Consider the following 144,179-nt stretch of genomic DNA (forward strand, 5'->3'; position numbering starts at 1 on the left):
TACACAAATACTAACGTTTCCGAGAAAATACCTACGGTGGCAAGGATTGTTCACTACATTTAACAATATGCTAGTACCGTTACATCGCAAAAATTATTCGTTTGTCATTATATCTGTCATTTTCACTCACAGAAAGCCGCCTGGGTTGGTCTGTGTTTTGACATAATTGAACTAAATGAGGCCCGTAAATTTTTATGAATAAAAGGGTTAATGGTTAAGTACACCCCGAGCAACTTTTTTTATGGGGCCAACCAATTGGTTTTCCATACTTAAGTAACTCTTTAAACCGCAAAAATAATCGAGGTTAAATGTCAAGTTCCCATTTAATGTTAATTCTAATTTACAATTTGTAAGCATTGCGATACAGCGAGGAAATGCCGCCAGCATCCTTGGTAAAATGCCTCAAGGGCCTATTTTAGATCTAATCTAGTTTTAACTCACATTATAGACGGGTCTAACGCGCGTCTATAATGTGAGTTAATATGTATTCAAAACGCGAAAGTTTAAAATATTATAATCTAGTTTTAATTTCGTTTAGTTATACTTGTTTGTAAATAAATCATTTATTTACAATTTATTTATTTACATTAGGTACCAGTTAAAGGGTTAACACTCAGATTTAAAACGTTTTAAGGTATCTTTTAATAAGTAAGTATACGTATTCAAGAATCTTATAGACCTATTCAGCTTATTTAGTTATAAATAAGAACTATCCAGAATTAATTAGAAAATTGTATCTTTCGAGAATTAAATTATTCTCGTTTACTAATTGAAGTTTCAGATTAAGATTCGCAATTTGTGACAACGTCAAATATCTTTGTTTTGAGCTAGAATTTGTCTACGCCGACGCAGTGAGCTATACAGGCGAGCCGTTTGCGTAACATACATAATAAAGAAAACTTGCTTATTTACTTACTTGGTTGCTTTATATCTTTCTAATTCTTTCCAATGTTAAGTGTATTTTCCCCATTCCTTTTTGTGTAGTACATCTCTTAGTAATTGTAATACGTTAGATTGAATTGTTAGTTTTATTTTATAAAATTGTTGATGTTATTATTTTTGCTTTTACGTAAATTCAATGTTGACGTGTAAAAGTGCCCTTCTGGCCTATTTGCTGAATAAATGTTGATGTTTGATGATGTTTGTAATATATGTATGTTTATCCTATAAATTTTGTATGTATATATATCCTTTATCTTTCTGGTATCTTGTACATTTTGCTGCATTTGTCACCCTCTTTTTACTCTCTTCTCTCATCTACTCAAAGGTTAACTGGAAGAGATCCCTCAAAGCAGAGATATATATAACTCCGTATCAGTGTTGGCCGAACGTTAATGCAATTGACCATTAAAAATTAACCATTGAAAAGGTTAATTGCCATTAGCCATTAACCATTGAAGGAAAATTAATTATCAATTGCATTGAACATCAATTTGCATTAATGTTAATTTATTACGAACCACTAACAATTAAAAAGAATTAATGGTTATTGCTTTACAAACCATTAAAAACTAAAACAATTTTTAATGAAAATTAAACATGTGATTGATAATTAACAATTAACAAGAATAAATATCGTAATTTTATAAAGACGTCCAAGGGATCAAAGGTCTAGTGCAGCGGTCGGCAACCTGCGGCCCGCGGGCCGCATGCGGCTCGTGAACCTATCACTTGCGGCCCGAGTGCCGCCTTGGCTATTTTGTATGTAATAGTGACAAGCGACAATGTCTCATAAAGTCATAAATATTAACAAAGTACGGCCCGCGTCACCATTTATTTTGTTTATTTTATTTATTTTATTTACTTTATTTACTTTGTTTACTTTGTTTACTTTGTTTACTTTGTTTACTTTGTTTACTTTGTTTACTTTGTTTAATTTGTTTAATTTGTTTACTTTGTTTACTTTGTTTACTTTGTTTACTTTGTTTACTTTGTTTACTTTGTTTACTTTGTTTACTTTGTTTACTTTGTTTACTTTGTTTACTTTGTTTACTTTGTTTACTTTGTTTACTTTGTTTACTTTGTTTACTTTGTTTACTTTGTTTACTTTGTTTACTTTGTTTACTTTGTTTACTTTGTTTACTTTGTTTACTTTGTTTACTTTGTTTACTTTGTTTACTTTGTTTACTTTGTTTACTTTGTTTACTTTGTTTACTTTATTTATTTTATTTATTTAATTATTTTATTTATTTTATGAGCACCCATTATTCAAAAAAAAAAAATCAAAATTCTTTATTTCATAATAATATACATCTTTTGTGATACAGGGGATGGAGCCGCCCGGTAAGCTTATGCTTGTGTTGGGAGACACCATTATAACTAACAATAATGGGTGTATTCCCATTTTTCCGCACTTTATTGGTGTGGGGACAAATGGGAACACATCATTATCCGATATTTTCCCATTTGTTCCCGCCTGGAGCAGATGGAATAAGCGCTTCATATAAATGAATAAATCCCATTTGTCCCCGTTTCCCATTTGTCTCCAACTCACATATGACATGGACAAAGAAAAATACACCAATAATGAGTGTATTCCCATTTAATAGTTTCAAGCAAAATTAACATTAATTATTAGTTTATGAAAAAAATATTTAATTCCATTAAACGTTAATGCAATTGAGAGTAATTCTAATTAATTTTTTGAAACTTTAATGCCATTAAATAGGCAATTAGATTGACAATCAATGTAATTAAACGTCTCAAGATTCAATTCTAACTAACTTTAATTAAATTGATGCGTAATGCAATTGATTAATTGCGGAATTAATGGTTAATGCAATTGATTAATTGTTAATTAGAATTAACCATTACGGCCAACACTGCTCCGTATAAGATAAATAAAGTCTAAGAAAAAAACGTGCCTCGGAAATCAAGACAAAGTCATTCTCGAATAGATGGTGCCATACCTTTGGCCTATTCTCGGCTAGATGGCGCTGACGACACAGCTTGATATTTAACAATTTTAATACATATCAGTGAAAGAACATGGGTCAGTATGGAACAATAAAAATTAAAAATCATTTATCCGTAAACATATTTTGATTAAGTTATACATTTTCAATTTTATTTTAAGTTTTAATCGTGCGTCGATAGATGGCAGTAAATGTACCATGACTACAAAATTTACTTTGGCAATAGCCCCCTATAGGCACTATCTATTCTCTTTGCCTCAAAGGGATAAGTTCGCATTGGTACTTCTTACTAAATTGTATGTTATTTTTAATATGTCTTTTTCTTTTTGTACAGTAAAGAGTTTACTACTACTACGTACTACTACTAAAATTTCAAACCTTCATTATTTTTAGAAAAAAGCGTACCTACTTACTTCCCATCTTGTAGGCTGGCAACGCGCTTGCAATCCCTCTAATATTGCAAGTGTCCAAGAGTGACATTAATTGCTTACCATCAGACAATTCATCTGCTCGTTTACCTTTTAGGAATATCATACAAATACTTTACTATAGGTATATTTAATTACACAAACAGGTATACCACGATATAATTTCATTGTTTTCACCCTAAATTCCGACGTTTCAGCTTAATTGCATTCCAGCTGTGGTCACGGAAAGACCTTCCCGAGTCTTCCCGTGACTACACCTGGTGTAAATATTTTTTTTTTTTTTTTATTATGCATGGGTTTACTCATGGCCACAGACTAGCCGAGGCGTAGACGTAAATTAAGGTATTATAATGATTTTCAGTTTACTGGTAATTAATTCCCCTAACCGAAAAGCTGACGGCTACCTCGCAAAACGTATCAGCATTGCGATACAGTGAGGAAATGCCGCCAGCATCCCTACAATGCGTCAAGGGCCTATTTTAGATTTAAGCTAGTTATTAATTTCTTTTAGTAATACCTACCACTGTATATATCTTAATTCCTCTAAACGATTTTTTTGGATCTATTTAATTTATCTGGCCTACATCATCATCATCATCAAAAAACTAAACTAAGCAACGCCAACTGGACAGTCAGTCTAACCGTGTATCTCATAAACCCCAGGAGAATCAAGTGACACTTAGACAAATCCAGTCTAAATAATGTGCTAAATTGTTAATTTGAGTAAATTAATATAAACAGATGGCGGTGTTAAGTTCATTTGTAACTTTTAATGAAAGTGGAGTGAACTTTAAACATATACATACTTGTGACCTTCGAGCAACACGGAAGGGAGGTGGCATTCGCACTATATTTCCCCTCTGCCGAGGTACAAGATTAGCGCGTCAATCTAATCTAGCGCGGGTAATAAAACTAGTTGCATTGGATTTTTCACTAGACCGAGTCCAGACGCGCGCGTGAACACTGCTGCACAAAAATGCATGTTTGCTCGGTTTTTTGTTATAAAAAGAGGTCGGGGACATCAAATTTACAAAAAGAAAGTGTTACATTTCACATGTAATATTTTTTTTTACATATCATACGTTAAATTACATTTAAATACAATTATTATATTTTAGTCTCAAGTAATTGTTGGATTTATCGATTTTGCTCGCTCAGTACAAATTGCGGATCGGTCGAGCGACAAATCCGACTTCTCATCTCTCAGAATACAATGACATACTTCAACGAAAATGTGTTAGTGTGCGTGTTGTGACACTAGTCACTCGTCCGTACACAAAAAGAGATCGAGGTTTGCAAGATTTGTCTTTGACGTGTGTCATTTTCTATGTATTTGTGTCGTCATTACAGATTGGATTTTGTATGTAAGTGTGTGAGAAATGCGACTGTGTGCACCTTTCCCCCCGCGAAAAATGGCAGAAAGATTTGTACGGCGAGATATCGCTTGGGCCCCTCCTTTCCGACGTGACGGAAGCCGGTGTTGCTCGAAGCTTGTGACAGTTGTGACACTAGATTGTTAATTTTGATTTCCATTTGTTCATCAAGGCGTTTGTAAAGTTAGTATCTTAAATTAGAGGTGCTAATTCACTAACGAGGAGAAAAGTAGAGTAGGTAGAGTCAGACCAAGAAAAGTCTGCAGCGGATTCGATAGCCCACGCAGCGCAAGTGTTATTTTAAACGTCAAACTTCTATGAAATAATGACGTATAAATAACACTTGCACTACGTGGGCTATCAAATCCGCTGCAGACTTTTCTTAGTCCGACTATAGAGTAGAGCTGATTGGGATTGGGAGTCATTTAAATGCTTGATTAACATAGTTTAATCTTGGTTGTAAGAATGATTTATTTTGGCAGATATTTTGTAGATTATTTTGTATAAAAAGGTTATTTCAGTAGCAAACCATAGTCATACCTAATTATCAAAAGGGTACCAATTAACGTACCAACCTATCTTTCGAAAATAATAATTTAATTAATGTAAATATAAACGTACCTATACAGGGTGATTCAGGAGACGTGAGCAGGACTAACACTGCGCATTTTGTAAATTATAAGCAACTGTTTAGTATCAGTATTAGTGAGATTAACGTTAATTTTATACTCGTCTTGAAAAAAAAAAATATTTACGACATGCATGGTCTCCCTAAAATTAGAATACTAAACTACCGATATTCTGTGTCAAATTGAATGTCATCACGGTCTGGTTACTTTTGAAAACTCGTATCTCACTCAAGTATGACAGTTTATTTTCTTCGTAATGAAAATGCTGTCAATGCTTTCATTACGGTTAAAGAGGTTTTATGTTAATTAATTAGGTCTTGTAGGGTAACCATGATTGTAGAGAGTTAAATTTGCCCTCACCAAAAAGTTAAAAAATAGGAAAAAGTGTCGTTGTTTCACCTAAATACGACGGTGATCGATCAATTATCAGTTACTGAGTGTGCAGGATTAGTCCTGCTCACTCAGTAACGCTTAGTTGCACACCCAGGTTTTGGCAAATTCGTATATATTACGTATATAGGGCGATTCATGAGACGTGAGAGTGAAAATTACTGTAAGTACTAATGAAAATACTTATTTCAAACCGAAGCAATTTGTTTGAATAAATGAAGCAAAAGCAGCGAGATTAAATTTATTTAATCAAAAGAGAATATAACTGATTGCTGAGTTTTGAAGAAAGACTTAGTTGAAAATTCAAGAGTTAGTTAGATAGCCTTGCCATTTTCAACCAAACAGTTTTTTAATCTTTTTCAATTAAACAACTGAAAAATGTCCAATCTCGGGCGATATTCGTAGCGTTATGTTAAATTTTCTTTAGTTTTTACTCAGTATTTTTAATACTACGTCGGTGGCAAACAAGCATACGGCCCGCCTGATGGTAAGCAGTCTCCATAGCGTGTCTGCAACTCCAGAGGTGTTACATGCGCGTTGCCAACTCTAACACTCGCACTCTCGTTTAGCTCTGGCAACCTTACCGGACAGGAACAGTCGGGCACTAGGGTCTAGTGTTATTTGGCTGCGGCTTTCTATTTCTGTAAGGTGGAGGTCATTAACAGTTTGTTTTTGAACCTTGACGATTGGTCTCACTAAATTTTGCATGCACTAGTCTAAGTGATCTTTAAATGTTGTCTCGAAATAAGATCACACCGTAACAAATTGTTAAATCAGAATTGACTCCGCAGAAATAATTGATCGATAACACCAAAGAGAATTTGAAATAGAGGCGGATTGTCAAAGCAAATTATGTAGCCACAGTAAATTTACTGCCATCTTTCGACAGAAGATTATAACTAACCGTTAGAACGTCATTTGACTTTCTTTCACTGATATGTTAATTTGAAAATATTGAAATTAATGCCATCTACTCCACACTAGGCCAATGGTTATGGCGCCATCACTCGAAAAGATTGCACCATACCTTAGGATGGCAGTAAATGTACTGTGGCTGGATAATTTACCATGACAGTACACAGTGTGTCTCTACATACACTCTATTGTCTTTAATAACACTATAAATAAAATACCGGGTGTGGCCTGTAATATGAGCAAAAAATAATAATAAATATATAGGCTGTACTCCTCATACTGACCAACATTTGTTCAGCGACTTTTAAAAATAACTTGTGGTTCGATTTTTAATACACTTTAAAGTTTATTCTAAGACGCAATGTACCTATTGCGAATTCTGTTATGTTTAAGGCGTGACAAGCAACGTCAATCACAATGATATGGCGTGGCGATGGCGTCCATTAAAGATAATATTTATTTTGTATGAAAAATAGGGAGTCGAAATACTTCATAATTTTTAAAAGTTGTAGAACAAAAGTGTCACCATTTGAGGAGTACAATCTATGTTTTAATTATTTGCTCATGTTACAGGCCACACCCGGTATAACAGATAATGATCACAAATAAAGACATTACAGCCACGTTGGGCAACAAACAGGTCAGGACGAAGTTGACAAACGATACATTTCCTGCAGACTTGTTGCTCCGCAAACAATCTTGTTTTTTCTAGAATTGCTAGGAAAGTAAGACAAATCCGTGTTTAGTTGGGCGGTTCGCACTTGTTTTAATAAACGCGGCTGTTTCACTCAATCGTTTTTAACTGTTTATAACCAACCAAAACTTTCACTGCCCTATGTCTACGCCGTAGCACACAACTAAAGTGCAAACTTTTTTGACGTGATAACGCCTTATAAATCGATGGACACGAAAAAGTGTCACGTTGTGGGCAAATCTCCATGGTAACATTGTGGACAGATCTCCATGGTAACGTTACGTAATGTCATCGGTAATGTCTTCTTATGACGTTATCACGCAATATTATCGTCCATAATCAGACTTTACAGACAACCATATTTTTTTGTCTACGTATCAACAATTAGATAAAAATAGATTCACCTAAAAACAAAAATCTTGATAAAATTCTATAATCCATCCTTGGTCATGTAGTATTTTGTAAAAAATTCAGAAAATCGCTACGATACCCCTCGCAGTCAGTACCGCAACCCCAAGACGTTTTACACAAACACCATCCATCAGTCGCATGACGGCGCAATCGGAACCGGATTGTGGCCGCAAATTGAATGGCGGCCGGAATTATTGTTATTTTCTTAACCATTGTCCGGTGTGAAAAGAATCACGCTTGATTTATAACTTTGTTAGGATCGGGACCCAATTTGAGGAAAGAGCGCTGGTGGCCTAGCGGTAAGAGCGACTGCGACTTTAAATCTGGAGGTCGAGGGTTCAACCCCCGGCGACCAATGAGTTTTTGAACTTATGTACGAAATATCATTTGATATTTACCAGTCACTTTTAGGTAAAGGAAAACATCGTGAGGAAACCGGACTAATCCCAATAAGGCCTAGTTTACCCTCTGGGTTGGAAGGTCAGATGGCAGTCGTTTTCGTAAAAACTAGTGCCTGCGGCAATTCTTGGGATTAGTTGTCTAGTGGACCCCAGGTTCCCATGAGCCGTGGCAAAATGCGGGGATAACGCGAGGAAGAAGAAGACTGTAGTGCTATAAATAATACTACTCGTTTTCTACCTGAGTACGTTTTTTAGTCTTGGTACTGGTAGTGGTTTTAGAACAGTGGACCTGAATCCTAGATTCGTTAGTTTATCTATTCCAAGACGAATTTTCCATTTTTCTTATATTAAGTTATAAAATTTGCTACACCCGCTGCAAACCATATAGTTTGACGTAGGTATCTTCGAGTCCAATATGTTTATTTGTGACATTCCACCGATAGAAGTACCTTGTGGCGTTTGGCGCTTAGGCTATTATTAACACTCCAGTACTATTGCGACCCTACGTTTACGGCCGTCAGAGCCTTTTCACATTATCCGATCGGATATCGGATGTCGGAAGGAAGTAAAATGTAAGATATATGTGTTTCTCTGTATTTTTAGGCATTTAAAATAATTATTAATAAAAAAACCGGCCAAGTGGGAGTCAGACTCTAGGTTTCCGTACATAAGTCCGGCTCACGCTTGACTGCACATTTCTAATAGGTTTTCCTGTCATCTACAGAACTATTTTGTGTATTGTTTTCAAAATTTTAGACCCAGTAGTTCTGTAGATAAAGGGGGGGGGGGGGAATGGTAATTTTTTGGCTATTTTCTTAAATAACTTCGAACCTAAGTATTTTAAAAATATAAAAAAACATGTGCATCTTTGGGTCACTATCTAATTTACATATGCGTACCAAATTTCAACTTAATTGGTTCAGTAGTTTCCGAGAAAATAGGCTGTGACAGACGACAGGCAGACACACGAGTGATTCTATAAGGGTTCCGTTTTTTCCTTTTGTGGTACGAAACCCTAAAAACGATTAATACCGCAAAAAACTCACAAAAATAGGCGGACTTAATGCCAATGGCACTCTCCTGCAATTGTTTTTGTCATAGGCGGCTACCGACATCCGTTATCGGAAAGGCGCTTCCGATAAATTCAGCCATGTCGGAGCACCCCGTCAGCTGTCGGGCCGATAACATTTGTTTGTGTGCGTATGTGTAGGTACAATGCTTGTTGTAGTGTGCGTGACCGTAAAGACGGTGCCCGGGCGCGCCCCCGGAATGTAGGTGTCCCTACATCCGATATCGGATCGGACAATGTGTAATCGTCGACCGCCATTAGGTACCTTTACCCCTGGAACGTCACATTTATGCTTCTGCTTTGCTAGTAATCGTAAACAGTATCGGTTTCTAATAAAGTCTTATAGACTATATAAACAAAGCGCAAGTAAAATAATATATTCTTGCATTAAAGAAATAATGGCTTATCACTATTCCGCTTTCGTAAGCTTATATTACCTATAAAAGACGTATGCGCGTATATCCAATTTGGTGAACTTAATCGCTATTCACATTAATTTATTTTTGTTTTTAGGGTTCCGTACCTCAAAAGGAAAATACGGAACCGTTATATGATCACTCGTGCGTCTGATCGTCCGCCTGTCACAGCCTATTTCCTTGGAAACTACTGGAGGATGCGCCGGAAGCTCCGGCCCGGACACGGCCCGGTCTAACGTGAGTCATCCTTCACTCTGTAAACAAAGGTAACAATTGAATTCACTCGTGCCTTGAAACCTTTCCAACGCTCAAGATTACGCTATTCGAACCTTTCACCACAATTATCATTATTACCGTAGAGCGGGGTGACTTTGGAAAATTTGGGGTTACTTTGATAGATTTAAAACGGCCATAAAATTATAGTCCAGGAGCCGCCTGCATGAAACAAACCTCATCAAAAAATAGAATATACCTACCCCGTAGAGGTGCCTGACATTTAGTAGATTCCAACGCACTTGGTCGGCCTAGGCTTAACCTGGCAGATTTTGTACAAATGGCAAAAACGTTGGACAAAAATTCATCAAAAAAAACCTCATCGAAAAATAGAATGAAACTTGTATGGTAGGATACCTGACCTTGAGGACAGTAAAAAAAAAGTGGTCGGCCTCACCTTAGCCTGGCAGTTTTTGCAGTCCGACCAGATTTATTGGGTCACGTGAGAGCTACAATTTACCTCATCGAAAAATAAAATGAAACAAATGGATTATAATAGCTAAAATAACGCTACGTCTTACGTAGGCGAACAACGCGCGAACGCGGCGCGGCGCGGCGCGGCGAAAGCGGCCGCCGCCGCGCCGCGCCGCGCCGCGCCGCCTGACATTCGCGTGCAAATCGCGCCGCACCGCGTTCGCAACGAGATCGCTTACGTAGGACACTTCTATGGGCATCAAAGGATTGATTTCGCCGCGCCGCGCCGCGCCGCGTTCGCGCGTTGTTCGCCTACGTAAGACGTAGCGTTAGCCTGTTGACGTATGTCTTGGTCGGCCTCACCTTAACCTGGCAGTTTTTGCAGTCCGACCAGATTTATAAAAAAATCATCAAAAATTTTTTATCGATAAATCGTATGAAACTTGTATGGTACGATAGCTGTCTTTGAGGACAGTAAAAAAAAATGGTCGGCCAAATCCTGTGTTTGCAGGTTCCTGTGTCCGACCAATTTTGTGGTACCACGTGAGAGCTACAATTTACCTCATCGAAAAATAGAATGAAACAAACGGATTATAATAGCTAAAATAAGCCTGTTGACGTATGTCTTGGTCGGCCTCACCTTAACCTGGCAGTTTTTGCAGTCCGACCAAATTTATGAAAAAATCATCAAAATTTTTTTATCGAAAAATCGTATGAAACTTGTATGGTACGATAGCTGCCTTTGAGGACAGTAAAAAAAAATGGTCGGCCAAATCCTGTGTTTGCAGGTTCCTGTGTCCGACCAATTTTGTGGTACCACGTGAGAGCTACAATTTACCTCATCGAAAAATAGAATGAAACAAACGGATTATAATAGCTAAAATAAGCCTGTTGACGTATGTCTTGGTCGGCCTCACCTTAACCTGGCAGTTTTTGCAGTCTGACCAGATTTATAAAAAAATCATCAAAAATTTTTTATCGATAAATCGTATGAAACTTGTATGGTACGATAGCTGCCTTTGAGGACAGTAAAAAAAAAATGGTCGGCCAAATCCTGTGTTTGCAGGTTCCTGTGTCCGACCAATTTTGTGGTACCACGTGAGAGCTACAATTTACCTCATCGAAAAATAGAATGAAACAAACGGATTATAATAGCTTAAATAAGCCTGTTGACGTATGTCTTGGTCGGCCTCACCTTAACCTGGCAGATTTTGCAGTCCGGCCAAATTTATAAAAAATCATCAAAAAATTTTTATCGAAAAATCGTGTGAAACTTGTATGGTACGATAGCTGCCTTTGAGGACAGTAATAAAAAAATGGTCGGCCAAATCCTGTGTTTGCAGGTTCCTGTGTCCGACCAATTTTGTGGTACCACGTGAGAGCTACAATTTACCTCATCAAAAAATAGAATGAAACAAACGGATTATAATAGCTTAAATAAGCCTGTTGACGTATGTCTTGGTCGGCCTCACCTTAACCTGGTAGTTTTTGCAGTCCGACCAGATTTATAAAAAAATCATCAAAAATTTTTTATCGATAAATCGTATGAAACTTGTATGGTACGATAGCTGTCTTTGAGGACAGTAAAAAAAAATGGTCGGCCAAATCCTGTGTTTGCAGGTTCCTGTGTCCGACCAATTTTGTGGTACCACGTGAGAGCTACAATTTACCTCATCGAAAAATAGAATGAAACAAACGGATTATAATAGCTAAAATAAGCCTGTTGACGTATGTCTTGGTCGGCCTCACCTTAACCTGGCAGTTTTTGCAGTCCGACCAAGTTTATGAAAAAATCATCAAAATTTTTTTATCGAAAAATCGTATGAAACTTGTATGGTACGATAGCTGCCTTTGAGGACAGTAATAAAAAAATGGTCGGCCAAATCCTGTGTTTGCAGGTTCCTGTGTCCGACCAATTTTGTGGTACCACGTGAGAGCTACAATTTACCTCATCGAAAAATAGAATGAAACAAACGGATTATAATAGCTAAAATAAGCCTGTTGACGTATGTCTTGGTCGGCCTTACCTTAACCTGGCAGTTTTTGCAGTCCGACCAAATTTATGAAAAAATCATCAAAAAATTTATATCGAAAAATCGTATGAAACTTGTATGGTACGATAGCTGCCTTTGAGGACAGTAAAAAAAAATGGTCGGCCAAATCCTGTGTTGGCAGGTTCCTGTCTCCGACCAATTTTGTGGTACCACGTGAGAGTTACAATTTACCACATCGAAAAATAGAATGAAACAAACGGATTATAATAGCTAAAATAACCCTGTTGACGTATGGCTTGTTACGGGCGGCTTTCATAAATTCAATGTGGCAGTGTGCGGCAGAATCCACTTGCATCAAATTTGATGCAACACATTGTGGCTGGACATTAAGAGATGAAATGTATAAGATCAAATGGTTTGAAGGACACATAACGCCTTTGCGAGTCGAAGAAATAACAATAAGATAATCACTTAATATATGTGAGGTTATCTTGTGTATTTTTATTTATTTATATTTATTGAGAAGTTCAACAGCGTTTACATTAAATAATATACAAAAAACATGAGAACTTATAGCATAGCCAATAACAGAACTTCCTGTAATTTATACATAATAAAAAATCATCTGTGGGTAGACTTGTAACTTGTGCTGTACAAGAATCGTAAATATAACTTAATTTGTATGTCTTTAAGGTACAAGGAAAAAGAGAAAATATTAATAATAACTGTAAACTGGAAAAAAAATCCTAAAATAGTAGGTATAGCTCTAATTTTGCCTAAACAATAAATAAAAAATAGTAAAATAAAAATACATACAGTACCTACATAAACGAGCGAATCTATTAGTTTGTATGCATTTATTGGAATTTATGTGTTCGTGTGTGTGTGTGTGTGTGTGTGTGTGTGTGTGTGTGTGTGTGTGTGTGTGTGTGTGTGTGTGTGTGGGTGGGTGGGTGTATGTGTGTAAGTGGGTGTGATAGTGCGTGACTACCAGGAAAGTTGCTTTGCAATTTGTGATTTGAAAACACGTCTGGAGGAGAAGAAAGGGTCAATGTTTTGGAACGATTTATTATAGGTACGTGCGATTCTACTCAGAATTTAATAGAATAGAATTTTGGCCATAATTGGTACGATGACAGGGAATATGGAATAGTGTGGGGTGACGAGTTCGGCGCGTGGGAGCGCAGAGCCCTAACTGTGACAGCAATCCAACGCAGTCTAGATGCCCGTTGAGAACATCGTGCAGGAACATTTTACCATTTATTTAAATTTTGGAAGGATCACGTGCAGTTTTTCCTCTTATATTACAAGTGTTCGATTGAAAACTAAGCTTTGGTGTATACCTGGATCACCTGCACGTACAAGAAGGCGTTTCATATACGCCCGCCCATCAGATAGGTACACAAAGTCATGATGCGTATGGAATACAGCATGTGTGGTCCTATTCTAGCTGTCACGTGGTATCACAAATTTGGTCGGACTGCAAAAACTGCCAGGCTACGGTGAGGCCGACCAAGCCATACGTCAACAGGTTTATTTTAGGTATTATAATCCGTTTGTTTCATTCTATTTTTCGATGAGGAAAATTGTAGCTCTCACGTGGTACCACAAAATTGGTCGGACACAGGAACCTGCCAACACAGGATTTGGCCAACCACTTTTTTATTACTGTCCTCAAAGGCAACTATCGTATCGTACCATACAAGTTTCACACGATTATTCGATAAAAATTTTTTGATGATTTTTTTATAAATTTGGCCGGACTGCAAAAACTGCCAGGTTAAGGTGAGGCCGACCAAGACATACGTCAACAGGCTTATTTAAGCTATTATAATCCGTTTGATTCATTCTATTTTTCGATGAGGTAAATTGTAGCTCTCACGTGGTACCACAAAATTGGTCGGACACAGGAACCTGCAAACACAGGATTTGGCCGACCATTTTTTTTTACTGTCCTCAAAGGCAGCTATCGTACCATATAAGTTTCATACGATTTTTCGATAAAAAAATTTTGATGATTTTTTCATAAATTTGGTCGGACTGCAAAAACTGCCAGGTTAAGGTGAGGCCGACCAAGACATACGTCAACAGGCTTATTTTAGCTATTATAATCCGTTTGTTTCATTCTATTTTTCGATGAGGTAAATTGTAGCTCTCACGTGGTACCACAAAATTGGTCGGACAGAGGAACCTGCCAACACAGGATTTGGCCGACCACTTTTTTTTTACTGTCCTCAAAGGCAGCTATCGTACCATACAAGTTTCATACGATTTTTCGATAAAAAAATTTAGATGATTTTTTTATAAATTTGGTCGGACTGCAAAAACTGTCAGGTTAAGGTGAGGCCGACCAAGACCTACGTCAACAGGCTTATTTTAGCTATTATAATCCGTTTGTTTCATTCTATTTTTCGATGAGGTAAATTGTAGCTCTTACGTGGTACCACAAAATTGGTCGGACACAGGAACCTGCCAACACAGGATTTGGCCGACCACTTTTTTTTTTACTGTTCTCAAAGGCAGCTATCGTACCATACAAGTTTCATACGATTTTTCGATAAAAAATTTTTGATGATTTTTTTATAAATCTGGTCGGACTGCAAAAACTGCCAGGTTAAGGTGAGGCCGACCAAGACATACGTCGACAGGCTTATTTTAGCTATTATAATCCGTTTGTTTCATTCTATTTTTCGATGAGGTAAATTGTAGCTCTCACGTGACCCAATAAATCTGGTCGGACTGCAAAAACTGCCAGGCTAAGGTGAGGCCGACCACTTTTTTTTTACTGTCCTCAAGGTCAGGTATCCTACCATACAAGTTTCATTCTATTTTTCGATGAGGTTTTTTTTTGATGAATTTTTGTCCAACGTTTTTGCCATTTGTACAAAATCTGCCAGGTTAAGCCTAGGCCGATCAAGTGCGTTGGAATCTACTAAATGTCAGGTACCTCTACAGGGTAGGTATATTCTATTTTTTGATGAGGTTTGTTTCATGCAGCCGGCTCCCGGACTATTACCATTATTCATTATTTATTGAACATGGTCCTGTAACTAGTTAGATTCTATATATTCCTATTCACCTACTGTTAAAAATCTCGCATAAATATATATTATGGCTTAAAAACTAGAATTTTAAAGTCGCCCCTGCATTTGAAAGTCACCCCGGTCAATGGTAGCTATCAGGGCGCCGCTTTGCCGCGTACAGCGAACCTCGTACGTACAGCTTGCCTCGTACGTCTCTTGTAGGGAATGCACGACGAATTAAACATTTACTTTGCCCCTTGTTAAACAAATAACTATTTAATTATTTATTTATTATCCGAGGCATAATCGCTTTTCATTCTCAAGACTGCAAATCATTTTGAAATTCAAATGTGACGCACTAAAATGAATTGAACGGAAGCGTAGCTGCATAGACGCGTATTCGTCATTGTACGCTTGCTTGCAGCCTACATACAAAACCGCACAACTCTGTCCACGGAGCAGCAACGTCGCGTCAGCGACGCTGCATGCAAGCTTCATGCCGCCGGGCGTACTGCGTGTTATACGCCGGGCTGCATCGCACGGATAGCACGTTGTGTATTTGTGAGAAAAAATGGCAGGAACGGCTGCAAAGTTTGTGCAAATAGTGGAAATGTCCTTTTACTCATTCTATAAAATGAATGAAATACGTTGTCATTTGCTGATAGTTCTCTAGCAGCTACGAACAGTCTACAATGTATGTTTCTTTCTATATATGGATGTATCCAATATAAACGGCGTCGTCGCCGACTTCGAAGATAATAATAGGCCAAAATAACTTCTTCATCACTGGACGACATCATCACGAATGAAAGAAAATGTAGGCTACGATACGCTTACGCTACGCTTACGCTACGCTTCGTGGACAACGTCAGTACGCCGGGCTGCATGAATGCTGCACGGCGATGCGTGCAGCGTCTATGCAGCTACGCCTCGTGGACAGTAGGCCTAAATTGAATAATTAAATAGGGCTCTATAGATGGGACAAGCCGTTCTGACTCTATTCCTTTTGTATTAGCAAACTGATTTATATAAAAGTTTAATAGTATATTTAGTAAATATTAGTGACGTTAAATTGTATTAACTGCATATATTGTGAAGCTAAACGAAAATTTTATATTTGCTTGCAGGAAATAAAAACGTTCACAAAATGTCTAAAGAATGAAAAATGCTTTCTTACAGTATAATTTTCTACAGAAAGTTGGTTACACAGGTTACTTGCATAGTAGACACCATAAGGCCCACATCGTACAAAACGTACACTATGTTTATAATTATTCATTTATTTATTTTTCTTCTTAGGCTAGGTCATTTATAACATGAATATAAAAGTAAAATACAAAAACACATAAAAAACAACAAATAATAAGTATAAACACATTATAAAAAACCTAACCTAGGGTGCCTAATATTATTATGGTAGCTATAGAATATATCTGGGGACGAAGAGGTCCATTTCAATTAAACAATTTGCTATCGTTTTGAACTGTGGGACATAATATAAGAAATCTTTCTCTGAGTTACGAAAACGTATGGTATTTAAGTCAACGGAAAATGACATTTATTCCTTCCAGAATGAGGTGTTCTTCACGCATACTAAATTTTATATTTATTTAATTAAAATAAAAATTGGCCCAAAATACACGTTTGCTTTTTATGATACATGCTTTATAATATGTATGTATGTATGTATGTATGTAAGTCACTTTATGGCACATAAACAGGTTTAAACGGATAAACGGACAAGGACAAGGTAACGGACAAAACAAAACAAAAATAAAAAATGTTATGTATGTACAAAGGCGAACGGTTAACTAGAAGAGATCCCTTTTAGGGATATAGGTATCCCTAAAAGGGATATAGGGATATAGGTATCCCTAAAAGGGATATAGGGATATAGGTATCCCTAAAAGGGACCTCTTCCAGCTAACCTTTGAGAAAATGCGAAAGGATTTAACTCTAACAGGTGAAAGACAATTTAATTTGGACAAATAGCAATATGGTATGATGATATAATATATGTGGAGTTTAAAAGAGAAAGTCCTTGGTTGGTGGTAAACTAAATGTTTATTTAAAGTCCTGTTCACTTAGCGAGCCGTCAGAAGTTGGTTTTAAATTGCTCTAGGGAAGCGTTTTGCTCGTTTTTGTGTTTAACCTAAGAAGGTATTACCTAAATCATACGTTTTAATGGTAACATTTCATTTTTAAACTAATTTCAGGGTATTCTTGGATGAATGTTAAGTAGGTACCTCTATAATAATTATAACAATACACTACTATTTTATTCACTACTGGGTTACTTATTAGGCCGTACACTCATGACGGCAGAGAATACAAGAAACACTTCTTTTCAGAAAAAGGTATTTATTGTTTTAAGTTTTATAAACGACCTTCACGTTCAACCGTTCAAGAGAGAATGCTCAACCGACCCTGTCCGTTCGCCATGCTGCCAGTTATTTTTCCCGGTAAAACCCAGCTTTGCGATTGGTCCGTCGACTTTCTTGACAGCCAATCGCAAACCCTCAAATACCAGCCTCTGATTGGTCAGCCAATCAGCGGCAAGGGATTTGACAAGTCTTGCCAGTGTTGCCAGAGCAAATAATTTACATTTAAACTTTAATTTAACAGTTGCCAAATAATGAACCCTAACAATCGTCCATCCTGACATCGTGTGCGTCCCTGCACACGGTACCAGGTGGAACCCTAACAATCGGCATATCGGTGGTTGAGCATACTGCACAAAAATGAAAATATTCAGTTACACTAATAAATAGAATACAATCAGGAGTTTCTTATACTATTCATATTAGTAGTCGAACATATATCTTTATACGTAAATCGGAGTAAGCTTTTATTTACAAAAATAGTACTTTGTGATATCAACGTATAAACTCAAATAAACGGAATACAATATTAAAAAAAAGGATAATAATTTTAACAATATTATATTAAAGTTCAAAAAGAAGAACGATTCAACTCAGAACCAATCGAATGAGCTTTAAACTTCAACATATTCTGACGTACAATCTAAAGGTAATCGACGATCGATTAATCGGTTACCCTGTATGACAACTAAGCTAACCTTGACGATCGATTAATCAAGGATGTCACCGCTAATCACTTATTTAAGCCGATCGATTAAGCTTAAATATGACCAGTTAGACAATTACAGCTCTAACACTCTAGGATGCGAACCAATCGATTCTCGCATCGAGCCTCGACGATCGATTAATCGAGGAATAACTAGCTGACCTGTCGCTCAAACCGATCGATTAAGTTTGTGCGATGTCACCCAGACGAAAAGCCCTGGTACTGATGATCGGGCGCGAGCCAATCGATTTTCGCGTCCAATCTGTAATGAAATACCAGTTCTGTAGTTGAGAGTTTCACTGCACGAAAATACTAATAACGAGCATACTTTCAAAGGGTTTGTAAATAAACACATATAAACAATTAGCGCATAAAATAAACTAATCATCATCAGTTGCCGATTCCGATTCTTCGTTAACATCGAGAGCAGCAACATGGATCCAGGGCATCATTCGGTCTGCCGCAACAGTGGTAGACCGCTTATTTTGTGTGCTACTTAACCCTGCAATTGGAGCTACTACATACCGGTCCATACCCAAGACTTTAGAAACTCGATATGGACCCATATATGAGGACAAAAGTTTTTTGCTTTGTCCGTCATTGTTAAAATTAGTCTTGGTGATTTTAACAAGATCCCCTTCTGCGTACACACGAGCTGATTTTCTATTTCTATCATAGTATTCTTTTTGCTTAACCTGCTCACTATCGATCCTATCTTTAACTTCTTGACGAATTGTTGACAAATCGGTTTCCTCGCGAGTTTCTTCAGTTATTTCATTGAGAATGGGATTTACCTCGACATTCATACAGGCACCAAATAACACTTCAGCGGGCGTTCTTCCGGTCGTCTTTTGGATCGTGTTATTTAGACCCCACTGGATTTTCCCTACAAAGTTGTCCCACTCTCTCTCACCGTATTTTACATTCAACGCCTTCATCGAGTCAAGAATTGTCCGGTTGTACCGTTCAACTTGACCGTTGGATCTAGGACTCGAGACTGCATTCAGAATATGTTTAACGCCTTCATCCAAACAAAACCTTTTAAACATATGCGACGTAAAACAGCTACCGCGGTCACTAATAAGGCGGTCAGGTGGTCTGAAAGTCCGGAATATGTCTTCTAAAACTCTGACGACGTTTTGAGCATGTGTATTTCTTACTGGCTTGACGAAACAAAACTTGGTAAACGCGTCTACGACTACCAAAAGATATGAGAACCCGCGCTTGGACCTCACGAAAGGCCCGAGATGGTCGACGTGGAGTGTATGAAAAGGTACTTCAACTTTCGTTATCGGATGGAGTAACCCTTCATGTTTATCTTGGTTCTTTTTGGCGTACGCGCACTCTATACAAGCACTAACGTACTTCTTCACGAAACGAGACATTTTGGGGAACCAATAATTCTTTTTTAAGCGCTCTAGCGTCTTTTCGACACCAAAATGTCCGATTTCGTCATGGTTCAAGCGACACAACTGCCATCTCGCGCCCTTTGGTACAGCCCAACGAAGCTCTTCACCTATACAACGAAATAATTTATTTTCCTTAACTACGTAGTTCTCTTTTATGTATTGGAGACCCTTTTCATCTAAACTACTATCCAAAATATCTCTGATCCTTCTGAGTTCTGAATCTCCGAGTTGAAGGGTATGCAGCCAATCTTCGCTGGTTACAGTCATGACGATTGGAAGATCGTCAGATGCATTCTCCTTAGTTTCGGTTACAGGATTACGGGACAGGGCATCCACGTGACTCATCTTAATGCCACTCCTATATTCGATTGTGCAATCAAACTCTTGCAACTGCAACCACCAGCGTGCTATACGGGGAATCAAATCTCGTTTTGTGAAGGTAGAGCGCAGAGCGCTGCAGTCGGTAATGATCTTAAAATCCTTGCCTAGCAAATAGACCCTAAATTTCCTCAAGGAGCAAACCACCGCCAGAGTTTCCAACTCATACGAGTGGAAATTTTTCTCCTCTGGCGAGGTTTGCCTACTGTAATATGCAACCGGTCGCAGTGCTCCATCTGATGATCGCTGAAGAAGGATGCCTCCAATGCCTATCCTACTCGCATCAGTGTGGAGTTCCGTTTCCGCTGAGGGGTCGTATATTGCGAGAATAGGCCTATCTACCAAACGAGCCTTTAAGTCTTGAAAAGCAGTGTCTTGACTAGCACCCCATTCCCACGCTACCCCTTTCTTTAGCAACTTGCTGAGAGGATACGCTACTTGAGCAAAGTCCTTAACAAATTTCCGGAAGTAGCTCGCCAACCCAAGAAATTGGCGAACATTATGGACGCTTTGAGGTCGCGGAAAATTTACGACACTAATTATTTTCTTTTCCCCTGGTCTAACGCCCTCTGCTCCAATCTCGTAACCAAGATAATCTATTTTATCCTGTAAAAACTCGCACTTTTTGAGATTCAAGGTGAGATTCGCCTGCTCTATCAATTTTAATATCTCCTCTAGATTTTGAAGACATTCTGATGTATCCTTTCCGTAAATAAGAATGTCGTCCATGTAAGCAGTTGCCTTACTAAAACGAGCAGACCCTAATATCGCATTTATCATACGCTGGAATACAGCGGGTGCATTTGCCAGACCGAACGGCATACGGTTGAACTCGTATTGGCCGTCCGGTGTGACAAATGAGGTGACATGTTTACTATGCTCTGCGATGGGTACCTGGTAGTACCCAGAGGCGAGATCCAGGGAAATAAAACAAGCCTGGCCAGAAAGTCGAGCAATTTCGTCCTCTATAATCGGCATAGGATACCTCTCCTTGACAGTTATGGAATTTAGCAACCGATAGTCTATACACATTCTGAGAGACCCATCCTTCTTGCGAACAAGCAAGATAGGACTGGCATATGCAGAAGAAGATTCCCGTACTATCCCGGCTTCTACCATTTCGTCTACCATAGAGCGCACCTGTGATCGCTCGTGATGAGAGAGCCGATATGGTCGGTAAACTACTGGTCGTTCGCTGTTGAGTTCTATGTTCATTTGAGCTGCATTTGTGCAACCTAAGTCCTTGAGTGTCGATGCGAAACAATGCTTGTACTTCCTAAGCAAATCAAACAGCTGTTGTTTAACATGATCATCGACAGTTTCACTAATGCGAACCTGGCTTTCATCAAATCCGCCTTCCGCTCCGACTGCTACCTCGGGTGAATCTACGATAATCCTATTAACAATATCAACTTTTTCTGCACGACAGACCGTGGTGTCCTTCGAAATACTACCGAAATCAGCATGAGGATCAACGGCTATGTTGACAAGACCATTTTTCGAATAATAGAGTCCTCCACAGACGGTGTACTGGTGATTGGGTTTCCCTGCGATGCTATTTTTTACTAATACACTACCACTGATCGAGGGTTCAACAACAGCTCTAATTGAAACTGGGCCATAGAATTCAGCAAAGCTCAAAGACTTTATCTTTAACGAACTGACGTTGTCAATATCGACACTGGAAAAAGGCATTCTATAGCCATTATCGAGGAACTTCAGATCTGTAAAGTTCTTGTGGACGCTTATGTGAGGCAATTCTGTATAAGTTTGGCCTACTAGTATAGACTTCTTCAACAAATGATCACTGACTACCTTACACATGATGCTAGCACTAACATCGTCGACACTCAACTCAAGAGGCACTTCTCCAAAAGACTGTACAATCGCCTCCCCAAAACCAGTCATTAGAGAAGGCGTATTGTCATGACATAAACCTAATTGCAAAGCGGCAGACTCACTTATTAATGTAGTTTCGCTACCAAAATCTACAAATCCTTGCAATGGCACACCGTTTACAATCACCTCCTTATAATATTTAGAGCTACGGCTTCTAGTTTCATTACCAGTGGAATCTATGCACATTGTCTTTTGCAAGGTATCAGAAACTGAAGCAGGCGACTTTTCTGTTGGTTTGTTAAGACATGTCTCTACCGTATGGCCAAGTTTATTGCAGCGTTGGCATCTTAGAAGAGGTTTCGGACAATGCAAAAAACTGTGGCCTTTCTCCTTACAATTATAGCAACCAGTCGCCTGCCCCGATCTCGGAGCAAATTTTTGTGCACGTGTTTGGTTGTTATTAGTATTGTTGTTATTAGTATTAGCCGAATTATCTGCGTTTTTGTTTCTAAATTGATTTCGTTCAAAAGCGGGCTGATAAGAATCCTTATTACTTAAAAGGAATTGTAAAAGTTGGTCAGGGTGATTGCATCGGAGTGCCAAAGCACCAGATCTAAGCGTCCTGTCACTCAGGCCGTGAATGATGCAGTCTACGGCCCGCTTGCCCTCTATGTCACATTGATTGACCAAAGCAAGCTTCTCATAATAATATAATTCGATAGGTTCGTTGAATTTGCTCTTCCTTTTTAACATCTCCTCCAAGGTATGGCCGTAATTCTGCTCGCAAGGGAATGCATTGAGTAGTTTATCTTGCCATTCCTTCCAGTTAAAAAGAATCGAATTCAAGCCTTCATACCACGTCTTAGCCAGACCTTGGAGTTTCTGCATTGCAAAGTGAGTTGTGGTTTTGTCGTCCCACCCGTAAACAGAAGCACATTCATTCACCTTTTTTAACCATACGTCAACACGTTGGTTTTTAGCACTAGGATCAAAATTAGGCAGTATATTTTTATGGTCTATCTTTTGCATTGTTTGTGCGTTCTGATTATGAGGTTGGGACGACAAATCCTCTTTTAATAGTTTTAATACTGAAACAAGGTCATTTTTAGAAAAAGATGAGCTACGTGACCTTTTAGAGTGTCCTCTGTTGCTGCCACCGTGTCGCTCCTCCGGCTGATGCTCCGCACGCGAGTCCGCCCGTCGCTCAGCACGCGAGTCCGCCCGACGCTCAGCACACGAGTCCGCCCGACGCTCAGCTCGCGAGTCCGCCCGACGCTCAGCACCCAAGTCCGTGCGACGCTCAGCACGCGAGTCTGCATGGCGTCTTGCACGCGAGTCTGCCCGGCGCTCGGCACGAGAGTCTGCCAGACTTTCAGCACGAGAGTCTGCCCGGCGCCTGGCATGCGAGTCCGTGGATCTGTGGTGCGATAGCGTACGACGACGTCCCTCTATTCCACGAAGTCGTTCACGCTCACGATGTAGCTCCATCTCCAGAATCTCTACTCTCTGACGGCCCGATAGTACATCCTGGTCGTCCGCACGGCTTCGACTTCGAACACGCAAGCTGCTTCGGCTTCGTGAGTGAGAACCACGATCAGGGGTCTGCAGATTTCGATCTCGGCACGAACGTTCGCGCTCTCTGCTTCTATGCCCCCTGTCTTGGTCACTCATGATCTGAAACTTTCAATGGGGTGTTAGCGACTGTACATAACTCCAACACGTGTTGGATGAGTAAGGTCCACAATGTATAGGAAGATTAATCAACATTAAAATATCTCGAAAACTGTGCGTGTTACGCAAAAATTAACGAAATTTTCATCCCCTTTTAATAACCCGCAACAATGGTCAACAGTTACAAAACCACTTTTTTTTTTTTTTTTTACTTATGTGCACGTGGTTGAAAAGATTTTAAATACAGAATTTAAAACAAGGAAAACAAGACAAGAATAAATGCTCAATAAAGAATTGATGCAGATCTAATTAAGGTGACGTGGGTAGAAGCGTTTTGCCTACATTATCAATAAAAGTTTCTTCCTTTCCAGCCTATAGGTGTATGTCCCACCGCTGGGCACGAGCCTCCTCTCAAGAGTGAGAGGGATTTTATATAAAAAAAAATCCATAGCCATAGTTGTTTATTATAATGTTAATGCAAATTAACTCGCATTATTTTCAAAATCAAATATATCTTAAAAAGATCATTTAATGTTATCTGATATCACTTTTATAGGCTTAAAGAACCAAATAATTACAATGCAAACGACAAACAACAGAAAAACTGCAATAACGAATAAAACCAATCGGGCGTGTACTTACGTTTTAAGTTATCTTGTCACTTCTGAATTATAACAATACACTACTATTTTATTCACTACTGGGTTACTTATTAGGCCGTACACTCATGACGGCAGAGAATACAAGAAACACTTCTTTTCAGAAAAAGGTATTTATTGTTTTAAGTTTTATAAACGACCTTCACGTTCAACCGTTCAAGAGAGAATGCTCAACCGACCCTGTCCGTTCGCCATGCTGCCAGTTATTTTTCCCGGTAAAACCCAGCTTTGCGATTGGTCCGTCGACTTTCTTGACAGCCAATCGCAAACCCTCAAATACCAGCCTCTGATTGGTCAGCCAATCAGCGGCAAGGGATTTGACAAGTCTTGCCAGTGTTGCCAGAGCAAATAATTTACATTTAAACTTTAATTTAACAGTTGCCAAATAATGAACCCTAACATAATATATTTTATTAGATAACCTAGACGAAGAAGATTTATTCCTATTTGTCTTGTTGGTCAACAAAGAGAAATACACCGCATATAACAAAAAAATATATATTTATGTACAATATGGATATATCCAACAACAACGCAGACCTTCCTGTTTTACTCAAGCCCCGGACCCATGGTTTTTGTGTGCGAACTGTATATTTTAGTCCTTATTAAAAAAAAACTTAAATAAAGTTGCCGAAAACTACCTAATAGAGTTAGACCAAAAAAAAACTGCAGCGATTTTGATAACCCACGCAGTGCAAGTGTCATTTTAAACGTCAAACGTCTATGAAATTATGACGTAGGTATAAAATAACACAGCATTGCGTGGGCTATCACAATCGCTGCAAATTTTTCTTGGTCTGACTTTAAGTATCATCTTGTGTGTGTGTGTGTAACATAAATCCCAGAACATCAAAACAAGTAGCACCACACTCACAATAAACAGTACGAGTACATGTCAATGATAAATAATTTGGCCAAGTCCGAGATAGCTCGAGGCATTTAGTGTTCCGTACGGCTACCATCAGTTTGGCATTGACATAAACGATATCGTGAACGTAATTTACTTCCTATAGGTATATCTCTTTCGCACTAATATGTCAGTACGAGCGAGATGCATAGAAAGTAAATTACGTTCACGCCCACGGTAGCGTTTATGTCAATGCCAAACTGATGGTAGCCGTACCGCTCGCATCGTTACATTTTACAGAGGTTGTTTGCCTGTTTTTAGGGTACCGTATTTCAACTACACACACAGAACAATAGTACAAAGTGTCTAAGTGCGAAGGCCGAAGGCCGAGCTTTAGCAAAATGTCATCGCTTTAGCACAGAGCAATAGTACAAGTGTCTAAATGTGAAGGCCAAAGGCCGACCTCCGCGTAGCCCGAAGGCCCGAAGCGTCCAGGATGTCAGTGCTTTAACACAGAACAATAGTACAAGTGTCTAAATGCGAAAGCCGAAGGCCGAGCTCCGCGTAGGGCCGAAGGCCCGAAGCGTCCAGGATGTTAGTACTTAAACACAGAACAATAGTATAAGTATCTAAATGCGAAGGCCGAAGGCCGAGCTCCGCGTAGGGCCGAAGGCCCGAAGCGTCCAGGCTGTCAGTTCTGTGTTTAACCACTGACATCTTGCAGGCGTCGGGCCTTCGGCCCTACGCGGAGCTCGGCCTCCGGCCTTCGCATTTAGACACTTGTATTAATTACCTGTGTTTAGAACTGACCTCCTGGATGCTTCGGACTTTCGGCCCAATGCGACTTCAGCCTTTGGATTTTGCGACTTAGACACTTGTACTTAAAAATACTTGGAAAAGTTACGGGAGGCGCGCGTCTGTCGGACGCTTCGGATCTTCGAATCGCTCCTTCGGCCTTTGCATTTAGTTAGATTCTTGTACTATTGCTTTGTGTTTGAATACCGAAGTCGAGCATCTCGCGAATGCTTGATGTATTATAATAATTTAGAGTAAGGCCAAGCGCGCACCACGATTTTTTGTCCTGCGATAATTTTGTCGCAGAAATGCAACGTATGTGTTTATATGTTAGTGCGCGCATATGCGACAAAAAAATCGCAGCGATTTTTAAATTGTGATTTGTCACATTTTTCCGCAATTGTTCGCGACGCGATTGTCGCAAAGTGAATTGCAGCATGCGGAGTTGTATGGCCCCGCGCGCACTATGATAATAAAATCGCACCCCGGCCGGACCTCAGTCGGCATTTCGCTCTCCAAACCCCAACATCTCGGCACCTGCACCTCCAATGGAGTCTCAAAATGAGACGCTAGATGTTGACCATTTAATTATGGAAATAGACGGGGATCACCAGTCATACAGCAATCGCATATTAAAGACACGTTTCATGACAAGCGACTGGTCGACTTTTTCATTTTCATCGCAGTGCGCGCAGTGAATTTTCTGCGATATATTACAGCGCGATTCTAAAATCGTGTCGCAAAAATTTATATCGTGGTGCGCGCTTGGCCTATAATACCTTAAAATGTAACATAACTCCTTCAATTTGAATTTAGAACTCATTATTATTTTTTATTTGATTTTGTTTCTAGTTCTATGCCATATATATAGACTTTAATATTATTTAGAACTGCTAAAAAACAAGATCGGCTTACTTTAAATATTTCGTCAATTTTACCTTTGTTTCTAAAAAACTGTGATATTTAACTGTCATATAGGTACTATTTATTAATGTCTTCCAAAATTATTTTCTCGTAACAGGACTGAGGGGCTACCGCGTAAACCAAAATTCGCAATTTGCGGGGATCTTTCTCTTTTACTCCAATGAAGGCGTAATTAGAGTGACAGAGAAAAATGCTCGCAATTTGCGAACTTCTATTTTCGCGGTTATAGCCCTGAATCTTGTTGCTCACCGATCCGTTCAAAAATATACATAAGTACTGAATATAATTAATAGATATTATAATTATACAATTAATACAGAAATGTAATGGTACTTAATGAAAAGGAATATTGTGTATATTGTTTCGACGAATCAGATACTCTCAATAAAATCTATACATGAGGCCAAAGCTGTTCATAAATATTAAATGACTTTATTATCTCTATACGCCTTACTAACTCTATGTGTCCTATTGTGGAAAAAAAAACACAACGACAGTCAAGAACGGAATTCTTAATTTGAATTTTTCAGATTTTTGAGATGCTAGTCCATTGCTTGGAAAGCCCGTTCGAAATTGAAACTTATTTGCAATATAATAAGGTCGTATTTTGTAGATCTCTCTCATACTTATAGTAGGCTATTAAGATAAAATTAAATATCCCACAAAAATAAGCAAGCAGAATTAAACTTTATGTCAAAGACATAAGTCATAAATTTCAATGCCAAAGTTTTAACTAAGGATGTTTCTCGCCTAATATGAATTGACCAGTGTAAGCATCAGTTAGCTAGCCCTAAGCAACCAAAGGTCAAGCTGCAGTTGAAAAACTAATAAAGATAAAGTTAAGCTGATAATTTTCCCGCCGTCTCCATGGTTCTTTAAGTTGGGTATTGACTGGTCAGCTGCCTGTTAGCTATAGTTTTCGCGAAAATCGCCAGGACAGAGGTGAAAATTTTTGTATGAAAACTTGCAACTTTAAATGCATTTTTTGACGAAACTATTGCAGTCTAAAATGAAGTCAAAATCAGTCCATCGACTCAATTTTTTGCAAGCTTTCTAATGGTACCCCACACGATTCTTACAAATGAAAAAAGTTTCAGCCTACCCCTCTCAACCCCCTAAATTTCCCCCTTTAATAAGAAATAAGCAGTTTTGACTTATTCACAATATGAGTGGTGGTAATTGCTATAACTGTTCCAAATTTTAGGTATCTATGTCAAACGGTCTCTGAGAAAAACGTATTTAACTGATTTGCAAGACCGAAGTGATCCCATAAGTGTTCCGTAAACAAAGTTTTGTACGGAACACTAAAAATGGCGCCCAATCACGGCCTACATAAATCATCGGGCCGACATAATATTTCACTAGCGAGGGTTGTGTGCGTAAATACGTACGTTTGGGAACGTGATAAGTAATAATATACACGATGGTCAAAAAATAAGTGCATTCCCGTTGCCAGGGAGGTTGTGGGATTTACTGAGCAACTTTTACTGTGGGACCAACCCCGAAATCGCGAAAAAAATTGGCTGTTTCATACATTTTGGCTGGTCCATTTTCTATTATTGTAGACGCCAAACAGTGCCCCATGATTTTTTTGGGATGGCTAGATTTTGCTGCCAGATTTTTAATAATATGATGCTTATATTTGAGGAAAATATAAATTTATTGGCGCTAAAATATTAATGCACAGCCAAATTATATTACTATATACCAAATGAAAGTTTCTGTTTATTGTTGCCCGAATAATAATAACTATGTTTACCGTCTTATGATACTGACACGTCAATTGCCATGGTAACATGTAACATTTCCTGCAATAATCCGAATAGTTTACCCCCGCAAACATTGTGAAGCGGTGATCCATACGATAATGCCTTGGAAAGGTAATGTGCCTGAAAAGCGCATACAACGTTGGAGCTGATTAATGCTCGAGTACATTAGCCTCGTGCCGCCCAATGTACATTAGGATGTACACTCAGTTTTGATGGAATGTCAACCTTAATTAAAAATGAAGTAGGTAGCATTTCATTTATCTCGTAAAATTTTCGAACTAATGAAATTCAACCCAATTGAAAATACAACAAGATTCTAACTTCCTTGGCTATAATTTTGTATGGTGGGCGGCACGAGGTTAGAGAACGTCACGTGCTTATAAATAGGTCATTCCTTTCTGCACCTTCCACGGTACTACGTACGTTTGGTATACTAAAATAACTATAGTCTGTATCATTAGGTATTTAAATATAGTCGCACCAAGAAAAGTCTGCAGCGGATTTGATAGCCCACGCAGTGTAAGTGTTATTTATACGTCATAATTCCATAGAAGTTTGACGTTTAAAATGACACTTGCACTGCGTGGGCTATCAAAATCGCTGCAGACTATTCACGGTCTGACTCTAAAAGTAAACAAACAATTTGTACATTTTTGGGTAGTTATAACATTTATTGGTTAACCGACCAATTACAAAACCGCCTGGATCTGTCACTGAACGACCTGACTTTAACTTACATTATTTGATCGTGTAATGTTTTCATCTACCCTCAACTGGGTTATGGAGCCCTTTGAGGGTAGAATTTGTTTACTTTTATTTAAATACCTAAAGATACAGAGTATAAAAGTGGTATTCCACCTATCCAATACCCGAGGCCCCCTGGTTGAGGCCGTAATATTGTATAAAAGCGCATACAACGTAAGAGCCAACAGGAGTGTTCATTTTTTTTATTTTTTTTTTTTATTATGAATGGGCTTACTCATGGCCACAGACTAGCCGAGGCGTAGACGTGGCCTACAAACAAACAATATATAATATAATATATAATTTATTTCTCCATACAAACGTACTTGACTGTTTCCTCCGTGGGTTTTGATGCTAGACCAATGATTTTTTCAACACAGATTAATATTGTTAATATCTGTGTCTGACCGTTTTGCTTTTTTTGATATTTTTGTTTTTTAAGGCGGCTATAGCCCTCAAAAATGGCCAAAATGGCCTAATTGACTATGCCGCAATGAGAGGCGTAGTATTCAAAACTGATATCAATCAGCCAAAAAAGCAAAACGGTCCGACCCAGATAATTTCATAATCATTTAGATTTCCAAGTTTGGTTAGGATTGGTTAAGTTTTGGAGGAGGAAAGAGTCGAGTACGAAACCTCGATTTTTGATATTTTTACGCGGGATTTTTCGCCTTGTCCTTATCGCACTAATTTTAGGAGCCGCTTCTGTTAGCGAGACGGCTATATTTACCTAAAATATTTAAAACTGAGCTCATGTTTCGTCTTAAGACTACTACAAGTACATTAGTTGAGCACGTCACGGTATTTCTTAGCTTTACTGTCTATATTTGAACTAACATTTTAATTACCAGCCTTTGTTGTATGTATAGCTATAATAATTCTACTAGCTTTTGCCCGCTTGCTTTTGATATAAATTAAATCCGTCCAGCGATTTAAGCGTGAAGAGGTAACACGCGGACAGAAAGACAGATAGACAGACACACTTTCGCATTTATAATATTAGTTTGGATTATTGCGACTGCGAGTGACTGTATCAAAAAGTAATAAGTAAGTTTAGAGTGCCGCTCACTCCATACATGGATAAGAACCAATTTAATTATAATAAATGTTTCAAAAACTTTAAATAAATTATTCTAAATTACACCATTGAACAAGTTTGAAAACTTAGACAATTAATTAGGCCCGCCCTAAAACAAATAATCTCTTTTATTTATTACTATTTAAGGCGATTTGGGAATAAACCACGTACTGGAGTTACTTTAAGTAGCTTATTCAGATTACTTGAGACGTCACAAACTATGCGACAAAGGCATTTCGGTTTAGAACTATAATCCCTCCTACTAACGTGTACGAGGTACTTAAATACATCTCTGTTTAAGACGTTTCTGATCCTTGTAGCTTATATTAATAGCTATGTATGTTGTATGATTATTTTGTTTAGTTATATTATTGTTTGTGATGTGAATTGGAAGTTATGGAAGTTAGTACCTGCAGCTCAATCCGATTTTAAGATGGATTCTGTGACCGAGTTTGCCTCCGGGGCAGGCTTGCGACCAGGGTTCCAACTTTCGTGTTTTTGTTAAGTATTTGATTTCAAGAAAAAAATATACAATAAAATTATGGTCAACAACACGTGGAAAAAGAAGTGATTACCAAATTATATAAATATATTTTTTTCTGTTTAGAATAGCAAGAAAACTAAATAATCAACCGATCTATAAACTAGTATTCCTAGTATTTTAATTATGCTTCTCTTGAAACTATTACCCCCTTATTTATAATAATTTAAATGCCTCAAGTCAAAAATTAGTAAGTACCTAGCTAATTAAGGATTGTAGCGCGATTATGAATAACACCATTCAACATAAAACGTCAACGTTTTTTTTTAATTTACTAAGAACACTGATCAACTCTTATATATCAACAGGTGCAGTTAAAAACATATTCCTCGTCACCACAGTTTACAAGCCAAATATAATTTTATCCCTTCCCAAGCTTAAGTGACTGTACACTCCCGAAATGATCCACCGGCATAAACCGCAAAATGGTAACATGCCCAATAAAATACTTTTATCTTATCCGGACATTTTATCCGGAAAATTTCGGATGACACCTTAGCCGGAAGTCGTAATTAAATTAAGGGTGGGACGAAATATGGGAGGGTGCGTGTCATGGGCCCTTTTTTAATTTAAAAAGTTCATTACGCTGGACAGTGCTGAATGTATAATAGCACTAGATGTGGTCCGGGGTGTGGAGAATAGGGAATGAAGTATGTTACTGTATTAAATTGTATTGTTTAAGTTGGTTGGCTTTACAAAGCGGATGAGGAGATGTTAGGAATGTTAGGATGCGTTTCCACAGAGGTGAAGATGAGACGTACGGGAATCAATCAATATGTAGATGGCTAAGGGTCTGCACCATTTCAACCGTCGTCTGGTGTACCGCAAGGCTCGAATTTAGGGCCTTTACTATTTTTAGATAGCGATCCGCCCTGGCTTCCCGTGGGTTACACAAAACCTTAACAAATTATGTACCTAAACATTCCTCAACAAACACTCTATTGATGAATGAAAACCTCATGAAAATCCGTACAGTAGTTTTTGAGTTTATCGCGTATATATACAAATAGACAGACGCGCGGAGAACGTTTTATTTGTAAAGTACTGAAAAGGACCTGAAAATTTACCGCAAAATTTATAGTACCTATGCAGGACTAGGATTTATTGCAAGCTGACCTTGAAACTGTGCAAGTGGTGCAAAAATAAAATATGAGGTTTATAACGCCACTCACTTGATGCACAGTTACCTTAGACGGACTCTAGTGCATGGTAGGTACTATTACTTATTCTTTAGGAACGTAGTTTGACATTACTAAATGGCATGTGGACTAAAATGTTAACAGAATGGTGGCCGCTTTCGGATAAAAGAAGCGCCTGGCGTCCGTTGGCTCGTTGAGTGGACGACATCCGGAAAATTGCGGGTCACTTCTGGATGAGATTAGCTCAGGACCGGGACTAGTGGCGTACAAGAAGAGAGGCCTATGCTCAGCAGTGGGCGATAAAAGGCTGATATTACGATGATGATGAAAATGTGTATGTAATAAAAAAATAACTGTTTTCATATCCAGTAACGATTGTGGCTTCGGTCATGTCACCGTCGATTTATGGAGGCGCCGCGGTAAACAGATTTCCCTGTACCGTATAATTTTACAATAAGCATTTAATTCTAATTAAAACAAATATTCTGTTTAGGTCGAAGCCATTTTGCAGGCCATTTCTGTAGGGAATTATAAAATGGTAATAAATCATTTTACCTTTCAATTTTTAAGGAATATCTTGAAGATTATTTTCATGTAATATTAAAATCAAAGGTCTTTTGTCGTCGTCTGGATAGTGGAATTCAATTTATATTTAGAGTGTTTTTTACCCCTGATCTCTATTCAAATATAACAATTTGTGAAAACTGTGATATAATCCCAAACCCATTGAAACTAAAATTCCGGCCAGTTCCTAACCATAAAAGGTGACGGACCATTATTTATTAAAACCGGCGTTTGCCACCCCTACGACATCCGGGCGTAATGAAGTTTTAAATTAAGCGCAGCCCTAACATAGTACTTATTTATATTTCACATCACGGGCCCTAGGGCTGTCCTAAACGCATACATATTTAATTTAACCACTTTATTTCGCCATTTAACTTTGGCGAGATTGCGGTTTTAAAAATTAATTATTTCGCGTTGATTGAGGACGCGGTTTGGTAAAAACATGCTTACGTAATAGTAAAGTAAGGAAGCTAAAGGACGGAGAATTCCGGACACTGACCCGCCATTTCTTGTCTCTATCGCACGTGCTTATATTGCACTCTCGAACAGTAATGCTACTGTTGTGCGGCTAGCAGCTCGGCATCTTTGGCGGAACAAATTAACCGTAAGTTAGAGGTATAGAATGACTGGTCAATATATTCTTCGCGTTTAGCCTCCTTACTTGGACCGGTTCAATATCTGATAAACGATAAGTATTAAGTTTATACTTAACTAGTAATGTTTTCTAAATATACATAGATGTATTCTACGTTTCTCGCATTCGAAATGAAAAGTAAAGTGGTTAACAACATTTTAGTGTGTTTAGTTAATTTTTATACAACAGAAGCGCTGGTGGCCTAGCGGTAAGAGCGTGCGACTTTCAATCCGGAGGTTGCGGGTTCAAACCCCGGCTCGTACCAATGAGTTTTACGGAACTTATGTACGAAATATCTTTTGATATTTGCCAGTCGCTTTTCGGTGAAGGAAAACATCTTAAGGAAACCGGACTAATCCCAATAAGGCATAGTTTCCCCTCTGGGTTGGAAGGTCAGATGGCAGTCGCTTTCGTAAAAACCTAGCCTAGGTCAAATCATAGGATTAGTTGTCAAGCGGACCCCAGGCTCCCATGAGCCGTGGCAAAAATGCCGGGATAACGCCAGGAAGAAGAGTTAATTTTTACACGTTTTAATCAAGGTGTCATAAAATAGTTCTCATGGAAACTGGAGTGGAACTGGAGGCCAAATTATTTATTTTTATTTATTAATATTATGTTACGAGCGTGTTCAGGTGTACTGCGTTCAGGCATAACGAACATACACAATGTTCGTTATGCCTGAACTAAAATATATATTTGTTTCGTAAAAAAAATAGGTTAGTAGGTAACGTCGCGTTGTGAAAGCTAATAACTTAAAGCTTGATTAGGTACTTGTTATTATAGCAATTTATTAAACTTGTTTTTCATTATGATTATTTATGCATATGCTTGCGTGTGACAAGCATTATGATTATGGACAACATTATAGTTGAAAATGTAAATGTAAATTTTGATGGATGTCATAATAACTACACTACTGTATTATCTTTAGTAGGTTTAGCAATTCAGTTAACATCAAAGATATATTGTGTTGTTAATTTTAAATTTTGCATAGTTAGTAGAATCAGGCGTTACTTTGCTGAAATCCATTTAACAAATCTATTAAAACAACATTTTTGATTTGCTAATCCGCGAAACAATAACTTGCTAATCAGTCATTGCTAACCCTTTACTTATTTGCATATTTTTAATTGAAGACAAAAGGAGAAGTCCAATTCGTTTTACAAAATAATCTGATCCTGATATTGATAACAGTTATGGGATATACTCGTACTGTTGGAGTCAGATTTTTTAAGTTCAAATAAGCCTCTTAGCCCCGTAGCAACCGTTAAAATTACTTGAGTAAATTCAATCTTAAGACGGCTAATTCTGCCGCCCTAAGCTAAAAGGCAGTTTTTCGACATTTTGCCAAAATGGACTTTTTGTGATATTTGTAATGTAAAGATCGAGACGCATCGACCACTTTGGCCCGTTTTCCGATAAGTGGCTTAGTTTTCGAGAAAAATATAGTAAAAAGACCGTATTTGCACTAATTTTCGTTCGTTCCTAGTCTAAAAAGCGACTATTTGACAAAGCCAGGCTAAAACAACGTATATGCAGCTATACGTTTTTTTACGCTCTGGTTTGCGTAAAATCTTATCCACCATATCTAGCCTAAAATAACGTATAAGCCAAAAACTAGGCTAAAAATACGTAAAAGACGCTATACGCACTTTAAGATTAGGATCTTTAGCAAAATTTTAGATCTGATACTAGTCTAAAAAATCGTATAATATTTTTTTTTGATTAAATGTCTCATATGCCATTTTAGCCTAGTATCACTTATCTTTTTTACGTCACCATAATAGTCTTTAGAAACGTATAACTATTATACGTTATTCTTATTTTGTATGGACGTCGTATTAAACGCAAACAAACTTTTAAAATGGTTGAAAGTGCGTCTAACTAGTCTATAACGCAGTATATGCTCCAACCTTCGTCATGCTCCCCGCGCGCCGAAAGACACCTTAACGCTAAGTAAAAGCCGTCAGCCGCAAGCGCAGGCTTGTGGCTGCCGGAATGAGAGCGGAGGTGGCTTTTTGCGCGCAAAATATTGACCGAACGCCAAGGTTAAAAAATATATTTTATTATTGCATTACCATCATATGTTATCAATAATATGTAGTGTTTACAATTAGTACCTTCGAGTATTATCATTTTTATCAAGGTATATACTTTAAAAATGCCTCGCAAATACTTCCGCTCGACAGCAAATACGTCTTTCTAGCGTAGTTTGTGATGGTAAAATTGTTCATACGTACTTTTCTACAGCAAACGTTGTTTAAGTTTTATTTATTCATTGGACGCTTTGACTGCTTTTATTTAAATAAAATCAAATTGATATTACAGCTAATCGTATCGGGTTTAATTCCTTATAAGCCAAGTAGGTATTTGACATTATGAAGAGTTTAAATCTTATTGAAAAATGTTTTAAAGGGAAATTTAATGAGAATTCTTACGGGCAGTATAACATTTTCCACCTAAGTATTTAGATAACCAGGACAAAGGACCATGGGCATCTTTGTATGGAACCTGGGTCCATCCGAAAACCAACTGAGAATTAAAGATAATATTATATTCACATATATATATATATATATATAATATTTTACTTAAATGAAATACTTAAGTAGGTTTTATCTAGTTCATATCGCACCAATAGATTTCGATAAGAAATATCGTAAATTAATCACTGCAAATTATATTACGTTTTATTTATCATAGTATTTATATATTACAGTAATATCTATTACGTTTTATAAAAAAACAATATGTATCTTTAAATAGGTTGGTATGTTTGTGTATTAGATAATAGTTGTATGTTAAAATAGTCAAAGTTTGTAATCTAATAGAAAAATAATTTTATTGTGATCTAATTTTTAATTACAACCGCTAAAAGGCGTTTTAGAATTAAATAAATGACAGAGTATGTGCAGGAATTAATACACTCGTATTAATTTTATTGCTAATGTAGACTACATAATTCGCTAACGTATTACTAGGCCAAGCAATAAGAAGTTATATAGGGAAATGCTAGGAACACAATTTTTGACTACATAACTTTGTTTGGACTAGTTAGGAGGTGAACATATCAAAAGTCCCCGGCCGTAGCCCCGGTGCTGGGGGGTAGAGGGGGGAAAGAAGGTCTCATTTTTCGGTTTTTCACTTATATCTTCGAAACTTTGCGTCTTAGCGACATGACTACTAAGACAAACCAAAAGCTGATAAAATTAGTTACAAGTTTTATCCAGTCAAGTTTTTCGATATCTTGAATAGTTTTTGAGATATCCGCTCTTGAAAGTTTATTTAGGGCTTTCAATTTTGTCTTGATATCTACATTAGTGACGCTGCTAGACCGTGTTTGGTATCATTTTCGTATAAATCGGGGGTGCTGAATTCAGTTTTGGTTTCACATTGACACCATTCCTAAGAAAAAACATATAAACTTTAAACAAATACCTTTTTTTTTAAATTCCTCTTCACGCTTAAACCGCTCAACCGATTTAATTGAAATTTGGTATACAGATATTTCAAGTCCCAAGACAGGACATAAGATACTTTTTATCTCAATAATCATCCTTTAAAGTTGTGAAATGGAGTATGGGGGGAATTCAACTTCGTCGACGAAACTGAATTCCTGAGGTTAATACTGCTCAAGGTGAGGTTTGAAGTCATGTTTGGTATCATTTTCATCTAAATCACAGATGTATTCCGTCCTAAATTTCATCTAAACCGGTTCAGCGGTTATTGACTCCCCATACAAACTTCCACACCACTTTTCACACCCTCAAAAGATGCTTTTGGTTATTAAAACTATCCTATGTTCTGTGTCGAGACTGAAACTATTTCTATACCAAATTTCAACGAAATTGGTTCAGCAGTTTAAGCGTGAAGAGGGATTTAAAAAAATATATTTTTTTAAATTTTGGTTTTACTTCGGAATAGTGTCAATGTGATACCATAAATGAATTCAGCACCCCCGATTTATACGAAAATGATACCAAACATGGCCTAACAGCTTCACTGACGTAGATATCAAGATAAAATTAAAATCCCTAAATAAACTTTCAAGAGCGGGTATCTCAAAAACTATTCATGATATCGAAAAACTTGACTGGATAAAACTTGTAACTAATTTTATCAGCTTTCGGTTTGTCTTAGTAGTCATGTCACTAAGACGCAAAGTTTCCAAGATATCAATGAAAAACCGAAAAATTCGACCTTCTTACCCCCCTCTACCCCCCAGCAGCGGGGCTACAGCCGGGGACTTTTGATATGTTCACCTCCTAACTAGTCCAAACAAAGTTACGGAGTCAAAAATTGTGTTCCTAGCATTTCCCTCTACAACGTTTTATGAGCATTCATTTCCTGACCTAACCGTGCGATGAAATTCCATGCCTATTGATAACAAACTAAAATAAATATTAGAGATGCCACGAATTCGGTAAAACATTATGTATTTTTTGATTTTTTTGATCTACGTGTATGCAAAAACTGGTCACCTACAAAGATAAATGTTTGCTAAGATTTAAGTCAGCAGCAAGCTGGGTTCTCCATACAACTGTAGTTACACTCTCATTTTAAAACGATTAGCTAGATTGCTCTAAAACTTTGTACTCAGTAAAGGATAAGGTATATCTATGCCTGTAATTAATGTGTAGCTTTAGATACCATGGAAAAAAATACAGCGAAAATAAGTTTTTCATACAAAACTTATTTTTCCTCTATTTCATTAGTTTTGTTGGAATATAAACTAATTAGGTACTGGCATAGATATACCTCATGTCATTGTATGTGAAATTTAGTACAATCCAACACGTTTGAGTACGAATCTAGGTTTTTATGGGAAGTAAAAATTCGGCTGAGCTTACTGCGGACTCTGTTAAGTTTCGTTGCTCATGCTCATTAGAAGTATATGTAATGTCATTAGTAGAGTCGAGTAAATCTAGTCTATTATACAAATAAAATCAGAAAGGCCGTACACTAAAAATTTGTTACATATTATGGGGCTATTCCTACTAGTTAGGTATCTACCGCCAAGTTGTTACCAGTGGTAACTACTGGGAATTTATATCCCACTTTTCTTCCCAGTAGCTACCACCAACTCAGTTTTGTGGTAACTACTGGGAACTTCTTTTTCCAGTAGTTACCACTGGTAAAAGGTGGGATTTTTTCCTAGTAGTTACCACCAACATTTTTTTACAGTACAGTTTAAATGTTTGTTTATTATATGAACACAAAACACTATACTACCAGGCTATTATTAAAAAAAAAAAGATCCAGCGATTACTTTTTGGATTATAATCTTAATTACCATACAAAATTAACACATAGATCGGGTTTTTCCCACTAATTACCATCAAGTTGTTACCAGTGGTAACTAATGAGATTTGTTTCCCAGTAGTTACCACTGGTAAAAGGTTGGATTTTATTCCTAGTAGTTACCACCAACATTTTATTACAGTTCAATAGTAATAAAAACAGTATAAGTAGAATACTATAAATATAGAGGCTTTATTGAACCCTAACAAGATTGTAGTGGTAACTAATACCACTGGTAACAACTTGATCGTAACTAGTGGGAATAACCCAATTTATATGTTAATTTTGTATGGTAATTGAGATTATAATCCAAAAAGTAATTGCTGGATCTCGTTTTTTTAATAATAGCCTACTAGTATGGCGTTTTTTGTTCGTATATAAATAAACATTTAAACTACGTGACTGTTTTTTATTCCCATTTCTTCCATAAATACTAATCTATAAAACCGTATATTCGGTGTTTTTGTTGGTATACGTTTTTTTACACTAGCACGCTAGTCGAAAATCTGGTCAAATTCATAATTTTTCCTAGTATACTAACCAAAAAGGCCGAATAGCTGCTATAGGGTCTTTTAACTTAGGATCTCAAGTCCGAATTATTCATTGGTACTAAGCAAAAAGGCAGCATGTGACATATACGGCGTTTTTACCTAGTTTCTACTTTGGAACTAAGTTAGAACGCCGCATAACGCATGTTTACCGCCTTCTTGACTAGTACGACCTACTCATTTTTAAGCTTAATACTAATTTAAAGTGTTTTTTATAAAATAAAAAAAAACTGAGCTGTTTAGAAACATACTATAAATACCTAAAATAAGTACATATATATACCTACCACATACAAAAAGAAAAAATGGAAAAAGTTTTACAGTTTCGTAGAAATTCAAGAAAGATGTTTGGGTTGGTTTTTTACGATTATCTCGAAACTAGCTTTTGTCGAAAAACTGCCTTTTAGACTAGGACGGCAGAATTGGCTTCGTTGAAAATGTTTGCTTTATTTTACACATAATCCCAGAATAAATAATAGTACTAAGTAAGTACAGAAGGTTCACTAGCTCTAACAAAACGCGTCTATTAGGTACGACAGATATGAACGCAAGACCACTAGCGCGGCACACGTCCGTTCCATACCGGTGCGCGGCAAACTACTACTAGACACCAAAACTGGTGTGGCCAGTACTTGAAGCGAGTGAGCCACGCCTGACATAATACGAAATTTGTTAATATTGTCTTCGGTTACCGCTTCCGTGGTCACCCGTTAACCACGGACGCTATAAAGGGTTCGAAACGTCGGGATGTAGTATCAATTTTTATATACATATAATCCGTTTCAATAGTTTTATTTCACGAAATTTGTTGTAACTAAATCAGCGTTTATCCACGATTAATATCCTTCCGTTCACAATGTTGACATAATGTCAAATATCAAATGATTTACGAGCATCATTGTATGGCGGCTTATTGTATTTTTTACAGCCAGCCAACAAAGGTTTGTAAAAACCGCGACTTACAAAAAATTCGGACCTTTTTAATATCCCCTTTAAGCTTGGCCGTCTCCTGTCACTTTGCGGGGAAATGGGAAAGATATAACCAAATAATTGCGCTCATTTTTCAGTTTGCGGGCACGAAACGAGCGGGAAAACAACCCCACTACCCTATTTATGACGCCCCACGGGTAAAGTTATCTTATGGCGGTTTGCGCTTACGACGCGTAGCTGCATATTCGTGTTGGAGCGACGTCAATAACAGCGTAAGCGCCAGCTGCCATAAGGTACCTTTTCCCGTGGAACGTCACACCGTACAACAACACGTACCGATCAAACCGTACTTTATATGATTTAAAAATTTTAGGGGAGACCGAGGTGAGTTGTGACAGACGAGAGTTGTGACATTGTCGATTTTTTGGAATCTAATAATTGGTTAGTGAGCTCGCAACAGTGTGCGTTTGTTAGCTCGCAACTTGAACTAACAAACGCGCGCTATTGCGACTTAGTTTTTAGTTGATAGAATCCAAAAAATCGACAATGTCACAACTCTCCTCTGTCACAACTCACCTCGGTCTCCCCTACATATAATGTTTCACCAAAAATAGTGAGTAACCCGGACTAATTCTAATAGATAGGTACCTAACGCTTAGTTTCGTCTCTAGGTTGATAGGTCAGATGCTGGACAGCCGTTTTCGTAAAAACTAGTGCCTACGGCAATACTTGTCATTAATTGCCAAAATATACTCGTACTCCGGGATCCCATGGAAAAGATGATGATGAGTCTAAAACCTTTCGTCTGAGGTCCATAACATTTTCCTCGAATGGGCTGTCCTGTACAAACACATTTTATTTCGTGTATCAGATTTTTTAGGGTTCCGTACCCAAAGGGTAAAACGGGACCCTATTACTAAGACTTCGCTGTCCGTCCGTCCGTCCGTCCGTCTGTCACCAGGCTGTATCTCACGAACCGTGATAGCAGTTGAAATTTTCACAGATGATGTATTTCTGTTGCCGCTATAACAACAAATACTAAAAACAGAATAAAATAAAGATTTAAATGGGGCTCCCATACAACAAACGTGATTTTTGACCAAAGTTAAGCAACGTCGGGAGTGGTCAGTACTTGGATGGGTGACCGTCTTTTTGTGCTTTTTTGTTTTTTTTTTGCATTATGGTACGGAACCCTTCGTGCGCGAGTCCGACTCGCACTTGCCCGGTTTTTTATATTAATTAAGCCACATAGCCATTAATTAAGCTGTTTTCCTGGCCACACCCTCACAGTTTACGATACAGGCTATCTTGGTACAAAACGCTTGCCTAATACTTTAAAATGCTGCGTATAATCTGTTTTCATATGAAATTTATTGCTCATTTTTACTCGATGAATTATGGTAGACATCGTTTGCAGACTTCTTGGTGTGGCAGCATGTTTTAAAATATGGTTCCATGAATAATAATGTCATAGAAATTACATTTTCGATAAATTGTTAGAAGCACAAAGGAAAGATGGAGCCAACTATCTTTTGATAAAATCTTGTAAAAATACTCCAATGTTTTTAACATTAGAGCGAGTAGAAATTTAATATAGCTCTACTTGTTCTATTTTTTTGTAGAAAATTTTTGAGCAAAAAAACTAGTTAATGTTCATGCTAAGTTTTATTTAGTTCATCAAGCATGTCGTTTTAAGTCGACCTATGCTAGATTCAAGCTAAGATTTGCATGTACATAAACACAGTATATATTTATGTGCCATACGATAAATAAACCTGCCTGCCTGCCTGCCTGCCTGTTGTTTAACCTCTTCTTCCTGTATTATTTGTATTGTTTTCTGTAATGAGGTGTGCAATAAAGAGTATTTGTATTGTATTGTATTGTAAATAGTTAAGTAATCTCAAACTTATTTCATAACTTCTTTCAACATATTAAATTAAATGCGACAAACTATCATAAAAGAAAATGGCGTCGTTGTGAACTTTGTTTCCTTCCGCCTAAATTTTGTTACATAAGAACACATTCGCCTAAAAGCTTAACCGGTATATACCCACTCATATGTACTCGTGGTAGGTATGCTAGAGGCACAGGTTGTAAGACTTGTAAGTAACTTTAGCAAGTTGAATTTCAAATTCAGGAAGTCCTTTCGAGAGTTGGTTTTGTGCTCATTAATGTGGTTTAAAGTATAATATGCATTGCTATAAGATAAGATAATATTTTACTATCAAAATTGTGAAAAAAATATAACATAATAGATACGCAGGTACTGTTGGCCGTCACAAATGTTAACTGCTGGGCGGATGGACTTTAAGAATAAGGTAGAAAAAATTCACCTTCTAAGTTAAAATATCACAGGGGTGACGGATTAAGTAATTATACTTGGCCAAGCAGCTCTTGTCAGTAGAAAAAGGCGACAAATTTGAAAAATGTAGGCGCGAAGGGATATCTACTCATAGAAAATTTGAATTTCGCGCCTTTTTCTACTGACAAGCTTTGCTTGACCGGCTATAACTTACCTATGCAGAAATGAAAAAAGACTTCTACAATATCTTAATTAATTACTATAATTTCATATAGTCACACCAATAAAAGTCTGCAGCGGATTTGATAGCCCACGCAGTGGAAGTGTTATTTATACGTCATAATTTCATAGAAGTTTACGTTTAAAATGACACTTGCACTGCGTGGGCTATCAAGATCGCTGCAGACTTTTTACGGTCTAACTCTATCAGCCCTTTATCGCCCACTGCTGAGCATAGGCCTCTCTTCTAGTACGCCACTTGTCCCGGTGCTGAGCTAATCTCATCCAGAAGCGACCCGCAATTTTCCGGATGTCGTCCACCCAACGAGCGAACGGACGCCAGGCGCTTCTTTCATTTGAAAACGGTCACCATTCTGTTAACATTTTAGTCCAACTGCCATCACTCTGCCTAACATGTCCCGCCCAATTCCATAGGTACCACTCTTTATGTACCTATATGGTTACCTAACACTCTTTTAATTAGGGTATTAGGTACTGTTCTCTGATAAACTTAAGGTACTTCGGCTTCGCAGTAAGCAGGGGGTGGATGGGAGTCTATTCCTCGAACTTGCAACATTACCGCAAAATATGAAACTGGCCCTAAGCTGGCAACTTTAGTCACTTAGCCGGTTCAGGGTACGTTCCGAACTAAGACCATTAGTTAAAACAGACTGATAATTTTGTACTACGCGAACCGACATTAGCCTGTATATATAAATAGTAATATTAGGTATCAGTCCCTTAATGTTATGGCTCCTCTATTACACGATGGGCCAACGCCGGCCACTCCAAGTAACGCATTTATGCGTTAGAGGGAGCAAGTGATATTACTATCTCAATCTATCGGATGGCTGCGTCCCTTGGAGTGGCCGGCGCTGGCCCATCCTGTAGAGGAGCCATTAGTATGACCAACGACAGTCTTAAATTCAATTAAAAAAAATGAAAACCGGCACTGCTACACACAGCAAGCTTTCAGCTTCGCAGGCTCTAATACCTATCCGTATATTTTGTAAAGCGCTTTGATCTCCGTATAACTAATAACTATGTCGACGTATTATGCGACACTTAAAAATATGGCGACACAGGGTTAAGCAACTGTTAAAAAACTGTTGGAAAACAGTCTCAACTCCGTCAACGTGTTCATAACTATATTAATTTGTAGTTGTTGGACGAAATTTAGACGTAGTCATATCTAGATAACACTCGCAACTTTGAACGAGATTGACTCTCTTTATTATTCAATTATCTTTGGTACCAAAATGAACGTCAAAACTGAAATAGTTTTAGGAAACTAGACCTATTCAGCGATAGTTGGGAAGTGCTCTTACCATCGCCTAAACTGTTAACTGAATTTTAAACCTTATTCGAAGGACATAAGGCCCATCAATGGCCAGTTAAATGTGTTGATGTTGGTAGCACTGTGGCGAAATGTAACTTCGCTAGTTGTAAACTGGTGCAATGTGGATGCAAGCAGCAGTTCTGTTTCTTAATGGCTATTGGCAAATTGTGTTTCTGAGTCAAACGTTTCCTATGGCCGTTTCGTTGAACTGTGACGTCAGTTTTCAAGCTGGACTTGTAAATTAAACGAACTTCCTCTCCAAAATGGTATAATTTGCAAGCTTGCTAATTAGTGTAATATTTGGCTGTAATATTTGCATGCCGTCATTTTCGGCTGAATTATGTCGTGACCTACACGGTGTAACATCTGGAAAACGAATATTTTAACCATGCATTTCTATGTAACATCTGTTAGCTACCATAAAAACTAGTGCCTACGTCAAATCATGGGATTAGTTGTCAAGCGGACCCCAGGCTCTCAGCATGAGCCGTGGCGAGATGCCGGGATAACGCGAGGAAGAAGAAGATCTGTTAGCTATCATAATTCACGCAAATAAACGATATCTTATCTTATCTTAATGTTCTCAATAACATATAAAAATACTATTACTGTTGTTCGTTTTTTTCAGCATTAGAAAGAACTCCGCAGAAGCAAGCGTGCAGTTTTTATCAGGCTCTTTAATTGTTAATAATTATTGAATTATCTAATGTAGCATGGTCAATACATATAATTTACTTCAAATTATTACCACTAAAAGTGCCGTATTTGGAACCACAAGCTTACTTCTGCGAAGTTCTTTCTAATGCTAAAAAAAATGGATTATACTCCATATACAAATTGACTGTCATAGAACCATCATTCGACACTAGAGTTACAGTTATTATTTCCTACACACAACCTACTAGATGACAACTGACTCACATTCGGCCTACAAACTAGCCATTTGCCTACAACATAGAGAAAAAACCGGGCAAGTGCGAGTCGGACTCGCGCACGAAGGGTTCCGTACCACAATGCAAAAAAAAAAAAAGCAAAAAAAAAACGGTCACCCATCCAAGTACTGACCACTCCCGACGTTGCTTAACTTTGGTCAAAAATCACGTTTGTTGTATGGGAGCCCCATTTAAATCTTTATTTTATTCTGTTTTTAGTATTTGTTGTTATAGCGGCAACAGAAATACATAATCTGTGAAAATTTCAATTGTCTAGCTATCACGGTTCGTGAGATACAGGCTGGTGACAGACGGACGGACGGACGGACGGACGGACAGCGAAGTCTTAGTAATAGGGTCCCGTTTTACCCTTTGGGTACGGAACCCTAAAAATACACAGATGCACTCCATACATCAGTTTTGGGACGTAAACGACTATTTTCGTAGTCGACATCTAACATCGAGTAGCGGAATTATCAGCACTGCTAATTAGGGTTCCGTACCCAAAGGGTAAAACGGGACCCTATTACTAAGACTTCGCTGTCCGTCCGTCCGTCCGTCCGTCTGTCACCAGGCTGTATCTCACGAACCGTGATAGCTAGACAGTTGAAATTTTCACAGATGATGTATTTCTGTTGCCGCTATAACAACAAATACTAAAAACAGAATAAAATAAAGATTTAAATGGGGCTCCCATACAACAAACGTGATATTTGACCAAAGTTAAGCAACTTCGGGAGTGGTCAGTACTTGGATGGGTGACCGTTTTTTTTTTTTGCTTTTTTTTTGCATTATGGTACGGAACCCTTCGTGCGCGAGTCCGACTCGCACTTGCCCGGTTTTTGACAATAGATGTTGCGACGACCGAAAACTCTTGCTCAACAATTTTCAGCTAATATTATAACCGGATTTACCCGAACTCCATTTTCAACTCCTTCTAGTCTGCTTATGGTAGTTGTAAATTATTGTCCAATACCTACAATTTTCTTGAGTCGCGTCACTCGAGACATCTAGTATCAATTAGCGGTACTTACTGATAATTCCGCTACTCGATGCTAGATGTCGACTACGAAAATAATAGTCGTTTTGGTACAGTCACCTGCAATAATTGTTACTCTTCGAACGCCGCAAAAATATGTGACACGCTCTTATGGCTCTACAAATAAGATCGTATCAGATATTTATGCGACCTTTGTTGTGTAACATATTATTGCAGGTGACTGTACCAAACCAAAACTGATGTATGTAGTGAGCACTCTATGCTAACTATATTTCTCTATGCCTACAAGCGCGAAATGAAACTGTAGTTATTACACAGACGAGGGTTCTAAGTAAGATTTACATCGGAATCCGGGAGCGGCTTTAAATATTAACTAGCTGCTGTGACAAGGGTGCAACGGACTGTCCAGTTGGCAGGCTAGGGTGGAAATGGAACTGGTGATAAGTAATAGCAGGTCAATCTGGCCAAATCCGACGACGGTAAATAGTACAAGGGCCGATTTTTGAATTTCGATCGCTCGATTTCGTCACTCGAAAATCGGTGGAAAACGGCGAAATGCTAATTTGTGAAATACGAGATCGAAATTTGGAATCTAGTGGTTTGGCCACTCGATTTCATTTATATTAGTAGAATTTAAACGCCATATCATTTAACGAAATACACGAAATCGAGTGGTTGAATTTCAAAAATCGGCCCCCAGGATAGTTATCTTCATCGGCAAAGCAGCGATTGTTTTTAAAATCAGCAGTAACTCCTACGCATTATGCCAATGCCTTTACATCATTTTGGAAAACAGCTGATATTTCTCAAACAACTGGATCGTTTTTTATCAAAAATAGCTAAGAGCCACTGCAAGGAAACTCGCTTTCTTGTTAAAAAAACGCATCGAAATCGACCCATCCGTTTGAGAGTCGCGATGCCACAGACAGACATACACACATTGACGTCAAATATATAACACCCCTCATATTGCGTCGAGGGTCAAATTGTAGGTGGGCTCTATTTCCTACGGTTAAAAAAAAGAAATTTACGCTCATGTATGGAAATACTCACCTAGGTACTGATTTGGTCGCGTTGACCTTACCTTACACTATTATCCAGATGGGTAAGGAGGCAATTAGGAACAGGCATTAATTTTAAACAAGTGACATTGGAACTTCTGTTGAGCTAACTTTTTATACCACGGTAGAAAAGAAAACACGTTATAAACGCAAATAACGCCGATTAACATCGTCTGTAACAGACGCAAAGGCCAATAATGAGAAAATAAGCATAAAGCCCGTCTTGGGCCCTAAAATGAGATAAGGGCTTAATGAGTTATCTTTTAGAGGTTAAAGATTCTGCAAATGGCCGACCATTTTATTATTTCTGACATAAGTACCTACGAGCCCCGATGCATATGTTTTCGTCAGGTGACCCCACTTTTTGAGGTTCTCGCGTTTGTTCAAAAATAATGTTTTTGTTTAAAAATTACTAATATTTAATGCTTATACTAATGTAGGTAATTTAATTTTATATGGTAATACTCTGCAATAACTAAATCCAAATACAAGAAATACCGTTTGTACTGAAAGAAAAAAAAATGTTTTTTTTTTTGACGGGTACGATTACAACATATGTGAAAAGGGATATTACCAGGGAAAGCAATAGGGCTCTGCCAATGTACTGAAAATTTTATTTCGAGCCCATGCATGCAGCAGTGCTGTAAGAGAGGACAATATGATTTGGACAACGTTTTTGAAAACCCCCTTTTTTTTAGCAATAAAAGCAAATAAACTACATTAAACATTGCTATTATGGTTCCCATTACTGGGTCATTATATGTTCATGTGTAAAATTTATTAAAATAAACAAAATTGTTGCGCGGAATTAAACGAAATCATTTGCATCGGGGCTCGTATAACTAAACTATAATTAAGCTAATATTGTCCAATAAATAAAGCTAATTACTGAAATGTTTATGTCTAATGACTAAAGTTTTCTAAACTAAGATAGTACATAGTACAATACTCATCAGTATCCATTAATTTCTGTTTACTTACCAATATTTATGGTCAGACGTAGTAGAGACGATAAACTTGAAGAAAGTTTTTCATCTAGTAGTCAACAACTATACTTAACAACTTTTATCTAAGTTTAAGTATCCGATACAGCTGTGTGCAATGTCTTTTAGTACAAAATTACAACTATGATTAAAATCTAAATAGTATTAAGTGTAGCCATCTGACGATTTAGTATATAATATTTTCTAGTTTTATATTATAGAGTTCCACGGTAAGCTCAAGAAGGCGTGTGTTGTGGGTACTCAGTCAAAGATATTATATAATATATACATACATAGAACACAAACATGACTCAGGAACAAATTTATGGGCTCATAATACAAATAAATGCAGCTGCGTCTGATAACCAAGGTCGTCGTTATGAAGAGAAACATGTCGAGAAATACTTGCCTTAAAATATAATAATATGTGTATTTACCTACTTGATTTCACATTTAACACTGTTATAAAAAAGCCCTTTCCTCACTGTCCGTACTTCCCCCGCCTTGGAAAGATAAATGTCAGCATCTAGCTGCAGATCTAATTGTGTATGAATATTAACCGGCTATTCATTCGCTGGGTGCGGTTTAATCACAATGTTTACGGCGCTAGGAATTAGTGCGGTTCGGGGTTCTGACTTGCGGTTTGTGCGGGTTTTTTGACAGATGTAGGGGCATTACAGAAAATTATTTTTGTAATACTACTGAAAAATCTAAGAAGCCGATATTTGATATGCTAACGTTTGATAACTAGTTACTTTTATTTTTCAAACCGTCCGGGTTCGTTACCCGAGCTGATTACACATTTTTTTTAAATGTTCATGAATGCAGTGTTTGTCTTGTTACTAAAATCGATGACATAGTTCAGTGGTGGGCAAAGTACGGCCCACGGGCCAGCTCCGGCCCACGAATGGATTTCATTCGGCCCGCCGCCGGTCCTATGAAATAATTAGAATACGGGCTATATAGCATTGGCCCACGATTATCACAAATCAAAATAAATTTTGGCTACAATTCTGGCCCTCCACTTAAATTTCCTAAACTTTTTGGCCCCCTATGAAGAAAGTTTGCCCACCACTGACATAGTTCCTAAGAAGAGATCGTCGTAATATGTCTTTAGTTTCAGATTTTCCCATACTGATCGATCTAAATAGGCCACTCTGTCTTAATTTTTTTTAATAAACTTCAAAACACAAAACAGCTCCGAAACTCGGAAAATGAGTACGTACCTACCAATAATTATGTCCATACATATGTACGTCGTGAAGACTAAAACCTCTTAACCGGGCCGTGCCCGGGCCGAGGCGTTCGACATGTAATTTTCTATGACGGCTGATCGGTGATCACGTGGTGTTTTCCATAGAAAACGAAGCGCCGGAAGCTCCGGCCCGGCCCCGGCCCGGTCTAAAGTGAGTCATCCTTAAACCTCTTAAATCATAATATCCGCTAAGCGTTGGAAGTTTTCTCCATTACGTTTTACGATTTCCGCTTCAACCGGAAGCGCCATTAAAGTTTGAATCAAGGCCTTTTACTAAACGGTTGTAATAGCCTAGCTTCCTGTTTCCTGGAAAATCTTGAGGGTGAATTATGATCTGTCAAAAAAAGGATCTATAGAAACCAGTTCTAACTGAACACAGAATAAAGTTTATATTCAAAACCGGTCTTTATTATTCTTGTAATTGTGGAATTTTTTATTTGAATTTTCAATGTGTATTCATAATTTCAAGAAAAATAAACACATGCAGAGCTGTTACTAGTACATTGCCGAGTAAGTATGGATACATTTTTTTTCATAAAATCAAAATTATAAAAATGGGTCATCACATATCTGGCACGACATCATTACTTAGAAAGTTGTATATACATACATGTATTTCATGACTGTCTGTTTTTTAATAAAAAGACACGTTAAGATCGTCTAGTCTTTTCTAATGCTAAAAAACAAGGTACAGTCACCTGCAATAATATGTTACACAATGAAGGCCGCAAAAATATCTGACACGATCTTATTTGAAGAGTCATAAGAGCGTGTCATATATTTTTGCGGTGTTCGAAGAGTAACATATTATTGCAGGTGACTGTACCTATAGCCCTTAGTTGCATAAACTGATGTGTCGTGCGAAATTTTACAAAATTATAAAATTTCCACAAATGAAAAAAAAACGTAAACTTCTCATATTTTAGTATGGAGATCGAAACTTTCCGTCTCCAAAATGGAAAACTTATTTTCCTATGAAATTTTCCAAAAAATTCCGAGAACTCTTCCAACTTTTTTGAAACTTTCCGCAACTTGCACAATAGTTGCTAATCAAGCAAACTAGCTCGGTGCAAACGAAGCACGACTAACGACCGAGTCGCTATTTACACCCTAATGGAAAAAGTTATACATAAAAGCTCCCCGCGCCGACACGACACATACTCAGATTAATTATTAAAACAGAGTCGCAAGTTGTTAAAGCGCTGGAAACGGAGGTTTTTGTGTAAGTTCCGTTTAGTTTAATGCCTCTGAACTTGGGTATTTAAGTGGTAGTTAATTAAAGGGTAATTATCAAAATTTTACGAGTACTTACGTAGGCTGTTCCATAAGTCTTGCAATGGAAGGAATCTAACAAGCTTTGACATGTATGACTGAGCGTATGGTTATCTGCCACTAATTACAAGTTCTTACATGATGTGTTTGTTGAGCTTGCCAGCAGTGATAGTCGGTAAATAGATCGAAACAATTGTGAAAAGGGTAACTGCGAGTACAGAGTGATTTTCTATTATAATTTCAAACGTGGATTATCTTACCAAGAGTGCCACGAGGAAATGTTCGGTGCCTTTGGTAAAGAGTGCCGTTCCCTTTCTACCGTATTCAGGTGGTACAAGGAATTTCAAAGAGGCAAATATAATTTAGACGACGACGAAAAACCGGGCCGACCCTTTACAAGCAGGACCCAAGAAAACATAGACGATGTTAGAAAACTGATAACTATTAATAGGCAAATTACGTGCAGGCAGATTGAGGACATTCTCCATATTAGTGCATCAACACTTAATTCAATATTACACGAAGACCTAAAAGTTAAAAAGTTATGTTCTCTCTGGGTCCCTCATCTGGGCAGTTGGCACTTCCACCATCATAACGCTCCTGCTCATCGTGCGATCAGAACTCGGGAGTTTTTGGAGCAATCGGGGCTTACTGTACTGTACCACCCGTCTTACAGCCCCGACCTTGCACCGTGCGATTTTGGTCTCTTCCCGCTGATCAAGACCCAATTAAAAGGACGACGGTTTGCAACTGATGACGAGCTATTGAGTGCATGGGATGAAGCCTGCGCTACCGTCACAAAGGAGCGGTGGAAGATCATGTTTGATACGTGGTTGGAACGCATGCATAAGTGTATTAACAGTGATGGTTTTTATTTTGAAAAAGCTTAATAAGAAGATACACTTTTGCAAGACTTATGGAACAACCTACGTACAATAGTTAAGATGAAAGAAGATTAGGGTGCGTAGCCAATATGGCAATCGTTTACGCTCCGTAGCGAACCAAACGCAGTCACTGTCGCACTAATATGGAAGAGTGATACAGAGACACTTAGGCTATAGCGTTTCATTGTCGTAGCGCAAGTGATTGTCACCTTGGCTAGGCCCTCTTCAAGACTGTTATACTAAGTTAAACATAAGTGATAAAACCGAAAAATGGGACCTTTTTAATACCCCCTCCCCCAGACCGGCATAGGAGCTACGGCCGGGGACTTTTGATATGTTTACCTCCTAACTAGTCCAAACAAAGTTACGGAGTCAAAAATTGTTCCTAGTATTTCCCTTTACAACTTTTTTGAGCATTTGTTGACCTACTTATTTAGTATGACGGTAACGAAGTATGGACGTTTTGGGACATATTTTTTCTCCTATACTTAATTTATGACCAAAAAATTATTCTGAGTAGAAATAACATTAAAAAATCCCTGAAGGGAACATTATTGGTGTCAATAAAAGCATATTTAATTTCTTCTAGTATTTTTCTATTTGTCCCCTGACAATTAATCAGCCCTTTTAAAAATAAGTTCTCAGAACAAAGCATAATAATGCCCCCAAAAGAAAAAATCTAGAAACTCCGCCATTTAAAAAGCAATCCAGAATATTTCTAAGAATATACATTTTCTTGCTATCCCGTTTTACATTTGTAGCTCATTAGTTCTTTTTCCTCATTTGAGTTTCTCTGAAAACATGGGTATTATGCAAATAATGCCTTTTCTATGTGCTGCTGTGAAAGTTCTTGGTAATAAAAGCATTTCTTAAGGATAAATTATGCTTATAGCTCTTTCTTTCAGATTTCTTGGAAGATTAAAAATACAGTGGTATTCACAAATTTAATACTGTAAAGTAATTGGTTTAAGTTTATACAACAGTTACTTGTTACGTAAGGTATAAAATGTGTAAAAGTTTAGTAAGGTCGGACCAAAAAAAGTCTGCAGCGGATTTGATAGCCCACGCAGTGCAAATGTCATTTATACGTCATAATTTCATAGAAGTTTGACGTTTAAAATAACACTTTCACTAAGTGGGCTATCAAATCCGCTGCAGACTATTCTTGGTCTGGCTCTATCCCACTTTGTCTATTCTAGTTTAGTACGTAGGATACTGCCATAAAACTCGCTGCAATTTTTTTTCTGATGATATCACAACTCACGGTACCACTCCTACAAACAAGAAATCAAACATAAACAATGCCGAACTACAAGCTTAGATGCATTGCTCTATTATAAATTTAAAACCGGCCAAGGCCTTGTCGGATCATGCTCAGTAAATTGAATGTAATACAATATTGACGGATGCCTAAGAAGAAGATGCTTAATAAATACGCCTATACTTCTTCCCTACAAGTTCAAATAGAGGTGTTAAGAGGGTGGTTGGCGGCAACATGCAGTGCGTGACCCATATAGCTTATGATCGCACACTGCGGAAACGGAAGCACACATGGTCCGAGTAAGAAGAAATAATTGATCGACCCATATACGCCAGCTAATGTTTATCTCAGAAAATATACATTATTCCATCGACGCTACGTCAAAATATCTTGAAACGCGCCGGGGGACCGAGGAATGAAAAATGCAAACGTAATTTATGCCGCCAAGACAAAATGGTCAGGAAAACAGAAGACGGCCTTGAATACAATAATTAAACTTTTACCCATTCGTAACACTGGTAAACCAGTGTAGTCGACTCAGCATTAATATTAGACGATGAAGCGTGTATAAAAGTACTAGCTGTTGCCCGCGACTTCGTCCGCGTGGAATCTTATGTTCAACATTTTACATCTTTAGTACTTAAGTACCTATAATTTTCATATCCAAGCAATGTTGAAATTACTTTTCTTTTTTAGCAAGTGGTATGAAGTTTTAAGTCAAGTTCATTTTGATGTTGGTTGCTGAAATTACTTTTCTTGTAATCTAATAATAGGTACCTATACCCTTATACAAAGATTCAAGTTCCGCACTCACCATTTCCAAAAAACGTTGCAATTACTTTTTTTGTAATCGGCTATTACTTATGCCTTTCTAAGAAGTTTCAAAGCATTTTTAATGGATTCAAACTTTGGACCCCATTTTAACCCTGTTAGGGGATGAATTTTACAAAACGCTGAAATCACTTTTATTGTCTTCTAATAATATCCCCAAATACAAAGATTTAAGTCCCGCGCACGAAAAAATGTTTGATATCCATACAAACTTTTAACCCCCTTTTCACCACCTTGGGGGATGAATTTTCTAAAACGCTGAAATTAGTTTTCTTGTATTTTAATTTAATACGTTTTTACAAAGTTTCAAGTTCCTAGCTTAAAATAAAATTTGCACCCGAAGACGAACTTTCTTCCCCTTTTTAACCCCCTTAGGGGTTTGAATTTCCAAAAATGTTGCAATCACTTTTTTTTGGAATCGGCTATTATGCGTTTCAAAGAAGTTTCAAAGCATTTGTAATGGATTCAAACTTTCAACCCCTTTTTAACTCTGTTAGGGGATGAATTTTACAAAATGTTGAAATTACTTTTCCTGTCTTCTAATAATATCCCTAAATACAAAGATTCAAGTCCACTACTCGAAAAAATGTTTGATATCCATACAAACTTTCAACCCCTTTTTCACCACCTTAGAGGATGAAGTTTCTCAAAATCGCTTCTTATCTCTTGTACACTTTACAAATGCAATCTGGTGTGCAAATTTCAACTTTCTGGCTTTTGTAGTTTCGGCTCTGCGTTGATGAATCAGTCAGTCTGGACACTTGCATTTATATATATAGATTTACCAATCTCTATAAGCTTTACTAAAAGAGATATCTGTAAACTGAAAGAAATGTTATATACTAAGAAAGTTTAATATTTTGTTCTAATACTTGTAATAGTAGATGTATCTGTATCTTGAAAGACGACATCGTACGTAGAAATGAGTCAACAGGTGTTCGAACCTATAGGTGTAGGAGTTAAGAGAGAAGTAGAGAACATAATGGAACGAATGATGAATGAATGGAATGACACATAAAGTAAAAATATTATAAAGATAAGATCTGTAAATTTAAAAGAACACTGTCACTGTTCTTGCATTGTGACCTCTCTCTATGAATACCTGTTACCTTATTTTTTTTTCTATTGAACTTTCAATTTATTTACATACAATATATATACAGCAGTACCAACTGCTAAGCGAAATTAATAACTAGCTTAAATCTAAAATAGGCCCCTGAGGCATTGTACCAAGGATGCTGGCGGCATTTCCCGCTGTATCGCAATGCTGATACGTTGAGCTAGGTAGCCGCCAGCTCTACGGTCACCAGTTACGTCAACCAGACGCTTCGCGATTTCTGCGAACAACTCAATATGCGCGCTGGGACCCCATGGACCTAGAGTTTTAACTCCAAACTCCTGTTAACTACAGTACAGTTGCCATCAGATATATCGGAGCGGCCAAGGTGTTCACAATATCTGAACGCGCACTCTAACGCCTTGACAATAGAGGCGTGTTCAGATATTTGTGAACACCTTGGCTGCTCCGATATATCTGATGGCGACTGTACACTTTTCGACACCAGTTTGGTGGCATACGAACTTGCTTTTTCATTTGTGGTAAATCTGCTGTTATTTTCTCTTCCAAACTCGCCAAAGGAAGTGAAGAAGCGAAACTGACTAGAGAGAATTCTTGAAATTCTACTACATTCTCACAGGGCTTGTTTTAGGTATTACGCGTTTAAATTTGTCTTGAACTAAGAACATTTGAAATATACCTTTTGCGTAGGTACTAAATTATATAAAAGATCGCAACATCGCTTTATGCAAAACTAAGACAATGTACAAAAATAGGGATAATACTTATACTCCGGCTTTTTTAGAAAACACTGACGTGTTTTACTTATCAAATTATTTTTCTATTCAAACAATCAGGAGCAGAATTAACTAAAAAGGCCGGTTTCAATATTATCTGTACCTACACGATCTTATTGTCATAACAGTTCAACAATGTTTTAAAACATATATAAAACTAACCTAAACAGTACTTTTCAAATAGGTAGGTGCTGAAAAAGTTTCAATGTAAAAAATGGCTTCTGTTACTTTTGGATCATCCGCGTAGCTAAAATATGTTACTCCCATTTTCAAAACCCGAACCCGTACCATGAGTCACTGACAGTGTCAAAACTGACATATACGCTGTCGAGAACATAATTTACTTTCTATACATCTCGTTCGCACTAATATGCAAGTACGAGCGAGATATATAGAAAGTAAATTACGTTCTCGATAGCGTTTATGTCAGTGCCAAACTGATGGTAGCCGTACCAGTGTATAAGATGTATAGGTGTAGGTATTGTAGGTATATCTACTAGCAAGCTGCTTGTACGAAGACATTAACAGACATATCAACACGTTCGACTAAACTGCCATCACAATCACAGCTATCCCATATGCAAGGTATGCGTATAACAATCGGACTATTATGCCCACGTGCGGTAATGCGCGCCGTGTTCCTTATGACAAAGCGGTGTAATTTATTACCCGCCATGACGCATCGAGCGGCCATCTTGTTTAATGCGTGTTCAAAATGGCGGCCCTTACAATGGCCGTTGGGATGATGAATTAATTCTGGTTTTTGTAATTAATTTTACTTAGAAATGATTTTGTCGCCTCTTATATTTATGTACCGGGATGGTTAGATATTCCCAACTGTTTACTCTAGTTAGATTAGTAGGTATGCCTTACCTAATAGCGTCTCCGTTTTCCTTGTATGTCAGTTATTCATTACAAAAGCCTTGCCTATTGTAGAACTATCCGGAAAGATTTCCTCTGAAAGACAATAGGAGAATATTCCTCGTTCCGTCACCTGTAGCTAACTCGATGACCGGTATTGGAGGCTAATGCAATTGGGCCGGGTTTCTTTTTTACCGGCAATGGTTTTGTCGTCTGTATGATTATAAAACCTAAGTTACTTCTAAATACTCTTATTTTTGTTTTTTTTACTTTATGATATTTTTTTACCTCAAGTAATATTAAGATTTGTTGCAGAATAATCGTAACGCAGTGGACAAAACACTACTGTCGTTAAGTTTTAGTATAAAGCCATTACCAATGAAATGGAATAACGATCAATTGATACTTAAGTTCCCAAAACTTTTGTAATTTATATCTCAGATGATCTTAAATATTTCATTCAGAATACTCCAACACTTCACGCCCATCTCAACCAATCATACCCTTTACAAAAAATGGGTCCATCTTTACATTATCCTTCACCCGCACTTACTCAAATTTAAAAAGGCAGACTCAAGGCATGAGAGCAAAAATTAAATTTCGGGATTCTCTTTAAGTGCTCTCTTAAGTCTTGTAATTAAGAATTCCCCCCACTGATTTACAGCCTAAATTATGGGCCGCACGTTTTTTAGGGATCTCTAAGTCAACATTAATAACAATTGTAATCTTTTTGATGTTTTCCGCCTGGCCGAGGCTTTATTTTGTTGGAATCAATGGGGTTTGCGTGAATTTAAAATGAGATGATCTTGTTATTTATTCAGAACAGGGATTCGGGATTTCGTTTTGCCGCTGAAAACATTCAATTCAAAATGTACCTAGTCCATTTTTGCGATTATGAATATATGCTGTTTGTGTAATATGAAATATGTGTTGTGAGCTGTAAAATATACGGTTATAATAAAATTCTTTTCGAGTTTTTTGTCAGAAAGTAGAGGAGACCCTCTGAAGGGTCGTTCTAATGAAAATCGTACCTAATGAAAACAGAAAACAGCATATTTACTTCGGATTATTACAGCATTTCTGCAGTAGTTTTCAGGCATACAATTTATTATAACTACGGTCCTACGCATGTATATACGCATTACATAAAATTCTAGAAACACAACCATTAGTTAAATTGAATTGAATTTCACTTAAACTTCTTAAAATACAGTTTAAGTTGCTAAGAAGAAATTACATTCGGTTAAAACATATTTTCTTGCAGAAAACCGCGGGAGAAAGTTAGTCTAATAAACAAGTCACCATTTACAATTTCAACTTTAGTTTTAATTTTATATTAGTTTTCTTCTTCTATATTATTTTATATTAGTCTTCAAAGTTTTAGTTTTAATTTATTTAGTTTCTACTTAATTTTAATAATAGTTTGTATAAGTTTTGTTATTGAATAAACTATATTACGTATGATATGAGAGGAGGAGGAGGTGTCTTAATAGCTGTTAAAAAACATTATAATGTCATCCGTCAGGTTTCTTGGGAGAGTAGGGTGGAGGATGTCTGGCTAAGTATTTTACCAAATGATGCTAGGGGGGACTATTGGCATGTGTGTGTCTGCTATTTGCCACCTGACCTGCCCATTAATGAATTACAACTTTTTTACCATAACATTCAAAATATTTTCCTAAATGCTAAGGCTGGTGACAAATTTATTTTTATAGGCGATTTCAATACTCCCTGCATCACATGGGTACGATCAAACAACTCTAGTAATTTTATACCACAGGATCCCTTAGATGCTAAAGCAAAACTACTTTTTGAAACTATATCACTTTGCTGTTTGTCACAATATAACAATGTGCCTAATCATAATAATAGATTTTTGGATCTTGTTTTATCCAATGTTGATTTGGTCAGGGTTTATGGTGCTGAACCAATGAGTAGGCTGGATGTGCATCATCCTTCTATTGTGATTGATGTAAATTTCACTGCACATGGAAAGGTTATGGATACTTGTCATGTTGAGCGCCTTAACTTTAATAAATGCAATTTTAGGGAGATCAAGATGGAGCTAAGTTCGACTGACTGGTCAGCATTAATGTGCTCAGACGACGTCAATGAGTGTGTTCGTGTATTTTATGAAAAATTAAATCAAATTATAAAGAAGCATACGCCACTGCTAAGAGTAAATAATGTTGCAAAATTTCCTTTGTGGTACACTAAATCATTAAAGCGTAGTCTTAAAGAAAAAAACAAATACCATAAGCTATACAAGTTGTATGGTAATCCTAGAGATTATGATTCCTTCTCCCTGTTACGTGCCAGATGTAAGAACCTTATCGAACAATGTTATACATCGTTTTTGTTATCGGTTGAGAACGGTCTTAAGGTTGATATTAAATCATTTTGGTGTCTTGTTAAATCTAAAAAGGGAGGTACATCGATTCCGCAGACCATGAAATATGGCCATAGTACGTCCTCCGATGGTCAGGGCATTTGTAATCTTTTTTCTGAGTACTTTGGTTCTGTCTTCGAACATCACAGCCCTGCTGACTTAGCCAGTTTGACCTCTCTTCCCCTTGATTTGAATAGACCCATCCTGTCAGACATCTCTATTAGCCGAACTGACATAATGAAAAAAATTAAATCTCTAGATGTTAGTAAGGGAGCAGGTCCGGACGGGATACCTGCCTCGTTTGTCAGGGAGTGTGGTGAGGAGTTGAGTGTTCCTCTCTATATTTTATTTAATAAATCCCTCTGCACTGGTGTATTCCCTAATCCATGGAAGATCGCGCATATAGTGCCGATATTCAAATCTGGTGACAATTCATCTTGTGAAAACTACAGGCCTATAAGCATATTGTCCTGTATAGCTAAACTACTTGAATCTATGGTACACACATTCCTGTTTAACCATGTTAAGCCATTCTTAGCTGATCAGCAGCATGGTTTCGTTAGTAATAGGTCCACAGTTTCTAACCTTTTAGAGTATAAGTACTATTTGTGTAACGTTTTCGCAACGCGAGGTCAGGTAGACTCCATATACACAGACTTTTCGAAGGCGTTTGATAAGGTGGATCATAATATTCTCTGTCATAAGATTGAGGCCTATTATGGCATTCATGGTAGCCTTCTTCGCTGGGTTCATTCTTACCTTCAAAACAGAAGTCAGCTAGTCGCCATCAATGGGTTCCTTTCTCCTGAGCTCCCCATAACTTCGGGCGTTCCTCAAGGGTCTCACCTGGGCCCGTTGTTGTTTGTCCTATTTATAAACGATCTTGCTGATTGTTTAACTTGCCCCTGCTTACTGTACGCAGACGATCTTAAAATTTTTAAATCTATCAATGATACGAGCGACTGTTTAATGTTACAAAAAGATCTTACGCAGATATCAGACTGGTGTCATCGAAATCATATGTATCTAAATGTTAGCAAATGTCATGTTATCTCATTTTCGAATAAGAAGTGTAAACTCATTTATGACTATGAGCTATTGGGACAGAGTCTTGACAGGAAATCAGTCGTCAAGGATCTTGGAATACTGTTTGATGATCAACTGAGTTTTCGGCCACACTATGATTATATAGCTAGTAGGGGCAGGCAATTGTTGGGTTTTATCTGCAGAACAACCAAGGGCTTCAGGAACCCAGATAGTATGCTTGTATTGTTTTTCAGCCTGGTAAGGAGTGTACTGGAGTATGGTTCCCCTATATGGACCCCGCATTACTCTGTACATAGCTTCGCTATAGAAGCGGTACAAAAGCAATTTTTGAAAGTTCTTGCGTTTAGATTTAAACTGGGACGTACATACAGATCGTATACTAGTCGACTAATCAAGTTCAATATCCCCACACTAGAGGCTCGTCGTAAGATGTTTGACTTTTTGAATTTATATAAGGTTATACACTCAAAAATTGACTCTGCTGCACTATTATCATCCATTACCTTTAATACGCCTAGATTTAGAGGTCGTAACACTAAACTTTTCGCACTTAGAGTGTACAAAAACAATACTTCATTCTATAACCCAATCACAAGAATGTGCCGCCAATATAACGATTTAATAGCCGGTGATCATCGCGGTAGGGACACTGATATTGATATTTTTGACCCTCACATCGCTAGGTTTAGGAAGTGCTTGGCTGGCGTCCTCTTCTCCTCTTCTCCCACTTAACTGATGACATCTGCCTTAATCCTCTAAGTTTGTTTCATTTGTGATGTTTAATAGTCTTTATAATTTAATGTAAAGTTCGTTACTCGTTATATTGTAATGTTTAGATAGATATTTCTTCTCTGATATTTTTCACTGTAGCTATAATATGGTGTTAATTAGTTTGTAATATTTCCGCTCAATTGTAAAACATGCTGTGTACACTTGTTTTGGATCTCGTGCTAGATTTAAGCCATAATGTGCAAATGTATTACCCATGATATTGTACGATGTCTGTTTAGTGTACCTAATAAAGTAAAATAAAAATAAATATGTAAAAAAAAATATTACATGTGAAAAAAAAAATTTTTTTCAACTGAACATTATGTTAAACAATCGATCATTTTATAATAAGATGAGGAAGTTCTTTTCAAAGAACCCAGGTGCCCGTAAAAAGCACTTAAAAGTTCACAAGAGTATCATATGTGCGGTATGATGTATGCTCGCATGGAGAAATTATTGGCTTTAGCCATGTGGGTGTAACGCAACACGTTTCTTAAATATTCTAAAGTACGTATACTTATTCGAGTTGACATGTTATCGCGGATATTATCCCGACCTACTTTAGACCACTGTCTTGAAATTATTACGAATAATGTTATAAAAAATGACAGTCGCCCACGTGACTCATTCGTGCCAATAGGTACAGTCGACGTCAAAGATATGTTTACATTTTTCGCCTTATTACAAAGGAGTAAGGTGCAAAAGTGTAAATATATCTTTGACGTCGACTGTACACGTACATACTGAATAAGTGCATAGAATGCAAGCGCGATTGATATCATTTAGATATTACATTGATGTCTAATAAAAATAAATAAGTAAATTTGAATTGGCCTCAAAGACAAACTATCAAAATATTGCCATTTAAATTTATTTTTCGTTTAGTAGCTTTTTGTATATTGTGCGTATGCGTAGCCACGTAGCAATCGTTCATTGAAAACGCCAATTAAAACTTAAATAAGTACTGTATGGAAATGACGACCTGTCGCCTATTTCACAACGCTGACAATTGACAACTGACTGACATTTCCTGCACATTTCCGGGCCGTTATCAATACACAAATGTGCTGTGAATCAGGAGCCTGGCGAAATGATTGCCATCAGGACAGGCCTTAAAGCTTTAAATCGCGTTTCGGTAAAAATAATTGACAACTTGCAACCAGTTTCGTATAATATTCGATTGATTAGGATAATATTGCCTTGCGGTTTATTGGCCTGTTGTAGCGGTTTGTTAACAGTGAAAATTTTACAGCAGACATGTCGATATTTTGTTTTACGGGAATTAATTAAATATAAGTAATTAAATTCCTAGGCCTATGTCCAGCAGTGGACGTCCTCTGGCTGATATGATGATGAATTAAATACCTAAGATGTGTATTACAAAACGCGAGAGTTTAAAGTGTTTTAATTAAATGTCAGTATGAATTGTCGCGGAACCCTTTGACCTTGTACCTGAGCAAATCATTTAGAGACATTTTTGTTTGCCGAAAAGAGCACCAATTTATAACCGCTGGTAGTTAATTTAACTTCCTTATCACTTAACTCTTTTGGAGAATAATGAGAGTTTGCCTACCTTTTCCCGCGCCTTCTTGAATTTAATTATGATTTAAATTTTAGCGTTTTATGGTTCAATTTAAGAGTTGTTATAAGCCTGGCTATCCAAAAAGGTAACGCTGCCAGCCTTCTGGGCACCATAACGCATTAAGGTGACCTGGGGAACATTTTTTTCTTATAAGTTTAGTTTAAATTTTAACGTTTAGTTTTTTTATCATTTTGTTTGTTATTAGTAAATAAAGCTATAAAAGAGTTGTTATTAGGCATATCTTATGAAAATATTATAAAAAAATAGAAAATGTTACGACTGGTACCTACCTGTTTATTATACTGCAGGTGACAGTTCTTTCAACAGTTTACGAGTATCTTGGTGATGTCTAATAGATGTCTATTTCACAATCCGAATCGGGCCCATATAATGTGAAATGAGTTGCCTCCTGAGGTATTTCCTTTGCGCTACGACATGGGATTCTTCAAGAAGCGGGTATTTAGGGTTCTCAAGGGTCGGTCTCCTGTGATGTCGCTTATGTAATGGGCGACGATGACCGCTTCCCATCAGGCGGCCCATCTGCTCGTTTGCTGACTATCACATAAAAGAAATTAGAAAATTACTTACAGTTGTCATACAATAGGGTATAAATTAGTTCCACCATCAATACCCATTACCTATCCAATGTTATTCACTAACAAATATCCATAGTTTGAATCCCGAACATACCTTTTAATGATGCCATTTAAATAAAACAATTGTATTAACTGAAGCCAGAATTGTATCTGGTTTATTCAAACTGCATGTGTTTTGGGATTTATAACTAAAAGCTCTATTCCGCTTGTTTCGATGGATGCCCGTGACATTGAGCTAGCCCATGCCCGGTTATCCATTAATTCCTAAACGCATTTATGAGAAGTCATGAAAAAATTAAGTTTTATGTTATAGTCTTAATAGATGGTTTTATTTTCAGTCTGATACCTACTTTTTTACTGATGTGTCAACAGCAGAAGTTGCTAAGTCCCTTATTATTTCACCACGCTGACATTAAAATTGTCTCATGACATTGACAACTTACCGTATATTGCCGGTCCAATAAGTGCACAATTACGCTATATACATACCGATTTTACAAACTAAGCAACAACAGAAAATTGACAAGGATTGTCAGACGACTCAAATATCGCTTGTCAAGTTGGTGAAATAGGCGCCCGGTGTTCAAAATTATCTGAACACATAAGTACATGCCCTTACCAGGCGGCGTAGCACGGTCGCGTTTTTATCGCTTGTCACCATGCCTGTCACGTTCTAACAAGTATGTAAGTACGAAAGGGACGCGCATAGTGACAGGCGATAAAAATGGAACCGTGCTGCGCCCGCAGGATTCGAACCCGGGACTGCTTCGTAGCACTCCACACGTTTATCAATCGCCGACGCGATTTATTGGCGGTGCCGGCGGCTCGCTGTGTCGCGTAAGGACTCGCCACTTCTTCGTGCTCTCACATTGTTGAATGCGCTCCTGACATCAGCTACCGACTGCGATATGTTTGCGTGGCGATGGACGGCTGTGTGCAGTGAATGTTTGAGGTATTGCGAGAGGATGGATGATAGTCGTTGTTCAACTGTAATAATTTAGTCAAGTTTATGTATGTATACTGTAATTTAAATGTGCTTTCATGGCGCATTAGTTATACACTGTAATGTCATGTAAACGTGTTTTCAATAAATAAATCAACAGTGATATCACAACTTGTCATTAAACGCTCGGAAAGCGTCCTCATCAGGCAGTTTAATTGCGTTAATTAAATTAGTGGATACGAATCAGTTAGTTTGCGGATCGGATTGGCTCCCGGTGACACGCGCCGCAATAAATTGGGGCTCTCAATTGCATTAAATCTTTAAATTGCATGGAGAGGAATGAACATTGTTTCATTCGACATGATTTGCATACAGGTATATTATTTTATATAAACGAAAATGATTTTTTATTATTTAAGATTTTTATTATTATATGTATGTGTTAGTTTGTAAGGTGTGTATCTATGGGCCTTAGTAGCTTGAAAATAAATGCTTTGATTTCATTTGATTTGATAAAATTTAAAATTGTTACGCCTAAGTACAATACTTAAAAGATAGCTTATCGAGTAGGTACATTTTTTACAGCCTTAATGAGTTTATAACTTAAATGTTATATATATATATATATATATTATTTAAACTAATGTACGGTTTGAGCCTTTTTAAGGTACTTAGTAGATAGGTTCGAATTTTCAGATTTCTAAAACCAACTCGTTAATAATATTATATACTTACCTACTGAATACCTTTATGAAACAATACTTGATATTGTGCATATTTCAGTAAATCCGAGTTTCCTTCCTACCTACCTATTATTTATAGTTGTGTCAATATATTTTCATCTGACTCACCAAATAATGCCCTGACAATAGAGGCGTGTTCAGATATTTGTGAGCACCTTGGCCGCTCCGATATAACTGATGGCGACTGTACAAGTTATTAGATAACTCAACACACATAGGGTGGGTGGCATCAAGATGTCTCCATATTATTACAGTCTGTATATTTTATTATTATACTTACAATTACAGAGATAAAAATTGAGACAGAGAGCGTAGTGATATGACGCCAGCTAGCTTCGAACTTTTGCCCGCAATTTCTGAGCTAACATTTCGAGTCTTAAAAAAAACTAGCAAAATGGCGACGCACAATAGGGCCGGAAGGGCAATATTTATGTAAATGCGGTGCAGGAGACAGGTGCGGCGTTATCGTGTGAACCGTCTGTCTGTCGCAGTACACAGACATACAGAGCATACTTACGGCCCGATTCGGGAAATGAATTAGAGATGCACTGGATATGAAATAGTAAAGATATGTGACGTTTCACGGAAAAAGGTACCTTATGGCGGCCGCAAAATATTGGAGCGGCGTTAATAATAGCGTAAGCGCCTACCTACGATATTTATTCTTTTAGGGTTTAATAGGTCGAGGCAAATGTTGCTTTCCTTTGCCATGTTGCTGAGGAAAGAGGTGCATGCCCTTGAGCGTGGCAAGCTGATGTAAGAGACGGGTCTTCTCAAGATCGGGACGCCTTCATGGCCATTGTCACGAGTTCCGACCCAAATGCTATTCTTGACCGCTGCAGACTTTTCTGTAAGTGTTACGATTCGGTTCAGTGTTTAGGTGTCCGTCAGCAGTTGTGCCCAAAGCTAAATCTCATGATATTTGTTATATTTTTTAGATCGTCTGTCTCGTTCGTCTGGCGCAATGCAGAGGAGTAAACTTGGATGAATTAACATCGTCTGTGGAAGCAGGTATCTAACGATGGAGCGAAAAGATACTCCACTGGTACCCTAGAGACAGCCGCCGCCCGCCCGGCCGCCCAAGACGCCGCTGGAGAGACGACATTCAGGCTGTGGCCGGCGTCACATGGACCCGTGCCGCCACCGATCGAGAATTATGGCATAGTATGGATGAGGCCTATGTCCATAAATGGACATCCAATAGAATTTAAATTATTATAATCGCAATAAAAAAAAAATAAAAAAATATTTCAATAAGATATTAAATGTACATATAATATAATAAAATCGCAAAAATTTATATAAAATAATATAGTTACATGAAACTAGATCATAATTAGATAATTTTACTGAAAAATGTAAATAGTATAAATTAATGTTTTTAAAATGAATCATGCATGATGTACCGTTTTCTATTGGAATTAAATGGCTAAATTATTAAATTATTATTAATTGTGTGGAAGCAGGTATGTGTTGGTCCTTAGGTAGCTCTTAGTAAGCTCATAGTTTACTTGAGGTTCATGTGTTGTTTTGTCATAGATCGGTAACCTTTTGCTTTTGTCACATTTATAATGAATAACTTTAATATTAGTGATAGCGGTACAGCCTGAAATTCGGGAATCAGCTGCAAATGGTGTTAAAGGTATGAAAATCAGCACGATTAATCTTTAGGCCATTTGAATCAATTTGACCCGTAGCACCAATAAAAAAAAACTAACGGAAAGGAGTTATGACGTCATCTTTTATTTGTATGGAAAAATAAAAATTATTGTTCAGAAACCTATCGTGTGTGGTATTAAATGAACGGGCATTTTGAGCCGGTTCCAAAAATATATCACATTATTATATTCCCGTCAGATACGAAACTGTTGAATTATTTTTTGCGAAATATACCTCAAGTAATACTCAATATCCTCATATCTAACCCCAAGAAACCAATTTCGAAAATATTTAGTTGAAGTATTTTTTATTATTACAAGTTGTGATATATCAATCTATCAATGAAACGGCCTCCTAGCCTAGTCGATAGTGACCCTGCCTATGAAGCAGGAGGTCTCAGGTTCGAATCCTGGTAAGGGCATTTATTTGTGTGTTCACCATCATCATCATACAAACAAATTCCCATATACACATATACAAGCCCTGGTAAGGGCATTTATTTGTGTGATGATGATGATGAACACACAAATAAATGCCCTTTTCAGGATTCGAACTTGGGACCTCCTGCTTCATAGGCAGGGTCACTATCGACTAGGCTAGGAGGCCGTTTCATTGATAGATTGATAGATCACAATTTGTAATAATAAAAAATAAAAAAAAAATACTAAAACTAAATATTTTCGAAATAAATTTCTTGGGGTTAGATATGAGGATATTGGGTATTACTTGAGGTATATTTCGCAAAAAATAATTCAACGGTTTCGTATCTGGAGGCGCCCAAACTTGGTATGTTTTGAATATTATTTTTATTTTAATTGAATGCAAGTGACGGAAATATAATAATGTGATATATTTTTAGAACCGGCTCAAAATGCCCTTTCATTTAATACCACACACGATAGGTTTCTGAACAATTTTTTTTATTTTTCCATACAAAATAAAGATGACGTCATAACTCCTTTCCGTTAGTTTTTTTTTATTGGTGCTACGGGTCAAATTGATTCAAATGGCCTAAAGATTAATCGTGCCGATTTTCATACCTTTAACACCATTTGCAGCTGATTTTGGTCAACCGCTACTACTATATCATAACCAAGGTTTACTGTGATCTAATCGACAGTGTTACTTGCCAAACTTAATGTTCAGATGTAACTTTTCGTGTTATAATTACCTGAATAAAATTTAATTAAACAACTAGTTTTTTGGGTGTTTATCCTAAGTGTAAGAATACAGATATTAATGAACCAACAGCTCTACCGTTAGCAGTCTGAGCTAGAAGTTGTAATTTTAGGGTACCCATGTAGAAGTTTTGAAAGAAGAAATAAAACAGCTATCAAGTGGAGTCTTGTATTTTTCTTTCTTTTATTACATCCCTAGGTATTATGTAACCAGCCGGGTACATTTTTCTTAGTTTCATAGGTTTACAGGTTACACCTCTATACTTTTTATCTCTCTTTATCTAAAATACGAGGCAAAAATTAAAATTACGTCAGTATAATTATTTACTTACTGTATTTATTTTATCAACTGTGTTTACGATTAGCATAAGTTTGCCAGTAGAGGAAAGGATGTAATTTAGAGAAACGTGATGATTTAGAGCTCCAGGTAAATAAGGTATATAGACGGGGTTATGTTCGTAATAAACGAGGGCTGAAAGCTGCAGATTACTGCCGACGCAAAATTTATTAAAATATTTGTATTTTCTGACATTTTCGCGGTTATTACACTGACGGATCCGCACACAACTCAGTGTGTGTGATATGCACGTATATAGCGATGTCTCGCTCGCTGCATTCAATTATAGTTTTTACTAGCGACCTGCCCCGGCCTTGCACGGGTTAGCAAATTATACCACAACCTTTCTCAAGAATCACTCTATTGATAGGTGAAAACCGCATGAAAATCCGTTCAGGAGTTTTTGAGTTTATCACGAACACACAAACAGAATTGTTAAATGTTTCAATCAAAGAGCAATTGTCAAAATATCGCACGGAAACTAGATTATATGTGCAATGGCAGACTCCAACCGAAACGTTACTAAGTAGGTTGAAGTTGGCTTAGCAAAAACAATTAAATTTCTAATTGATTCTGGTTGCATGTTTGAGCCGTTCGGGGTCTTGGGGATCCGAAGCACATTCCATATTTAGGGAGCTAGCGAAGCATCTCAATGAAGCTACGGGTGACCAGAGGGCTGGTTACTTCCTTGCCCAGCGAATTGGCATTGCCACTAGCCTTCTGGGCGGCTACCATCCGGCGCCGAGCTAGCTCCCATTTTTTAGGGTTCCGTACTCAAAGGGTAAAACGGGACCCTATTACTAAGACTTCGCTGTCCGTCCGTCCGTCCGTCCGTCTGTCACCAGGCTGTATCTCACGAACCGTGACAGCTAGACAGTTCAAATTTTCACAGATGATGTATTTTTGTTGCCGCTATGACAACAAATACTAAAAACAGAATAAAATAAAGATTTAAATGGGGCTCCCATACAACAAACGTGATTTTTGCTCGAAACGTGGTCAGTACTTGGATGGGTGACCGTTTGTTTTTTTTGTTTTTTTTTGCATTATGGTACGGAACCCTTCGTGCTTGAGTCCGACTCGTACTTGCCCGGTTTTTATTTGTAAATATGTGTACCTACATAGTTTAGTTTTAGTTTTAATATTAATGTTAAGTTTATTTACTTTAGAACATTCTACTCTATCACAGTTTAACTGAAATAAAATTTAAACCAGCTTAGTTTTCCCTCTTAGCAACAAAATTTGTTACCTACATTTACTTCCTACGTACGCCAGTCAAATTTGACCTTTAAAGTCCCTCAGCTACAAAATAGTTAAACCTCGATTTCATCAATTTGGAATAAGGATTAACTATGAGATTAAACGTCGAAATCCGAAACTCGATTTGGATTAAAATCTATTCTTGTAAAAGGTGTCTCTAAGAGAAGTTGAAACAAATGATAACTAAAACTAAAATCAAGATTATTTCTGATGAAATTCTGACATGGCAAAGTGTGGCCATAACATTATCAATATCAAATTACTATTGTTTAGTATTCCTTCTTAATACTATACCACGCTATACTAGCTTAAATAATAGTTACTGGTGCGACATTACTGCAGCGGCGACAGTGGCGGCGAGTGCTGCGTGCAGTTGACAAAACCAACGTTCGTCAGTTGCTTGTCTATGCGAATCATCGTGTCGGATGTATACAATAATAAGTATTTATTATAACTTTTAAATGAAGAAGCGCATAATGATTTATTATGCTTCGTGCGAGACGCAAATGAAAACCAGTGCGTCCATTTTACAGGAGCCGTCCCGTAGAGGGGTGTTCAGGACGCATCCTATGTGACGTCAGGGACGGCCGATTGCGTCTGAAATTCGAAGATCGGCAACGATCGGATGCGTATATCCGTCCGCCGACAGCAGCCCCATCATTCTCTTTAGATCCAGTCGATAGATCCAAAATGGATCTAGTGGGAAAAGTTTTTCTTCTTAGATCCAACTTCTTTCCGATGGATCTAAAGAAAATTTTTTTTGCTATTAGATCCAGTTGATATGATAAATGGATCTAGTGGGATTTTTTTTTAATCGCAAGATCCTATTTTTACTTACGTTATTGTAAGTATCAATCAGAAATTCTCTACCTTGTTAATTCTAACTGAATGGAAGGATATATCCAATATAATTGTCAGCGCTGGTGGCCTAGCGGTTTGGCGTGCGGTGACTGGAGGTTCCTTCGGGATGCAACTCCCGACGGTTCCTTTCGTTCCGGTATCCGGTTCCGGTATTTTTGGGAAGCAACCGTCGGGTCCCTTTGGAATGTAACCGCCAATCACTAAGATCGGGAGAATTAGATCTATAATGATTTTGATAACTATTCGTTGGCGGCAAACAATAATACAGCTCGCTTGGTGGTAAGCAGTTGCCGTAGCCTATGGACGCCTGCAACACCAGAGGTGTTACATGCGCGTTGCCGACCCTGACAAGCCGCACCCTCGTTGAGCTCAGGTAACCTTATTCACCGGCAGGGACACACACTATGAGTAGGTTCTACTGTTATTTGGCTGCGGTATTTTGTAAGGTACGTACCTCCATTTCCCCAGTTGGGCTCTGCTATAGATCTGGAATGACATCCGCTGTGCTGTGCCCTACCACATAAAGCGAGATGACATTCACAGTGCCCATACCTCTCTTTTGAACGCAGTTTAAGATCTTGCACTTGCACAAAGAGAACAGGCAACTAGTTATAATAATATTATTTTAACCCAGCTGAAAAGATGCATTTTACTAGATTGCTCGTTGTTAATGCATTTTGAAGTCATTTGTAAAGCTAAAGTGGCTATTTATAAAAAGATGCAGTTATTTGGACAATATAAATTAAACTTCAGAAATATATAGTAAATCTGTAACTTTATTCTTCAAAGTACTCGTTATATAACTAAGTACATCCAATTTGATATTTAAAAACTTGTTATATTATTTTTACTGACGCTTTGATTCCTCTACTCAACCATAGATGTAGCTAGTTGCTAATTCTACTTGACATATATAAATATGACGTCAATCTATCTCCATCACAAAGTTTGTTGCCGTTGTCATCCAGTCTATTTTATTCAAACCTCTTCAAAAATGATTAAATTATGATGAAAATAGAATAGAAAATATTCAATTCACAGACAGTTTATGGTCCAAAAACAGTTGAAAGAAATTTCAAATTTTTCAGTTTCGTTTCCATAGGTACCTACTTATCTTACTTAAAAGAAATCAATTTTATTGATATTCTCAAGTTTGACCGATTGATATTCTCAACTTCACAACAATGGCAGACGACGAAGATGGGGTGCTAATAAATAGTAAGGGGGGAAAAGTGTTATTAGCCGGGGGCTACAGGTACCACAGACACGTCGGAAATAAGAATGGCACCAGCTTGTGGCGGTGCCATCTATATAAGAAAAATAAATTAAACTGTACCGGGACAATTACTGTAAATCCAGTGAGTATCTTGCGCTAGAGTTGGAAGCGAGGCAAGCGCGCACATCGCCGAGAGCGCACATTTCGCCGCGACGGCGCAACGAATTTTGAATTTTTTAAAAAGTTTATTCATTGAAAATTCGTTGCGTGCTCGCGACGATATCGTTACGCGCTCGCAGCGAAGTTTCACGTGTAATGTAATCCATCGTGTAATGGAACAGAAATACTAGGTGTTGTGCTGCCATCCAGCACTACAAGCATTACATGTAACCTTCGTGCCAGTCGTGCCGGATTCATCGGTTTTCGCAGGTGTCAGTTATTATTGCGAAGGCGCTTGCAGCGCCGTCCACATATTTATATTTATATTTATTTATTTAATAAAGTGCAAGCTTACAGTATTACACCAATTCACTTACACACTAGAAAAATATATACATGTCAGAAAAATTACAAAAAAAAAAACATGCAAACAGAGAAAATCTCAAGAGGGATAAAATTTACAAATTCAGTCAATTAATTAGGTATATAATGTCGACAAAGATGAAATTTACAATTCAGTCAATAACTTACAATACTTAGAATTAAGAAAGAGTCTAGCAGTATTGCATAGGTATGCTAAACTACTAGCGAACATGTCGGCATCTCCGTACTGACTTACTGAGCGAGCATTGAGTGTAGAGTCCATAAAGCGCGAGAGGTAGGAGCGTGCCTCGCGTAGCATGTGCGAGCGGAAGGGCGCTGCAACAGGCATGGCCAGCGGCGCGGCGCTACCGCTCCGTCCACATCTTGGGTTATCCTCTTAGGAACTACCAATCCCATCCTCTCCAACACACATGTTGACGCTATATTATGTATTACCTATTAGTAATCTTACATTATACGTTTCACCCGTTTGGACCCAGCTTTACGCGCCCGCGGCGAACTTGCTGCTGCGCAATTGCCTCCTTTCAAATCGGCAGTGTTATAAAGCACTACTTCTGGCTACGTTTTTAATCGCGTGTATCCTTTTGTAAGTGTTTAACAACATAATTATTCTACCAACATCTCCTGCATCCTCTCCCTAGGTCTTTTCTACGAGATGTTTTGCGAAAAATAAGCCTAAGTATATCCTGCTCCAGGCATAGGTAGTAGCATAAACCCTCTATCCTTCCATTCAGTTAGAATTAACAAGGTAGAGAATTTCTGATTGATACAATAACGTAAGTAAAAATTGGATCTTGCGATTAAAAAATTCCCACTAGATCCATTTATCATATCAACTGGATCTAATAGCAAAAAAAAATCTCTTTAGATCCATCGGAAAGAAGTTGGATCTAAGAAGAAAAACTTTTCCCACTAGATCCACTTTGGATCTATCGACTGGATCTAAAGAGAATGATTGCAGCAGCCAACGGCAATCTTCCAAAATATATTAAACGACTAACTCTAGTTGTACTATAGTAATTTAATTATATTTTACAAATAAATCTTTGTATACAAGAGAAGTCTTCATTGAAGATCCACTTAGGCATCCCTGCACTATCTAAAGCCAACCACTGACTAACAGTCCGCCGGACGGTATCGGCCTGTCAGTTAGAACAAAAATTTGACAGTTCCGAACAACTGACAGGCCGATATCGTCCGTCGGACCGGTAATCAGTGGGCCCCGTAAGAAAGGAGTAGGGAACTAGGCCTGAGTAGGGAACGTACACAATATTGATCAAGAATCAACTGTCGATCGACGATAATTTATTTCGGGAATATTGCCGGCCCAATAAACAACAATTTAACTTTGTGTTGGGCCAAATAATTGACGAGATTCAACCTAAATACCAGAAAGCAATCAATGCCGAGGAAAATGTATTTTTAACCTTAAGGATTAGGGTTAGGGGATTTGGGGGAGGTTGATAATAATAAAAATTGTAACTATGTACGAAACTAGGCGACAAACAATGGTCGAATGACAGAGAAAGGAAAATGATTACACGGAGTAAAGCGCGTTCACAAGCGTCTACCACAGCCAACGCACGCCCACCACCCTCGCCCGTCTCGTCCGTCTCCTCACAACCGTCATCGGGCGATGAATTCGCCACTGCGCCCGATACCAGCGAGTCTACTCTAGATCAGGCCATGATTGTTTATACATGGTAATAGTATGGCAGACTGACTAAAAGTAATTAAGTTAAAACCCAAGATTAAGTTTTTTTACCCAGAATACAATAATAATTATTTGTTGTATCTTTTAAATGAAGAAGCGCATGATAATTTATTGGTGCTTTGTGTGAGACGCAAAAGAATACCAGGAGCTGTCACATTTCGTTATAGACCGACCGCTTAAATGAGTCCTCGCCTGCGCGGTGCGGGGGCGACGGGGAGGGCCGACTAAGGGCGGCGGGGAAGGTGGGGGCGCTGTACCCCTGCCGCCCGCGCCTTCCTCGCGACTCATTTAAGCGGTCGGTCTATAAATATGTTTGGTCAACTGATGAGGAAAGCAGAGTCGCCCAACTGCGATATCTGCGACTCTGTCGAGGATGTACAGCACTTCCTAATAGAATGTGTTTGGACTCGAGACAAGAGGGCACAGCTATTTGAAGCTAGGGGTTATGCAGTAACTGATATTGGGGTTTTTCACTCGATATTGGCGGTACCCCTGTCTGAAACTGCGAAATTCGTGTATAGTTTTTTTTTTTATATCGAGTAACACCTGAATGAATTGAAATTGAAACTCTGTAATGTACAGGCCTAAAGGAGCCGACATGTCTCAACGATAAAGGCTTCTTTTAAAAACATAGATTAAAATAAAAGGAGCCGTCCCGTAGAGGGAACGTACACAATATTGATAAAGAATCAGCTGTCCATCGACGACAATTTATTTCGGAAATATTGCCGGCTCAATAAACAACAATTTAACTTTGTGTTGGGCCAAATAATGGACGAAATCCAACCTAAATACCAAAAATCAATCAAAGTCGACGAAAAATTATTTTAAGATTAGGATTAGGGGATTTGGGGAGGTGTTTTATATTTAGTAGTATTTTAGTTTTAGTCCCTTTAGGTTTAAGGTTTAGTTTTAATAAGGTATCAATTTTATCATCCCTGCTTTTTGTTTGTGTGTATATATTATGTATTTTTGATTAATAAATAAATAGTATAGACGTTAAGGTAAGTTTACATTCTTAAATGTTCTTCCCCATCCTCTTGACTAAATGCATACGGAGTAAGAAAGCCTAAAGGCCGAGCCACACCGGCTTGCGTGTGCGTGAGGTGCGCGTGTGCGTGCGCTAAAATGTTGGAGCCGCACACGCACACGTCACGCAAGCGGTGTGCCGTCTCTCATAAGGATCTTTATACTACAACGCCGCACGCGCACGTCACGCACACGCAGCCGGTGTGCACATCAGGCCTTAATACGGCATCGCGCTACGTAAACAGTGCGTGGACACTGTCAGCTGGGTTTTTAGTCTGCAATGATCGGTCCCTCAAAAATATAGGCCCGGCCAACGACAGCTTATGTTTAAATCCCATTCTAAAGAAACATTTCAAAACATAATATATTTCAAAAGTGTAACCTTATTTCAAACGCATAAGTCGACAAAAATTCACTGTAATGTTAACATTACTGCACTGGCGTAGGACGGTATTCCACCTGTCCAATTTCTTAGTCCAATGTGCATTGCCTCTCCCTCTCTCATTAAGGAAAAGGTTAGACGCAAATACACATTGAACCAAGAAATTGGACATGTGGAATAACATCCGTAGTCAAATGTCGCAGAGCATTACTGTCCATATATATTGTCGGCTACTTTATTTTCCCCGGCGACCCGCTTTGCTGAATTGCACCTACGTTCGATGTAACATTCAGAGGAACAATACTAGGTATTTGTGTTGGGGTCCCTTTGTTTCCCATAAAGTTTTAAGTCATAATGTATTGTTTGTCATATTATAGTTAGTCATAAAACTGAAACCGTTAACTTTTCAGGATTTTCGTAAGGTTATGCTGTAGATAGGTTAGGTTAGGTTAGGTTTGTTTTATGGCAATCCTGAAAAGTTACGCGTTTCTGAGAAAAAACAATTATGACTAACGAAAATTCGGACAAACAATACATTATGACTTAAAACTATTTGGGAAACAATAGCGACCCATTTGTGTTTGTATCTGTTTTTAAATTTGTTTTCTAAGACAGGTTTTTCTAGCGACCTTGGGGGCCCTTTGTTCATCATCATCATTTATTTATTGACTTACTTACATTAACAGGTATACCAAACATGTATGTTATAAACATAACAAATTATTGTATTACTACTATATGTACTATATGACTAATTCCTAATACTAAATTATGACGGTATAGTCGTGGGTGTGGAGATCGACATCAAATACCGAGTTTCGGTGGCAAAGAGTCTCGGTGCCTTCTGTGAGAATATGTCTGTCAGGGGGTCGAACAGAAGAATTTTATTTATGTGATTCAGTACTACATAAAGGGGGCTACCTATTACTACTACCTATGATTACTTACTAAGTCCACACTTTCAAACATCACCACCATAAATAATATCGTAGCCAACGGTATTATAAACTTCCCAAAAAGCTAAGCAAAACTGTCGCCACCATAAACATGTACACGAAATAAGTGAATCCTACGCAATAATCTTGACCTTTTTGGCTCCAAAGCCAAGGTCCTATTCATCCGTTCATACTATAGCTCATGGACTAACGCCAGTGGCATAGCGGGTAAGAGCCCTTTCACACATAATATTGGTCATATCGGACGATATTAACAGTATCATTTTCGATATTGGACGAAGGATTGATGCTACTCAATTGCTCATGGGGTAAAGCTAGTGCTATAACGCGTAAGAGGCCTTTTACACGTACTTAATATTGGCCAGCTGTATTGGACGGTAATAACCGTCGATATTAGTATTATAGTTTCCGATATTGCATGTCGAATTGATCAGATAAGGCTGCAGAATAAACAAGGCTATAAACAATAACTAATATAAAGGACAAGACTATTGTTTGACATTCGATTTCTGTGTTTTAAAATAGGTAGGTAATTATTTTACCTACACCTAAGAACATGATTATCTTCACCATTGTTTATACGACAACGGTTTCACTCACTTGAATTTGAACCTGATTTGATTTTTCTGATTTGATCTGATTTGATTTGATTTGATTTTTTGATTTGATTTTTGATTTGAGCCTGAGGAAGGACCCCCGACGGGCCCGAAACATGTCGCCAATAGCGACTAACAATTCAAGTGAGTGAAACCGTTGTCGTATATACAATTTAAAATATGTCTCACGAAAGTTTAATATCGATCTTCACCATTTAGTAAGTATTACTTGTAGATTTGAATAACAAAATGATATCTTAGGCCACTTAATTTAAATTTGCACAATAGCCATGTTCAGGATCCGGGTCCAGGCCGAGGCGTCCGACACTTCGGTCTCTGCAAAAAACCTCGGTGATCACGTGATGCTTTAAAAGAAAATAAGTGTCGGACGTCTCGGCACGGACCCGGGCCGTTTTTGAGTCATCCTTTATACAATAAATTTTTGTTTATTTGTTTGTATTAATAGACGACCAACAGATTAATTCGTTCAAGGCCTTGAATTTGGGAACATATTCTTGAAACTTTGTTAAGCTCCATTAAACTAAGAAAGGATTTCTTGAAAACAACCCAGGATAAATAAGGATGAAAACTTTTAACGACTTCTACAAGGACAAAATCGCGAGCGGAGGCAAATATCATATATGTGATAGCATAGTAAATATTATGTATTGGGTGCGACAGCCTAATATCGGATCGTGTGAAAAGGCTTTATGATTTGGACAAGAAATTGGCAAGCCAAAATATAAAGTGATAAGTTTCAGCGACGAGGCTTGGGCGTTAGAGATTTATGCCTTCGCGAATTGGACGGTGGATTCCTTTTATAAAGGTTGGGCGTAGACTGGGGAAGAACAAGATTTAATGAAGGCGGTTAAAAATATTTTCTACTTATCAATTGTCTTTCTGTTGACGGATGACGGAGGTTTTCGGATTACCGTCGGTATTTTATATGGTGGAATGGCCACTTAATTACTAAATAAATTAAAGATGTATTTCTAACATGTTACTGTAATTAAATATTGCTGAATTAAATAAAGCTACAAATTTTCACACTTAAGTTTGAAGACATCTCTCAGTCAGGAAATAAACAAAAACTCGTTAGCAACATCTTTGCCCTACCTTAATAACTTTGACTACTGTTGGAAAGTGCTGGCTGTTCACATTGTCCATGATCGCGGGAATATTTGAATTTGTTTCTGTGACATGTTTTCTATTTTGATGCTCTTATATCGATCGTGTAATATGTACTTAATTTTCTCTCTGAATAAAACTAATTTATATTGCATCAATATATTCTTATTATTTCGTCGCTGCTTTCCACCATCAACTACTACGTGTACTTGATTGAGAAGAAAAGCGAAAACTTGTTCAACATAAACACAGTTTTTAATGAGAATTTAATACACCAGTCCAAGCTAATGATTTTTTTGCTGTGCTTTGTCAGCTAATAAATCAGGAATTTTAGTATAAAATTTTCATATCACTATTTTGTATAGTATATTAGCCTATTAGGTAAATCACATGTGATAAAAAAACGTGCGGAAGTCTATATGATGTAACTTCACAAAGTCCACGGCCACGCTACTCAAGTACTAGTCTAAGCTACTCTCAGCATCATCTCAACCTGTAGCTATGCAAATTTAATTTTCCAGCCACACCCACGGCTTCGCCTCACTGGTGTTATAAAAATTCAATGCTCAGGTAAATCATAAACGGGACATGGATACACACAGCTTCCGTCTAAAAGTGGCTTAACTACCCTCAAATCTCCACATCATACACCCTTTCAAAACGTTATACCAACCCTCGAAGTAAAACGAAGTAAGTGCTTTTAGATTGGGATGATGATACGCTGTTTAGATGCGGTTGTAAGTTTCAATAGAAACCGCTGTAAAGTAGAATTGACCTGGATTGGAAATCGTTTGGATCTGAATAAGAATGGAACGTGGCGATTACTGATCCATTCAGCTTAAATGGCTGGGTGTTTTGTATTTTATTCGTAGCTACCTGCACATAGAATAGAATAGAATAAGTATAATATCATCATATATCGTATTCGTTTGTTAGGTTTACTGAGGAATATTTCCTTGCGAAGTTTCTCATAATTGGACTAATTTTTGGAATGAACTGGCAAGACTAGTGCTTATGCAGTTTGGTCTACAATATCTTTCGGTTTAAAATTAAATATTGTAGCAATTTAGCGTTTGGTCTTCAATTTTGCAGCAATTTTTAGCAGTGTTACTTATTGAGGATCGGTCTATTTCATATTGATAAATGATATGATTTGTATTCGTGAATTGATTTATCATCCTATACCTAAAATATAATTAATATCTACGAGTAGTGCCGAGGACTAATAAGGTTTTTATATATTATTTATACTTTTTATACCTTTTGTCTATTTGTCTTTATTGTATTGTTTTTACTTTTGTTTTCTGCAGTTGTCAGTAAATGCTGTTGGTGAATGCCGGCTTTTTCGTTTCCTCCCGTATTGTGTAAATGTCCTCTATTCCGGGAAATCTAGCAAAAAAACAATTTTATTTTTGTCAATAACCTAATAATCCCTTCCCATTAAACTTACTTTAGCAGAAGAAAGAACGATAACACCAAACTTGCGGAAATCTTTGGTAATAAAATGGCATGTAGAAAATTAAACGCTGTAAGTTTTTGACGACTCAACTTCTTTATTGCGTCTCAAATTAAAACTTCACTTGCAACACTTTTCATTAAAACAAGTTTAACACTTTTATCGTTGCAAACTTTTGTTTATTTGTCGGAAGATAAAAATGTTATACCTGAAATAGTGACAAAGTGTTACAAGATTTATATTATTTTATCTTAAAGTTTCTTATAATCCCTACTAATATTTTTATAAACATTTCGTTTATTAAAAATATACTATTTTTAAACAAATTCGTTACCACGAGGGAAAAATATGGGTGAAATTTTATAAAATTACTTTATTATAAAGTCAAAGTGACAATCTACGCAACCAATTCATATGCGACTTATGTAACGACGTCATAAGGCAACGTGTCTTGTCGAAGATGAGACCATCACGTTCGCAGAAGCGGTGAAATTAGCATGTTCACTAAAGGCGACAGGAGAAGACACAGCAACAGTGGATGGATCTACGATAGTGGCGGCGAGCGCGGTGCACGCGCTCGAGGACGCAGAACTATAGTTCGTTTTTTTTAGCATTAGAAAGAACTTCGCAGAAGTAAGCTTGTGGTTCCAAATCCGACACTTTTAGCGGTAATAATTTGAAGTAAATTATATGTATTGACCATGCTACATTAGATAATTCAATAAATATTAACAATTAAAGAGCCTGATAAAAACTGCACGCTTGCTTCTGTGGAGTTCTTTCTAATGCTAAAAAAAACGAACTATATTTAGAATAACGTTTTGGACTCGCCAATTCAAATAATATATGTCAGTCAGTAAATAGATCCTGAATGGTGTTGTGGTGTATTTGAGCTGATATTCCCCAAAGCAACAGAAACCTCCTCCTCTATAGAGCGTCTAGTGGTGCAGGGTAGAGCAAACTGAACAAGACAATAGTACACGCAATCAAAATTGGAAAATCGCGTGATTGCAAAAAACGAGCTGAGACAATTCTTAAATGTGAAAATTCTCAAAAGAATCCTAAACGTTTACAAAATGCGGAAAAACTACATTTCTCAGTTGCGAACGTAGGTCTCCAAGTTCCCGATCATGTCTGGTCACAATTAGAACCCATATACCTAAGCATTTTAGAGTCATTAATTCTGAATGTAAATTCTGAGAGGAAATTTTAATAACAAAATTGATTTTTTTTTCAGCTAGTCGTCAAGGCAAACAATGCACTGGCAATGCTGCCGATGGCATAGCTTATTGGTCTAATAAAGAATTAACACACTGGGATCCACACAATTGATAGAGTGCTAATATTTGGAGATAAATACGTATTGACTCAATGTCTTAAAGAGTCTGCCGATACAGACAGATTATTTAAGTACTGACGAATTGCTTTGTGCACGTGTCATCACAAATGTCTCTTATGAACTTGGAAAAATTGGAAAATCGCATGATTAAAAAAACGAGCTGAGACAATTCTAATATGAAAATTCTCAAAAGAATCTTAAACGTTTACAAAATGCGAAAACTACATTTCTCAGTTGCGAACGTAGGAGTCTCCAAGTTCCTGATCATATCTGGTCACAATTAGAAGCCACATAAGCATTTTAGACTCATTAATTCTGAATGTAAAATTCTGAGAGGAAATTTTAATTAAGGAAGTGAATTTTTTTCAGCTAGTCTACAAGGCAAACAATGCACTGGCAATGCTGCCGATGGCATAGCTTATTGGTCTAATAAAGAATTAACACACTGGGATCCACACACATTGATAGAGTGCTAATATTTGGAGATAAATACGTATTATTATCAATGTCTTAAAGAGTCTGCCGATACAGACAGATTATTTAAGTACTTACTGACGAATTGCTTCGGGAAAGAGTCATCACAAATATGTCTTATGAACTTGACTTTGATATTGATTTAAGTTACTGGAATAATGAATCCAAACTGAACAAGACCACAGTACAAGTAATCAAAATTGGAAAATCGCATGATTGCAAAAAACGTGCTGAGACAATTATCAAATAAGAAAATTCTTAAAAAAATCTTAAACGTTTACATAATCGAAAAACTACATTTCTCAGTTGCGAACGTAAGAGTCTCCAAGTTCCCGATCTTGTATGGTCACAATTAGAAGCCACATAAGCATTTTAGAGGTATTCATTCTGAATGTAAAATTCTGAGAGGAAATTTTAATTGAGGAAGTGACATTTTTTCAGCTAGTAGTCAAGGCAAACAATGCACAGCTAACGCTGCCGATGGCACAGTTTGGTCTAATAAAGAATTAACACACGGAAATCCACACACATTGATAGTGATAATATTTGGAGATAAATACGTATTACATATTCACAATGTCTTAAAGAGTCTGCCGATACAGACAGATTATTTAAGTACTGACAAATTGCTTCGGAAACATGTCATCACAAATATCTCTTATGAACTTGAATTTGATATTGATTTAAGTTACTGGTATAATGAATCCAAACTGAACAAGACCACAGTACACGCAATCAAAATTGGAAAATCGCATGGTTGCAAAACATGAGCTAAGACAATTTTTAAATAAGAAAATTCTCAAATGAATCTTAAACGTTTACAAATGCAAAAAACTACATTTCTCAGTTGCGAACGTAGGAGTCTCCAAGTTTCCGATCATGTCTGGTCATAATTAGAAGCCACATAAGCATTTTAGAGTCTAATATTAACTCTGAATTTAAAATTCTGAGCGGAAATTTTAATGAAGGAAGTGACATTTTTTCAGCTAGTAGTCAAGGCAAACAATGTACAGCTAACGCTGCCGATGGCATAGCTTGGTCTAATAAAGAATGAACACACTGGGATCCAGCTCAAACATTGATAGAGTGCTAATATTTGGAGATAAATACTTATTTTCTCAATGTCTTAAAGATACAGCCAGATTATTTAAGTACTGACGAATTGCTTCGGGAACGTGTCATCATTTTGAACTTGACATTGATATTGATTGAGTTATTGGAATAATGACTTGACGTTCTTGTTTTCAAGCGTTATCATTTTTATAACAGTTTATCACAATACAGGCATCAGTGGTACTGCACAAATTGAAATATCGGAATCTGAATTAAGGGACACGACGGTCAGATCTGTTAACACCGCTGCTTTCTGGACATATACTGTTTATCCTGGACACGAATGAAGATCAAGAAGTCATGAAAAAGATTCGAACTATTATTCAAAACTGTAATTATTTCATGTTAGTATAACCTACAAGTAGATTTAGCTGTTAAGTGTATAAGATCTTCTTTCTTTCTTCAAAAACGTATTGTGCTGTATATAGATGGATTGTGTAACAAATGTTTTTCTATTAAATTTTTTTGTATATTTTATTTGTTTTATTCACATTCAAGGGGACCTAATGTATTTATGGCGTTAACTAGAGCATGCGCAATAGTAATGCTGTTGAGCACTATTAAATCTCTAACATAAATTATTATTTATAGTTAACAAAAGGATCTTGTCTAGAATCAAGAAGACTGTCGTGGCTTCCGACCTCCGCCGTGGCGACCTGACATAGACCGATCGACTGACTGACAGACTGACATACATATTTGGAACTTTAAAACTCGGACTTTTAAATTCAAAATTAGACATGAAAACAACAAGACAAAACCAGACCAATTCACGACAGATAGCCGACCAAGACGGACGACTAGACAGACAACATGGTCCTTCAACCTCCAAAACCAGACTATGGAAACAAGAAGTAAAAAGAGTAAGCTCATAGGCCCGCCCGTCCGCGAGCCGTCACCGAGCCGGCCGGCCCCAGCCGCGCGTCCTCGCCGCGTTCCGCGCGCCACAGCCGCGTACCCTCGCTGCGTTCCGCGCGCCACAGCCGTGCGCCTTTCGCCGCGACCGCGCTGCGCGCGCAACTGCCGCGCGCCCTCTTCGCGTTCTGCGCATTTTGCGCGCTCTCGCTGCGTTCCGCGCGCATCAGGCGCGCACCATCGCGCTCCGTACCTACATGGTGGCCGCGCGCACTCGCCGCTCCTCGGGCGAAACAGTTCAATCGCATACTTCCACAGCCTTCGACGCCACCGACCGCATGGAAGAAGTCCGGCGATAAGGGGAGCACCTGGAGCTCAAATAGACAAGACAAGACTCCGCGCCGGCGACTACGATCGAAAGCCGCTAACTTCTAGCAAGACAATCTGCCTAAGAGCTGCCGTCCTTTTCCAGAGACGCTCGCGGCTATCTGTCGTGAACTCAATTACCTAAGTCGTCCCGTAAAATACGATATATTTACGACACGACGTCGTAAACGGCCTTCGTTAGAAACTCCGTGCAAGCATCGTGGCAACAATGACACTGACAGAAAAGACAAAAGAAATCTGACAAATATAGAATATACTTGGGAATTATTTCCAAATTACCGTCTATCCTACAAATATACGCCAGAAATTACGATGGCAGGACAATGCGCATTTCGGCCGACTGAATGACGAAGACTGCGAACGCGGCCACGCACATCGCACATAGTTCCCATTCCTTCGAAGCCCGTAGAGGAGCCGAGCCTACATCGTAGGTACACAATAGAGTCCGCGGTGCGGCGGCGCGCCACGCCGTACCACTACGCAAGAAGCTCGCGCTTGCGACGAAGCAACCTACGACGACGACCCGCCGTATTCACAGTAAACAAACAGAATAGTAAGTCAACTAAGAAGTGTGTCATGTGCGAAGACAACCACAGTATAGGAAGTGCCCTAAATTCCTGGTCCTCTCTATGGACGCCCGCGGGAGCACGTGACAACTCAGAAACTGTGCTCATCTCTCATGCATGTTACCTCGACACCAGATCCTGCGAGTGCCACAAGAAGAAATGTGAACACTTCAACAGGTCACGCCACAAGACTGCTGCCACACGACGCCGAGTCGAAGCACGCCGAGTCGAAGCCCGCCGAACCGAAGCGTAATAATAAGGAATTGTGAGGATCAGTGGGCCGCTGGGATCGGAGACCATATTGACAATGCTTGACGAAGAAGCGAATGCCAGCCTTCTGGACGAAGACCGCGCGCCCTGCTTTGGAGACAACCACAGTATAGGAAGTGCCCCAAATTCCTGGTCCTCTCTATGGACGCCCTCGGGAGCACGTGACAACTCAGAAACTGTGCTCATCTCTCATGCATGTTACCTCGACACCAGATCCTGCGAGTGCCACAAGAAGAAATGTGAACACTTCAACAGGTCACGCCACACGACTGCTGCCACACGACGCCGAGTCGAAGCACGCCGAGTCGAAGCCCGCCGAACCGAAGCGTAATAATAAGGAATAGTGAGGATCAGTGGGCCGCTGGGATCGGAGACCATATTGACAATGCTTGACGAAGAAGCGAATGCCAGCCTTCTGGACGACGACCGCGCGCCCTGCTTTGGAGTCTTCTGTCCTGCGACGGACCTAGGACTCAGTAAGCCACGGCGGTCGGAAGCCACTCAGCCTTAGAGTATTGGCAGACGACCAATACTGAAGGTGGGGATGTCGTGGCTTCCGACCTCCGTGGCGACCTGACATAGACCGATTGACTGACTGGATGACTGACATACATATTTGGAACTTTGGAACTCGGACTTTTAAAGTCAAAATTAGACATGACAACAACAAGACAAAACCAGGCCGGTTCACGACAGATAGCCGACCAAGACGGACGAATAGACAGACATAACACTATTGATTAAAATAAAGAAAATAAGTGTCTCCGGATTTTCATAGATGTCAATTTTGTGACGGTCCAATCTGTGTCATAAAACTGGAATGGCTCCTCTACACGATGGGCCAACGCCGGCCACTCCAAGGGATGCATTTATACTATACTGCTCTCTCATTCTACCGCATGGCTGCGTCCCTTGGAGTGGCCGGCGTTGGCCCATCGTGTAGAGGAGCCATGAATTATTCTCGGCCATTTTTTTCTGTCCTCGTGATTCTGAGTAGAAGGAAGCCAAAAGTATTGGAAAAAAGTTGAATAAACATGTTTGAAAAAAATCTCATTTAATAATTTTGTCAGTTTGTTTATTGAAAAGTGATCCAAAGATTCCCATTTTCTAAATCGTGAAGGCTGTTAAAACTGTACCAGGTTTTAATCAAGCGCAAACCCACCTGGAGTGTACAGCCGTTAATTCATAATTCTTAATGAAAACGCTAAAAGTTAAGGCGATTTGCATCAAAAAGGACACTTGGCGAAGTTCGTGAATTAAAATTAAGAAATAATTCGTTCCTACTGTGATGGAGCTAAGTTTACGAGGACGCTTAGCGACGTCCCGTGTCATTTTGTGTTTTAATTTGAAATTTGCTATGATGGGAGTCAAATGGAACGATATTATGAAAACTTTTTTACAGCTAGTGTTTTCTATTACTAGTTACTCATTTGTGTACCTTCTAATATAACAGTAAAATTGGCTTGCAGTTCCAGGTTTCTTATTCCAATATCTAACATCGAAAGAACTTAACGGTATTATTCCTGTAGGTAGCAACATTAAATTAAACAAATATAAAACATACAATTTAATCAAATATACCGATATCAAGTGAACTCAAGTGGGATCATGCCTTATCATTTTATCAAGACACAAACCTTACTGGTTTAATGATATTTTGTAAATAAGTTAGGTATTTTTGTTTACTTGAACAAATAAATAAATAAAAATAAATCAAATTGTATAGATCCATTCCCTAAAGACTCTATTGCTGGTTAAGTATTCAAAGAGTATTCTTCCATTGGCTGCACATTCCTTCTACATTATTCGCAGACTTAAATAACATAAAATTAACACTCGATGCAACTCATGCAACAAATATGCAAACAGGCAACATTTTAAGAACATCGAACTCTAATTCTCAACGTATTGATGAAACTAATAGGAAAATCTCAACTCTCGAAGGAAAAATGGCGGCCTGAAAATATCAAACACAATTATTAAAAGATAAATTAAAATGCTCGAACCTGGACCGATTAAATACCAACAAAGCAATATAAGGGATAGCTTAAATTCGAATTGCACAGGACCAACTCGAGCTGAATACACGAGAAGGCTGGTGCTCTACGGTTTAAATGAATACGACCGTGAATCTGAATCCGTGCTTATAAATCAAATACTACATCTATTTTATGACATCTATAACATAGATCTAACAGAACAAATTGAAGAGATCTGGCGAATGGGCCGTAGAGGCTCTTGACGCCCTATTGCAATAGAACTCCTAAGCAAAAGGATGACGAATACCGTGGCTGCAATAAATGATTATCATTCCCGCCCAAAGCCATACATATCCATTTCACACGTGTCAATTTCCAAAATCCATAGTCAACTTAATTCACTGTATAAACTTTCTATCAATAAGCCGGTCCAGTGCGAAATAAAATGGAAATATATGCGCCATATAATTCTCAGGCGCCTTAACGAGATGCCTCGAGACCTTCGCTTTCCCCCAAATTTGCTGTTATAAATAGCCGGTGGCGCCTTAAGTTGTTTATTTTGTAAACATTTTTTCTGACTGTATGTTGTAGATCTTTTACGGTCGAAAGAAGACGGATGCAGATTTTTTGTTGACGTCTTTTGTTTAGTGGAATGGCGGAAATATTTTCTATTTGAGATTGTTTGTGGCAGCCTTTAGAAAGGAGATTAGGGGGGGGGGGATTTGTATTAGGGGAGTTTAAGCAGTGGGGAGGGAAATGTGCCAATTAAATGATATTAACTCTTAGGGAAAAAGATTACTTACTGGTCGTTGTTATAGAGGAAAACAGACGTGTATTTACGGTTATGTAGTGCTAAGGAAAATATTTTAGTTTTTGGCTGGTTTATCTAGTTTTTTTAAGATATCTTAGGAAATAACTAGGAGACAAATGAGCAGGGGAATCGCCTGATGGTAAGCGATTACCGACGTCCATAGACACCCGCAACACTAAGAGGTTGTTGTTGTAGTATTTAGATACTAACTACTTGTGTGCAATTCATTTATGGTCATTTCCCCCTCAAGGGACTCGACTCGTCCAGTCATATATTTTCGAGATTAACTTTTTTATTGTTATAGGGGGCGCTGGCGTCATCATTTTTTATTCATGGATTTTATCATAGTTGCTAAAAATGATTGTTGTTAGATTTTAGTTAACGCTGTAAGTAAATAAGTTTGGGCTGTTTTCCAACTATCTATAAGACTTCACCTGTTTATGTGCTATAAAGTGACATACATACATACATACATACATACTTCATTATATTTAGAGCCGCAATCAGCTTAACTCGCGTACACCTCTACTACCTAATATAAGCATTCAGGCTGAATAGAAAGTGTAATCGCTGAGCTCCCTTACGCAAAATATTGTTAAGTTTTAGGGTTCCGTACCCAAAGGGTAAAACGGGACCCTATTACTAAGACTCCGCTGTCCGTCCGTCCGTCTGTCACCAGGCTGTATCTCACGAACCGTGATAGCTAGACAGTTGAAATTTTCACAGATGATGTATTTCTGTTGCAGCTATAACAACAAATACTAATAAAAACTTTTTACAAAAAAAAGAAAACCGACTTCAAAAAGGATGAAATAAAATATTATCCTTTTTAAGTCTATGCGTTACCAACTGATATGTTTGAAGTCGGTGCCAAGCCAACTTTTGAAGCATACCATGATTATGGTGCGATTTGATAAGGATGTACGTTGGATTGCTTTACACGGCGACAATGAACGTGCTTTCTGTAGATACAGTCGACGTTAAAAATATGTTTACACTTTTCGTCTTATTACAAAGGAGTAAGGTGCAAAAGTGTAAACATATCTTTGACGTCGACTGTACCTAAAAACACACCTCAGAACACACGATCATCCTTCTTGGCACAGTCCGTACCATGTTTGTCGGCACGCAAGCGTGGGATTGGGACTGAGCTATATCCCGTCCCTTATTCAGAGGACTACATTTCAAAATATAAAACAATTCAAGGAATTTACTTTCTTGCCAAATTTCACCTAAAGCGGTTCAGTTGTTTAGCCATGAAAAGGCAACAAAGAGGCAGACAGAATTACTTACACATTTATAATAGTTATTAGTACAGTTCAAATGGGATTTATAGTCATAAAGCTGATTATTTTTAACGGGTATTGTTACTACTTGGCTTGGCACCGACTTCGAACATATCAGTTGGTAACGCATAGACTTAAAAAGGATAATATTTTATTTCATCCTTTTGAAGTCGGTTTTCTTTTTTTTGTAAAAAGTTTTTATTTTTCCATTTTTAGTTTTAATGCATTGTTAAGAGCGCGACGCATGAATGAAAAACAACATCATGATTAACATTAAATGCGTGTACCTACTTTAATACATATGTAATCACAATTAGGAATTTCCTCGAGTCCGTCTGGGAAATTATAATTCCTGTCACTACACTAAATTCATCCTCCGCCCCGCCACTGACCCAATCCCTCAACCCCTCGATCACTCTACCTACCTCATAGCGCATCAACCCCTGATCCATGAACCCCTCGACCCTGAACTAGCAGCCCTTCAACCGCCATTCCCCGACCCATTAACTCCTAACCCTAACCCCCGATCAGTAGCCTTACCAGCTTACCAAGAGTTTGACATTGATTTATTCGCTAGCGTGTAACTTACTTTCTTTGCATCTCGCTCGTACTGGCATATTAGTGCGAGCGAGATGCATAAAAAGTAAGTTACGAAGACGTTAACGTCGCTAACTTAGCGAATATGTCAATGTCAAACTCGTTGTAAGGCTACACTTGCACTACATCAAATTGGCGGTTTTCGGAAGCAAATGCTCGAGTTACTTTAGAAAACACCGAAATCACTTTTACAGCGGCAGTTAAGCCTCAGGGGGCTTTGTTCGCTGTCATGATTTTTTAAATGTATTATTTTGTGTTAATAAATAAATGAAAAAAAAAAACTTTACACGTGCCTTTAAAAACTGAGGAGTTCCCTCAATTCCTCATGGATTCCATCATCAGACCAGAACCAAAAATAATACGGAAACACCTTGGAGGTAACTCCTTCCAAACAAAAAAAGAATTACTCAAATCGGATCACAGGTGCCGGAGTAATCGCTGAACACACTACATTTCAAAAATCATCATCATTATCATAATAACAATAATCATCATCAGGTCTACTTCATCAAAGTGGAGGTTTTCGGGAGAAAATGCTCGAGTTGCTTAAGAAAACGCCCAAATCACCATGCATGTGCCTTTAAAAATTGAGGAGTTCCCTCAATTCCTCATGGATTCCATCATCAGAACAGAACCAAATTAAAATGGGACCAACTCGGAAGTAGCTCCTTTCAAACAAAAAAAGAATTACTGAAATCGGACTACGGATGTCGGAGTAATCGGTGAACGTACATAGAAAAAAAAAATAGCCACAACCGAATACAGAACCTCCTCCTTCTATGAAATGGAACTCGGTTAAAAAGTACGGAACCCTCGGTGGGCGAGTCCGACTCGCACTTGTCCGGGTTTCATAAATCATTTTCATATTTTTTATGCAAAATCTACCAAATTTTTCAGTGCATTTTAAACTTATGTTCGTCATTTTTTCTCTCGAACAAAAGTCAAAAACTCAGGATAGGATTCGAATCGCTGAAGTCCCTAGAGAAAGTTAAGATTGGTAATTTATTTTTGGAAGCCATATCGTAATTCTAAAAAGCGCTACGACTTTTCAAAACCCTAAAAACTCAGTTCTCTGAGCCTACGACACCTTAAACTTTATTGGCCTCCTAGCTTATTCGGTATTGCTTCTTAGTGAGAAGTTCTTACCTGCAAAGGTCCTATAAGGTCGTTCCTGAGATATGGATGTTTTAATTATTGTATTAAAGTACCTATTAATCTTTATCTATCATTTATATTTCGTTGTGTAGAGTTGTGCAGTTAAACTGTATTAAGCTTACGATACGACTACATTGAAAAATATAAAATTGTCACATAATAATAAATATTGAATTATCTCACAATAATAAAACGATAAGGAAAACAAGAAATTTGTCAGTATTATTATTGTTTTTTGCTATCTGCGAAATAATCTGTTTTCTCCAACATAAGATGATTATTTTAAGGAAATAAAATATAATATTGTAAATAACAATGAAATTTATAATAATTTTAGAAAGTAAAGTAATCGTTTAAATTGCCTGGATATGACATTATATTTCATGAACTTGATGTTATAATTAAAGTTAAGTTTTTTTGTTGATCCAATGGTATCAAATAGTTTTTTTTAAACACGGTAATAGCAAAAAAAAAACTACAAACGCGCGCTGTTGCGAACTCGTTATTAGTTAATAGATTACAAAAATCGACTATGTCACAACTCTCCCCTATTTTGCTACAACCCAACCTGTTCAAAATGCTGAAAATTGATAAAAGACTCACCATCTGACATTGAATACTTATAGAATCAGTGGGAACCGAACACAAACACAAAAATTAAAACGATGACTGAAAAATATTCACATTTATGATACAGAGTGCGAAATACTGATTTAAACTTTCACGATTATTAAACATTATCAAACTGCACAACGGGACTTAATCGCGTATTTAAGTTTTAAGATTTACCTCCGACGTTTCGAGGACGGCGTTGTCCCCGTGGTCTCGGAGAAGACTGGCTCAAGTTGACATCAACATCTTCTAGCCGCGCGAGTTTTTCGAACTACCCGCACTTGGTCTTGTTTATCAGTTTGAACGTTTTGCGCACTAGGGATGTCACTCTGTCGACACACAACACTAACGATATTCGATTTATCGACTGTCGATAATCGTTTCCGCTTACATTTACTAATGACTGGATTCCATGTGGATGAGATCTTAAAACCCTCGTCCCGATTAAAATTGCAATGTTTTTTGATTTCAATGGCTTCCCGCACTTTTCTACTGTAGAAATGGCGATCCGTGGAGAGGATTTTAGGGTTATGCAGCTCAATCCAGTGGTTTGGTCCTGACTCCAGCAAATGCTCAGCCACCGCAGACTTGTTGACCTTGGAAACGATTATCGACAGTCGATAAATCGAATATCGTTAGTGTTGTGTGTCGACAGAGTGACATCCCTAGTGCGCAAAACGTTCAAACTGATAAACAAGACCAAGTGCGGGTAGTTCGAAAAACTCGCGCGGCTAGAAGATGTTGATGTCAACTTGAGCCAGTCTTCTCCGAGACCACGGGGACAACGCCGTCCTCGAAACGTCGGAGGTAAATCTTAAAACTTAAATACGCGATTAAGTCCCGTTGTGCAGTTTGATAGAGTGCGAAATGTTTTATTTAAATCGATTTGAATTTGACCCGCATCGCTCGTGTAATTAAATATTGACACGCGGTTGATAGTTCGCGAATGGTTCGAGGCGTAAAAATAAAATACGTGGCTGTCACCAATTAAGGTGAACCGCAGAGAAATATTTAAATTTACATATTTATTCAAGGGTTTATTTTAATATATTTTTAATCAAAAATTTACTTACACACAAACGAAAAGCAGGAATGATAAAATTAATACCTTAAAACTGAACCTTAAAACCTGAAGGGACTAAACCTAAAATACTACTAAATAATAAAACACTTCCCCCAAATCCCCTGCTTCTGGCATAGACCCCAGGATGCTGGCGGCGTTACCTCTCTGCACCGCCAGACTCAACCTCTGCGCAAAGGAGCCCGCTCTGTGGTCCCCCGAGACACCTATCAGACATTACGACACCTTTTATTAGGGTTCCGTACCCAAAGGGTAAAACGGGACCCTATTACTAAGACTTCGCTGTCCGTCCGTCTGTCACCAGGCTGTATCTCACGAACCGTGATAGCTAGACATTTGAAATTTTCACAGATGATGTATTTCTGTTGCCGCTATAACAACAAATACTAAAAACAGAATAAAATAAAGATTTAAATGGGGCTCCCATACAACAAACGTGATTTTTGACCAAAGTTAAGCAACGTCGGGAGTGGTCAGTACTTGGATGGGTGACCGTTTTTTTTTGCTTTTTTTTTGTTTTTTTTTTTGCATTATGGTACGGAACCCTTTGTGTGCGAGTCCGACTCGCACTTGCCCGGTTTTATATTTTTGGCAAATAAACTCACACTGTTATTTGTTAGTTTTTTAACAACTAGAGAACAAATCAAAATATTCTATGAAATACCTGCGACCCGCCGCAGCTTTTCGCACGGGAAGTAAAGCCTATTTTTTTCATTAAGAGGAAAGTGGACATCGGCCCCAAAATCGCCTTTCCATCCAAACGTAGTACCTATTTTCCTCTCTGGATATTATTGAAAATATTTTGACACAATTTGATGTATATTTTTGATTATGACAGGAGTTAGGAGCATTTGTGAATTCGTATGGTCTAACTTTTATAACAAATAAAATATAAAAAAACCGGGCAAGTGCGAGTCGGACTCGCGCACGAAGGGTTCCGTACCATAATGCAAAAAAAAAAACAAAAAAAAGCATAAAGAAAACGGTCACCCATCCAAGTACTGACCCCTCCCGACGTTGCTTAACTTTGGTCAAAAATCACGTTTGTTGTATGGGAGCCCCATTTAAATCTTTATTTTATTCTGTTTTTAGTATTTGTACAACAATTAGCGGACAACTATAGCGGCAACAGAAATACATCATCTGTGAAAATTTCAACTGTCTAGCTATCACTGTTCGTGAGATACAGCCTGGTGACAGACGGACGGACGGACGGACGGACGGACGGACAGCGAAGTCTTAGTAATAGGGTCCCGTTTTACCCTTTGGGTACGGAACCCTAAAAAGTCAAACGAAGGGAAAAGTCAAGCTATTACAGCCTGGCAAAAAAGAGTAGAAATTAATAAGTGGCAACACTGTAGTGTCGTCCCGTTCTCTTATATTAATTGATTTGGAAGGGACGACACTACAGTGTTGCGACTTTTTAATTTCTACTCTTTTTTGCCAGGCTGTACGTTATCATACCCACTCTAATTACCTACAATCCTGCATCAGTTTCTGTTTAGCCCTATGGTTGACTGGTAGAGAATGACTTAAGGCGTTAAATCCGCCATTTTGTTACTCTTTTTTATAAATTTATGTAATTAACTTTAAATAAATAAATATTGCTGGACCAAACTAGCTACAGACTTGGTCCCACAAGATGGATCTCGGGGCCGAAGGAAGACCAAAATCCATGGCGGGACGACCTTGACAGATTTTGTAAAGAGTGGTGTGAGCGATAGGACCAAATGGCGGGAAAGAGGGGAGACCATTGCCCAGCAGTGGGACACTCCTATAGGCTAATATAAAAAATAAATATTACGAAACAAAGTCCGCCATGCACTCTCAATAAAATTTTATACAATTGTATAAGAGCACGTGTATCTGAAACTCGTTTTCAAATACAGCTGTTTTATTTCAACCTTTAATGTAGAAATTCCCGCACGTAAGGATGGAGCCACTGGCCATCTGTTGCCGCGATATAGCACCGGCATTACGGCGGGAGAGGGCACAGCCTAACCGGGATAGATATTTCACTAAAAGCAGAGGGCCTACCGCGAACTACGTTCGAAGTGTTTCCTCGCTGTCGCACTTGTAGATTCGTACATAAGTGTGACGGAGGCAACACGTCGAACGTGGTTCGCAGTAGGCTCTATTATTACGCATACGGATAAACTCAATACGGATAATTGCGGGTGGCCTTCACATTGAGGCCTGTTTACACATTGAGTGGCTACCTGCGTTTAGTGGCAAATGTAAACACTAAGGGCCCGGCCACATGTCAGCGGTGCGTCGCCGCCGCCGCCGCGCGGCGCGGCACCGCAGAATTCTGCGGTGCCGCAAAACGCTCTGCGGCAACGCACGCCGCACCGCAAAATTTAGCGGTGCCGCCCGGCGGCGCCGCAAGGCGGTGCGCGGCGACGCGCGCGGTGCCGCAAAACGGTGCGCGGCGCCGCGCGCGGTGCCGCCGAGCGGCGTGCGCGCCGCGTTGCATAGTAAAGAATACAATTCGACTAAGGTCGCCTCCAGAAACTCGCGAACTAAATTGACAAATAAAATGATACCAGGAATAGCAAATAAAAAATAGCACGGGTATATGTCGATAAATGATATCGATAAGTAGGTAGACTAGGTAGGTAAGTTATTGCAATTACTACCCAAGTCATAATTATAAAGGGGTCACAACCGATTTCGATTTATATGAATGTGACGAGAAAAGTGGTTGATTCAATTGCAAGATTGTGATGTGACGTTACCGATCAAATCAGGAGGTGCGGATGCGAAACTGACAAATCTATCCTAGAGCCGGACCAAGAAAAGTCTGCAGCGGATTTGACAGCCCATGCAGTGTAAGTGTTATTTATACGTCATAATTTCATAAAATTTTGACGTTTAAAATAACACGTGCACTGCGTGGGTTATCAAATCCGCTGCAGACTTTTCTTGGTCTGACTCTATGCAGGTTTGGGGGCAAGTTGTTTATTTCAAGAGCTCAGTTGTCGCCATAAATTTAAATTTGGTGATTAAATTTTATACATGTGGCCAGTAGATGACACAAATTAAATGAGAAATTAATCACATTGTACGAAATATTTCCCCGTCAGGGCTGGCCTTGTTTTGTATTTTGTGCCAAAATCACTGTTTCTATGTTATCACCTAACTTGTTATTCTAGCTGTAAGTTTTCCTAACAAATGTAACAAAATAAACAAATATCTATTTAATTACAATATGTTTATCCAATATCCTTGTCTCTAATACTATTAAATTGCACAATTTTCGAAATACCAAGTAACAGTTGTAAAATATCTTAAATAAGCAGAACACGTGTACCTAAAGGGATCCATGTCTGGTAGTCGAATTGTATTCTTTACTATGCAACGCGGCGCGCACGCCGCTCGGCGGCACCGCGCGCGGCGCCGCGCACCGTTTTGCGGCACCGCGCGCGTCGCCGCGCACCGCCTTGCGGCGCCGCCGGGCGGCACCGCTAAATATTGCGGTGCGGCGTGCGTTGCCGCAGAGCGGTTTGCGGCACCGCAGATTTCTGCGGTGCCGCGCCGCACGGCGGCGGCGGCGACGCACCGCTGACATGTGGCCGGGCCCTAATCAATGTGTAAATAGCCCCATGGCCATACTTACCTACAGCCACACTTACCCATATTTAACTTACCGCAAATCTTTGGGGACAGTCTTCGGGTTAAAGATATTTTATTTGTCTCAAAAGAAAGATTACATAATCTTACACATCAACCTATCCCCAAACTAAGCAAAGCTTGTATTATGGATACTAGAGTACCTGCTCAAATCATTGAAACTATTCATAAAATGCATTCAAGGAAATGCTAAAAAATACTAATTCTCAAGTTTGTTTACCCGAAATGGCACGATCATTTTCAGCAGGCATCAAACATCAAACATCATCAACATTTATTCAGCATATAGGCCACAAGGGCACTTTTACACGTCAATATTGAATTTACATACAAGCAAAAAGAATAACATCAACAATTTTATAAAATAAAACTAACAATTCAATCTAACGTATTACAATTACTAAGATATGTATATTATATGGTCTCTTAATGTCGAATACGAAAGTTGAAAATTTCCAAGCGGAGGACAGAAGAATAAATAAAGAAAATGCAAGGCTGTCCTCTCACCCTGTGACCACAGTAGCTGACCAAGCCATGACAGCGCAGAAAGCATTTTTACCGCACAGTATCGGTTTTCCAGAGTACATTTTTTATTAAGCCTGAGTGGGTTTAGACAGATGGTTGTGTAGAACTATTCCATTCAGCGAATTTAAATTATAAAGTTAGTTAAATATTTTTTTGTGAAATAAAGCACTTCGTTATGCGAATTTTAAAAGCTGGCTTTTTTCTATGATTGAGTATTTGAAGAGTCGCGGTTTGTTTCGCCAAAATAGTTTTTGTCAAGTGTTTTAATTTGTAGGTATTTGTTGTATACTCGTAACATAAAGCTTTCACGTTTTGAACACATAAAACGAAATCGTATCGGATCTATAGCGAATTTATAATGTTACCTATTTCCGAAATTACAACGCAGGTTACCCAGGTAATTTGCGATATTTATTTTATTTATTTAAACTTTATTGCACAAAATATATACAACAATGTACAAATGGCAGACTTAATGCCAAATGGCATTCTCTACCAGTCAACCATAGGGCCAAACAGAGATACACTCGATATACTCGATATGAAGTTTTATTATGTTTTAATCGTTGTATTTATTTGCTGGTTTTGTTTGTATTTGTTAAAAACGTTGATGTTAATAATAGAAGTTGATGTTTTCCATTTTTTGATTAAAAAATTTTAAGATTTTTACTTGTATTTGTTCACATTTTGAATTACATTGCACTTGTGGTACTGAATAGTTTCTCTCCGTAAATCTTATTGTAAAGAGTCGATGTTTGAACCTGCGAGCACCCGTTTTAAAGTCGAACCTTACCACCAGGTTGCCATTATTCTTTATTGAAAACTTTTTTTGGACGTTTCATTGTCTATGCCTTTTAGTAGAAATATTGTATACCTATCTACATTTGAAATTTGAAATATGTAGTATTATTTTGGTATTCTCACCCCCGCATAGTCTGTATTCTCATGTGAATATATAATTAAGTTTAAGTATGTCTGGAGATCATAACCCTAAAATAGTGTGGGACCGCAGATTACCTTTAGCAGATTGTGCATTATGAACTTATTACGTAATTTAACTTTACGACCTCTTCTCGAAAAATAAATATGTTTAATTTAGTAGTTTTTGTAAACAATGCCTTTGGTTGCCGCTTAGCGTGTTCAAAAGCGCAAATTTGAACTGAGTCTTACGAGAGTAAATACTGTTAAAAACCGGGTACCTATTTACAATATTTTTAACAGCCTCAGATTTCAATAGTACCTACTCCACCCGTGACCTACTCGTATTTATAATGTAAATGACCATTTTAGTTTGAAATCATATAACTTATGCAGTTGCAGTTTTAGTGTGTTGCATGTGCAGTCAGCGTATCAGACAATGTCACAAAAGTACATATTTGTACCATTCTCATATCAACTGAAATAAACTGAAATAAATGACATATACAAGTGACCAAGGCCTCTAGTGCACCAGGCTGGAATCGAACCAGGGTCCTCTGCTCTGCTGTTATTGCGGCAGGTGCCTGTGCCATTCGGCCACCGGGTCACAGCGGCATAGGTCGAATATTATATCTTAATGAAAAAAGACATAGTTATGTCTAGTAATATATATGTACTTAAAACAATTTATTACGAGTAAACTGTTGCAGATACTTTTGGACGCGAACTGTCGAAATATTATCTCTATTTAGTAAAGTATACTAGAGCGTTTCTTTAATTTTTTGGCATTTTTATATATTGTGACCTTTTTTGCCACTTTTGTGTTTTCTAGTTAGGATCGCGCACTTTTGGCGCGTGATTTAATACGCTACCTACTTATCCACGCCGTCTAGTGTGTGTGGTCTGTATGTCGAATAAAAGACAACCTTCAATAACTGGGGGGCAGACGAAACTGGCAATTAGTATTCCGTGTAAGATGTCTTGGCGTGCGGTCAGATGAAAGAGAAATTCATTAAGCTCAGTCACGGGAGAGTTAAGGCCACAGACATGTATGTGAGTAGATCACGCAACGCCTAACTTTGAAGTAGATATATATTTTAGAAGTTACTAATCTGTCATATTTGTAATTTAGGTACTAATATTCATGTTGTAGTTTGTAACCTCATTTATGCAGACAAATGTTAAGTTTTCTATTTCTATTTTTGATTTATTCTTAGTTTGCCTTGTTACCTTTCTTCGAATAAAACACTCATGTCATGAACATCTCTTTTTAACTTTACTTTTACAAATACCTAATTTTTACAATAATTCAAACATAAATTGATATGATAATATGTAAAAGGATTGATTACTGTGCTATTTGGTATTTTTAAGTAGTTATTCGTCTGACTCAGCCATATTCAACGTTTTGCCACAAAGACGGCTCTGCCTTGCAAGTTCAGTATGACTCTCTAGATTACAATTAAAAACCTATAATTAAAAAAATCTTAATTGTTAAATTATTGTTTAAAGTTTATAAATGAAACATATTTTTAATTATAAATGATACAAAATAAACTCCATCTAGTGTGCAAGTAAAATGTATATCACATAAAAGACAACCTTCAATAACGGGGGGCTTATAACTTTTTATACGACATCGCTTCGTTTTCATAAAAAATGGGTATCGTCTTGGGTCGTCCCATTCGTTTTTCGTCAAGTTCTTAAATTAGTCCTATTCTGCTTTCGTCACTCATGCTACATTCGTCACAATCGTCAGTGGCTTTCAATGTAGCATGAGTGACGAAAGCAGAATAGGACTAATTTAAGAACTTGACGAAAAACGAATGGGACGACCCAAGACGATACCGGGATTCGCACGGCGTCTATTTATATGTCTGAGGTATGCGCAATAATGTTTTATGAACCATATATTATTAAGTTACCAGGCCGTTTCTGTAATACACGAATAGGATCACGAACTCAGAAAACACGGTATGAAAACTTTTTATTATGATTGTTAATTCTTAGAAGCTCAAAAATATAATTGCTATTTTTACTTCGTAGATGTAAACCAAGCCGTAGGCTATACTATAAGTATTAAGTATGTAAGTATTCTTTTTTCCCTGGTCGCCCTAGGTACTAGAGACGAAGTGCAAAAAGACCTTTTCTCAAAAATGGACGGCAAGGTCGACTTTGCCGTCTAAAAAATAGGTCGCGAAGCGGGTAGTTTATGGTCACTCAAAAATTTAAAAGTTAAAAACACAAAAGCGAGACTGCAATCGCTTTTGGGACTGCAATGTTGCATACAAATTCCATTATTTGTAGAGTTCCAAATTTTTTCAAATTTGATATGGCCATATTAAATGAAGGCACAGGCCCATTAAACAGCCAAACAGATGATTAGTACCGCGACTGTTTAGTTGTCTCAAATAGGTTGGCGTATTTTCGGCAGAAAAATACACTTCTATTTTTTTATTAAAAAATAAAAAGGCGGCAAGGGCTTTTTTCTGTGAAAATATATACGTAAGAACGTTGGTTTTGTAAAATATTTCTATGATATTTATATTTCTTGCACCATTTTTGAGAAAAGCACTATATATGACTCGGCTGGAAGGCTACTTGCTGGCTTCGGATTCAATTAAACGGACTCCCAAGGTCGTCCGTTTAAAACGAATCCTCAGCCTGCAAGTAGCTACTTCCGAGCCTCGACAATAATGTACTATAGCGAACTCGGCGCCGTCGACTGGACAGAAACGGCTTTGGACAGAGTAGCATGGCGGTCTTTGGTGTCGAGGGCCAAGATCTACTTTGGGTCGTTGCGCTACAGCAGTAAGTATTATTTTTTAACTGACGAAAAAAAACAAAATCAGCCGATGTGAAATTTATAAGCAGGTAGGTATGTACCTTACACTACCTATGAAAATCTGTAAACTTCTTTTTCTTAACGAATAAAAATTTAAAAGCCAACTGCGTGGGTTTGATTCACAATTTGATTCATTAGTTCACGATAAATCATCCTATGGCCTCACACTGAGCTACCTCCTCTTAAAATAATTAAAGCCTATTTTCGTCTAAAAATCCTCCTTTCATGCAAAGGTGTCTTTAAGTTAATTAATTACGTAATATTTCGCATTTGATGGCGCTTAAAGCATTTATATAGATAATTAACTTAATTGCCAACGCCTTAAGTGGAGTGACTACACTTAGAGCTCTTCAAAGAAAATGGCTGACTACACGGAGAGCTAGCCCCGTGAAAGTAGCAAAATTATAAATGTGTTCATTCATAGTATCCATTAAATTTTGTAGTTCGTTGTCATCATCATCATAGGCCTTTCAGTCTATTGCAGACTATACAGTGTCAGGCAGGGCGACAACGTTTTTCATGGCTGTAAAAGCCAATACGGGAGCGGCAACCACGACCGCAAAACTGGCAAGTGTAGTGTGCCCGTGGCGAACAGATGTCGGGCTGATGACGCTTGGCTCGCTTACTTGCTTACTTGCTTGCTAGTTCGCTGTAGGTACCTACGCGAAAATTAGAGAAACGAAACCTCACAGCTAGTTTGGATATACTGGATCCAGGCATCTAGCCGCTGTTAATCGGTGGAGATCAGAGAATCCTTTCAGTGGGGTGGAGGCCTCTTGAATGATAAATAAATATTAGGTACAGGATATTATTACACAAATTAACTAAGCCCGATGACATAGTAGAGGTAGCAGGAAAAGACTGGATGTACAATGCTAAACACAGATATTTATGGAAGGAATGGGATTAGACCTTTACCTAAACAGGATCCATACCTCAAGAAAAGAGGAAAATCAACAAAAAACAACAACAGCATGAAAATATATTTTGACCGAATCTAAAAAAAAATAACCTAAATAATTTGTAAGAGTTATGGAAATAAAGAGGCAATAATAACTAAGCCCCACAGTAAGCTCAATAAAGCTGAAATGTCAAGAATGTGTAAAAAGGCCCCAAACTGAAGGCCATCTATATTTATGTATGTATGTATGTCACTTTATTGCACATAAACAGGTTTACATAAAACGGACAAAAACAAAACAAAAATAAAAATGTTATGTACAAATGTTATGTAGGTACACTTATCCTGCAGCCACAATTATTACCCAACTTAAATAGCAAACTGTCAAGTTTCGTTGCTCTCATTACCATGTACCATTTTTCGGGGCTAGCTCTTAGCCTAAAAGTATTTAGTTACCTTCACAAAAGAGAAATTACGCGAAAAATGCTTTTTGCACGTTGTAAGAGAATCTAAGTTGATAGTTACAAAGGGAAATCGAGAGGTGTCCGAAGCTCACTATTTTATAACGAAACTTTCTTTTTTACTAGTTTTACAACTTACTTAGTCATTTCTTTTCTTTTTTATGTTGTAAAAAAACCGTTACTAAACGAGTAGGTAGTATATGTGACATTCTCTTCTTGGTTTAAATAATGAATTCTTAAATGAACCTACGTACTTGGCTATTTTTGACATAAATTTACTGTTTATTTGTTAAGTACATACACTCAGCTGTGGGTATGCACTTTTGCAATCGCTGTGCATTATTGTGATGTTTCATAATTTATATTTATAAAAATCGTGTAAAAGTATTCTTGTGTACCGATTAATAAACAATTGATTCAGGCGCGGATCCAGCCCTCAAAAAAGGTTGTGGTCACAGCCACTCCAAAATCGGCCAAGTGCGAGTCGAGGGTACCTGATGATTCCCCGACCAATAAATTCGCAGAGGGATCGCAAGCGATTTATTTCAGTCTATACACACTTAGCGCCACTTGCACCATCCCACTAACCCGGAGTTAACCCGTTAAACCGTTAACCCAGTGTCAAATTGTACTGGTAATCATGGTAACTCCAGGTTTAACCGGTTAACCCCGGGTTAGTGTGATGATGCAAGTGATGGCGCTTAGATAGATAACTACGCTAAAAAACTCCTTCGGCTGTAAATTAAAAGCTGGCAATAAGCTGGAAAAAATAGCCCCTGTTAGTAAATAATCTATATTTTTGCAAATAATTAGGGCTCTGTATTTAGCTGGGGTGCCTACCCTAATGATTCTCCGACCAATTTTTAGCAGATTGTCTATTCGCGTTGTAACGTTGTAACGTTTCGCCAAAAATGGTTTCGTAGAGTCAACTAAAATTAATACGATTTTTCATTTTCATTTTCATTTTTCATTTTCAAATTATTCGTAGATGTAACTTTTGTTCGACTAACTTTTGGTATTTGGTAGACTCTTCACTCACATATAATTCAGTTCGCTTCTGTGTAAATTAGCAGACCAATCATTAGAAGAATTTCATTTGGTAGAGTAATATTTTCATCAAGCAACCTTCAATCGAGTAACGTTTTATAACTTTTTTAAAGTTTTTGTCTAGTGGAACTCGATCACACTACATATAAGTACTGTGGACGGTTTTACCTCCTGTAGACACTGCCGGTATTTAAAGAACTACTAACGATCGTGAACTTAAAAAAATGCATTTTCTTTTATTCAAAATTTGATCCTCTACAAGTTTAGTTCATTTATGCCCTAAAGTTGAAAATAAACGAGATGGTGAAAAGGTTTTGAATTTGTCGCTTTATTCAAATTTAATTTCCTAAACATCGATCCTAGAAGAAAAATCGTGAGGACCGAACTTGTAGAGAATCAAATTTCCTACAATTTTTGTCGTCGCGGTTTTACTGTAAAATCAAAAATGGCTAAGTTATTCAAGAAAAACCGTTTTTCGAATATACGCAGGAGCTTGATTCCCCAGTAACACCCCCCCCCCCCCCCCGAGGGGCCTACGAAAAAAAATCCAAGAACTGATTATTCACGGGTCAAAATCTATAATGACTGAACTATATGTACAGAGATTATTTGCTCTAAAAAAAAATGTTAATAACTTGTATATAATTAAAGTGTTATTTTATTAATAACGAAATTTTTATCCTCGTAATATAAATGTTTTTTTGTGAATTCGGTAAAAGATACACGCGTGTAAATAATCACAAAATAAGCTTTAAGGTTTCATTGTTGTTTTCTACAGTTTTCGCATTTCACCAGATGTTTAATTGATAACTAAATAGCATGGTTATAAAAAAGGAGGCAGTAGTGTAGCTACCTATGGATGGACACCCTGAATAACGAAAAATCTAGCTTTATTCGTCTAAAGTTTTGCGTACTAAACGATGATTCCGAGGTCTTTGTAGACCCTGGAGACATTATCAAGTCCAAAATATTTACTGAAAAGTTGTACCAAGAATATTGTCGATAAATAGGTACGAACCCTGCCTAATATCATACAAAAATATCAATTTTAACATTTATTTTATATATCTGGTTCCTATTTAGCTAACATGATAAAACTAGTCTGCAATAATAGACTATTTAATAATTGTTCAAAAGAAATAAATAAGTTTTTGACATTGTCAATAGTTTATGATTTATGAACAAAATAAGGCCAAAATCTGGAAAATGTCCACATGTAGAGCACTTGCCCCTACACTTAAGTAGTCGGAATTTTACCAAAAATGGCCGCATGCCACTTTTGGTAAAATTCCGACTACTTAAGTGTTTTTATTTTTTTGTAAGGTCTATGGAGCCCTGACCATACCCATATAGACCTGCGCTCTAAAACTCCTATGATAGTCAATTAAAAGCTGGAATTGTTTTAAGAAATTGTACAAATAATTCTGAATGTTTAAATTTAAGACTCCATAAGTTAACAATTTAAAAAATTGCTGTTTATTCTGTAAGTATCACTAATAATTTGAGTTGTCAGCTGATATAAATACAGCAAGGAGTTCTATTTCACTAAGTACCTAGGTACTGTGTTTCGGCCAATGGTTAATTTACTCGGGCAATTTTGACGTTCATCAAACGATAATTCTACGAAAAGAAATCTGCGTATCGATCACCTGACTACTCTGCGTACTTATACCTAATGAAATTCTGCCAAAGTGTCTGCGATCCAAAAATCGGCATATTTCTAGTCGGGGAATCAATAGGGCACCCTATTAGGGTTGTGGGCATGCCCACCGTGCCCACAACGGTGGATCCGCGCCTGAATTGATTTGGATTTCAAAGCCAAATACCTACATATTATTATTATACCAAATACGACTAGGTAAGGTACAGTCAACAACAGAGCTATGAATACAGGCAAAGTGTCAAAAATATGTATACTTGCAGTACTTTATTGCCTGTACATTAAGGTCGTGTATACATATTTTTGGCACTTTGCCTGTATTCACAGCTCTGTTGTTGACTGTACGTAGCTTATAAAAGGTTAAATAAGAGTAATTTCAATTAATACCACACATTTTGAGAACCAGTGGTAAAAAAATAAAAAATGAATCTCAACATATTTTTACGGTCTAAATTTATACTACGAAGTACGAAGAAACTACGAATCGTAGTTGATTATTCGTAATCAATAATTCGTAATTATTGAGTAGAAAAAGATACAACCCAGTGCGGAATTACGTTTCGACGTAATTCCGCACTGGGTTGTATCTTTTTCTACTCAATAACATAATCTCCTAATCTCCGAACTTGTTGACTAGCAACAGCAAGAAAAGGGTTAATACCCGGGAACTTAGTTCTGCTTATCTTAAAACAGTACGGCCGTAGGGAACTTTCGGTCGCTACCATTGTGTTCTTAGAAGTTCAAGTTCTGGAAGTGTTTCGTTGGTTTTGTTATTTGTTCTCTGAAGGATAAAGCGTGTTAAGTACACAAGGCCCAATTCAAATTTATACCCCTTAAAACCTATAGAAACTATCAAACCTGCAGCCGACTTTCGACTTTGTACCAGTAGACATAGAGACCAGCGGCCCTTGGTGCAATGACGCAAAAAAAAAAAGTTAGGTCAACACTTTCGAGAAAAAAGCGGCGACGTCAGGTCCGGCGCATATTTAGTTCAACATATTTCGCTGGCTGTTCAAAGAGGCTACACCAGCGCGTGCTAGGCACATTTACCCGGGTACCTAACTATCGACCCTAGTCTGTAAATTTCTATAATATTACTTTTTATATTTATTATATAAATAAATAATAAGTTTAAGTTATTTTTATAACATTGTGATAGAAACTATGCCGGTCAGCAAATTTAAAATACCAGACTCCATGTGAATGGAATCGGTGTCTATCTTGTCGCGTAATACCTAATTGATTGTCTTAATGTAATGTTACGCATAAAACTCTTTTTGCATAGCGTATTTTTTAATTAAAAACTAGTGACCAGTCCCGGCTTCGCATGGGTTAACAAATTATACACCTAAACCATTCTCAAGAATCAGTCTCTTGATACGCGAAAATCGCATGAAAATCCGTTCAGTAGTTTTTGAGTTCATCGCGAACAAACATACAAACAGACGCGGCGGGGGACTTTGTTTTATAAGATGTAGTGATGATGTAGTATTACGATAGCACCACTGTATATTAGTGCAGGTTAATACCAGCCAACGTAATACCTTTTAAATACCTACTCACAGAATAAATAATAGTACTACGTACAGAAGACTCACTCTCTAACAAAACGCGTCTGTTACGATCAGCACAGATATGGCCGCTAGGTGGCGACAGCTTATGGCTTTCCCCAAAATTGAGGCCGAATGGATGTACTTTTAGTTACCTGTAGCAAAGCGTCGAAATCGCGGAGTGAGACACGCCTGACCTACTGAAGAAATCTTGATCCCAAGCCCATACTACTAAAGTTCACAAATTCCTATCAGTCCAATAGTAAACTCACAAACCTTATCTCACTGTATGCTTCAGTTTATTGGCATAGTTTCTTGGCGCACGCTGCCGTTTTTTCCTGTATCTAAACGTTAACACAAAGTTTTGACAGGCATTTGTTTTTTATTTGGCTTCAGCACATAAGTTGGGGTCGATGTTTTGATTTACCTCCGATTCCATTATGGGCGTTGTTTTAAAAATAGTACCTTTTGTGTATAAGAACTAAAAGGTTTTTTTTTAAGAAAATATGTTTTGTTTTAGTCAAATTATTATAGTTTTCAGTTTTAATGACATGACGTGATCAATGATCATGTAAAATACGTGCAAGTAAGAATACTATTCCTTAAAATTCTTTGTCAACGTATTTTTGGGCCAACTTTGTATTTATTATGATAATTGGCCAACAATACCGATCCTATTTGTGTTGTATTTTACCGAAAGATACCACTACACGTTCGCAACATGGTACCCGGTCTCGATATGCATGAAACCACCTATATCCGGGTACATCCTGATATCCGTTATCGTACCCCACTCAATTATCGTACCGGAAGCAATCCCCAAACCCGAGGGGCTTCGTAATGGTGTTGAAGTTTTACCTATGAAAAAACTTAGCACTTATGTCTGAAGTTTGTGGCTCTATAATACCTACATTATATGCATATAGTTTAGTGATAGGAAATAGAAAAAAACTAGGACTATAAAACGAATTAACGAAACAAAGCAAGGAAGCCATGAGACAAATTATACACAGAACCAGAACCAAGGGTCAACTTAAAATTCCTAAATCTATAGATGAAGAGGTACTTACTGTAGAGATATGCAGCAATTACAGGCCGTTTTGGATGGCAGATCTATATGAAGACGATGAATGAGTTACACTGTTATAGACAGCAGAAAATATAATGTTGTTGAATAAATCTGCATTTGTAATGGACGGAACATTTAAATGTTGTCCTACACCTTTCCAGCAAATTAAATCTATTCACGGTCAGGTAGGCAACTTGGTGGAATGTCATCGATCCCAGTGCGCCCTCACGAACGGCAAAGAGGATGAAACGCAGGAGTGGGTTTAGTGGGTAGGGCCAAATTCTCCCCCTCTCGCCAGAAGAGGGGTACGGAGCGGTGAGTCCCACACACCGTGCATAAACGCATTCCCACTCCAAAAAAAATGATCGTGCCTTTAGTTTTCGGACTGTTGTCACACAAAACTGGACTTTTGTTATAAAAATGTTATGACTGCCTTATTATTCAGCTGGCTAACTGGTTATCCAACAAGCAGCCAAATATGGGATTAACTTTTCTCCACCGTTCAGTATCACGGACTTTGAGATCGTAGCTATCAATGCAATCAAAAAATATTCCCAGAAAGCCAACATAAAGGACCAGATCGCAAGGGATGACGGCAAGCGCCCCGACGGGGATGTCGTTGGGGATCAAGGTGGATGGGCCGCGCGCTGGTGTGGGACGCCACCTGCGCAGATATACGTACGTTGGCGGCGTCCTACATTTCAGCCACCAGCAAACAGGACGGGGCCGTGCGGCTAACTTCCGAGAACGCTTCAAGGCAAATAAATATAGTTGTCTCGGCGCACAAACCTCATTGACATCATCAATGACACCTCATGTTATGATTTTAATGTCATGTTGTCATGTCAGGTCATGTCATGTCATGTCATGTCATGTTGTCATGTCATATTGTCATGTCATAAACAAATAATTTGTGAATACATATTAAATTGTAATAAGCACATTACATTACTTTTACTGTGTGAATAACTATGGCGCCCTACGACCATTTAAAGGTGGAAGAACTGAAAAAGCTGCTCCGGAAACTGCTTGATTCAAAGACATAAATGCGAGCACAGATTTACCGCCAATCAAAATGGCTAATATAGAAAACTTTTTAAATAGGTTATTTCTAGACGACTAGTTGCTACGTAAGTAACATACGTTGTGGAGTATTGCTGTCATATTTAGGCGGGAACACCCTAATACCACAGAATAAATAGTAGTAGTACTAGGTACAGAAGACTCACTCTCTAACAAAACGCGTCCGTTACGATCAGGACAGATATGGCCGCTGGGTGGCGACAGCGCCACGCGCGGCTTATGGCTAGCAAAATTGGTGTGGAACAGATGTACTTTTAGCTATACCTGTTGCAAGGTGACAAAATCGCGGAGTGAGCCACGCCTGCTTATACATACTAGCTAGGGCCTAAGCCTGCAGCGAATGCGTGAGATACCTACTTTTTTACACCTCATCGATGGCAAACAAACATACGGCCCGCCTGTTGGTAGCAGTCACCGTAGTCTACGGACGCCTGCAACGCCAGAGATATTACATACGCGTTGCCGACTCTTTCCTGGTGACACAACAAGGTCGTATCAAAACCATAACAAATCGGAATCAGCCCATTTACAGCGTTACGATATCTTAAATTACCGGAACCGGTAACAAGAATTATTAATCGATACCGCCTGGCATTAAATTCCCGGGCCCGATCTTTCACGCTCCGCGTCTTAATCCTTTAATCACAAAATGACAGCGCGCAATTAAAGGGCGCGCTACACGGCTGGATAGGTCTGATGAAGGTACTCGAATAGGTCAGAAGCTTTTGACGTGATGTTTGGACTTATTGATGGAGATGATAAATGAAGAATTAATTTTAATAAGATTTTAGCGCTGGTGACCCGTAAAGCAGGCCACTGATGAGTCTTCCAAATGGATGCCGTTACAATGGATTCATCCAAATGGAAAGCATCCTAATATTAAACATTGTACGTTTTTGACATTCACGGACCGATTTTGGATTGCAGCCACGCTATTTGGACTGTTGGAAGGCTCCTCAGTGGCCACCTTAAGCGCTCTGGTGGCCTAGCGGTTAGAGCGTGCAACTTGCAATTCGTAGCTCGCGGGTTCAAATCCCGACTCGTATCAATGAGTGTTTTATGTTATTTATTAATTTTAACAGTAATTTCTGTTTTTAATTGTATTTTAATTTTGTGTAAGTTGTTAGCTTATTTAAATTTTTAATTTAATTGTAATTTTTAATTCAAAAATATGAACAGTCAATTGACTGAAATAAATAAATTCTATTTTTATTTTATTTATTATTTTTAACTTACGCACGAAACATCATTCGATATTTCCCATTAGCTTTTCGGTGAAGGATATCATGAGGAAACCGGACCGTAAGGTCACTAAATTAAGAACCTAACCAATGTCGGTGATATTGAGATGGTCCGTCCCTTGTCAATCAGTCAGTCTGTCCGTATGTCACAAGCGACACACGACAAATTAGGCGGAACAGCGGCGGCCTACTTACGATCGTGTAAACTCGTAATCAACATATACCAGACATCATTTAGAGGTATATGTACATGCACAGACATATGTATCTGAGTAGATTTTAACAATATCCTTGTTACTATTATCTACACATCTTTTAAAAAATGTAATTAAAAATTAAAATTACAATAATTCAACTAAAATAAAACCATTATCTTCCAAATAATATTTGGTTATTTGGAAGATAATACGTTTATATAACCCATTAGCTTTGATAGTAAACGCAAACTAAGGGAGTCCACAGGTGACCCTCGCGCAGGCAGCTTTCTCGCGCAGATTGGCCATAGCAATCCAGCGCAGGAACGCTGCCTGCGTGATGGGCACCCTACCAAGGCCGCAAAATTTTGATAGGTATTTTTGATTTTTTAGCTTTAGTTATCTTAATTGTTAACTACAATATTTTAGTTTTATATTCATTTTATAACACTTATTATATAATTATTGAGTTTTGACTGACACAAACGTTTGTTAAAAGGGTCCATATTTGGTCGCATAATAATTGATTGTCCTAATGTAATGTTACGCATAAAACTCATTTCGCATAATTGTTATTGTGCTGGAAATATTAACATTTCTGAAAAATTATAACACAAACCTAACCTACCCTATTCTACATAACCTATGCAAAATATTTTCGAAAATACTTTGTTTCAGCTGGAGAAAAAATATGCGAAAAGAGATTTATGCGTAACATTACATTATGATAATCAATTATTATGCGATGAGATAGGATCCCTTGTTAAAATTATCATCGCAGCGCAGTAAAAATGCATGTTGTCAACGTATTTTTGGGTCAGCCTGTATTTAATTAATCAATTCAAGAATATATAGAATAGCAAAGAAAATTGGTTTTCATGTCTGTGGTTACGTGATATAGGTAAGGGGTTGTACGAGAGAAACCTTTAGGTACATGTAAGAGTTCGTGCTCGATGATCGAGGTAGGGTCTGACAGCGGAAGAATTAGTTTCCTAGGAAATTCGTTTTGATTACATATATCAATTTCCGTATAAATATAGAAAATTCGATCAGCCGGCGTGTTATGGATGGTTTTATCCACGTGATAAAATAACTGTCACGTTTTAACAACGTGGGATAGAAAGTGACGGATACCGTTTTATCACGCTGTCACGCAGACAAGGACTATCATATCCCCCGAACCGACCAAATTAAAGCTCTCACCGGGTCACCTTTAAATATGTGCGTGCGGAATGCAATAAATAGAGAAGCATGGCGGGAAACAACAAAAAAGACCGTACGACGACCTAAATGACCACGACTGCTCTGACAAGAGTATCCGACTAAGAAGACGATAATTTTTGCTTATTGTTGCGACTATAATTGCTATCTAGCTGTCCAGATACCTAGGATCTGTTTTAAATATTTATTTTAACGAATCAGAATTACATTTGTCTAGTTAAAACTAGTTATCACCTTACGGTAAACTAGTTTTAACTAGAACTTTCCATGGGAGGATGATATTAAAAAGACTGCAGGCCCACTCTGGAGGAGAAGCAGCAAATCGGGCTGCTTGGAGGAGATTTGGAGAAGCGTATGCCCAACAACAGTGGGCGCATAGCCGCATACTCGCTGAGGAAGAAGAAGAGTTTTGAGAAGAGGGTAGTGTAAGTGTAAACGCATTTTCGTTGAGACGATATAGAAAACTAGTATTAATGGGTGTTTATGGTTACGCATAAACAAAAAAATATGAATGGAATGACCTTATTTTCAACTGTATAATCACCTCTATATTTGTAGAATGTATAAATATTATTTTTCTTTGTAATTAATGTTTTACTTTTGTTGATATACATTATAATAAAGAATAACTTCACGTGTTGCTCTGTAAACAAAGACACGCCATTATTTCTTCTTCACTCACTTCTTTCCAATAACAAATTAATAACTAATTTTATTTTAGTACGGCATTACAATTATAAAATTTCACATTTTAATAACATTGACACATGACATGCATGACAGACAGGTCAAAGAAAAATATCTATGCCATATCTAAAGAGGTGAATGATATTGTTTACCTTTTTACAAATATTATATAAAAATATCATCAATCGCCGAAAACTTACAGCTTCGCAAAAAAGAGTAGAAATTAAAAAGTGGCAACACTATAGTGTCGTCCCGTTTTCTTATATAAATTGGTTTGAAAGGGACAGCACTACAGTGTTGCCACTTTTTAATTTCTACTCTTTTCTGCCAAGCTGTAGCAATAGCAGTTAATAAAGCATTGTAATGAAAATACGTAGAACGCAAAATACAGGCCATCCTTTAAGAGCGCCATCTTTCCAAATTATGTTGAGTCCTCGGACGACTGACTTATTAATTTTAATTAAAACAAAAGTCGTGACGTCTCCCTCTGGATTGTCTATGTACAAGGTCGAACTAGGGAGGAGCGTTTTATTTAACTCTCGAATTTTAAACGTCGAATGTTAAACGTTTTTTAAAAGTTCGGAGCACACTGGAAATTGCGCGTTCGAAGTTTGACAGCGAATTTGAATTATAAAATCGAATATGTCGCACGAAAAGTTGTTTATTTGGATTCTGGGAAATTTTACTCCAATATCGGATATTGGATATTGAAGTTTGAAGTGAAGGTAGTAAGTAGCTTTGTACTAGGATCCATTGAGGTTAGGTACATAGTGACTTAAAATCTAATATTACCTAATAATTAAAATTGTATTTAAATTTATGTTTTTAAGTATAGTACGCGCGTTCATAGTATTTTTCAATGGCGGAAAATTGTCAGTAGGATCGGTCAATTTTTCGTACTTAACTAAAAATGTGGATAATTTAAATAAAATCAAATGAGACTAAGTGACCATTCTCTAGTCAGTTTGTAATAAAATAAGAATAGTTGCCAATATATTAAAATGATATCACTGTAGGGTATAGTTCATGGTTTTCTTGAGAAATAACTAGTAGGTAATCATAGGTAAATGATAATGTTCCGAAAAGTCACAGTTCGAATCTTGCCTAAGGCCACAATATTATAAATTTTTCCTTTAATATGAAATGAAACTACATCAATACCATATATACAAATTAGTTTCCAGTTGTCCGCTCGTCTCTAGAAATTAATTAAAGGACCTAACTAATATCATCTGGCCAGATACCTAAATTTAGAATTTTCGGGTGACAGGCACAGTTTATTGTACTACTTAACCCGTGAAGTGGGTAATGAGTTGGGGCAATATTTGCGAAGATGGCAGGAGATTGTGGTGCTTTGTGGACTTTGGCAATGTTTTAGGGCTGATTTTAGTTACATTGCGGACTGTTGGTTACGTCCAATTCAACCGACCGATCAAAACCCGCAATGGTGTGAAACTCGCATGCGAGTTATCGCATCGTCTAAATGGGCCCTTAGTCTAAGAAAAGAAGAAATTTTAAAGTTATACTTATACTAGCTTCAGTAGCTTCTGCCCGCGACTTCGTCTCGGTGAGATGATGATAAAAACTATCATATGAATAATATATCTATTATTAACTTGAAACTCAGGCCGCGGTATTTAACCGAACACAATATTAGCTTTTAATAATTTTGATAAAAAGTATATTTTCAAACAACAACACAAAAGATTCAAAACATCGTCAAAACCGCAACAAAGCCAAATCTGTCCATCCTTTTCGCGCCATTAGATAATTTTTCGAGTGCGAAGATAACGCGAATATGTACGCGCCATTGGTTGAGAGAGATACAGCTTATTGTGATGTGAATTTTAGGTTATGATTTTGCTTTCGAATTTATAATATATCGAAAGACTATATAAATACAGTATTGAGGTACCTATTGAGACATGTTTTTTGAGTTAGGTTTAGTGTAGTGGTTTTTTGATACATTTCGAAAATTTGAATATAGTATGGGCAGTATTGTCTAAACCATTATCGAAGATCTCCTGGACGAAATCCTGTATTAAATTCGATGTAAGATAGGTATCTCAGAACCCGGTCGGGAGATAGCTTGTTGCTAAATATTAATAGGTATTAGTACATTTCAGGCAGTGACTGAGGCCTTCCGAATATATGTAGTTTTTAGAGGTGCGTTATTTAGATTAATGTAAGGCTGTGCCGCAAAATTTTTCAAAGACATTTGATACGCATGTCAGAAAAATTCCCAAATAGGAATTTTATTATACAAATACCACATAGACGTAACTGTGTTAAAAAAATGTGCTTGACAAAAATGACAATCCCTATCTTTGAAATTTGTATTTCCCAGTGATGTTTGTATGACATTTGAGCCTAGAAATTTGATCAGGTCACCGCTAAAACCTTTGGGTTCCTTGGGTACATTGGAACGTCGTTAGCCGCACAAAGCCCCACCGTCCTCAGAGATTTTAGTCCTTATTCCAACGATACATAAGAGCTTCTGTCCTAATTTCGGTATTGTGTGCAGCCTTCGCATTATTATGTAAACCAGACTCTGACAAGGGTAGAGGGAATATATGAATAATCTAGGTATATATAGTCATATTATAAGTGAACGAGTTTTTTTTATCGAGGTAAAGGTAAATGGGAAAACAAAAGACAGCCATGGTCACGGTCGCAACCAGACTTTCTACATAAAATTATGTAGAAAGATTTGTGCTAACCTTAAATTTATTGTAATATAAATTTTCCTATATACATCAAAATACTTGCTGAAAGGGTCGCCTTTAGACATGAATGCCTACTACGGTGGCACTCGTGCTGGTCAAATGTCTCTCCCAAGGATCTCCACTTAAGGTTACCAGATGACAGGAATTTTCCTGACATGTCAGGAAGTTTGGCCTTTTGTCAGGAATGGGGACGGAACACGAAAATATCAGGATTTTTTTGAATTGATCGAATTTTTTATGAAGTACCTTTTTATTTACTTAAATTAATACAAATAATAAATTTAATAAGTCAAAAATTTTAATGTCAGGGAAAATATTCGGAAAATCAGGAATTTTGTCGAAATTGTAAATTTGTATCTGGTAACCCTACTCCACTGTCCTTTGTGTGTTCTTTCTGCCTTATAGTATTTCTGATAAATTAGGTTCCTTTTTACGAAATAGTTTATCAATGTCATCCACATACCTGATATTAATAACTTTCAAATGTATCATTGAAAATAAAGATGAATTGATAATCAATATTTACATTTTTTTATTAAACTAAAAAATCAAGATCGACAATTGAAACAAGATATAAAACCTAAAGTTTAAAAAATAAAAAGGAAGTGTTATTTCTTCAAATACAACTTTAAAGCTGAATCTTAATGTATAACCGTATAAGATTTACTAAGTAAATAACATCTTTGCCGACTAAGTACTAACGGATACTTACTGAAGTTACTAAATATATTCAAGATAGTTCGTAACAAGAACAAATCTGAAGCGGTTTCTATAACTACAACGAGTTAGAGCCAATTAATTTGTAATCCGGCCTACTCAGGGTTGTCAGCACTGTTGTCGAGTGACACTTGTCTTTTAGAATTTCAAAGACCTGTGGGCCCGATTCGGATTTTGAAATAGACATCTATTAGATATCTTTTAGTCATCACCAAGATACGATAACGATTATTAAGATCTAACCTGTCAAAATTGACATTTGCGCGATTCTCGAGATACTCTTGAACGTTTTCCACAGGATATGACTTAGAGATCCAATTCACATCTAATAGATATCTTACTCTATCTAACGTAAAAGTGACATTGGTTGCCCGAATTGCACTGCAAAAGGGAACTAGTTGATATCTAAACTATAACGTATCTAGAATGGATCTAGTACGTGTCGTCTCTTGTGAATATCTTGAAGTTCGAATACGGCAATATGTTACTACTTTGTACAACAAGTTCACCCAGGGATTCTATATGTGACAGCAACGAAACGGCCAAGCCGTACTGTTAAGGATGTTGGCTTTACGAGTAGGGGAGCGGGGGGCTTATTGTAACAGTTTTAGGAAAAAGGCCTGTATTGTTTAAAATATGTATAATTTTATGAGTCTGAATATGAGGGTTTGTAAAGTATTTATCTAAGCACTAATTCCGATTACAAAATATTTTTTTTCTAGACACTTTTTGAAAAACTGGGAGTTGTTACAACTTACCCCGTAATTGGGGCTTGTTGTAACAGTTTTAGGAAAAAGGCCTGTATTGTCTAAAATATGTATAATTTTATGATTCTGAGTATGAGGGTTTGTGATCTAAGCACTAATTCCGATTACAAAATAATTTTAAATATTTACGCATCTTTTACACCAGACACTTTTTGAAAAACTGGGAGTTATTACAACTTACCCCGTAATGTTTTTTCAATACCTGGTTGAAACAGAGCTCGTATGCACATTCACTCGCTTCGATGTCTGGGAGGGCAATGGCGGTGTTTATGTTATTCCTCGAGTTATAAGAAAGTCATTCAGCAAAAAAAAATATTGAATGTTTTTAATCCCCCGTCAAAATTGAGCGTTACTACTTACCCCTGTTACATTAATCCCCCGGCTCACCTATACAGTTAAAGCTTATAAGGTTAGGACTTACAGAGTAAAAGTCTCAAAGCTAGACTTTATTATATCTTATATCGAATATGGGGAGCTCGAAAACAATACAAATGGTTTATATCCCGGTCGATATAAGTCTAGTAAATAAATATTTACTAGTCTTTGCATATACATAATGGTGATTTTTTTAAACATCAAAGAGATCATGCGTGACTAACTAAACCAAACTGTAACCTACTTTAAACCACAGAATAAATAATAGCACTAGGTACAGAAGACTCACTCTCTAACAAAACGCGTCTGTTACGATCAGCACAGATATGGCCGCTAGGTGGCGACAGCGCCACGAGCGGCTTATGTCTTTCCCCAAAATTGGGGCGGAACGAATGTACTTTTAGCTACCTGTAGCAAAGCGACGAAATCGCGGAGTGAGCCACGCCTGTTTAAACTAACTACGATCTGTACACTGCTTTTTACGAAACCTAACTGTCAAGAGAAACAATTTCAACTTCTCAACATACCTTAAGAGCCACCCCTAATCTGCGGAACACAGAACTTAGAAATCGGGGATCTTCGGGCAATGTCGTTGGGAAACTTCGCCAACCTATCCTAATATGAGTCCAATCCTTTATCTCTGTTGTTGCATATCTAAATTAGTATTGTTTTGATTAGTTTGTGTTTATAGAGCATCTTGAGTTCCGAAAACAGGTTTACGACCTACCTATATTGTATAGAAAGTCTGCATAAATCTTTGTCTAAGAACGGGAAAATTTCAAAACAGCAGTCAGTCGATTATTTAAGATAAAGGGTAGTAAAACGGGGTGAGTATATTTCGCGGGGAGAGTTGGGTTATGAATGGGGAGATATATGATGCTACAAAAATAATGTATTCCAATTTAAAATGGGGCTGTAGTAATACTCATAATAAAAAAAATCGATCCAACAATCTTCCAAAATCATCTTTGTATGAAAAACCCTCTCACCCCAAATACGAGTGCCGGTGAGGTGGGTTTTCCTCTTTATCGTCAAAGTTATGAAATGGAACTACCCAAAATAGAATACAAACGTCCGAAGCACTTATTATACAGGGTGGAAAGGCACGACGATCCTTTCCGCAAAAGGGGGATTGTTTAGCCTAAGCTCTATATTTTCTCCATAGAAACTATGTTAATATGGGCAACCGTTTCTAAATTATGGCCTTTTAAACATCCATGCAAAAAACTACTTTGTTCTAACCCTAACAGGTTACAGGGTCAATGAACTTACTTGTAAACAATCAGTATACGACAGGAAATTATGCTAATTTGTTGCCATATAACCATTCTTAGGTCTGCTTACAACACGGTAAGAATCGTTGCAGGATTTTCGCTTTCTTAGTGGTTCCACTTGTTCAATACTTGAATGAAGTAGTTATGTTTATTCCTTAATATTAATAATACTAACCACAACATTGTTTACAACGACAGTTTAAATTGTGACATTGACAACCACTCAAAAGTACGCAGTCGTCTTATAAATATCTCTGGTTTCCTTGACTGATAAAAAGGTTTTAGTTTCTTAACACGTTTCACAAAATTATTTTCGAATAATTGGAAACTATCTAAAATAATAAAAAAATACAAGTAGGTTGTGTTTGATGCACCAAATGAACTTGCAAAAATGAAATACTAAGAATAAATCAAGAATAAATACTTCTTAAATACCTAACTAACAAACCTTCTTGCGTGGTAGGAAATAGACAAGACGTCTGATGTTTGAAATTAAATTGTCATTGAACTTTACTTATCTAATGTCATATTCTTCAAATAAAAATGCCGTTGTTAGATGCTCGTGGTTATTTAAATTTGTGGGGCTATGTAAAAGATATGGTGTACCAAACGGAATGTGAAACTGCGGACGAAATGAGACATTAAAGGCTAATGCTGCTTTTGACAATCTGCGGAGGAAAAATGACCTATCGCATGGGCAATGTGCGCGGGCTCGGGTGCGGGCTGCGGCGTACATTATAAGACACGGAGGTACATTTGAACACCGTATGTGAAGAGAAGATAGTGTCAAATATTGGCAAAAAGTAATTATCTAAGAAAGTAATAAAATTGTTTGTAATATTTTTGCATTCATTTGATTTATTTGTCATTTATGCGTCATTCATACACCATTGCGATTCTGTCAACGATCGGAAAAAAGCGAAAAGTCCCGAGCTTTCCCGACGGAGATCCTTAATCTAGCCGTCATGTGCACATGCTATAGGGTTATTACCACAGTTAAAAAGTAGAAAATTTGGTATTTTTATTTTTTACTCAATTAACGATTCTTACCATTACCAATCTGCTCTGTATCACTTAAACGACCTAATACTTCCGGGAAGGATCGTCGTGCCTTTCCACCCTGTATACACCATTCAGTTTTCACATGTAAAAATAAAATTTTATCGAGGTTTGAAAGTAAAATTTCACCCAACTCACCCCATTTTACGGTATTTATGATAAGGCATAGGTAAAAGTATAAGAATAATTTATTGTTAATAATTGGGAACACGGTACATGCACAGGAGGTGTCTGATAAAAGGTTGAACATAATAAAGTTTTGGACTATTAAATTAAATTTGAATCATATTAAAGTGAAAAACTTTTTCTAGGTGTCTAGGTTTTATGCAACGATTGATCTTCTTTTTTTTTAACAGTTGTCAATTCTACATATTGTCACTAAGAGCCGATTTTTCAGTCCCGCGACTGATGGATAGGATTTATTTAATCGATAACACGATTCTCATGTGCCAGTTTCATAACTAAAGCCTTTAGGCAGAGGATTTTTTTTATTCTACTTTGACAGGGTCGGGTGGAGAAGACGAGGGGAGGCCTTTGCCCAGCGGGGGGAATATACAAGGTATCCCAAGACTATGGGACACCAAAGAAAATTACCTTAAAATCGTAGATAGGATATTTTAGTGAAAGAAGACATTTAAGGTACTTTCCCTTGGTGTCCCATAGTCTTGGGACGCCCTGTATATTCGCTCTGCTGGGAAAAGGTCTCCCTTGTTTCAAAGTGATAGAGTTCAATTTTGCATAACATTTCTGTACCCCTTATGCCTATTAAAGGGTTAATTCATTAGAATAGTTTACTCATACTCATACTCATAATCTTTATTGCATATCACATTGTATCTTAACCTATTACATAGAATTGTGTACAACATGACACCCTGTAGGGCACAGCAAACAGTTTATTCAAGAGGAGATAGAGTTTTTTGTACAATTAGATTAAGTATATTAGTGATTATATATGTTTATTAGGTATATTATTTATTATATAGGTGCTTTATTAATTGCAGTTATTGGTCGTGAAAAAATTCATTTAAAGTATAGTAAGCTTTTTCTATTAAGTGATCTTTTAGTTTTTAAAGAATTTTATCGGACGAGTTACTTAAATGGTAACTGAAAAATTGGCACTAAGGCTTTTGGAACTTAGTTTTAATCAAAAATAGTTAAAACTTGTCAAAGGGAACTGAAACATTTAATATGATGATGATGATGAAATCCTGTTATCCCCCATCGGAGGCATTGGGCTCTCAGAAGGGATTTTAATTTTTTGCGGTCCGGCGCAACACAACATCATACATCATCATTATAAATATTTTATATGACTAGTTTTAAATGAAGAAAAACAAGAAAGTACGTTTATACTTGGCCAAGCAAACCTTGTCAGTAGAAAAAGGCGCGAAATTCAAATTTTCTATGGGCCGATAACCTTTAGCGCCTACATTTTTTAAATTTGCCGCCTTTTTCTACTGACAAGATCTGTTTGACCAGCTATATATTAGCCAATAACGGATATCATCCGTAATAAAACTGCTACGCAAGCTCTATTGCAAATGATAAAGCTTGTAAAATATACTTTACGGTTCCTCATTAATACAAAATGTATCATAAAGGTGCAAATTTATGATCCCAAGCTAGGAAATATCTCCAAGATGAAGCTATCCGGAAGGTGGCAGCTGCCTGTTTTAATATGCTTCGCTGGAAGCCGTTCAAACTAGGTTCAAAACGACTTTGATCGGTTATTAACTTTGTTTATGACTTTGTAGAACGGTATAATATCCAGTTCCGTTTAGAGAAATGTGAGTTTTAGTAGGTATTCCTACATTCCTACTGATTAAAAGCTGAATCGGGCAAGAATATAGTTTTACCCCTTTTGGTGTAGAAACACTCGGCCCGTGGGTACCCGGTGCTCTAAAATTTTTCGGCGCATTAGCAAAGAGGCTGGTGGATGTAGTGGGCTGGCAGCTTCCTCGCACAACGCATAAGCATTGCAATTCAGCGAGGTAATGCTGCCAGCGTCTACGGTACCTAGCCGAGGGGCGATTTTTTATTGTAGTTTAGGTTTTATTTTTATTAATTTAGTATAGTTTTAGTTTATAAGTTTTTATACAAAGCTGAATTGAGGAGTAACAACATCGTACATATTTTGATTACAATTTATTATTAGTGCCTGATTGAATCAGCTAAAGCCAAATGCTGAAAGCAATTGTATGTACCTACTGAATAAAATACCCTAGGTATAAATTAATCACAAAAATACATTTGCTATTTTTTTCTTTAATTTATCACAATGGTTTTACACGAGTTAATTTCAACAAAAATAGGAGAATTAGGTAAAATTTATCATCATTAACAAAGCAACAGCGTTAAATCGAGCGCAAAAAGAGACTAATAGGCGAACATTTGCCAAAACGTGTAAATAATCCCTTGGGCCTTGGTTATCAATCCAGTAATTTAGATTTTTTGAAACCCTAGGGAAAACGTAATATTATCACATAAAATATACTTTTACTTTACAATATTTTTTATTAAATGTAGCGATTTAAAAATGAGGCAGATTAACGCATTCACTGCCACCCTCTTTTCCTGGACATTCACCAGGTGCCGCACTTTGCTGTCACTATATTATGAACGCGTCTGTGCGTCAAAGGCACAGCGTGAAAGTCACGGTGAAGCATATATGCGTTTTAGTGGCAGTGAATGCGTTAAGATATAAAATTGTAGGTCTAACCCTAAGATGCAATGTTAAACCATTACGCATTAATATAAATGACCCAATGACCGTTTGTTTCTTGATTCACAATTAAAAAAAATATTTTGTATTTTTTATCAGCGTTAGCGTGTGATAGAATGAATATATTATTTACTTTTGTAACAAATAAATTTAAAAGTGGAAAATCCACCCATAATAGTTATGACCCATAATATGGTGAAAAAGTTTTCTGGCTATGGATGAGGTCTTGGTGGCTCAGATGGCAGAGCGCTGGAGTATCGATCCAATCCGCCGCCGCTGGCCGTGAGTTCAAGTCTCACCCAAGACAGTCATTTTTCAGTTTTACAATCGTTTCTGCTTGTCAAAAAATAATTAATTAATCACCTACCGTATCTCCTGAATAGAGCTTTTCGTAGTTTCCAACACGTTTACCTTACTATTTGGTACATCTTCCTCGCGTTATCCCGGCATTTTGCCACGGCTCATGGGAGCCTGGGGTTTGCTTGGCAACCAATCCCGAGAATTGGCGTAGGCACTAGCTTTTACGCATTCACTGCCAATGTTTTCTTAGCGCTACATTTGTAGCTGAGCTCAGTGTTTTCCCGCTTTGTAGACGAAAGCGACTACGTATAGAGAACCCGATCGGTTTCCCGGCATTCAATGTGTTAAATTTTTGACAAAAAAATATCATCGAAAATTTCTACTAAGTGAAATTTTAATCACTGCTATTGGCTAGCTAGCTTTAATCTTAGCTGTAAGGGCCCATACAGACGGACTACAACCCGATTACAACTTGTATGAGAACTGCACGCCGACTTTGCAGTTAGCGTGCAGTTCCCATAAAAATTGCAGTCGGTTAGCAGGTCTTCTATACCGGCCCTAAAATCGAACAAAATGACAATACTTGTAAGGCGGATGCAGATGTAAAACCGCACTAGTGATCTTGTAACTTTCACAGTAAGGGTGGTATTCTACCTGCATAACTTCTTTCTCCAATGTGTATTTTGTCTCACCTTTTGCTTAATAAGAGAGTGAGATACAGTAACATTGGACCAAGATATTGGACAGATGGAATACCACCGCTAGCCAAGGCCGCGTGAGATACGGCTTCGCCCCGCTCTGTTTTACTGCGGCGCAGTTTAAAGTTCGGCCGTAGAACTGGCGGGACTTGTGCGATTTATAGTCACCTAAATATCTAGGAAATGGGGTTGGATTATTAGTACTCTTAACTTCTTTATTCCCTGACAAATGCAGTAGGTACCAACTAGAACTCCTCAAATTAAAAGTGTATAGGGGAAGCTGTTAAACCTCGGCCAGTTTTTTTCTTTTCGGAGTTTTAGAAAAAAATGAACAGCTTCAGAACATTCTAACTCGGAAATTTATACAGTTTCATTATTAAAAAACATATCGCCATATGAAGTCAAGCTATTGAAGCTATTTCTTTATTAGTTTTGATAGGATAGGCTGACGAAAAAAAAGGGAAAAGTGTCCATGGTACAACACACGCGATGTTCCTTGGAAAACAGCCGTTGGACCTTGGACGCATGATAATTTAAAAAAAAAACACGTTATAATCATCAAATTTTTTTTTCGAAATCACAGACACGATTACCGCATGTATATTTCTACAGATTAATCTTATACACGTGAACATAGAAAAATTAACTTATAAAGGCCAAATTTTTCTTCTGCCTTATAATAATAGGAAACCTCTTTGAGATTTATTATTTTTAGTAACTTTTAACGTAGATAATCAACAATAACGAATAAACAATTATTAAACTTGTCATAAAAATACAATATACTTCTTACAAACTATGTTTCTACAAGTATATTTCCATATATTAATTTTATACACGTGAAGTAAGTAAAAATAACTTAAGGCCAAATTTTCCTTCTGCCTTAAGAATAGGAAACCTCCCTAAGATCGATTATTTATGGTATCTTTTAACGTAATCAACAATAACAAATAAACAATCATTAAACTTGTCATAAAACACAATTATACCTACTTCTTAGAAAGGACTAATCATATTACACATTCAGTTTTATTAAATAAACTTAAGACTTTTTTATTCCTGTGAAGAGGTTTGTAAATCATTTTAAATCATAAGAAAAATCCCTACCAGTACTTGATATTACCTAAACAGAATACTCATCTATTTTACATTAAATTAGCTTAAAATTTATAATACAAACTATCTCTAAACTAAATAAACTTAAAATAAAAAGCCTATAAATAAAAAACGTCCCCCAAGTGACTGCCGATGGGCAGTGTGCCCAGAAGGCTGGCCGCATTGCCACGTTGTATGGCAATTCTAATGCGTTGAGCAAAATACTGGCCAGCCCTCCCTTTTACTATTAATTTTCTTCGGTTTGGCTATTTTTTTGCTTAATGTCTACGTGAAGATATAAGTTTACATCAGGATTTGCTGGCCATTTCCAGTTTTTTAAAGATTTCTGCATATAATTAATTAATACATCCTCTTCGCATACAGATTCGACTTTGCCGATAAATTTTCATCTTCATATATAAATATGACAAAATCAACTGCAACGTAAGGGCCCCCCCCACATCTGGCGTCTTTCGAGCGTCGGCGTCTGTCGGCGTCGGTCCAGCGCTATGGAGAATGACGTCGCTGCGCAGTTGCGTCGACGCCGCGTCGACGTTGCGTCGACGTCGGCCATAGAATTGTAGACGCCGACGCTCGAAAGACGCCAGATGTGGGGGGGCCCTAATCAACGTTTTCTTTATTAACCTCACTAGAACGAATCAAGTCAATTTATTAAACGATGTCAAAGTTTACAATACAATACAACCTCACTACCTCACCACCTACCTCACTACCTCACTAGAAGAATCATCGGAGTCGTGGACGGAATAAGCAACAACGTCACAATCGTCAATTGAATCATTACAGTTACTTTTAGGCAACATTTTTCTCTTGACTCTAGATTTGGGTGATTAAGCGACTGACTTTTTTAGGCTTTGCTTTATTGATACAAAATCAAATAGTACCTACAGTAAAAAAGAAAAGAACCTCGACTCGCATCAGCTTTATAATGTTAGAGTTCCATTCCATGGAACAAATAAGAAATAGTATTCCTTTTACCGATTCCATACGCTAGTAATATGGCCACATCTTTACTGATACGAAGTTTCTTGGACAATTAATTAGTTGACGCCACTGTGAGACAGAGGAACTTTTTGCAGACCGGTCAAAACAATGGAGCTATCTCGCCTGTTTGTCTTCCGAACTCTTGTGAAAAACATATGACTTTCAAATAGTGAGTTTCTCTACATTTGTGGAAATTTGGCGCATAATAAGCTTCTTATTCATAGTCTACAATGTATGCATGCATGTATGTGGGTACTTAGCCAAAAATAAGGTAACATGTAAGTATATTTCTTTGTCTCGATTAAATATTGTAAAGAACGGATGTGTGTTATTTCTGCAAACTATAGTCGGACGCCACCCCGTTCATCCCTACTTATCAATGTAGATTCTACATTATTCACTAAATGCACAACAAAGGCCGAGAATTGCCGGCCGAGTGAAGCGAGGTCGTTTAGTAACAGAAAGCCGTAGTACCTACCTATGTATGGAGCTGCTCAAAAACATTTGCGAAAATACGACCTAAAACCAATGACAACCTAAACGTTAAATTAATATGTTCAAAATGTTCAATACGTTTGAATTTGTTGATGTCGTACTTTCAAAACAAAACTTGCTTTCGCAAATTAAACTCGAGCTCTTGCACACAAAAATGTGTCTACACACTTAAATGTTCTAATTTCACCGTCAAAGAAAACATCTGAGACTACTTAAATTACATTAAAATACATTACAACCTATTTATATCTTTACCTACATCAGTAACATACATTGATGAAAAAAGCATGTCCAAACTTTTAGTAAAAAATCCTCTGGAAACTAAGTCAAGCTTCAGAATTTCGTTGTTTCGCTTATTATTCATCACACACCATTATTTACATACACAATAACCTGGATTCCCAAAATAATCAATTTCCAACCCCTGCATATCCCTATTTGCATTTACTTTCTCATTTGGTTCCGGGTATAAAAAGGCAAGCACGGGCTTGCGAGATTTCGCTGCGATCCCGACACGCCGAGACAAGACAAAGCCAATATGACACCTAGTAATAACATTCGGGGCTTGTCGTAACAAGGAGGTGACGTTGGCATGGTGAAGAGATATCACACACAAAACTCGTGTATCTCTATAGATATAAATCTGTCAGCGCTATTTTTTAAATTGAAATATTTATATCTACGTAGTCTTGTCATAAATGTCTCGAGAGATTTTGAGTTTAAAGTTATTAACTTGTGTTATTTATTTTATTATACGGACCTATAACGAATAAAAATGCCTAATGAATATTCCATGTTGCCATCCCTTGCCTTAAATACATAAGGAGCAAGGTTTAATTATGTGGTTTTTTTTAATCGTATGGCAAGATTCGAGTCGCTTAAAGTATTAGGAAGTAATAAAGAATTAAAGAACTATATCCAATGTCTTGGCCCATAGGGCTGCGTCTTCACTAGGAGCGAGCAAGTCTTCATGGCAGAGGCGTAGCTAGAGGATATGGCGCCCGGGGCAGGCACCGAATTTGCGCCCCCCCCTCCCTCCTAACGAAAGGTCTTGTGCATTTTGGCGCCCCCCCGTTGGACGGCGCCCGGGGCACGTGCCCCCTCCAACCCCCCCCTAGTTACGCCACTGCTTCATGGTTGCCAATAAACTTTCTCTTAGGGCAGTCGACTATTATGTGCTGGATAGTCTGCTTTGGAGCTCCGCAGTCACACTCTGGCGAGTCTCGCCACCCGCACTTGAACATATAATCGGCACAGCGTCCATGTTCAGTTCGAAGTCGGTTGATCTGGCACCATTCCTTTCTGGGAGCCGAAAAACATCCTGGCTTTTTTGTAGGGTCGAAGTTCGAGAGGGACTGCCTAGGCGGATCTGACATCCAGTCCTTTCTCCATTCCTCACTTATATTAAACCCACATTCCCGCAGAATTTTTGCTGTTTCGTATGGTGGGTTCCGAGATTTCAGGCGCAATTATGTGGTGTATAGGATATAGCAGGCATATAAATGTAGACGAGATGCATCTAGGACTTTACCATTTATTGACTGACCTGACATATCATTCAAAACGACGTAACCATTCCAAACAGCTCGGCGGCCGGAGGTCGCATACACTACAAATTAATTGACGCATATTTTTCTGAAGAGATATTTAAAATAAACATTTTTTGCAAGCTTCAAGGCTTCTACTTCCAGGATCTTGACGTGAAACACGATATGATTCAGTATTTCGTTCCTATTCACGTTCCCTACATGCAGGGTTTTACGTGAAATACGATGTGAAATAGTGTTCCTTTTTTGTTTTGCTTTGCGGTTACGAGATAATGATCTTTGCAGTTTTTTAGACTTTTTATGTATTTCTTTTTCTTTGTTTCTAATGTTATTGTCACATCTCGACAATCTTTTTCGTTTCAGGTTATTTTCTACTTCTTTGATGATTTACGCTTGCCGGCGATGAGTGGAGAGTTTTTCCCAGAATTTACAGTATCAATATCATCTATAGGGTAAAACTGTCCAGAGATAGGTAGATATTCCCATGATTCGTAAGAAACACCACCAGTATTAGAAAACACTGTTTCGCCTAAGATTTTTATTTGACTGCAGTTCGATAATTCGAGGTCATTTTCTGTCATCTTGTTTGAATATTTTTTTCAGAACTTAAATCACTATCTATAATGGAAATTTGAGAACAATCAGAATATTGTGACGATTTGTTAGGAGCAAGACCAGGATTCGATAGCACTACTTGGCTTGAAGCGGTTATTTAACTGCATTTCGATAATTTGTTAACTTTCTGGCGCTGTTTTTTCTCTCTTTCAGCAATACGTTTTCTTTCTAACTTAGTGCCAGCCTACTTGTTTGAGGGACGTCCATGGCGATTAATAACCGTAGAAGGAAACTGTCAAGTTAACCCATGCGTTGTAAGAATATTTAGGGTATGATTTCTTAAATACATCGACATCATGGGTAATATTAAATTTACACGGATCAACACCTAATACAATCGAAGTACTAAATGCAATTGCAAATATACACAATATAGCCACAATCAATACTGTTTGTTTGTTTTTGAACTTTCAGAAATATCATATATTCTTCTGGAAGATATGGGAAAAGTTTTTTTAAATAGCTTGCCTGTGTTTCATTGAAATTTTGATACAATCTGTCCGCAGTGTCCGCGATCATCGCTAGAACTGTGTTGGGGCTGGCTCGCACCCGTTGGACTAAGGACGCGTCGCATATGACATTTTTGTTCGAAACTTATTACTTATTGGTTACGTTTTTTTTTTTCAGAGACTGTGTATTTTCTGTTCTTTGTGTTCAATTAAGTAGGTACATTGAGTAAGGCGTGTTGGGGTAACTTGGAAAACGGGTTAATTTTTACAGTATATTTAGTTAATGTATTTAGTTATAAGGATAATTGCCATACCCTACCAGGGTGCCATGCGACCCATTTCATTGTAACATCTATTGTATTATACCATGGTTTGTAATAAACGATACTATACTATACTATAAATACTAAACTAGAAGTACTTTCTGATGGCTACGAGTAAAGCAGAAAGTGCTTCTACATAGATAGGGCATGATTTATGCGGATGAAGTAGTAGGCAGAGGCTAGTAAGTAAATAATGAAGTTCGATCATATTATGTGAGGTGATATGAATAAAGAATTAATACTACTCCAAAATAAAACCCGGAATGGAGTTTCCGTAAGGCGCGAGTAGGGTCCAACCTGAAATATGCGGCAGATTCCTGCAGCTTACCTGTCTCCACACGTATTGGCTCGCCTTTCCTGTGGCATAGGACAGTGAAGCCGAGAGGGTAATGCAGGTGCTGGGCATCCCTGCGTTTCCTTAATTCCGTCTCAGGCGGTGTAATGTATGTTACACCATAAATCGTCTGCAATAGACGTAAAGGCCAATGATGATGATGATATGAATATGAGAGATAAAAAAGTCCATAACATACCTAGGTATTAAAAAAATATGTTATGGAATCACCAGGCTCGCATTCGACCCAGATTTTTATGTCATTTTTAGGGTTCCGTACCTCAAAAGGAAAAAACGGAACCCTTATAGGATCACTCGTGCGTCTGTCTGTCCGTCCGTCTGCCACAGCCAATTTGCTCCGAAACTACTGGACCAATTTAGTTGAAATTTGGTACACATATGTAAGTCCGTGACCCAAAGACGGATATGTAACGTCAAGAAATGAATTTTAAACATAGGGGCTACTTTTGGGGGGTAAACCATAAAATTAAAAATCAAAGTTTTGCAAACTATGTCGTGTTACATATCAAACGAAAGAGCTCATTGTGAGAATCTCAAATATATTTTTTTGATATATTTATGATAAAAATTCTAGAAGTTATTCAAGAAAATAGACAAAAAATTACCATTCCCCCCCCCCTCTATCTCCGAAACTACTAAGTCTAAAACTGTGAAAAAAATACACAAAATAGTCCTTTTCCTAAACATGACAGGAAAACCTATTAGAAATCTAGAGTCAAGCGTGAGTCGGATTTAAGAACAAAAATGCGGTTTAGGTTTTTTAAGGACACAGCCGCAATGGTTTAAGTGAAACGTGATGTATTAGAGTTCTAGACAGCTATTGCGAAGGCCCTAGGCCGAAATCCGCATAAGAGCTCGTTCCCACTATGTCGGATGTCGTGGCGATTTTTAATCGTACGTTCCACTGGCAGAACATTTTATATGAAGCTGTTCACACTCGTCCGACAACGATTTTGTGTCGGATACGACATATTGCCAGCCCTCCCAGCCCGGAAAAAAATCGTGTCGTGTCTCGCTCGCGTACGAGTGAATATAGCGCTGTTCACATTTTGTCGGATGTCGGAACGATTTCGCCCGCGCCGCCCGCGCGGCACCCCCTCACACACCCGCGCGTCGCTGCCGCGTCGTTGCGATCGCTCGCATTGCGGAAACATATTTTGGCGCGGAAGGAGAGTAAGTATTGTGTTTTTATGCTACAAAATTGTAATAATGGCTGTACTTAATATACATTCTGAAGATTTGATCGCACTTGTTCAGGAAAGAGGTATTATTTGGGACAAGACTATAGAAGAATATTGAATGTACTTATAGACATTCTAAAATAATTGAAAAATTTCACTTCATCACTTCTTAATTCAGCTATCAAATTCTGAAATATTCCTAAGGTAAATCTTTCCCTGAGAATTGGGTGTACCCAATATCTCCTTTTTTTTAACTGCCTCTAATCGTTTCTTTCGCAAATAATACAAAACCACAAACATTTCGTCGACGTTCATCTAGTACTAAGCCTCGCTACCCACTCGAAAAATACACGCCAGCTGCGATCGTGCACGACAGACGACTAGTGGGAACAGTACCGCCGACACCCGATTGAAATCCGGATCCGACATCCGACATAGTGAGAACAGCGGCAACGACACACGATTAAAAATCGCCACGACATCCGACATAGTGGGAACGAGCTCTAAGGCCGAAGACCCGAAGCGTCCCGAAGAGACGTGCCTTTAGCTTCAAGCGTGAGTCGGACTTAAGATAAAAAATGCGACTAAGCTGTATCTGGCACACAGCCGCAATGTTACTTGTAGTACTGATTGATTAGGTTACTAGGTATTGTCACGTGTTTTAAAAAGCACTATACATGGTGGCCAAAAAATAAACTAAGTGTATTTCCGTTGCCGACGTGCAACCCCGAAATCGCAAAGAAAAATTTGGCTGTTTCATACGTTTTGACTGATCCGTTTTCTATGGGAGGATACATTTCTTTTCGCGATTTCGGGTCCCATAGTAAATGTTGCTCAATAGGTAGGTATAATCCCAATACCTCCCTGGTTACGGGAATGTACTTATTTTTTGGCCACCCTGTAGGTATTATCTCTCTTCGGCCTTCGCTTTCAAAACACTTGCTTTGCGGAAGTTGTAGGAAGCGCGACCCATTGGACGCTCCGAGTTTCAGCCCTACGCGGAGCTCGGTCTTAAGTCTTCGCATTTAGGAAGACATTTGTACTATTGTTCGGCATTTAATTTCCTATCTAGAAGCTACTTTGCATATTTGCAGAGATATAAGCCACCACGCCAGAAAACTTCATGTTACATGTGTTGAAAACTTGATTGACTCATTCGGGTTTTTCAAGGCGTTTCACTCACGTCACGTTACACGTACAAAAATTTTTTTTTTAAATTGTGTGATGTACGGAACCCTTGAAACGCGAGTCCGACTCGCACTTGACCAGTTTTTTTTCTTGGTACTTCCTGTTTCAAACTTCGCCGCTTGCCATGGATGAAAAATTTACTATTATCGGTGTCCGATAACTTGATCAACGAATTCTTTGGCAACCATTTGATTTGGCAACAATTTCATTTGCCAGCATGCATTTCTTGTTGAAACAGTAAACGTTTCGGGATTTTTCGGAGATATTAAGATGAAGCGTCGATGTTAGATTATTCAACCGTGAAAAATATGGTTTCAAAAACATGCGGTTTGTTCAGTTGTAGGTATCCTGTGGAAGAATTAATTTAGTTACGTGGAATTGAGAAAAATGTAAAGATTCGATAGGGATACCTTCTTACACATTTTTTATGCCGATGTTCTTTTAGGGTTCCGTACCTAAAAAAGGAAAAAAATGAACCCTTATAGGGTCATTTTGCCGTCCGTCCGTCCGTCTGTTTGTCAAGACGTCCGTGATCTTTGTATACTTTTAGTTCCACATATTTAATTTTGATTAATTCAATATGAATAGGGTTCCCCAACACACCACTAGATTAGATTCAAGTTTTAAACTTGTTCAACGTTTACACAATTTTCGCTACGTTGACCCAAATTACAGGCCAATTCGAACATACACTGATATCAGAATGACATCTAACTGATGTCATTTAATACAGTAAAATTATACATTTTGCGTTTGCGTCAAATCCGGTAGTTCTGATTTTTTGCAGGCGTGTTTATGATGTTGGCCCAATGAATAATCCAAGTTTGTGACCTCGAGCGGCGAACGCAACTTTGTCAAAAATCGAATAAACCGCATTTTTTTTAGATTTGGGCGATTATACGAGGGTTGCACTGAAAATGTCGGGAATAGAGAAATCTGTCGCATCTAGACAGTCAATCTTTATTTTAATGCATACTTAAACTCAAACTGACCACGCATATAAATTTTCTTTTGAAAGTAATCATTCTGTAATGCACACGGCTCATAATCCCAAAGTCCTTTTTGTATGGCGATTTTGGGGCCTTAGTGGTTTTGTATGAAATTCGTGGAGTAGCCAACGGAATTGAAGTTTTTTTTAAATGTATATATATATAAAAGATTTTTTTACTGTTGTCATATGAATATTTAGGAATGTCGAAATCTGCCGATATGCAACTTTTTTGGCAGTCTTTTTAATTAACAGCACAAATGCGATTTTAATTTTTGACGTCGCTTTGGAATGACATGCTTCTTTAAGATCACCCATGGGATAAAATGAAAGTGACTTTCATATTTATTTTTAACTGCAAACGAGCGTACGATGAACTCTAGTTCATAAAAAAATAACAGAAGCCCATTGTAACTTTTATTTATTCGCTGAGGGTATATTGAAAACCGTTTAAAAATATGATCCGAAAAATCACTTGGCCAAAAATTCAAATAATGTTCGACATACAATTTTCAAATTGCCAGTAATTCTTAAATACAAATGACAACCAAATGGAATATACCTTAAAAGTTTTATAAAGAGTTACATTTTTATAAATTATATGCCTCTTTCTATTATGTTATTTCTAAGTGTCCCATTCCCGAATATTTCAGTGCGACCCTCGTAACCCTAAAGTACTAGTTTTTGATAGTAACTTCCTAAGGCGTTTTTAAAGTAGACTAAATTTGCTACAATAAGACACTAGAATTGTCTTTGTACATCTAATATTTTCCGAGATAAAGCCTTTCATAATTTTATAATCTTACATCAGGTCTTAGCTATAATTTAAGGGTTAGTTAGGTAATTTATATGAAATTCATCTCCGCCACGTTCTACAAAATATTTATATTCCATAAAAAAAAGCATGAGTGCCTATTTTGAAAAAAAAATTTTTTTTTATTGAAAATAAATATTTTGTAGAACGTGGCGGTGATGAATTCCATATAATTTACCTACCTAACCCTTAACTTATAGCTAAGAACTGATGTAAAATTATAAAATTTTGAAAGGCTTTATCTCGGAAAATATTAGATGTACAGAGATAATTCTAGTGTCGTATTGTAGCAAATTTAGTCTACTTACTTTAAAAACGCCCTAGGAAGTTACTACCAAGAACAAGTACTTTAGGGTTATAATCGCCCAAATCTAAAAAAAATTGCGGTTTATTCGATTTTTGACAAAGTTGCGTTTGGCGCTCGAGGTCACAAACTTGGATTATTTATTGGGCCAACATCATAAACAAGCCTGCAAAAAATCAAAACTACCGGATTTGACGCAAAATAGCCAGGTTACAAAATTCGACAAATTTACTGGATTAATTCAGTTATCGTACATTTCGCTCGTACTTATCCGTACATACATGGCGCGGGAGAGACGACGATAAATAAGTAAATAACATGATTAAAATAATGAATGAAAATAAAAAGAATACCCCTTCTAAAACCTCCACCTGAGGCATTGAATCCATAACACTGGCTGCGTTACCTCTTTGTTTTGGCAGCGATATGCGCTCGGAGCCCCCGCACCCGCTAGATGGAGCGCACAAGTCACTACACCGCTGCATCTACATCTGCAGGAAGCCGTACATATGGCGGGTGACAGAAGCCTATGGAAGAGACTGGTCAGCAACATTAGGACATGATGTCACGATCCTCAGCATTGAGGGAACGACTGATGATGATGATGATGCGCTCGGAAAGGTAAGCGCCAGTCCCTATGGTCTCCCGAGGCCTCGACCAGCCGTGTCGACAGGTCCCTCATCAAGGTTTATCATTCTGATGTAAGTATACGTTCCCATTGCTCTATTATTCATGCTTAATCTTAGAAGATTATTTAAATTGCAGACGACATCAATCTTATTACATTTGAATAAATAAAATGCCTAGGAAAACGTTACCAACTTTTGCTTTTGGTTTCTTCCAAGTAAAATACGGCAATTGCATGAATATAACAACAGCGGGCGGGTATTTCGGAGTCGAGAAGTTTTCTTTAGTAACACTGAATGCGTATAATAATTTACATTCCTTACGATTGATAGAATGATTGTTGTAAGTAAAAAAAAGTAAAGGCTCACAACCTAATTGAATAAGTCATTAGTTTATTTATTTAAGTTAAGAGGCTAATTGATCTTTTAACTATAATTGGTCTTTTTACTATATTTATGGTACGGTTATGCTTACAAATAAAAGGAAAAGTGGGAAAACCCATTGTCGCACTAAGTGGTCGAATCTGGACAATATTCAATGTCGTATTAAATAAAAACAACATCATTATTTTTTTATAAATTATGATGTTTTTTTAATAATGTATTTTACAACGTTACATGCAAGATAAAGTTTACTCAAATGCAAGTTTTTTACGGCAATTACGGTAGGTACTGGGGCATTCCACGAGAATGTCGCTTACATAACGCAATTCTTCTAATACTTCTGGAAATGCTGAGTAAGTGATATTGGGTCAGTCAATATCACCTATATTTCATGACTTGGCTAACAAATTGGCAGTATATTCACGTATTTTATTGAGGTAGCTGCCATACAAGGCAAAAGCGTTATGTAAGCGACAGTCTCGTGGAATGCCCCTACTTAGTAAGTAATGATGATGTGTTGTATATCATTTGAAAGGGCTTAATTATCACATTTCAAATATATACAGATTGTGAGAGAGGAACAGGCGGGTCAAATTTCTCGGCTCGTCATTTCTTCATGATTGATATTTTTCAGTGACCTTTATTATTATTATAAAATAAGGGTGACAGCTGGTAGCTACACTTACCATAAGTATGTGAGTGGTTAACAAGGTGATGCTTAGTAATAAAAAGAAAAGTGGAAAAATCGCTGTCACGTGCAAGACAACTCGACACAGCCCGAGACAATCGGCCTGTTTCGTACCGTAAAACGGGGTGAGTAGGTTTCGCGGGGAGAGTTGGGTTATGAATGGGGAGAGAAGGTTTGAGAGGGGGGTGAGAAGGAATTTTAAGGCTACTGCTACAAAAATAATGTTTTCCAATTTAAGATGGGGCTATAGTAATACGCATAATAAAAAAAATCGATCCAACAATCTTCCAAAATCATCTTTGTATGAAAAACCCTCTCACCCCAAATACGAGGCACTACGGGATGAGGTGGATTTTCCTCTTTATCGTCAAAGTTATGAAATGAAACTACCCAAAATAAAATACAAACTAAAATACAAACGTCCGAACCACTTATTATATACACCATTCAGTTTTCACATGCAAAAATAAAATTTTATCTAGGTTTGAAAGTCAAATTTCACCCAACTCACCCCATTTTACGGTACTGTATGATCCTTCAAAATTATCAAAAATTTGCTACAGGTACTTAGATACGATCATCTCAGCCATATGACGTCCACTGCTGAACCACTGCCTCCCCTTTAGATACGATATGGATCAGATATATTAGTGTGAAAAGAGATGTTTTTGCTTAAAGAAGTCACTTTTGACTCTGACATATCCGATCCATATCGTATTTGTAGCGCATTTTTGACATATCTTTGGAGCATCTTAAAGTTCGAAGCAGGCCGTATGACTTTTTCCACTTTTCCTCTACATTGTCCTATAGTTTGCAGACATTTCTGCTTAATACAAAATTAATTAATGGTACAAACAGCAACACTCCTATTAAAAAACTTATAAGCATAAGGTCCACCGATGTACAGTTAACGGTGTGGGTGATGGTACAGTGAATGCCAAAATACAGAACGCTGTGAGAAATGAATACACACGATGCAATGCATATACCTACTAAAATGATTAGTTATTTCTGTCATGAATAGCACCAATCGAATATCTTGTTTCAAAGCAAAGCTCTATGGAATCCGATTTCTATTAAACATATCTAATAACATGTTACGCGCAATAATACAAAGCAATGCTATATATAGAATGATTTGATGTACCGTCTCGTACATATGAACTGACATACACATATGATTGGTGGTCGAAATAGACATTGGAACCTCGATAGCACGAATCTCAAGAATCTCAAGAAGGTATCCGATCCCTAGCTACAACAATATGTGGGTACTTAATAAAAAATATAATGAAAACCGGGCAAGTGCGAGTCGGACTCGCGCACGAAAAATTCCGTACCATAATGCAAAAAAAAAACAAAAAAAAAGCAAAAAAAAACGGTCACCCATCCAAGTACTGACCACTCCCGACGTTGCTTAACTTTGGTCAAAAATCACGTTTGTTGTATGGGAGCCCCATTTAAATCTTTATTTTATTCTGTTTTTAGTATTTGTTGTTATAGCGGCAACAGAAATATATCATCTGTGAAAATTTAAACTGTCTAGCTATCACGGTTCGTGAGATACAGCCTGGTGACAGACGGACGGACGGACGGACGGACAGCGAAGTCTTAGTAATAGGGTCCCGTTTTACCCTAAAAAAAGGGGAGGGGGGTTGGTAAAGGAAATACGTATCACTGTAACATTTCTGCGAGTGTATACGGAAAATATTGGTGGATTTTTCCTTTAATACAATTAGAATAGAATCCAAAGTCCAAAATTGAACCTCGAGGGTACGAAAAGTGAAACGCATCATGACCCTTGTGGGATTAAAACAAAATTTGCTGCCGAGAGAAACACATTTTTTTTCACCACACCAACTCAAGGAATACTACCTAACTGTAAAACCTTGACAAATCAAATCCAAATGAACACCATTCAATATTTATCATTCCTAAAAAGCCTTTAAAATCAATTTCATCACCCAACATGAGGAAACAAATCAAAATTTTCATCTAATTACTTTGCGACTCTTGTGGATAAAATGCAAATCTCCTCAGTTCTTGAATAATAAAGAGAACCTTTATAAGCGGGTGTGGTGAAAAATGATTTCCAGCTTACGAAAGCCGAGACAGCGATTGTAAAGAAATTACACTTTTGCAGCAAACTTTGTATTTATGAAACAATACAAATTGCAATCCGAGTCACAGCAAAGCGAAAAAGACACCCGACATCCAATAAGACTGTAACTGAAACATGAATCACTACTTACTACTAGATTGAGCATTTAAACTGTTGTGCGTCATATTACATTACCTAAGCATTAACACACGTATAGACACACGGTGACGACATGTCTCGCGACCCCTGCTTAAAAATGAAGACATAAGTGTGAGTTAAATCGTAAAATTGTGTGTTAGTGTGTGTGTTATTATGTGTGTATGTTGTAAATAATGTTAGCTTGTAAAGATGTATGTGAACTTGACTAAAGGTATCAAGGGTGCCTAGCCAACGTGCCAATCGATTACGCTCCAAAGCGAACGAAATGCAACTGTGTCTGCCGCGCTAATATGGAAGAATGAGAGATCACTACGTTACGGAGCGTGAACGATTGACACGTTGGCTAGGCAGAGGCACCCAGTTCACATACGATGTCACACAATAATCATCACCATTAGTTGAAATACGTACGTGAGACGTACTAATGCATCAATCCTAACCCAGCTCCGATTGAAAACTCGTCTATCCACCATATGACAACAGCGCATACTGTCATATTTCGGACACACAGTGCGCAGAGGCGACGAAAGTTTGGAAAAACTGATTGTGATTGGACACACCGAAGGCAGGAGATCACGCGGTCGTTCACCAATAAGATGGACCGATCAAGTTAAAGACTCGTCGTCCTCTGCTTTCTACACGGTCGTCAGAGACGCGTTGGACAGAAACCGGTGGAGACAGATCATCCGCTCCAGATGCAACCCTGATACTGACCACGATCCTCAGACATGAGGGACCGACCAAAGAGAGAGTTGAAATAGGTACTTCTACAATTGGACAAAGGATCTAGCGGGAGGTGATCTTCAAACAAGTGCAAAAAGCCGGTGTTATACCGCTGGCTCGAAAAGTTCAGTCATCCGCAACCAAGTGTCTGTTGTGTCGCAATCGGGAAGGTGGGATTGCGGCCGGGAGCTGGGATGCAGAAATTGCTTTTAAATCCTGGGTGCTTAGCCAACGTGCCAATCGTTTACGGGCATTTTCATTTTAACTTGTACTTTAAAGCGCCTTAAGTCGTTCAGTAACGTCTAATCGTCACAGATAAAGTAAAGACAAACGATTTATAGCTAATTCAGGCCAGTAATGCGTTTATGAATGGGTTATCCGCAGATGGTCTAGAACGCAAAATGACTAGTGTGTTGTTTTGCCTAAATCGCAATTAGTCTACATCGCAAACGGTCTAGAACGCAAAATGCCCGAATATTTTTTTCCGTTTTATCTTATCTTTATAGCGATGTCGACGGAGCCCCGCTTTCGCGGGGTTCCTATTCTTTGCTGTTTGGCCTTCGGCCATTTGAAGATACCTAACGAACCTAACCTACCTATGTAAAATATGGTAATATAAAAAGTGGTCATTTTGCGTTCTAGACCGTTTGCGATGTAGACTAATTGCGATTTAGGCAAAACAACACACAAGTCTTTTGCTTTCTAGACCGTCTGCGGATAACTCTTATGAATAACGCCAATAGTAAAATAATTTGAAAATAACAATAATTTCAAATTTGGGATTTGGAACCATATTAACCCAGTCGCATTGAAATTGTTTTTCTTATTACCTTATTTTTTTATGATTTAGGACAAAAAGTTAGGTAGGGTAACATTTGAAGCTTGAGTTTTGAGCCAAAATATTATTTTACAACGAAAAAAAATATGATGTCCATATTTTATCTTTTTTAAGGTTCCGTACCCAAAGGGTAAAAACGGGACCCTATTACTAAGACTCCACTGTCCGTCCGTCTGTCTGTCTGTCACCAGGCTGTATCTCATGAACCGTGATATCTAGACAGTTGAAATTTTCAACTGTAGTATTTCTGTTGCTGCTATAACAACAAATACTACAAAGTACGGAACTTTCGCTCGGTGGGCGAGTTCGACTCGCACTTGTCCGATTTTTACATAATACCACTAGACCGGAGTTCAAAATTAAATCATAACTCATAATCCGGCCGGCAAAGTGAAAATAATCCGACCTCACCTCCCGTGGTATAATATTTTTCGGTTACATCGTTATTAAGGGGCGGGTAAATTGCACGGAAATCCTATAGAGATAACCCGCTAGCGGCGCCGATCTCGTGTAAAAACGCCCACGGAAATGAATGCATGCGGTGAGCCGAGCGTTTACTGGAGATTGATTCAGAGTTTACAAGTTCAACTGGTTTTGATACGACCTTGTAATCGTCTTGGTGATTAGCTTATTAATGAATGAATGAATGAAAACATTTATTTACAGGCAACTATTGGCCCGTAGATAAATACCTTAAAACTAGCATACACATTATTACAAAATATATCTTAAAACTAAAAACACAATTATGGTTGCGATGCAGTTCGCAACCCCGCAGTGTCAGTTTCGCGGAACCGCCGGAACTTGACACCCTTCGGCCAAAACTCCTCCTTGGTGAAGGTCGCTAGATGTTTAGTCGGAACGCTCAGCACAAAAGAATTAAAATTCACACTGTGTTGAGATTCCAACTTCACACAGAATAAAAACTAGGTATTATCATCATCATAAACTTAAGAGTTATTCTCTTGTCGGTGGAGTATCTTCCAGCTTTCCCTATCTTGCGCCAGCTCTTTGACTTTTTGATACGACACGACACCTACCCAGCAAAAATGTTTGGTCGATATTCCGAAAAAGGCACCTATTTTAGGTCGCACAATTTAGGAGACCAAAATGAGGCACGTCGAATCGACGTCGTGGGCACGTCGAGTCGACATAAATGGGGAAAAAACGCACGTGCCGGCGACGTATTTATTGACGGTAAATTAGTGATTACAACCATTAGGTCAACACTAGGTCATGTTTCCGACGTGGATTCGACGTCGCCACGACGTGCCGCGTAGTGAAAATGTACTAATTTCGTATTCTTTACCACCTTTAGACGTGATGGCGACATATTTTTATCCATATAATTACTCTGCGAGGCAATATTTAGATGAGACGCGATGAAGAGAAAAAGAGACACAAACATTACGCTTATATATTCTTTTCACTCAGAAACAAAATGTCTAACAAGAAAACAACTTTAAGTTGTGCAATGATAATGGCGGCCACTAAGTCATGTAAAATAATTTAGGCCGTTTACACTGATGAAGAACGATGAAATCTAGTGCACAGAAAATTTTTTCGTGCAGTATGTTAGGTTTACATACAAAACTATCGATGGGCTTTTGAAATATTTAATTTTCAACATTTTATAAAATCAAAATGCATATATTTGCTTGTAATTGAGTGTTGTAATTGAATATTTGTGTGTGTGAGTGTATTGACTTGATCAAAAATATTGTTTTATTTTGAATATTAGCACAATGAAGTACCGTGCGATGGCACCATTCAAGATATAACAACTTAAATTATGCAATTTCATATTTAGCATCTCGTTATAATGAAAGAAAATGGCGGCACAACTTTATGGTATTGATAGTACTTTACAAGTGATTTTAACTATATGGTCGCAATTTGGTATCTATTTTAAGTAACATTTACCTAAAATTAGTAGCTAAATCGACATAAAATCGACGACCTAAAGGTCTCCGTATAAGAAATAATTACGTCGCAAATACACCTAAAATGTCTTATTAGTACATTTGACCTATTGGTCAGACTTTGCAGTTAATTTTACCTAATATTTCGACTTATTTTCAACCATTAAGTCCCTGACTTCATGGTCCCCGTATAAGAAATAATTACGTCGCATATACACCTAAAATGCCTTATTAGTACATTTGACCTATTGGTCAGGGTACGAAGTTAATTTTACCTAGTAATACGACTTATTTTCAACCATTAAGTCCGTGACTTCATAGTCCCCGTATAAGTAATAATTACGTCGCAAATACACCTAAAATACCTTATTAGTAGATTTGACCTATTGGTCAGGGTTTAAGGTTAATTTTACCTAATATTTTGCCTTATTTTCAACCCCTAAGTCCCTGACTTCATGGTGTATTTATGAAGTGAAATTTACGTTTTATTATCCCTATATTTTGACTTGGAAGTAAAAGTGTACAATACGTAAAATAATTGGTGACTTAGGACGTCATTTTCACTTAAATTGGTAAAATCTTCTTCGAACCTAGGAAAAAATACTTAAAATGTTTGCTGGGTACTTTTTCTTTGACTTGCTCCAAAACCAATAATAAGTAATAACCTAGCAGGTATTATAGAGTTGACGATTTTTTAAATGATTCCGATGTTTGTACCAACTATAAATGTGACTATGTTAATTATTATATTTTTTATTAATTAATTATTTTATTATTACTTTAGCACTAGTCCTAAGATTCCTGATAACATGACTCAAGGTCCTATCGAAATAAAATGTAAACTATATCTTATTTTATGATATGGGAGGCAAAGGAGCAGACAAATTGCCAGAAAATAAGTAAATACCGTCGCCTATGGACACCTGCAACACCTGAGGGATGAGTTTAAAGCATTATTAAGAAATGATAGAAGCGATAAACCTCGATTTATCAAAGATTTTTGAGTTATCTGAGTCGCCGAGTTTAGAAATGTGTCGAATTTTTTGCCGGTAAAATTGAAAGCCATTTTACACGAAAAAGCAAGTATTTTTTTTACTAAAAACGCAACTGCAGTTCTACCAATAGAGAGAGTACTAGTAATTGCAATTTCAGGTATAAATGCAGCTGGTATTTCAGAATTCGCACTCAAAGGAAAAGTTAGGCTTCATTGAATTTCGCTATTAAGACACACGGCACCATACGGTGTATGTACAACTTGCTCGCTAATTCCTCACGTTATCCCGGCATTTCGCCACGGCTCATGAGAGCCTGGGGTCCGCTTGACAACTAATCCCATGATTTGACGTAGGCACTAGTTTTTACGAAAGCGACTGCCATCTGACCTTCCAACCCAGAGGGTAAACCGGACTTATTGGGATAAGTCCGGTTTTCTCACGATGTTTTCCTTCACCGAAAAGCGACTGGTAAATATCAAATGATATTTTGTACTGTTCCGAAAAACTCATTGGTACGAGCCGAGGTTTGAACCCGCGACCTCCAGATTGCAAGTCGCACGCTCTCACCGCTAGGCCACCAGCGCTTCTTACAACTTGCTCGCTAATAAATTTTAAAATTAGGTTATATTATAAACAAGGCCAGTATATTTATTTATTGATTTAAACTTTTCGACGCCGAGTCAAATACAAAAGCTGTCACTCAGACGCCATGTCTCTGAAGTGTCAAAACTGAAATTGAATTTTTGTATACCGGGTGTGGCCTGTAACATGAGCAAATAATTAAAACATAGATTCTACTCCTCAAACGGTGACACTTTTGTTCTACAACTTTTAAAAATTATGATTTAGACTCCCTATTTTTCATACAAAATAAATATTATCTTCAATGGACGCCATCGTCACGCCATAACATTGTGATTGACGTTGCTTGTCACGCCTTAAACAAAACCAAATTCGCAATACATTGCGTCTTAGAATAAACTTTAAAGTGTATTAAAAATCAAACCACAAGTTATTTTTAAAAGTCGCTGAATAAATGTTAGTTAGTATGAGGAGTACAGCCTACAGTTTAATTTTTTGCTCATATTACAGGCCACACCCGGTATGTACGTAGGTCTATGTTGTTCTGTGGTCTGTGCCCGATTAATCTGTCTTTGGCGTTGGACCTGCGGTGCGTATATATCGCTCATTGGCGTCCAAAAGGTTAACATTATTGCACTACAAATGGCGGAACGAGGCATTCTCTACCAGTCAACCATGGGTTAAACCGCAAGATTGAGTTGGCGCAGGCCTCAGCATACAGTTAGTACAAAGAACAACATAATTGCTTAGTCGAAAATAAAACCGAGACAAGTAATATATATATAATATACCTAACTAATAAACTTAATTTAACGCGTTAATATCAAATACTTAGGTACCTTTAAAAATAATTAAATTTATTATGTTCGAGTCTCCGGGAAAATATCATATCAGAATAAATAAAGAAGTCTATCACTGTCTTATTACTAAATATCGTATAAGGTAATTAACAGATAAAAAAAAAAGTATTTGTTTTATTTTACATTTTAAAAAAGATCAACAAATACTAATCATTTATTTACGCTTGAATGAATCACATTCAGTTGAATTATACTTGAAAACAACGCTCGAAACCGAACTACCTAACCATTTATACTTACATAATTTATTTAAATCTGCATATTCAAAAACCCTCCATGACTCGACTCAATACGTACCGAGTGCAGTTGGCTCGTAAATAAAAGGGGTTTTTACTCCCGAGTTATTATATTTCATACTTCGTCGCTCAACGATCGTCCGCTCTCGGTAAATGGGCCAGAAATGCATTTCAGGCATCTATCATCGTGCAAAACGAAGATTTTATCTAATAAATTTTCCGGATAATGGATTTTTTATGATATTTACCGTAGTTTTAAAGCTTTATTATTAATCTTGATTGCATTTATGTTGAATTTACTAAAGAAAGATCTGTTGAAGGTTAAAAAGATCCTCGGGTTAAAGGTACAAATGACCCGAGTATTGAGGCAATTATTGTATCTATTGATGGACATCTTATATTCAATAAGTTGAATTCGGACTTCTTCAAAATGACGGCTAAGTAATCGCCCATCCCCCACCCGAATATCATCCATATTTGCAAATTGTACGATATTTTGAACTATTAAATTTTTCATACAAATTTTAAATTTTAACAACTTTGCTGTCTCTGTAATTATTTTTCTTTTGTGCAATTTGTCATGACCCTAGCTGCCGCATAATATTTTTTAGGATTCAGTCAAATTAAATCCATAAAGCGTTTTGAGGTAATAATTCCCAGAAAGCTAGAAATCGTTTACCTAAAGAATAATATTTTATTTAAGATCACAATGACAAAACTATTATAAACTATTATTAAAATTAAGTATTCACTTAATAAATGGACATTATTGGTTTGGTAGGTACATTCAATGTCAATCTTAAAATCTAGTTAATAATTTACTAAACGAAATTTTCCTAAATACATTCATTTGGTTCTAAATGTGTGTACCTAATCTGAGTGCACCTCCCGTTTTTAGTTCGCAGGACCCAATTTTTATGTGCAACAAAATAATATTACCTACTACTACTACTTACTACTGCTACTTACTACTACTTACTACTACTTACTACTACTACCTAACCATTTCTTTTAGTGTTTGCGTAATATTTGGAAAACACATTTCTTTGTAAGTTTACTCGTTATTTTATTTCTTGAACATGTAAAAAATGAGATACGAAAAGTATTAAAATACAATCGCTTATACATTCAGTGGCGCAAACTAAAATAATTCGCAGAACCAACAACCAGCCTCTTTCGTATTCTCGCAACGCCGTTGTGGAGCAACTACATTATGGATGGCTTATAGGATCTCAAATATTGATAGTGTTATAAATTGTGATGGCACATTTACATGTTACTGGCTCAACACAATTTTTATGACGCATTCTTTTACATTTGAATTTGTAGCTTTACCGTTTGGTTTCTTAACGGCAGCGAGAATAGTACATATTGTACGTAGATGGTACTGATTTTTAGTATGTATACTGTAAAGCCTAATGTTTGACCTTACATAATCAACATCATCATCATCTTGCCAGCCATTACACGTCCACTGCTGAACATAGGCCTCCCCCTTGGATCTCCATACGTGCCGGTTGGAAGCGAGCCGCATTTTTGACCTTACAGAATGATATATTATAATTGGTCCAGATGCAAAGAAGCTTTTTGAAATTAATGGTGATGATAATGATGAAAATAGTAGTAGACGAAGAACTAAGAAGGTTTCAAGGGAAGAAGCTGGGTCACAAGTATTTTAGTTCTTCGACTAACATCTTCATTTCTAAATTGTATATTAAAGGAAACATGTAATTGAAAAAAATACGCCTTCGGCAGGACTTGAACCCGCAACTTACGCAATCCGTGCGTTTGCTCTAACCAATTGAGCTTCGGAAGTCTACCAAAACCTCGCGAACCCACCCCAAAGGCGTGTATACATATAAAAAAAAAATTGGGGACATCTTACACAGATCAACCTAGCCCCAAACTAAGCAAAGCTTGTACTATGGGTGCTAGGCGACGATATATATACTTATATAGATAAATACATACTTATATACATAGAAAACACCCATGACTCAGGAACAAATATTAGTGTTCATCACACAAATAAATGCCCTTACTGGGATTCGAACCCAGGACCATCGGCTTAGCAGGCAGGGTCACTAACCCACTAGGCCAGACCGGTCGTCTACCGTCTAACATAAGGGAAGGAATGGAAAGATTCTCGAGGTTCCTGGTCGGCTTCCGTAGCTCAATTGATTAGAGCAAACGCACGGACTGCGGAGGTTCTGCCGGAAGCGTAAATTTTTCAATTTTTTCATTTAATATAAAATTTGGAATATCGCTCGCAGACGTATCTGCTTGTTTAAAAATTAAAAATCCTCATTTCTGTTTCATCTTTCTTTTCTAGGCTAAGTGCGGAGTAACATGCGTCCTTTACATTCCCAGCGAGCAAGATTGCAGCAATATAAAAACACGTAGCGTCCCCAACTCGCCTCGTTACGAAACTTCAATACCGCGCCTTGAACTTCTGATTTAATTTGGAATCCCTTTCGCAGGTGTGCAAAGGGACTGTAATGAGCTACGAAGATATGGCGTTGAATTTTAGGGTTTGTTATTTCTGAGTTTTTTTTAGTTTCATTACGGCTATAATTCTGACATAACTTTATTTGACCCTGAGTAGTGTCGCTACAAACAGCTTATTGTAATATGTACCTATTTATTAAAACAGAGATTAAACAAATGATCATCAGTATAAACCTAAATCAACCTGAGGCATTGTTCTCAGGACACTAGCTGCGTTCCCGCTCTGCACAATGAGGCTGAGTTTTGGCAACAAAAGCGATTTTTGAATTTCGATCGCTCGATTTCGTCACTCGAAAATCGGTGGAAAACGGTGAAATGCTAATTTTTGAAATACGAGCGATCGAAATTTGGA

At 37.6% G+C, this 144,179-nt stretch overlaps 1 long non-coding RNA gene across 1 annotated transcript; it reads right to left on the reverse strand.

Annotated features, from left to right (window-relative positions):
- Window positions 1-6,175: 6,175 nt before the first annotated feature.
- LOC134670691 (uncharacterized) lies at window positions 6,176-107,328 on the reverse strand. The gene is made up of 2 exons (XR_010099108.1): window positions 107,288-107,328; window positions 6,176-6,244 (listed from the first exon to the last, which is right to left on the reverse strand). It is a non-coding gene; the product is annotated as an uncharacterized LOC134670691 (long non-coding RNA).
- Window positions 107,329-144,179: the final 36,851 nt, after the last annotated feature.

Source organism: Cydia fagiglandana, chromosome 14, assembly GCF_963556715.1.
Source record: "Cydia fagiglandana chromosome 14, ilCydFagi1.1, whole genome shotgun sequence".
NCBI lineage: Eukaryota > Metazoa > Arthropoda > Insecta > Lepidoptera > Tortricidae > Cydia > Cydia fagiglandana.